Source organism: Salvelinus namaycush, chromosome 20, assembly GCF_016432855.1.
Source record: "Salvelinus namaycush isolate Seneca chromosome 20, SaNama_1.0, whole genome shotgun sequence".
NCBI classification, from domain to species: domain Eukaryota; kingdom Metazoa; phylum Chordata; class Actinopteri; order Salmoniformes; family Salmonidae; genus Salvelinus; species Salvelinus namaycush.
Window position 1 is genome coordinate 288673 of NC_052326.1, and position 121896 is coordinate 410568.

General features: G+C 43.2%; 7 protein-coding genes and 1 pseudogene across 13 annotated transcripts in view; 3 read left to right on the plus strand and 5 right to left on the minus strand.

Annotated features, from left to right (window-relative positions):
- LOC120064936 (WD repeat-containing protein 82) overlaps positions 1-1048 on the minus strand; it is a 3486-nt gene extending 2438 nt beyond the window's left edge. Inside the window, exon 1 of one of the 4 annotated variants that reach the window (XM_039015533.1) lies at positions 1023-1048. In XM_039015533.1, the coding sequence (XP_038871461.1) occupies positions 1023-1033 (11 nt within the window). In that variant the 5' untranslated portion in view covers positions 1034-1048. Of the gene's footprint in view, positions 1-279; positions 315-415; positions 888-1022 lie in introns of those variants that run through there. The other 3 variants (XM_039015529.1, XM_039015530.1, XM_039015531.1) reach the window with 3 other exon arrangements.
- An 11630-nt stretch (positions 1049-12678) lies between these two features.
- LOC120065531 lies at positions 12679-14466 on the plus strand (annotated as a pseudogene).
- Positions 14467-15107: 641 nt separating this feature from the next.
- On the minus strand, positions 15108-25860 carry tcta (T cell leukemia translocation altered). Of its 3 annotated transcripts, none has more exons than XM_039015534.1 (3): positions 25470-25858; positions 21192-21246; positions 15108-15900 (listed from the first exon to the last, which is right to left on the minus strand). In XM_039015534.1, the coding sequence occupies exons 1-3, from the start codon at positions 25678-25680 to the stop codon at positions 15858-15860; spliced, it is 309 nt and encodes a 102-aa protein (XP_038871462.1). In that variant the 5' UTR covers positions 25681-25858; the 3' UTR covers positions 15108-15857. The 3 variants fall into 3 exon arrangements, with proteins under 3 accessions (XP_038871462.1, XP_038871463.1, XP_038871464.1); XM_039015535.1 differs by having other exon boundaries at positions 21158-21246; positions 25470-25855; XM_039015536.1 differs by lacking the exon at positions 15108-15900 and adding an exon at positions 16502-16546 and having other exon boundaries at positions 25470-25860.
- A 1747-nt stretch (positions 25861-27607) lies between these two features.
- mon1bb (MON1 secretory trafficking family member Bb) lies at positions 27608-34377 on the plus strand. 2 transcript variants are annotated; one of them, XM_039015538.1, is made up of 6 exons: positions 27608-27715; positions 28516-28619; positions 29163-29774; positions 29890-30736; positions 32655-32802; positions 33072-34377. In XM_039015538.1, exons 2-6 carry the CDS (start codon positions 28532-28534, stop codon positions 33291-33293), a joined length of 1917 nt encoding a protein of 638 aa, XP_038871466.1. In that variant the 5' UTR covers positions 27608-27715; positions 28516-28531; the 3' UTR covers positions 33294-34377. The 2 variants fall into 2 exon arrangements, with proteins under 2 accessions (XP_038871466.1, XP_038871467.1); XM_039015539.1 differs by having other exon boundaries at positions 29944-30736.
- Positions 34241-58041, minus strand: brpf3a (bromodomain and PHD finger containing, 3a). Its single transcript, XM_039015537.1, has 13 exons — positions 57733-58041; positions 50175-51683; positions 49777-49933; positions 49551-49682; positions 49237-49365; positions 48804-49116; positions 48402-48689; positions 45108-45668; positions 43073-43142; positions 42899-42975; positions 39061-39158; positions 35995-36149; positions 34241-35775 (listed from the first exon to the last, which is right to left on the minus strand). Exons 2-13 carry the CDS (start codon positions 51662-51664, stop codon positions 35580-35582), a joined length of 3666 nt encoding a protein of 1221 aa, XP_038871465.1. The 5' UTR covers positions 51665-51683; positions 57733-58041; the 3' UTR covers positions 34241-35579.
- Positions 58042-60417: 2376 nt separating this feature from the next.
- On the plus strand, positions 60418-65648 carry LOC120065627 (glutamate receptor U1-like). The gene is made up of 9 exons (XM_039016683.1): positions 60418-60487; positions 62165-62199; positions 62345-62524; positions 63021-63244; positions 63361-63458; positions 63587-63804; positions 63973-64192; positions 64363-64607; positions 65206-65648. The coding sequence occupies exons 1-9, from the start codon at positions 60418-60420 to the stop codon at positions 65308-65310; spliced, it is 1395 nt and encodes a 464-aa protein (XP_038872611.1). The 3' UTR covers positions 65311-65648.
- A 646-nt stretch (positions 65649-66294) lies between these two features.
- On the minus strand, positions 66295-79619 carry plch2b (phospholipase C, eta 2b). The gene is made up of 22 exons (XM_039016602.1): positions 79597-79619; positions 79161-79390; positions 78893-79063; positions 77595-77777; positions 77078-77321; positions 76638-76767; positions 74680-74850; positions 74495-74588; positions 74130-74333; positions 71210-71330; positions 70933-71104; positions 70664-70771; positions 69656-69756; positions 69450-69545; positions 69137-69309; positions 68875-68982; positions 68599-68723; positions 68400-68484; positions 68080-68226; positions 67820-67899; positions 66539-67667; positions 66295-66311 (listed from the first exon to the last, which is right to left on the minus strand). Exons 1-22 carry the CDS (start codon positions 79617-79619, stop codon positions 66295-66297), a joined length of 3912 nt encoding a protein of 1303 aa, XP_038872530.1.
- A 3330-nt stretch (positions 79620-82949) lies between these two features.
- Positions 82950-121431, minus strand: skib (v-ski avian sarcoma viral oncogene homolog b). The gene is made up of 7 exons (XM_039016684.1): positions 120211-121431; positions 87191-87304; positions 86811-86914; positions 86208-86467; positions 85592-85875; positions 85221-85451; positions 82950-85085 (listed from the first exon to the last, which is right to left on the minus strand). Exons 1-7 carry the CDS (start codon positions 121108-121110, stop codon positions 84873-84875), a joined length of 2106 nt encoding a protein of 701 aa, XP_038872612.1. The 5' UTR covers positions 121111-121431; the 3' UTR covers positions 82950-84872.
- Positions 121432-121896: the final 465 nt, after the last annotated feature.

Below are 121896 nucleotides of genomic sequence, written 5' to 3' on the forward strand. Positions count from 1 at the left end.
TGTACATCTTAAAATCCCCATAACATAAAGGTATGAAAAAGGGGCAGTGAAAGGGGATTCCTAGTCAGTTGCGCAACTGAATGCATTCAACCGAAATGTGTCTTCCGCATTTAACCCAACCCCTCAATCAGACAATCTTAATAAGCGGGTAACAATTGCCACAAATATCTGGACTAACACGTTTTTTTTGTTTTGTTGTTTACGTCGACTACGGACACAATAATACACCTAACACGCTTGTGTGAAAATTAGATGAAATACAAGTCATAGTTTTGTTACCGATCTACCAAGCCAGACATAAATCCTCTCAAACTCTACTAGCTTCTGAACTCGAGCCCGAGGATTGTGCATTACGCAGTAGGCCTCACTACAACTAGCGGAACAGATGTTAACTACAGCACATAGGTCGGCCTACCGTAATAACATGCAGTGCGGCAAAATCAGTCGATTTAAATTCATTTCATGTATGTCTTACTTTCCCTCCTGGCAGTCGTATAAAACTAGGGAGTCGTCGTCGCTGCTAGAAATGATGGTTTCGCCGTTTGAGCTGAAATCAAAACAATTGATTTTGTCTGAATTTTCCCGGAAAACCTTTGCAACCCTGAAGCTCCGCAGCACATTGTCCGTCAGCTTCATGATGGCCTCTTTGCTTGAGGGGGCGCAGACCCTCGTTTTTTACTGAATGTAATATTTGAGAATCTATTTCAGTGCTTTTTAAAATACAATCGTTACTATTATGTAAATAGAACTTAACGTTTCAAAAATGTTAAAGAAAGCCCGCCTGGGATACTCGTCCGAGTCATGGAAAAGCACCGCCTTCGACACGTCGGCCTCGCGCAAATTCCACAAACACGCGCATCAATAACTCTCGCGATACATACAACAACTATCGCGGTAGTCAGTTCATGTTTCGCGCACAACCAATCGCTAGTCTGGACAAGAAAAGAGCACAGAAAAAGAAAAAAAAAAAGCGAGCAGAGAAATATTTTTAAATACACATATTGACAATAATTGTAACTAACTTATCCGACATACAATAACCCGCGCGGTGCCTGTCAAATCAAGAATAAATGAAGTAACAATGCAGGTGAGTTTGCAGTCATTGCTTTCGGAAAATGATTGCAGACCCTTCTTTTTCGCAACTTTTGAAAGGGAGTTACATGCACTCATAGCTCTGTATAATATTGTACGTTTCCTTGAATTTGTTCTGGACCTGGGCATCCGATTGGTTCCTTCATGAACACCACCCCCTCGAGCATCTCATTGGTTCCTGCATGAACATTGTAGTCAGCTCAGCTTTCCCCATTGAGTTTGTCTCTGTGCCTCGATCTAGGTCGGGCAAAACTTAAAATGGCTGTGTTCGTTTTAGCAATCTCACTGGAATAAAGACCATTCCTGTCGTTATTGAAAGAGATTGTGATAATATCTCAAAACAGGACTACTTAAATGTTAGATCCCTCACTTCCAAGGCAGTCGTAGTTAATTAACTAATCACTGATCATAACCTTGATGTGATTGGCCTGACTGAAACATGGCTCAAGCCTGATTCATTTACTGTGTTAAATGAGGCCTCTCCTCCTGATTACACTAGTGACCATATCTCCCCAGCACCCTGCAAAGGCGGAACATTTACGACAGCAAATGTAAATTTACAACAAAAAATTACTGTGTTTGTGTCTTTTAAAAGCTTCTAGTCATGAAATCTATGCTGCCTACTCAATCACTTTTTATAGCTACGGTTCAAATCAAATTTGATTTGTCACATGCCCCAAATACAACAAGTGTAGACCTTACCGTGAAATGCTTACTTACAAGCCCTTAACCAACAGTGCATTTAAGAAAATATGTACTAAATAAACAGTAAGTTTACAGGCCTCCTGGGCCATATACAGCATTCCTCACTGAGTTCCCTGAATTCCTATCAGACCTTGTAGTCATGGCATATAACTCACATTTTTGGTGACTTCAATAGTCACACTGAAAAGTCCACAGACCCACTCCAAAAGGCTTTTGGAGCTATCATCGTCTCAGTGGGTATTGTTCAATATGTCTCCGGACCTACGCATTGTCACAGTCACACCCTGGATCTAGTTTTGTCCCGTGGAATAAATATTGTGGATCTAAGTGTTTTTCCTCATAATCCTGGACAATCCTGGCCACCATTTTATTACATTTGCAATCGCAACAAACAATCTGCTCAGACCCCAACCAAGGTTTATCAAAATCTGCGCTTATAAATTCTCAAGACAACTCAAAGATTCCTAGATGCCCTTCCAGACTCCCTCCATCTACCCAAGGCCATCGCAGTACAAAAATCAGTTAACCAAATAAACGAGGATCACTTAAACATGAACTCACTCATAAAAACAGCAGCTCTTTGCTGTATTCGTTGACAGTCTCTCTCTAGCAATGGTTTTAAATGTTTTGAAATCTCACAGTATCAACTTTGTTGTAGCTTTCTTTTATGCCTGCTACGTTACTGCAGACACAGTCATCTGAGCCATCCGATTGGCCAACGGTAAGCCTATAGTGCACTTGATTTGCTCTCCGGGCCCACCGGGAAGGCAGAGTATGTACCTTCAGACACATTAAATAGTACAAAATGACAACAGTTTGCCTACCTGACACGCAGGGCAGCTGAATCGGGTGCACCTACCGCAATAGCCCGAGACAAAAAATAAATAAGATAGGAACACAAGGCTTTATCGTATTTTTTTTTTACAGAAATGTTTGGCGATTGACTAGGAATGCCTTGGAGATCGACCAGTCCCAGTTAGTGACCACTGCTCTAGAAAGTTGTGTAAAGTTCAACCTTGTGCTTCTCTCTGTAGGCTGATATTTCTGCGTGTCAGTCCCGAGGGAGCTGCGCGGCAGTCTCTGGGCTACTTCACGGGCGCCGTTTAGAGGGAACATTGCTGGCCACCCCTCAGAGCCTGGTTCCTCTCTAGGTTTCTTTTTGGGTTCCTGCCATTCTAGAGTTTTCCTAGCCACCGTGCTTCGACATCTGCATCAAATCAAATTTTATTGGTCACATACACATATTTAGCAGATGTTATTGCGTGTGTAGCGAAATGCTTGTGTTCCTAGCTCCAACAGCGCTGTAGTATCTAATAGTGGAGCAGTATCTAAAAACGATTCTCGACAATATACACATCTAAGTATGAGAATGGAATTAAGAAATATTAAAATTAGATTGAGCAATGTCAGGGGGACATTGACTACAATACAGTCGAATAGAATACAGTATATACAGTTGAAGTTTGAAGTTACATACACTTAGGTTGGAGTCATTAAAACTCGTTTTTCAACCACTCCACAAATTACTTGTTAACAAACTATAGTTTTGGCAAGTCGGTTAGGACATCTACTTTGTGCATGACACAAGTAATTTTTCCAACAATTGTTTACAAACAGATTATTTCACTTATAATTCAATGCATCACAATTCCAGTGGGTCAGAAGTTTACATACACTAAGTTGACTGTGCCTTTAAACAGCTTGGAAAATTACAGAAATTATATCATGGCTTTAGAAGCTGCTGTTAGGCTAATTGGCATCATTTGAGTCAACTGGAGGTGTACCTGTGGGTGTATTTCAAGGCCTACCTTCAAACTCAGTGCCTCTTTGCTTGACATCATGGGAAAATCAAAAGAAATCAGTCAAGACCTCAGAAAAAATATTGTAGACCTCCACAAGTCTGGTTGATCCTTGGGAGCAATTTCCAAACACCTGAAGGTACCACGTTCATCTGTACAAACAATAGTATGCAAGTATAAACACCATGGGACCACGCAGCCGTTATACCGCTCAGGAAGGAGACACGTTCTGTCTCCGAGAGATGAGCGTACTTTGGTGCGAAAAGTGCAAATCAATCCGAGAACAACAGCAAATGACCTTGTGAGATGCTGGAGGAAACAGGTACAAAAGTATCTATATCCACAGTAAAACGAGTCCTATATCGACATAACCTGAAAGACCGCTCAGCAAGGAAGAAGCCGCTGCTCCAAAACCGCCATAAAAAAGCCAGACTACGGTTTGCAACTGCACATGGGGACAAAGATTGTACTTTTTGGAGAAATGTCCTCTGGTCTGATGAAACAAAAATAGAACTGTTTGGCCATAATGACCATCGTTATGTTTGGAGGAAAAAGGGGAATGCTTGCAAGCCGAAGAACACCATCCCAACCGTGAAGCATGGGGGTGAGAGCATCATGTTGTGGGGGTGCTTTGCTGCAGGAGGGACTGGTGCACTTCACAAAATAGATGGCATCATGAGGTAGGAAAATTATGTGGATATATTGAAGCAACATCTCAAGACATCAGTCAGGAAGTTAAAACTTGGTCTCAAATGGGTTTTCCAAATGGACAATGACCCCAAGCATACTTCCAAAGTTGTGGAAAAATGGCTTAAGGAAACAAAGTCAAGGTATTGGAGTGGCCATCACAAAGCCCTGACCTCAATCCTATAGAAAATGTGTGGGCAGAACTGAAAAAGCGTGTGCGAGCAAGGAGGCCTACAAACCTGACTCAGTTACACCAGCTCTGTCAGGAGGAATGGGCCAAAATTCACCCAACTTATTGTGGGAAGCTTGTGGAACGCTACCCGAAACGTTTGACCCAAGTTAAACAATTTAAAGGCAATGCTACCAAATACTAATTGAGTGTATGTAAACTTCTGACCCACTGGGAATGTGATGAAAGAAATAAAAGCTGAAAAATCATTCTCTACTATTATTTTGACATTTCACATTATTAAAATACTGAACTAAAACAGGGAATATTTACTAGGATTAAATGTCAGGAATTGTGAAAAACTGAGATTAAATGTATTTGGCTAAGGTGTATGTAAACTTCTGACTTCAACTGTACATATGAGATGAGTAAAGCAGTATGTAAACATTTATTAATGTGACTAGTGCTCCATTATTAAAGTTTCCAGTGATTCCAAGTTATGTATAAAGGGCAGCAGCCTCTAAAGAGCAGTGTTACGTGACTGGGTGGAAGCCGGCTAGTGATGGCTATGTAACAGTCTGATGACCTTAAGATCATCTCGGTCCCAGCTTTGATGCATCTGTAGCCTCTCGGTCCCAGCTTTGATGCATCTGTACTGACCTCGCCTTCTGGTTGATAGCGGGGTGAACAAGCCGTGGCTCGGGTGGTTGATGTCCTTGATAATCTTTTTGGCTTTCCTGTGACAGCGGGTGCTGTAGGTGTCCTGGAGGGCAGGTAGTTTGCAGCTTTCCACCTTCTCCACTGCAGTCCCGTCAATGTAAATAGGGGCGTGCTCCCTCTGCTGTTTCCTGAAGTTCACGATCAGCTCCTTTGTTTTGTTGACGTTGAGTGAGAGGTTATTTTTCTGGCACCACTCTCCCAGTGTCCTCACCTCCTCCCTGTAGGCTGTCTCGTCATTGTTGGTAATCAGGCCTACTAATGTTGTTGTCTGCAAACTTGATTGAGTTGGAGGCGTGCGTGGCCAAGCAGTCATGGGTGAACAGGGAGTACAGGAGGGGGCTGAGCACACACCCTTGTGGGGCCCGTGTTGAGGATTAGCAAAGTGGAGATGTTGTTGCCTACCTTCACCATCTGGGGGCGGCCCGTCAGGAAGTCCAGGACCCAGTTGCACAGGGCGGGGTTCAGACTCAGGACCCCTAGCTTAATGATGAGCTTGGAGGGTACTATGGGGTTGAATGCTGAGCTATATTCAATGAACAGCATTCTTACATAGGTATTCCTCTTGTCCAAATGGGATAGGGCAGTGTGCAGTGTGATGGCATCATCTGTGGATCTATTGGGGCGGTAAGCAAATTGAAGTGGGTTTAGGGTGTCAAGGTAAGGTAGAGGTGATCCTTAACTAGCCTCTCATGATGACAGAAGTGAGTGCTATGGGGCGATAGTCATTTTGTACAGTTACCTTTGCTTTCTTGGGTACAGGAACAATGGTGGACATCTTGAAGCAAGTGGGACAGCAGACTGGGATAGGGAGAGATTGTATATGTCCGTAAACACTCCAGCCAGCTGGTCTGTGCATGCTCTGAGGACATGGCTAGGGATGCGGTCTGGGCCGGCAGCCTTGCAAGGGTTAACACGCTTAAATGTCTTACTCACGTTGGCCATGGAGAAGGAGAGCCCACAGTCCTTGGTAGAGGGCCGTGTCGGTGGCACTGTGTTATCCTCAAAGTGGGCGAAGAAGGTGTTTAGCTTGTCCAGAAGCAAGACGCCGGTGTCCACGACATGGCTGGTTTTCACTTTGTAGTCCGTGATTGTCTGTAGACCCTGCCACATACGTCTCGCATGTGAGCTGTTGAATTGCGACTCCACTTTGTCTCTGTACTTTTGCCTGTTTGATTGCCTTACGGAGGGAATACCTACACTGTTTGTATTTGGCCATATTCCCAGTCACCTTGCCATGATTAAATGCGGTGGTTTGCAGTTGAAATTTTGTGCGAATGCTGCCATCTATCCATGGTTTCTGGTTTGGGTACGTTTTAGTCACAGTGGGTACAACCAAGGGTGTCGTTAAGGGGGGGGGGGGGGCATGAATGATTCATGGGGTAGGGCCCCCTAGATGTTTAGAGAATTATTTGTTTATAATTGAAAAAATGTTAGACAAAAAAAATCTGTGATGAAAATTAAACGTATAACCATAATCAGATCAGGATTCTCTACACAACCATCCCGTTTCGGGAGGAGAAGGATGGATGGTAAGTCAGTGCAGACGGCCTGCCGAACTGAGTAGCCTAGCTAGCCAATATAGCTAGCTTGATAGCTTGCTAGCTACAGGTAGCTGCCTACCGTGGACTCACTCGGCTCGGTCAGAGCAGTAATTATTAACATGATGATGATGAGCTACCACTACCAGTTATGGCTAACTAATTAGCTATTATTTAGATATAACTATTCCCCAATATGTGTGATATTTGTTAGCTAGCTAGACTAAAATGTAACACCTAACCTAATGTAGCCTACCTATCCATACTGTAGATGCTACTACTACTACTGCTGTAGACAACGATCCCAACGTGTGTTTACTATATGAAGTTGAAACAGCGGAACCTTGGAGGTGAGGCAGTTTTGTAGCAGCAGCAGCATAACTAGACCATTTTTAAATTGTAAAGTTAGGCACATGATGACTTAGAATACGTATTTAAGTGTGTATTTGATATGTATACTATTAAGTTTTCTTTCAGTAGTAGATTTTTAGTATGGTAACCTTTGTAGGAGCGAACATTAAACCTAAAATTCCCTTTGTTTACTCACTTGCTAGTGCCTAGAGAGCCCCAGGTAGGCAGAATCTCAGTGAAAAGCTGTCAGAGACTCTGATGTAGAGGAGAGCAGGGAGGAGGAAGAAGAGTTAGAGTAGCAGCAGTGCCAGTGAAGGAGTGACAGAGATTGAACAAGTAATAAGGGAAAAGAAGAGTATGGACAGATTCAAAGTGAGGAAGCTGAGTTTTAGATGATCCAGTACTGTGGCCAGAGAAAGTACAAGACCATAAAAGAGAAGCTATTGTTCGCAGACTAGCCAACAGGTGTGGTGAGGAGACAGAACTGTATAAAATCATGCCCCCAGACTCAGAAGGCAAACCATTCCCCAATTTACAGTACAGTAAGTCAGCAAACGGAAGAGAAAAGGTACAGAGACTGGCTTATTTATAGTAAGAGTGTAAAGGCATTATATTGCATTCCATGTGTTCTTTTTTTCTCATGAGCAAAGTAAACCATCACCCAGTTCTCTGAATAGTAAGGATGGCTATAAGTTATCAGTGAAATGGCCGGAGAATGTATGACAAACTACCAGAGCTTGAGGATGGTGTCTCACAAGAACTGTTACTGGAAATTGAAAATTCTGCAGCATACCATGACAACAGCTACAGGTATAGACAGTCAGCTGCAGAAACAAATCCAGTCAGAAATGTATAAAAACAGAGCACTTGGAGAAAGGATTTTGGATATGACACTGTACATAGCATCTAGGAATCTGCCATTCTGGGGGAAAATCACTTAATCTTGATGATGTGCATGATGGACATTACCTACTGTAGGCTTACTTGACCTGTTGTCAAATTATGACCCGCTATTACGTGAGCACTTACAGAAAGTCAGCGACAAAAAGAAAGGAGCATGACTGACTCATTACCTCAGCCCTGAGAGACAAAACGAATGCATAGGAATATGTGGTCAAAGGGTTTTGAAAACAGTACTTTATGAAAGAGAAGATGTAATCTATTACTCGGTTATATGTGATGCAACACGAGACATTTCCCATACTGAGCAAAATGTATTATTGGTGAGATATGTACACAAAGATAAAGTTCAGGGAACAGGTAAATGGGAAATAATTGAACGTTTTCTTGAATTTAAACACTTTGCTAGAAAGACAGGCAGTGAAATTTCTGAAATGATTTTGAGTGCATTGGAAGGGCATGGTATTGACGTGGTCAAGGCTATGATAATGGTGCAAATATGTCAGGGAAAGTGAAGGGAGTTCAAGCACACGTACTGCAAAAGAATCCACTGGCCACATACTCACCTTGTGCCTCCCATACTCTTAATCTTGTGGGTGTACATGCAGCACAGTCGTGCCAAGAAGTATCAACCTTTTTTGGCTGTGTGAATCGTCTTTACAATCTGTTCAGTGCCAGCCCAGAGCGATGGGCCATTCAAGGAAAAGACTGGCTGCTGTCTTAACCTCCTTTCAGACACACGATGGAGTGTGCGTATTGCTGTGGTCCGACCAGTGGCAACTCATTTACCGTCTATCATCAAGGCCCTAGACATGCTTCTTGCTACCTGCAGCCTGACAAACCAAGTCAAATCTGAGGCAAAAGGTCTGAAAAGCTACTTCATGTCTTTCAAGGCAATCTTCCTGCTCACTTTCTGGGTAAACGTTTTGCAGAGTATTGAGAATAGAAGCCTAATTCTTCAGTCAGGAAATATTTCTCTGGATATGGAAGCAGCTTACATTAAGGCACTACAGGAAGAAATACAGGCTCTGCATAATCAATGGGACGCTCTTCTGGCAGAAGCCTCCACGGTGGCAAATGAAATGGGTGGTACTACTCAGTGAACAGAGGAGCCGCCAGAAAAAAAGAAAACGTTTCCCTGATGAGACTGAAGATGGCATAGCAGATGAACAGAAGTCAGACACTGGATTTCGCAACACAGTGTTTTATGTGGCTCTGGATAGTGTAATCAGTCATTTGGACATGCAGTTCCACACGATTGCAGCTATATGCGAGGAGGTTTCACCAATACTTACATTTACGAAAATGACTGAAAACCAAATGTGTATCTTGCCACAAATTGAGAAACAAGTACTCCAAAGATCTCAGATGGATTTGAAAATGAAGTGCGACATCTAAAGACGATATATGGTGCCACTTTTTCAGATGGTCTTTCTCCTGTAGAGCTCCTAAATGCCACCCACAAGATGCAGCTACAGAGGATTTTTGGAGAGGTGTGCATTGCACTGAGAATCTTCTGTACAATGCCTGTAACAGTTGCTGGAGGTGAACGTGCCTTCAGTAAGCTGAAACTTAAAGAACTAAGATCTACAAATGTTCCAAGACAGGTTGAACAGCCTTGCCATCCTTTCAATTGAAAACCAGATAGCAAGAAAATGTTACTTTAAAGACATTATAAATGAGTTTGCTCACAAGAAGGCTCGACGCTGGGCTCTTGGTGCAGTGTAACCTCTGAGTTTTGTTTACAGGGAACAAACAAGGACAAATGACATAACCTGTTCTACCCAAGCCTGCCCGGGGATGGGCAAAATACCGTTTGAGTATTTTCTGCTATGGTTTATCTCCTGCTTAACTTACTCAGGAATGCCCACATAATGTCTCGACACTACAGTTGCAGTTTCACAGATGCTTGTTCTCTGTAGGTACCACATTTATGCCTGCAGTCCACATAGTTCAGGATTTTTATTTTATTTTGTATATGTTATTTAGGAATTATGCATAGGGCAGAAAAGGGTTAGCCTTGTTTATAAGAATGTAATACATTCTTTAATCTGAAACATGGATCATTGGTAATTTCTTCATTAAAACTGACTACAACACCATATTTAAAAAAGTCACGAATTGGGTAGTTATTTATGATAAAGCATCAAAAATCTCATGACGCAGCTTTTGTTAACATTAGGAACCAAACATTTTTGCAATTCTGTTAATATGGGTAAAGGATGAAGGTGGAAACTAGAATCTGCACAATTGTAGTATAGAGCAGCAGAAGCTTATAGTTAGTACATTTAATAACACCATTGTTCAGTACATTATTTTAATCTGAAACATTCTGATTTCTATGTTAGGGGCCCGGTATATTTTTTTTTTCATGGGGTACAACATCTCCTATACACTTCCTGATTAAACTCAGTCACCGTATCCAGGCTGCATCACATCCGGCCATGATTGGGAGTCCCATAGGGCGGCGCACAATTGGCCCAGCGTCGTCCAGGTTTGGCCGGGGTAGGCCGTCATTGTAAATAAGAATTTGTTCTTAAAGGTTAAATGAAAAAACATCTGTGGCTTGTCGGTGTTATTCTCAGAGGCTACCCGGAACATATCCCAGTCAGCGTTATCAAAACAATCTTGAAGCATGGATTCCGATTGGTCAAACCAGCGTTGAATAGACCTTAGCACAGGTATTTCCTGTTTGAGTTTCTGCCTATAGGAGGGGAGAAGCAAAATGGAGTCGTGATCAGATTTGCCGAAGGGAGGGCTGGGGAGGGCCTTGTAGACATTTCGAAAAATTGAGTAGCAGTGGTCCAATGTTTTACCAGCGTGAGAACTACAGTCACTGTGTTGGTAGAACTTCGGTAGCATTTTCCTTATATTTCCTTTGTTAAAATCCCCAGCTACAATAAATGCGGCCTCAGGATATGGGGTTTCTATAATGTCCAGTGTAGTTCTTTGAGGGTCGTCGTGGTATCAGCTTGAGGGGGGATGTATACGGCTGTGACTATAACTGAAAATAATTATCTTGGGAGGTAATACGGTCGGCATTTGATTGTAGTATTCTAGGCCATCGTAATGCTGGTGAGTTACCGTCGCTCTGATATCCAAAAGTTATTTCCGGCTGTATGTAATAACACAAAACATTTCCTGGGCTAATAATGTAAGAAATAACACACAAAAAAACAATAGTTGCTTAGGAGCTAGAAGCAGAGCTGCCATGTCTGTCAGCGCCATCTTATCTGTCGGCGCCATCTTACTTATTCATTGCTTGCTGTTTGAGGTTTTAGGCTGGGTTTCTGTATAAGCATTTTGTGACATGATGTAAAAAAGGCTTTATAAATACATTTGATTTGAATCCCCACCCCTCCTTGTCAGCTAGCGGGAACAACACTGATAGTGTCCTTCCCCCCCTCCTGCCGAACACCTGCCCTCACCTTTGTTAACAGAACTACGGGAAAACAGTGTCCGACGGGAGGGGCAAAAGACACGGTCTACAGGTCGCCCCGCTAGCACAGCCAGTAGGAGTATGAGGACACACCATGTGCTAGCTAACTAGCTGCCTTGCTAGTTAGCGACACCGTCTTCTAGCTAACATGCTAGTTAGCTAGCACACGGTGTCGCCACAGATTTGGTGTCGCTTCCCACCTGCTGTGTACCGGACTAGCTGGCTAAGCTAGCACACAGTGTCCTTCGGTCCCAGCTGCCTTTGCCGTCGTTAACAGATCTGTAGAAAAACAGTGCCCGACATGCGGGGACGAAGGACACTGTCTACCAGCGTACGGCTAGCTAGCTACCATTGTCACCCCGCCCCTTCTTCAGTGGGGTTTATTGGTGGCTGGCATCCAACTTTATTGTGCAACGTTAACGCCACCTACTGTACTGGAGCACCCCCGCCTCCCACAGCTTAAATAAAATGACCAATAGAAGTATAAAGAGAGGTTCCTGCAGATGCAGGAATGCCCCAAATTGCAGGCTGCAATTGCACCCTTCTCGCCCATCTTGATGTTAGAGTTATAAGTGAAAGAGGTTTGAACATTAACCACTCATTCAGGTGGCACAGGTGACCCTGTCCTCATTCCAAAGCCAATATTTTATACCAATTAGCTCAAACTGAGCAGCACTGCTGTTGGGTTGACCCTGTATAGTCCGATTTGTACAAAATCATCTGAAGACAAACACACAGCCTGCTCACTTTTTTTTCTGCCCTATGGTCAAGCTTGAGTCAATCATTACACGGAGGGTACACATTCAACTTGAGTTGAGCTCCTTCCAGATTTTGCGACACTGCCTTAGTGCTGATCCTGACTCTGCAAGTACACAGCTCTCACACAGAGGAAATCCAGAGGTTCCCCATACCCTGTGTAGGCAACCTCACTAGGATTCTTTCATAATGACTTGAGTCTTGTCAACTAAATGCTGAGTGAATATGTGGTTATCTGATGTGTGGGCATCTCAAGGTAAGGGACAGAAGGTCAACTAGTAGGCCCCTTTGTCTCTATCTGGAATCTCTTGGGTGTGTCTTTTTTGGTGTGCACATACAAATCTGAGAAATGACCAGTAAAATCACAACAGCAGAAACATCAAAGGGGGTCCTGTGATCCATAAACTTAGTTTTGGCTTTGTTCTCCCTGATAGGACAGCCTGATGGCTCGTGTTCTGTCCCTGCATCGGCCTTTGCCTTTACTGGCCCTTGTGGGGGTAAGGGGATCCACGGTTTTCAGACATGCGGGCACGGGAGGTGTTTGCTACAGGTGTGCAACCAGACATTGTGGTGCGGCGGGGTCTGGAGTGTACAGGGGACACCTTCCTAGTGAATGGCCACAGCTTCACGCTCAGAAACAACCTTTATCTTGTGGGCTTTGGCAAAAATGTTTTAGGTATGGCTGCAGAGGCAGAGAGGATTGTGGGAGACCACTTGGTGAGAGTGAGGGCCACACGGGATAAAGGAGACACTACAGGAGCATGGGAAAGAGTAAGCAACTCAAACAAGTGTTTGTGGGTGGGATGGGTTGGTTGGTAAATTAATTTCTCCTCAGCCAGACGTGGTTGAAGGATGGAAGTTGTATCACAGTGCTGGAGGGAGCTAAACACAACCTGCCAGATGCTGATACTGATGCCCAGGGAGCAGCCGAATGTATCAAGAGGCTGGCCAGCACACTGAAAGAATGACCTGTTGCTTGTACTAATTTCAGGTAAATTGATACCTAACTACTACCACAATTTAATTGTCGAACAAACTATATAGTTATTACTTAATTTGAATCACCAAAGCTACAGGGTGTCCATAAATATCTTTAAAGCCCAGTGCAGTCAAACTTTTACTGTATTTTATACATATTTCCACACTATGAAGTTGTAGTAATACTGTTAAATTGTGAAAATAGCATAATGCCCATTTAGTGTAAGAGCTGTTTGAAAAGACTGCCTTAAATGTCTACCTGTTTTGACCTTCTATGGTGACATCACCGTGCAATAAATTAGTTAGACCAATGAGAAAAAGTTCAAAACTATGCCAATAACATTTTTTTTTATTTCTCTCCCCACTCAAACCACTCCGTCAGTCCTAGGCTAGATTCTTGCTTGAAAAATTGCTCTATGCTAAAGAAAAATATTTATTACACCAGTTTAATTAAACAATCACAGTAAGACTCAATTGTTACCCAGAAATGATTTGATAGAGATACATTCTGCTGCATTGGACATTTAACACATGTGTAGGAGGGTCTGCACTCTTGCCTGCCCCAGTCCCACTCATCTCTCTTCAAGAAAAACAGAACGTTACACGCAGACTGGCTTGGTGTTGGGGGCTACCATTCAGGAGCTTAACTCTGTACGCCATGCCGTCGTTATTGAAGAGCGGCGGACTTGCACACTGCGCTCACCCTGCTCAAATAAGACTCCAACTCTACTAGCTCATAGAGCTTTCACCCAAAAAATGTAACTTCTTGCACATTAACTTTTATATTGTGGTCATATTTGGTCAAATACAATTTCCCTGTTAACATTTTCTAAACAGGTGGTGGCCCTGGTTCTGTCTGATGTAATCTGAGATCCCCTGGACTTAAAAAGCCCAGCGGCCCCACATTGTAGACTGAGGCGTGGCCTGAGGAGATTTGGTCGGTGCTGGACCACTAGGGGCAAACCGCAGCCTCTCTCCCCTACTCAGTCAAGCAGGTCCTGGGACGCTCAGCTCCCCGGTGGGAGGAGGCTGGAGAGCAGTCAGACAGGGTGGCATATGTTCTCAATGCTGTGATTGGCTCCAACAGCATTGCTCTGGAATGAGCAGGGCGACGTGCGGGGGAGCTCGGATTCCGTCCAGTTGTGCTGTCGCCAGGGGTGTGTGGGGACGTAGTCTGTCTCGATCATTAACAATGATTCCTTCACCTTTTCACACCTGTCTGGTGGGCAGTGACTGCTCCTACCAGGGTTAATGGGTACCAATGTGATGGATGTGCACATCCTGCTGATCCCACCAATCCCCATAGTCGTGTCTGGTTGTTGATGAAGACGAGGGCCTGAAAGCAGCTAAGCACACATTTCAGTATGAATCCATACAGAGTAGACAAATGTATTTAGAGCTCAGCTTTTCAAAGTTGACCTTGCCAATTATACCCCTTTCCAGCAAGCCCTTCAGGAAGTCCACGTTTAATTTAAAAAGTTGCAGTCAGTTATGTCTATAATGAATAATGAATAGCGTAAATTATTTACCTTTTGGTTATTTTTGGAGAGTGTTCTTGTACAGAGCAATTGTGGGTTGTGTGCTGGACATCGTATTAGAGAATGATTTTTTTTTTACTAAATGTGAATTTTTTTAAATGATTTAAAATCTACTAGTCAATTGCACAAGACCATAAATTACATTTTACATTACATTTAAGTCATTTAGCAGACGCTCTTATCCAGAGCGACTTACAAATTGGTGCATTCACCTTATGATATCCAGTGGAACAACCACTTTACAATAGTGCATCTAAATCTTTTAAGGGGGGGGGGTTAGAAGGATTACTTTATCCTATCCTAGGTATTCCTTAAAGATTCCTTAAAGAGGTGGGGTAATTTGTAATAATTACAAATTACAAAATGTACAATTAAATAGCCTTCTCCAGGTACCTTCCTGCACCTGAGACAATAAAAGGCATTAATGGCCTTCACTGTTTTATATTTTTATAGCAATCAGAAGACAGTCAGAGGCCTCATGCATTTGCTCCTTCTCAATATGGAGGTTCCAGCCATAGAAGGGGTGTACAACGAGTATAATAATATGAGTCTGTCAAGAAAAAGAAATCAGAGTTTGAGGGGAGCTGCCATTTGATGTAAGGCTTCTATCTCTGACCACTTTCTCCACAGTAGTCTTGCTCCAGCGCACTCTTCATGGATTACTATGTAGCCTTGCTCCAGTGGAAATAAAAACAGCTCCTTATTTATACAATAACATGTTATGAACATAACAGCAGTCACAACTCACAGCAGTTGTCGAGTCTTTTCAGATTCTGTCTACCGGTAGATTAGAATAACATTTCAGTTCAATCTACAACCAATCAGAGGACATAGACTTGGATAGATATTTTAATGGCTCACCAATCAAAGGCGGTAAAAATTTACATGAGCTACATTTTAAAATATGAGATTTAAAAAGATATGGCATATGAGAGAATATCTTAGCTTATCGCATGGTGTGGCTGTCTGGATGTAAACTGAGCCTGATAACAGTTACCTCTTCATGACAACCATCCGGGGAAAATAATTTTTCAGCGTAGAGTAAGGAAGCGTCTGCAGGCCCACCTCAATGAACTCCAGCCCATTTGAAAAGGCACAACATATCAAGTCTGTGTCCACTCAGCAATACTGTCTGATTAGACAGAGAGCAAGTAGAATGTAGTCCAACTTGTTATGTCCCGACTGTCACTCACGGTGTGTCTTGATGGTGTCTCCTGCAGCACTCTCCCTGACAGATAGAAAACATTATCACAATCACTCACCAATGTAACAGACAAAGAAAGGAGTCACACCTACTGCTTTTTTTGTAATTATAATATATTTTTGAATAGAAAAACACACATACAACAACATATATAAGCTCACAAACATCTACAGTTGAAGTCGGACGATTACATACACTTAGGTTGGAGTCATTAAAACTCGTTTTTCAAACAATCCACAAATGTCTTGTTAACTAACAAACTATAGTTTTGACAAGTCAGTTAGGACATCTACTTTGTGCATGACACAAGTAATTTCCAACAATTGTTTACAAACAGATTATTTCACTTATAATTCACTATCACAATTCTAGTGGGTCGGAAGTTTACATACACTAAGTTGACTGTGACTTTAAACAGCTTGGAAAATTCCAGAAAATTATGTCATGGCTTTAGAAGCTTCTGATAGGCTAATTGACATAATTTGAGTCAATTGGAGGTGTACCTGTGGATGTATTTCAAGGCCTACCTTCAAACTCGGTGCCTCTTTGCTTGACATCATGGGAAAATCAAAAGAAATCAGCCAAGATCTCAGAAAAAAAATTGTAGACCTCCACAAGTCTGGTTCATCCTTGGGAGCAATTTCCAAACGCCTGAAGGTACCACGTTCATCTGTACAAACAATAGTACGCAAGTATAAACACCATGGGACCACGCAGCCGTCAAACCGCTCAGGAAGTAGACACATTCTGTCTCCTAGACATGAACGTACTTTGGTGCGAAAAGTGCAACTCAATCCCAGAACAGCAGCAAAGGACCTTGTGAAGATGCCTGAGGAAAAAGGTACAAAAGTATCTATATCCACAGTAAAACGAGTCCTATATCGACATAACCTGAAAGGCCGCTCAGCAAGGAAGAAGCCACTGCTCCAAAACCGCCATAAAAAAAGCCACTTGCAACTGCACATGGGGACAAAGATTGTACTTTTTGGAGTAATGTCCTCTGGTCTGATGAAACAAAAATAGAACTGTTTGGCCATAATGACCATCGTTATGTTTGGAGGAAAAAGGGGGAGGCTTGCAAGCCGAAGAACACCATCCCAACCATGAAGCACGGGGGTGGCAGCATCATGTTGTGGGGGTGCTTTGCTGCAGGAGGGACTGGTGCACTTCACAATATAGATGGCATGAAGAGGGAGCAAAATTATGTGGATATATTGAAGCAACATCTCAAGACATCAGTCAGGAAGTTAAAGCTTGGTCGCAAATGGGTCTTCCAAATGGACAATGACGCCAAGCATACTTCAAAGTTGTGGCAAAATGGCTTAAGGACAACAAAGTCAAGGTACAAAGCCCTGACCTCAACCCCATAGAAAATTTGTGGGCAGAACTGAAAAGAAAGTGTGTGCAAGCAAGGAGGCCTACAAACCTGACTCACTTACGCCAGCTCTGTCAGGAGGAATGGGCCAAAATTCACTCAACTTATTGCGAGAAGCTTGTGGAAGGCTACCCGAAAAGTTTGACCCAAGTTAAACCATTTAAAGGCAATGCTACCAAATACTAATTGAGTGTATGTAAACTTCTGACCCACTGGGAATGTGATGAAAGAAATACAAGCTGAAATAAATAATTATCTCTACTATTATTCTGACATTTCACATTCTTAAAATAAAGTGGTGATCATAACTGACCTAAGACAGGGAATATTTACTATGATTAAATGTCAGGAATTGTGAAAAACTGAGTTTAAATGTATTTGGCTAAAGTGTATGTAAACTTCCGACTTCAACTGTACATCACCACACCTGCCCAGACCCCTGCCCAGACCCACCTTCTCACACCCCCATCTCCAGAGCCCACATCACTCTCTGCCATCACTCTCTGCCATCACCTAAAACTGCGCAATTTTTTCCCTCTCCGTCCCCCAAGCACTTTCAACATTTAGATAATAAAGAAATTGACCTTTCCATTGTGTTAACAATAGAGGATTGGTTGATTTCCAGTTTAAGTATACGTTTTTTCAAGATCATTGACGAGAAAAGTATCGTCCAACTCATTGGAATGCAACCTCATAAGCCATGTCTTGAAATATGCAGACAGACGGATTAAAAGTACATTTACATTGTAATACTTTGACAGCCAACTTTCTAACTCCGCCCATAACTTTTGGACGTTACAGCATTCCCAGAAGGCATGGATTATTGAGTCATTGTTAGTTTTACACTAAGACTTGACTCTGCCTTTGTGCTGTAGAATTTGCGAATTTTACCCCGTGTAATACATTTTATATATTAGTGTATATACTGTATTAAGCGTACATTCCCATTAACTGTAATTTCATTAGTTATGTTCCAACATTCCCTCCATCTTGTGCCAATATCAGTTTTTTGTCTTGGTTCCAATAGTTTATACATTTTTTAAAGAGATAGTCTGTTGGATAGGCTCTCTCCAAGGTTTTGTTGATCTTACTTGTCATATGAATATCATTTTCTGACTCAAAAAGGATTCCCTCAAGATTGCTCTGATGTTCAAAAGATTTTGAATCGAAATTTCTTCATAGGAAGATTGAATGCATGTATTTGAAAAAAAAACGTCATTGGTCAGTCCAAAATTGCTTTTTAATGCAGTCATGGAAATACATGTATTTCCTATTACCAAGTCATTTACGGTTTCTATGCCTTTAGTTTTTCATGTGGACCAAGTTATCAGTGAATTCTGAAAAGCTATCCAAGGATTGTTCCATAAGGATGCGTTTTTAGGGAGTGATACTGGTTCTTGTAGAATGTTGAAATTTTCTTCCATATTGTTATAGTGTTCTTAACTATGAATTTGTTTATGTTCTTTGCTTTATCCTTTGAAAATAGACACGTGAAAAGATTATTGGAATGAGCATGCGCATCTTCAATATGTACCCATTGTTCCTCTTTAGTGCATTTTTAACTGTATGTCGCAAGTAAAAAAGCCCTGGGTGGTGAGTTGATACAATTCCAAGTCTGGAAGGTTAAAACCACCCTCAGACTTAGGAAGATGTAAAACTTTCCTTTTTGTTCTAGGAGTGTTATTTACCCATATAAAAGTCTTATGACCAAGTATACCTTTTTAAAGAATGTCTTCCGTGGGATAATTGGTATTACTGAGAATAAGTATAAAAACTTCGGGAGCCATGCCATTCTGAAGAGGTTTATTCTACCTGTAAGATTTATGGGAAGATTCTTCCATTTAATTAGATCTGCTTTGATATTGCTGAGTGATGGGATAAAGTTATCTTTATATATTTGTGGTTTGTTGTCACTTATTAAGCATCCTAAGTAATTCATATTTTTTGTGGTCCACTTAAAGGATTACTGTAGATCATGAGTTATTATTTTTCCTATTGCCATGATTTCATTTTTTGCCCATGTAAATGTTATAGCCTGATATTTTAGAGTTCTGAAAATATTTTTTTGCAAGGGGGGGGCACAGAGTTTAATATTGGTCAGGAATATCAGGAGATAATCTGCAAATAAGTGTGTATATATATACATACATACATACATACATTCATGTTTATCAATAATGATAGCTGTTATGTTTCGGTCCTGTCTAATTCTTTCTGCAAGAGGTTCAATTGCCAGTGCAAACAGAAGGGGAGAGAGAGGACATCCCTGTCTTGTGCCCCTTTCTAAAGCAATTTAAATCAGATAATGTATTGTGTATATTTTAGCTTTAAAATATTTAATAATATTTGTATTAAATTCATTATTTCAGCTGGAAAGTTGACAACTTCCAAAGTTTTGAATAGAAAAGGCCATTTGAAACAGTCAAAAGCCTTTTTCTACATCAAATCTATATCTTGTTTTTTTGCACAATGCATTAAACTGAAATGTTCTTGTACACTGAGTGTACAAAACATTAGGAACACCTGCTCTTTCCATGACAGACTGACCAGGTGAATCTAGGGGAACGCTATGATCCCTTATTGATGTCACCTTTGAAATCCCTTTGAAATCAATGTCGACGAATGGGAGGAGACAGGTTAAAGAATGATTTTTAGACAATTGAAACATGGATTGTATTGTGTGCCATTCAGAGGGTGAATGGGCAAGACAAAATATTGAAGTGCCTATGAACAGGGTATGGTAGTAGGTGCCAGGCGCACCGGTGTGTGTCAAGAAGTGCAGCGCTGCTGGGTTTCACGCTCAACAGTATCCCATGTGTATCAAGAATGGTCCACCACCCAAAGGACATCCAGCCAACTTTACACAAATGTGGGCAGCATTGGAGTCAACATGGACCAGCATCCCTGTGGAACACTTTTCACACCTTGTAGCCCATATGCCCAGACGAATGGAGACTGTTCTGAGGGCAATATTATGGAAGTTGTTCCGAACATTTTGTACTTGTGTGTCTATGTTTAATAAACAGTTTGATTGATATGTATCAAGTCTGTTTTTAATGTTTATTTTGTCTGCTGATAATTGATTCAGGGTTGTTGAGTCTAAGGCTGCAGAATCAGTCTAACCCTTAAGAAAAAAGATTGCAGTCAGAGTGCAGTATAACTGCAGTACACTGTAGTATAACTGTAGTTAGAGTACATTAAATGCAGTATGAATCTGCAAAACCTGCTTCCAAAATACCATACTGCACATTTCTGTGGTTTCAAAACTGCAATCTTTTTTTTTTAAAGTGAAATATTGCTTCTGATTTATATAGATTTTCATAGAAGCTTTTAAAATTGTCATTAATTGCGTTGTTTCTAATTAACGCATGTTTATCTTAAAATTATAACTATTGGCGTGTATTCATTTTGAGGGCCGCGAGATGTTTACCAGGTTTGTTTACCATTAAGTAGTATGCTTTATTTGAGTTCAGCCTGTAGTCGTTTGCTCTCTTCAAAAGTAAAATATCATATTCCTGCTTAAGTTCAGAAATGTTATGTTCTTCCTTACCTTGTAAATAAAAAATATGTTTATGGACTTTTTCGAAAATAGTGATTTTATTTTTCTTTAAAAATGTCTAACTTACATTTCACTTTTGCAGAGTATGAGATTATCATTCCCCTAATGTACGCCTTAAAAGCATCCCAAATGATATAGGGGGGCAGCTTTTCTCTATCCTCTGTCTACATTTGTAAAGGTTATTTTTTCATTTAGGTACACACACTGCTTTTAACAGTAGGAAGCAACCAACTAGCATTAACAACTAAATTCATAATGGGAAAAATCAAATGTGTGGAGTCCAGTGGATAGCTAGAGAAAACGACACTGTATTGTGACTGTAGAGAACAAGTCAGTATTATGGGTACCTGGAGGGAGACACATGGATGCTTGGACACCTACCATCCACTGCGGTGAGGTGCAGTGTCAGGTGTGCCTCCATTCTGTCCACCAGTACCTAAAATGATAGAGCACAACAATACATGTTAGCTAGCACTTCATGGCAGCTAGCTTCGACCACAACTGGATTCTAATTTGACGGGACATTGGGTTCATACAGATCAAGCCCAATATCCTGTCAGAATCCAGGTGCGGTTGAAGCTACATGGCAGTATGCCTTTCAGACATAGAACTAGTTACAATTAGAAACAGCATGGTATTTGATTGCTTCCATACAGCCGTTACAAAGTAGGTAGTGGTCAAGTTCGTTTTGCATGGCCCAGTGCCCCGAGTGGGTGGAGATTTCACTTCGGGACCAATGGATTGGTCTAAAATGAGCAAACTGCCCACCCAGGGCACTGGGCCATGCAAAACAAATTTTCCCAGTGTAAAGCATAGCACAGGAACTTTGACCAAACTGTACTTGCTGATACTTCCTCAATTCCCGACTTGGAAGACAATGCATGTCTTCTAAACTTCCATGTTTCTGTTGCAAGTGGTTCGTTTGAATTCGAAAATGGTCAGTTATTCAAAAAATATATATTATTTGCTACATGAAGTAATCCAACAATGTGTACGCCGCGATCTTGTCTATTTCAAATCTTATCATTGATCAAGACAGGTGAGTGTCATCCAATGATGTATATAAACCCTGGATTGCTGATGCTACTGCATGCTTTGGCCATTCCGAGGCTTGGAAGCCACCGGTCAGCCATATTGGCACTCCTGAGCAGTCCTCAATAGAAATCAATGGAATTCTACAGTATTTCAAGAACAAAATGACATGTATATATAAGTACTTTTTTTGTAGTGGGGACAGTAACATTAGTAATCTCAAAATTATTCTAAGGAAAATGTAGATTTTTTTTAGCTCACATAATATAATTTAAAAGTATACATTAGCGTCTGTAATAGAATAAACATATTAAAAACAAATGTTGACATTAATAAATGCATTTTAAAGCTTCCAGAATATATGTTTTACACTGGCAGTGGTGGAAAAAGTAGCCAATTGTGTTAGAAAATGACTCAAGTAAAAGTCACTCAGTAAAATACTTGAGTAAAAGTCTGAAAGCATCTGGTTTTAAATATACTTCAGTATCAAAACACTATAAATCCTTTCAACTTCCTTATATTAACCAAACTGGACGCCACAATTATTTTTTACGGATAGCCAGGGGCACACTTCAACACTCAGGCATCATTTACAAACAAAGCATTTGTGTTTAGTGAGTCCGCCAGATCAGAGGTAGTATGGATGGCCACGTGCTCTCTTGATAAGTGTGTGAATTTCACAATTGTCCTGCCCTGCTAAGCATTCAAAATGTATTGAGTACTTTTTGGTGTCAGGGAAAATGTATGGGAGCGAAAAGTACATATTCTCTTTAGGAAAGTAGTGCTATAAAAGTTAATGTTGTCAAAAATATAAATAGTCAAGTAAAGTACAGATACCATGGCTTGACATTAACTTTTTAGCCACTTGTCATGCGGAAAAGTACAACAGCTTTTTTACTTGACTCAAGTCACTTGTCCCACCCCCCAAAAATGGTCTGTAACAAATAAATTAATAAATTGTGTTGTATAATGCAAGGAACCACTTCACAAAATAACATTCATAATTATCACTGGTATTGACAATGGAAGGCTGCTGGTCTCTGATCCCATGTATTATATATCTACTGCCGTTGTGGCCTTGAGCAAGGCACTAACCCCCCCCCCCCTCAAAAGTAAAATACTGCACTGATGGACATGTTTTATACAGTAGCCTATCAACCCTCCATCTGGAGAGCTACTGGGTGTGCAGGATTTTGAGCCAACCCTGCACAAACACACCAAAGTCAACTTATCAAGGTCCTGTTGAGCAGCTGATTTTTTACAATGTGGTGTGTTCGAGCAGAGCTGGAGCAAAAGCCTGCACACCCAGTAGCTCTCCTGGAGGAGGGTTGGCCACCCTGCAACATTACAATTACAACCAAATACTTTTTTGTAAAATAATTTCCTCATTCAGTGAACCTGGGATCAAATGTCTAAGGTGGGCGAGGTAGCTAAGTAAGATGTTTATCTATTTGTAAGGCTAAAATATTCAGTGTACAGGGTAGATCTTCACAGCATAGGAGTTACTTGTCAATTAGGCTATTCTAAGAATATTTTCGTACTTTGTCAGAATTACATGGCCTGTATTGAATAGAGGAGAATACTAGCCAATTTTGAGCGCTTGATTAACGGTTTTACAACCTGAGTATGCGGCATTGGTTTCATCAACTTCGCACCCTGTTTCAACTGCATGTCGGCAATTTGCGGTTATACAAAAGTGCCGGTGAAAAGTAATTTTAGGACATCGGACATAAGTGACATTAATACATGCTAATTGCTAAATAGTTACCTAGCCAATTTGAACATATTATGTAGTTTGGCTTGTTATCTAGTTAGTCTGTATATAATTTACCTGTTGCGCAATGTTTCTCGCTCCTCTGGCACACACCATGACTTTTCCAGGATTTTCATTGCTGACCAGAAATTTGCTATAACTGGGCAAATAACTCACTATCAAGGAATCTGAACAAAATGCGGCTAAGCTTGCTGTGATCTCAAAAACGCATCTCCCGACTGCATGATTGACAGACCGCTTGTGCCTGTCAATGCAGGCCTACAATAATTATACTCCCATGCACTCTGCAGAGATAGGGAAGATGAGGACAGTGCAAAACACATTGCATCCGGAGGACACTGATCCAATTCTGATCGGAGTACCCTAAATTGTTTGATAGTGCTTTTTGCGTGATTTAAAAAAAATAACTTGTCCATTTGGACAACATAAATCAGTTTATCCTACTTTTTTTTGTACTGCCCTGGGCAAGTGGACAAGCCTTAATATCAAGCTCTGGATACCCCCAAATATACTTAACTAGTACTTCAAAGTATGTTTTACTTTGTTAAATTATATCAGTGGTTCCCAACCAGGGCTACTGGGACCCCTGGATGTACTTGAAGACTCATGAGACCATATGCCTACTGGTAAAATGCACATGAGGGGGTACTTCAGGGGTACTCCGGTTAGACAAAATTCAGTTGGTGGTAGTGTAACCGAAAAAGGTTGGGAACCACTGCATTACACCACTGTGGGGTGGGGGAGTGCCAAGATGGAGTGGCTTCAACCCCTATCAGTCAACTTTTCTTGCCCAGTGACCCCAGCCCAGGCAAACCTGCAACCCAGGAATCCCCATCATGTCAGCTAAAAAATGTATAATCAAGTCTTGTCATCAGTTAAATGATAATGGAAAGTAGAAGTAAACCAAATATATATTCTGGAGGATTTGTTTTTGTGAAAAATAATTTATGAATACTGCTAGCTGCAGTTCATATCCATATTATTAATATTTGATTCAGTGATTGTGACCCCATCCTCTGTAGCCTATTGGGCAACGGAAGCACTTCTTACCACCAGATCGCCTTGCTATTCATGTTGAATGCCAATTTGAACTAAGCAAGCTGCTAAATCTACTGTGTAGGCTATTAGGGGCTGTAGGCTACCTGCATCTGGCTAACCAAACCATGGCAAAATGGAATTACAATCATAAACCCAGATTTTAGTCAGTGGGCCTAGCTAGCCTATGACAGGTCAATATTCCAATAAGCCATTCCTAACGGTTTGTAGTCTTAACATCTGACACAATTGCCAGAAAATAGCCTAACATTCATTTTTTGAAGTGTATTTATTAGTCACATTAGCTCGCAATAATTCTTATTTTAATGGAAAAACTTTTGCTTCTAAGGTCGTTAAAAGTTAAATCAAGATTCCTTCGTAATTCCGTCAAGGTTATGGAAAGTGTTAATTGGCTAAATGTGGACTCCGCTATTGCTGCAGTTTCAGGCCTTGTGGTCGGGTTTAGAGTACGGTAGTCATTTATTCAAGACCCTTTTTTGCTAGACGTGGCAACCCTGAACTCTAGGGACAACCTTTAAAAAAAATCAATATGAAACATTGTCGGCCCAAATGAGCCCGATTACCCAATTGTTGTGGTCTGGCACATGGACTCAAATCAATAATTGGAAGTATCGGTTGGACGAAAATCTTCTGTGCTATATGCTTTACACTACATACTGTGTAACGGCTGTATGGAAGCGTTCACATAATCACCACTGTTTTAAAGTGTAGCTACTTGTGGCTAGCTAGCATAGACCTAAACGTCATGGTGGCAAACATTATATGATGAATGTTAGCTAGTTTCCTGTAGCGCTCACCTTGTCGGTAATACATATCGTTCACAGTGTTTCCGTAAACTCTCCAAGCGAAGTGGATGGCAATGAGACTGACAACAAGCCAGCTAAACAAGATCTTGAATATTGACACTCTCATATCATTAGCCAACCAGTCATCCACAAATTCGGAAAGAAACGACACAAACCCGTCCACAATACGGGATAAAAACTCGAAATCCCACGACTCTTCCATTTTATAAAACGCCACCCAACGTGTATGATTTGTCAAAAAACATGCCTTACCTAAACCAGCTAACGTTATGGCTGACTGTTACAATTCGTCAAAAATATTTGAGTGAACTCACAGATGTAAATATTTGCTTTTAGTGTTAGCTACTTATTTCAGAGATTCTAAACCCAGAGACGCAACATCGCGAGACTTCCGGGAACGCTTAGGAAACAGATGAAGCAGACTAGGTGGGTTGAGAAGACTGGGTGGGTGTTCCAGAGCATCAAAACCATGATGTACCTAGTGATGTGGAGTTTGCGAATGATTCGTTGTTTTTTGAACTAGTCTTTTTACTAACTCGAGTCATAATTCGTTCATTTTAGTCATGCTAGTGCTGGCCACAATGAATCTTACAGCAGGATTAATACACGCTCCTCCGGCTCAGCGGCTCCAGAGACTTGCTCCGACCAGCAACTGTCTGTCATTTTCGCGCACAGAAATAGATCATGAGCATAGAGAATAAAAATACATGTTTAGAACTGATAATTGATCACATGGTGCAAGAATGAATGCAAATAATTGATTATTGAATGTTATCGATGGACATAGCTTTGTAACAGCAAAACAGCCCGAACTTCGAATCGTTTGGCATTCAAGCAATGCATTGCGTCAAGAGTCGTTCACAATCTAGTCCGGTTGCGGCACAACCAGTGTATATATTTTTTTGTTTTTGTTTGCCTAACAATCAATAAATGTACATTGTTTTAAAGTATCAGCCACAAATTACATCTCCAATAAGTCCCCTATGGTGAACGACAGGCTTGTAGAATCGTGACTCTTTTGAGTTTTCAGCTCGCCGGAATAGGGTCCTGCCTGCCGGCTATGGTGAATGAGATGTGAACGAGAGGCTTGTATAATCATGACTCTTTCGAGTTTTCAGTTCATTGTCCACCGGTAAGGGCTCCTGCATGCTGTGGGCATTACTGACTCAAATGAACAAAATGAGTCGAAAGATTAGTTCTTTTGACTGAATGAGTCGAAAAGATCAGTCAGTTAACCTAAGAGCTGACTTTCCCATCACTACATGTATCATGGGTAAATTGTGACTGACTGACTGATCTACAACTAATAATCAGTCTTTATTCATGACGTAGGTGATTTGTAGATCAGTCAGTCGGCAGTCGCCTGCAATGTCGAACAAGTCCAATGAGAGAAGTCTTTCTTAGTTGTTAATTTTTTCCAAATCTAAAAGGCACAACCTAGATTGAGCCAATGTCTTAAGTAGTTGAACACGTTTTTACTCCAAATTCGTGAAAGTGACAAATTGACACGTTTTCATTTTCTTCAAAAACATTAGTCACATGCCCCGAATAAACCTTACCGTGAAATGCTCACGTACGAGCCCTTAACCAACAATCCAGTTTTAAAAAAGAAAGTAAGAAACATTTGCAAAATAAACTAAAAGAAAACGAGTAACACAATAAAATAACAATGATGAGGCTATATACAAGGGGTACCGGTACCGAGTCAATGTGCAGGGAGGGGTACGGGTTAGTCGAGGTAATATGTACATGTAGGTAGGGATAAAGTAACTATGCATAGATAATAAAAAGAGAGTAGCAGCAGCGTGTGTGAACGCATGTGTGTTTGTGGCGTCAATATGCGTGTTGGAGTGTCTGTGTAGTATGTGTGAGTTTGTAGTTTGAGTCCAGTGAGAGTCTGTGCAAGAGAGTCAGTTTTATAACGTTAGTTATAAAAAGCTTTGGTTAAACTGCAGTACTCTAGCAGAACTATAGGAGCAGTCGAAACTGTGCTTCTGGATCGGAACCCTGGCCCATTGCCCTGGCACGCACTCTGACTGGGGAGGGGGAGTTTCTCCTCTCATTGGTTTATTACTTGCTCCATCTAAATTACCATTGGCCAACGAATCCTATCTGCTGTCACTATTGGGATTCCGGATGTGCTGTTGTCAGTGTAAAAATTGTTTTTCGGCAATTTGCCTACCAGTTATATGGCCTAAATTCACGTTATACACGATTTAACAACGGAATATCAAAACGTAAGTGAGCTTTGTTTTTTGTACAATATTTCAAGTTATGTCAGTGTGCGTCAAAACTGGGGTTTTCGGGAGCACTGGAATGTATTTTGCTGGCAAGTGTGTGTAGTGAGGGGTAGCCTGCAATAAAAACATGCAGTTAGAAAAGCTAAATAAATCAAATCTAGCTAACTATCTTATTTGCTAGCTAGGTAGGTAAATTAATCCAATTAGCTAGAATAAGATGCGTTTTCATCTAAACCTTACCGTAGTTGGCTATGATGACGTTAGCATACAAGGCGTTTTCATTTAGACCTAACGTTGGCATTGTAATGATGATGATGATGTGTTCAGGGCCCGGTTTCCCAAAAGCATCTTACGGCTAAATATATATGTATATTAGTTCCAAATTATGAACTTAACATTAAGATGCCCTGGTTTGGATGCAAATTTGCTTCCCCCTGTCTGTGGCTTTAGCTGTTTTAAGAAATGAACGACTCAAGTTGAAGTTTTTAAAGCGTTAAAAGTACATAAAGCTAACGTTGCGAGTAACATACGGCTACTTAGCTATGTTCTTCCTGCATTGGCTTCAATCTTATCAAGATGCCATTGAGTGCTTGCTACCGAAGCTAAAGCCACATATCTGCTGACCCATTTTAACCTGGCTCGTCATCTAGGCGTTAGCTACTTGCATTACCAGTTTGTGGCCAGCTGCGTAGCTCGATCCCAAGTGCTGTGCTGTTGTAGGATGACAGGAACTGTTAACTAAATATCAAATGAATGACTAGTATGCCAATGAATGCTTGATTGTCTGTGATTTACAGTGTCTGTGATGTCAACATGGAGAGAGATGACAGTCAAGAAAAAGGAGAGACAGAGGAGATAACAAGTTGTGATCCACCCTCTGCTGACTGCATCCCGTCAACTGGTAATGAAATGCCTTATGTCATGTGACATCTAATCTAGAATGAAAGTTAGCTCATCATTAACCCTCTAGAGTCTACTAAACTAACATATGGAATTGTTTTTAAGATGGTCATACCAAGGATCATTTAGATATTTCAGTTGGAAATTTAGGACCTCTTTAGGTGAAATATTGAATTTGGCCTTCTGCTATTACCCCATAGAAACGCATTGAATTACAGATTCATACATGGAAAAACAGAAGGAAGTTTGTTTTGAAGTGTCTGTGCTATATCTGACAGACACTTTTCACTGCAGATGCGGAATGCCTATATCGCCGGATGTGGGGGATTGAGACGCAGCCCATACAAAAAAACAAATATCTCTAGCTTCAACATACTATTTTTATGGGGATTGTTGTATTATGCTAATTAGATTTCCCACTGGGCTGCGGAGATTGACTTGAGGTTTAATGGCAATGTAGCTGATCTTGAAATGCTTCCACACAGAAAGTAGGGAGATCTGCAGTGTTTGTGATTATTTTACGGAGTATTGTCTGATTTTTCAGGTTCTTCTTATCACACTCCGGTGCTGCTCTCTGACAATCACACAGTTCCTGAGCCTGCTGGAACAGTGGGAGGAGACAAAAACACCAATGTGACTTTAGAGGAGCCTACATATCCACCTACATCAGATTCTATGGGAGAGAAGGGACTACAAGCAGCTCCTGACCAGGATGTAGAACCGGCTCCTGTTCTGGTAAAAGAGGAAGAGACTAATGCGTGCAGTAAGATAGAATATCAGAACTGTTCAGGTGGTCAACCAGAGACTGTCCCAGGGGAGGTTTCAGCTGAGAATGGGCAGGATGACTCAGGGGAGTTTATGGTCACTATTTTGGCCAGGGGTAAATTGGAGGAGCAAGGTCTGGGAGTGAAGAGGCGTTCCTCTCCACTGTCAGAGACTGGCGCCCCAGAGGCCCCCCCATCCCACCGAGACGAAGACGTGACGGCGGAGAGCTGGAGGCAGCACAGGAAGCATGTGTTTGTCCTGAGTGAAGCAGGGAAGCCCATATACTCCCGCTACGGTAGTGAAGAGGCCCTGTCGTCCACCATGGGAGTCATGATGGCACTGGTGTCCTTTGTCCAGAGTAGTGACAACATGATCCGCTCGGTCTACTCAGGTGAGAATTTCTAGAATTTCCTTACGTTCATGACTGTGACAATAACTGTTACTGAAAGTGTAATGAATTGTTCACTATAGGTGTTTATTCATCATTATTTGCTCCCCCTGTACAGCTTTACATCCTTTTTTTTCTCCATGTCTGTACTCTCTACCCCCGCCTCCCTCAGATGGGCACACAGTGGTGTTCATGCAGAAGGGTCCTCTGGTGCTGGTGTCTGTGTCAAGCAGCCGCCAGTCAGAGAAGCAGCTGCGTGGTGAGCTCCTTTACGTCTACTACCAGATCATCAGCATGCTCACCCAGGCCAGCATCGCTCGCATCTTCCAACACAAGAAGAACTATGACCTGCGGCGACTACTGGCCGGCTCCGAGAAGATCCTAGACGGCCTCCTCAACCTGGTGGACTCGGACCCCAGCTTCCTGCTGGCAGCGGTGCACTGCCTGCCATTGGTCTCCTCTCTCAGGGACTCCCTCAGCCAGATCCTGCAGAAGGCCATCACCCCCAACCTGGTCTTCTCCATCCTCATCGCCAAGAACCAGCTGCTCACCATCGTCCAGGAGAAGACGGTGATCGAGGACGCCAGGCTGGAGCCTGCTGACGTCCACCTCCTACTCAACCTCATTGGGGCCTCCTCTGCCTTCCAGGCTGGAGAGATCTGGACTCCCATCTGCCTGCCTCTCTTTAACCCTGACTGTTACTTCTATGCCTACATCTCCTACCTGGACCCCCCAGAATGCACTGTGTGTCTGCTGCTGCTCTCCACGGATAAGGAGGCCTTTTATGCGGTGGCAGAGTGTAAGAGGAGGATAGAGGTGGCCATGCTGGCTCAGAGCTCCCTGAGCCTCATAGCCAAGGCCCACTCCTACAGCGTGAGCCAGGTGGGCGTCTCAGACCTCAGGCACTTCATGTACAAGCCCTTTGACGTGCCAGACAACCACAAGCAGCTCACCCAGTTCACCAGGTAGGTGCTATCTATTCTGTTGTGCTTTTGTAACCTTTACCCAGTGAATGATTCACATCGGTCTATTTCATGTAACTTCTTTTTTTTAATGTACTTTTTGGACTACATATACTCTGGATACTGGTTCTGCAGTGTGTTTAATGTGCAGACAGATTAGCCTACAAACATAATTACTCAAAAAAGGAATGTGCCTCAGATCATATGCATCCTCCAGTAGGCCTGTTGCATTTTACCATAGTAATATTAAAGAATCATAGAAATTGAAAGTGCATGATATCTATAATGATACCAACAAGATTGTATAATTCTCACTGTAAGAAAAAGCATGCCAAGTGACCTATTTATCTTGATTGGTAGCTTTGGGTTTCTTATTAGATGAGTTGTACCAGTGAACACAACCTTGCAAAATCTTATACAACTGGGGAAATAAATATTCCCCATGCAATGCTGCGTTAGACCGAAATGTTAGCCTGTCTAACTTACATTAGAGCTTGATCAAAGTTGGGGAAGCAAACATGTATATTTTGCTGAACACTGTTTGGCAATTCCATTTTCATGTACAGTTCATTCGGAAAAGTATTCAGACCCCTTGACTTTTTCCACATTATGGATTCAATTGTTTTACACACAATAGCCAATAATGACAAAGCAAAAACATGATTTTAGAAATGTTTGTTAATTTATTAAAAAAAACTGAAATGTAACACTTACGTAAGTATTCAGGCCCTTTACTCAGTACTTTGTTGAAGCACCTTTTGCAGTGATTACAGCCACAAGTCTTCTTGGGTATGACACAACAAGCTTGTCACAGCTGTATTTGGGGAGTTTCTCCCATTCTTCTCTGCAGATCCTCTCAAGCTCTGTCAGGTTGAATGGGGAGCGTTGCTGCACAGCTATTTTTAGGTCTCTCCAGTGATGTTCAATCAGGTTCAAGTCTGGGCTCTGGCTGGGCCACTCAAGGACATTCAGTGACTTGTCCCGAAGACACTCCTATGTTGTCTTGGCTGTGTGCATCGGGTTGTTGTCCTGTTGGAAGGTGAACCTTCACCTCAGTCTGAGGTCCTGAGCGCTCTGGAACAGGTTTTCATCAAGGATCTCTCTGTACTTTGCTCCGTTTATCTTTCCCTCAATCTGGACTAGTCTCCCATTCCCTGCCGCTGAAAAACATCCCCACAGCATGATGCTGCCACCACCATGCTTCACCGTAGAGATGGTGCCAGGTTTCCTCCAGACGTGATGCTTGGCATTCAGGCCAAAGAGTTCAATCTTGGTTTCATCAGACCAGAGAATCTTGTTTATCATGGTCTGAGAGTCTTTAGGTGCCTTTTACTGAGGAATGGCTTCAGTCTGGCCACTCTACCATAAAGGCCAGAATGGTGCAGTGCTGCAGAGATGGTTGTCCTTCTAGAAAATTCTCCCATCTCCACAGCAGAACTCTAGAGCTTTGTCAGAGTGACCATCGGGTTCTTGGTCACCTCCCTGACCAAGGCCCTTCTCCCCTGATTGCTCAGTTCAGCTAGGCGGCCAGCTCTAGGAAGAGCCTTGGTGGTTCCAAACGTCTTCCATGTAAGAATGATGGAGGCCACTGTGTTCTTGGGGACCTTCAATGCTGCAGAAAGTTGTTGGTACCCTTCCCCAGATCTGTGCCTCGACACAATCCTGCCTCGGAGCTCTACGGACAATTCCTTCGACCTCATGGCTTGGTTTTTGCTCTGACATGTACTGTCAACTGTGGGTCCTTATCTAGACAGGTGTGTGCCTTTCCAAATCATGGCCAATCAATTGAATTTAACATAACAAAATGTGGAAAAATCCAAGGGGACTGAATACTTTCCAAATGCACTGCATAATGTCTGATGTCTTGCTGTCTTTTTAAAATATGTTTTACATTTTACATTTGATGTGCTGTTGATTTCAGCCCAGAGATGGAGGCTCCTTACAGCACGGAGGAGGAGAGGATGAGGCTGCTAGACCTGTACCGTTACATGCACGGTCGCATACACAGCTCCTCCCGGGCCCTCAAGCTCATCTACCACGTGGCAGAGAGGGAAACGCTGCTGGCCTGGGTATGTCACTCCCACAAGGCTTTACACGTGGAAGTGTTACTATGGGCAGCTCCAAGAAGCTCTCTGTACTGGAGGCTGATTTAGTCTGGAGTCTTGGTCTCAATGACCTGCATTCCGGTGTAGATATGAAGTGAGCTATTTTGGATTGTTGCTAGCATTCATAGTACTTTTCAGCTCGATGGAACATAACGGTAATTTACAAAGTATTTGAAACTGTTGAAATGGATCTGCTAAGTCAGCTCATTGCATCTTTGTCCTTTCCTCTATAGGTCACAAGTAAATTTGAATTGTACACCTGCTTCAGCCCCTTGGTGACTAAGGCTTGTGCCATTAACGCCATAACCAAGCTTCTACGGTGGATAAAGAAGGAGGAGGACCGTCTCTTTATCCGATACCCACCCAAGTATTCAACCACGCCCAACCCCAGCAAAAGCTCCCGAAGGTCTGACCAGCAGGATTCAACAGATAATGGCTTCATGTCTCTACTATAGAGCTGCTCTATCTCTGTGCTTAGCTCTGGCTCTTGCACTCTGTCAACACGTAGTTTGTACACTGGCTCTACCACATCCTACATCTTTGGGTACTTCATTGAACTTTGACCACTGGACTATTTAAGGAGGACTTGCCTTTTTGACACTTTCAGACTCTTCTGTACCTTTATGAGAAAGCATGTACAGGAACTGCATTAACGCTTTAGATTAGTCGAACAAGTTGATGTTCAGGGAATCTGTAAAGTGAAAGCAAACATTTTTAAATTGGCTAGTGGTGGAACATTGAAGATAATTTTCAATGATATTGAGTTTTTATATTGTTTTATTCTATTGTAACAAAGGTGAGAACTTCTCGAATGCATCATATCAAATACTTGTTACATAACTATTTCAATTCAAGCTTTCATGGTCATTGACACTGTAGCACATGACAAAAATGAATTGGGACTACCTACATTATAGAACTACTCTTGAATTTGTTTTCAACTGCCTTCATAATTATTGCTAGAAACCTTTAGATGTTGACAGGCTGACACAAACTAAATCCTAAGTGTGGTTATTGGTGGGATGAACAGGAAATGAATGTCTGAATTTTGAAATGTCATCATGAAATTTGGAAGGATTACCACTTGTTATGTGGATATTTGATATGACATGACTTCTACATGTTGTTCTCAGTTGATACAATTGCTAAACAATTGTTTGACTTGCATGTTATCATCTTTGCAGTTTAGTTTGTAAATAGTGTTAACTCAGTTAATTATGCTCTGGTAATGTAAATATTCAGTTACATTGCCATTCTATCCTTTATTGCTGGGAACCAAATTCCTCACCCACAGTCTACTCTAGTAATCTTCATATACTTTTAAGTACTTGACGGTTAAATGCTTTGTCCAACACACTCAGAAAATCCCACATTAGAGTTCTAATTTGTGGGATTGTTTATTCAGACACTTCATGCAAATTCTTGTTGGATAACAGGATCAACAATGCGTCATGTCCTGAGTGGTGGCTGTTCAGGCTGTTAGGAACATCTTATCTACAGTATTCATGTTCAGTTGGTTCCTAAATAAATCCCAGGTTGCACAAACCACCTTGTCATTCTTTCATAACTGCATGTTAGATTTTTATGAGACTGAGAACAAACAACCATTTAAAACAATTTATTTCTTGCGAGAAAATATTGTTTCAGACAGATTGTAGATCTTGTGGTACAATTCAAATGACAAGATCCAGAAGTCCTCTGCCACCTCAAACGGTCTAGGAGGCTGGTGCACTTTTATGCCGACACAACAGCACATTATCCGATATCTCAATAAGTATTGTCACTGATACAAATAGCTACAGAGCTTCATACATAAATCTTTTTCCATATTTATTTTTAAATAACACTTTCAAATTGTCACACGATGTAAATTAAAATCTATTTAGATTTTTTGCATTCCTTAAATTACTTTGTGTATTATAAACACAGACATTTACATATATACAAAATGATGTGCATATGCTTCTACACATGCACATAAGAGTTATATCACATTTTTTTTATACCTATGTCTTCACAGCTCATATATTCTATAAACCTTTTCTAACTAACAGATTGTGCTTTTCAAGTCATTGGAGGGTTTGCAAAGAATATTATTGACCTTGTTAAAAAAAGTGGTTGCAGTGACCGCTGACATGACCGGTGAGAAACAGCATCATCTCCATTGTCCTGACTAGACATTCAAAAGTCCTCATGTTCCATCAAATAGCTGCAACAAGCACACCATTTTCATTTCATATAAATAAAAAAAATTAACAAATAAATTGCTTCACAATGTGTAAAAATATGTTTAAGAAGCATGGTATTTCAATGACAAATACAATCTGAATATGCTTTGAATCTGGCAAATCCCTTTTGAGGATAAAATAAATACAATGTATTTACTTGTCTTGATTCACTTGGCCTAAAACAACCATAATATTACTAGACTCATTGCAACGGAGAGGTTGTGTAAAAGTCATTAAAATCTAAATCACAATGAATAACCACATTTTATCATGTCTTTTAGGAACTCCTCTCACATTTCCCCCAAATTCCAAAATGATAATGTTCACCTGAAGAGATGAGAGTCAACCAGACCATCACTCACTTAAGTATATCAAACCACTCAAATTCCATGTCCACCTTCTGGTGAATTAATGAAAATAAGGTCGTTCTTCTCTCACTCAAGCTCTTTGTTATTAGTTTGATCCCTCCTAACCAGACAGATTGCGGTGGATTTGCACACTGATAAAAATCCTTCATATGAAATTGGAGGGGTTGAAACTGAGGTTCCCCTTGGCGTAGTTCATAACGTGGTTCAGGTGTATCATGGCACGGTCGTATGCCGTGTGTACAGACTTGCGGACGCTGGGCTTCTTGCCCTCCATCAGCCGCAGTTTGTCCACTGTGTCATCCATCCCCATTGGCAGCAACTTGTCCCGTGGCAGCCATTGCCTGAAATGCAGCAAGAAGGTTCAACAGAACGACAAATACAATAGGAGGGAAACCTCTTTAGACCAGCTCTATTTTCCTGGATAGTCACCCGTTAAAGTGTCCTAGGGTAAGGAATGTTTTTTTTGGATACAATAGCAGGGAATCAATAGACACACACATCAACTATCCAGCAACTATGTGAATTTTCATTCAGCAGAACACTCATCTTTACTTTCTTACCAGGTCCTTTTGGTGTCGAAGAACAGCACGAGGTAGTGCCTCTCCCCTGTCGCGTTCTGCCTCCGCTCCCCCAGTTTGAGCACGTCCCCAGGAGGCACTGGGATGGGGATGCCGTTGTGAAGAAGCCCTTCCTGAGGCATGTCAGGGTCAACAACCTGGGGAAATCAATTGGCAGTTTATGTATCCTGTTACTCTCTGTGCTACAACAACGACTGGTAAAGTCAAACTCACCTACATCTAAAAGAAGGTAACTTGTCAACCATTACGTGTGCCAAACCAAAAACTCTTGAAAATCAGGCCAAGTCTATTGCAGTGCCTTCAGAAAGTGTTCACTTCCCTTGACTTTTTTCAAATTTTGTTGTGTGACAAAGTAAGATTAAAATGTATTTAATTGTCATGTTGTGACAACGATCTACACAAAATACTATTTTCAGAGTTGAAGAATGTACATTCTTTTTTTAATTAAATGGACAAAACACGAATATATTTTTTATTACATAAGTATTCAACCACCTGAGTCAATACATATTAGAATCACCTTTGGCAGCAATTACAGCTGTGAGTCTTTCTGGGTAAGTCTCTAAGAGCTTTCCACGCCTGGATTGTACAATATCTGCTCATTATGCTTTTTAGAATTCTTCGAGCTCTGTCATGTTGGTTGTTGATCATTGCTAGACAGCTATTTTCAAGTCTTGCCATATATTTTCAAGTCGATTTAAGTAAACTGTAACTAAGCCCCTCAGAAACATTCAATGTTGTCTTGGCAAGTAACTCTAGTTTGGCCTTGCGTATTAGGTTATTGACCTGCTGAAAGGTGGATTTGTCTCACAATGTGTTGGAAGCAGACCAGGTTTACCTCTGGGACTTTTTATTTTAATCTTAAAACAACTCCCTAGTCCTTGCGGATGACAAGCATACCCATAACATGATGCAGCCACCACCATGCTTGAAAATATGGAGAGTGGAACTCGGTGATGTGTTGTATTGGATTTGCCACATTTTTTGCAGTATTACTTTAGTGCCTTATTGCAAACAGGATGCATGTTTTGGAAGATGTTTTATTCAGTACACGCTTCCTTCTTTTCACTCTGTCAATTAGCTTAGTATTGTGGAGTAACTACAATCTTTTTGAGCCATCCTCAGTTCTCCTATCACAGCCATTTAACTCTGTAACTGGTTTAAAATCACCATGGTGAAATCCCTGAGTGGTTTCCTTCCTCTCCGTCAATTGAGTTAGGAAGGACACCTGTATCGTTGTAGTGACTGAGTGTATTGATACACCATCCAAAGTGTCATTAATAATTTCACCATGCTCAAAGGGATATTTACCCATCTACCAATAGGTGCCCTTCTTCACAAGGCATTGACAAAACATCCCTGGTCTTTGTAGTTGAATCTGTGCTTGAAATTCACTGCTCGACTGAGGGAACTTACAGATAATTGTATGCGTGGGGTACAGAGATGGGGTAGTCATTCAAAAATCATGTTACACACCATTATTGCACACAGAGAGAGTTCATGCGGAAAGTATTCAGACACCTTGACTTATTCTAAAATGTATTAAATATTTGACAAAGTGAAAACAGGTTTTTAAAAATTTGTGCAAATTATTAAAAATAAAAAACAGAAATAGCTTATTTACATAAGTAATCAGACCCATTGCTATGAGACAGTGACAGTGAATGTCAGAGCAAAGACCAAGCCATGAGTTCGAAGTAATTATCTGTAGAGCTCAGAGACAGGATTGTGTCGAGGCACAGATCTGGGGAAGGGTAACAAAACATTACAGCAGCATTGAAGGTCCCCAAGAACACAGTGGCCTCCATCATTCTTCAATGGAAGAAATTTGGAACGACCAAGACTCTTTCTAGAGCTGGCCGCCCGGCCAAACTGAGCAATTGCCGGAGATGGGCCTTGGTCAGGGAGGTGACCAAGAACCCGATGATCACTGACAGAGCTCCTCTGTGTAGATGGGAGAACCTTCCCAGAAGGACAGCCATCTCTGCAGCACTCCATCAATCAAGCCTTTATGGTAGAGTGGCCAGACAAAGCCATTCCTCAGTAAAAGACACATGACAGCTCACTTGGAGGTACCTAAAGGACTCTCTGACCATGAGAAACAACATTCTCTGGTCTGATGAAACCAATATTGGCCTGAATGCCAAGTCTGGAGGAAACCTAGCGCCATCCCTACAGTGAAGCATGGTGGTGGCAGCATCATGCTGTGGGGATGTTTTTCAGCGACAGGGACTGGGAGACTAGTCAGGACTGAGGGAAAGATGAGCAGAGCAAAGTACAGAGAGATCCTTGATGAAAACCTGCTCCAGACTGCTCTGGACCTCAGACTAGAGTGAGTAGGACAACAACCCTAAGCACACAGCCAAGAAAAAACAGGAGTAGCTTCAGGACAAGTCTCTGAATGTCCTTGAGTGGCCCAGCCAGAGCCCGGACTTGAACCCGATCGAACATCTCTGGAGAGCCCTGAAAATAGCTGTGCAGCGACACTCCTCATCCAACCTGACAGAGCTTGAAGGGATCTGCAGAGAATGGGAGAAACTCCCCAAATACAGGTGTGCCAAGCTTGTAGCGTCATACCTAAAAAGACTAATAGCATACCAAATCGCTGACAAAGGTGCTTCAACTTAGTACTGAGTAAAGGGTGTGAATACTTAGGCAAATGTGATATTTCAGTTGTATTTTCTTTATAAATTTGCAACCAAATTTTTAAAAATATATATATATATTTTTTTAGGCTTGCCATAAACAAAGGGGTTGAATTTTTATTGACTCAAGACATTTAAGCTTATAATTTTTTATTAATTTGAAGAAAAAAAATATGTAAAAACATAATTCCACTTTAACATTATGGGGTATTGTTTGTAGATCAGTGACACAATCTAAATGTAATTAATTTGAAAATGAGGCCGTAACAACAAAATGTGGAAAAAGTGAAGGGGTGTGAATACTTTCTGAAGGCACTGTAGAATCTACAGTGCCTTCAGAAAGTATTCACACCCCTACAGTGTAGATACATGCAATGAATGAATGACATTCATGTTCTCTCACCATTGCTGGGTATGATGGATATCCACGACACTTAGCCCAGACCAGGTCCAGTGGTGTGAGCTCTGTCTGACTTTCAAAGGGCAAAAGCATACTCATCCCTGAGGACAAAGACAAGGGAAGTTTAACTCCATTTATTTATTTTTTATATATCATGAATTCTATAATTTTATAGAATATTCTAAAATGTACAGTCAGGTCCAAAATGATTGGCACCCTTGATAAAGATGAGCAAAAAAGACTAAAATAAATAATACAATTATTTTATACTAATACAACTGCTCAGAGAGAGTAATACAAAAAATAATTTGAAAAAGATAGGGGTCAAAATTGGCACCACTGTTTTCAATACTCTGCAAAACTCCTCTTGCGATGATAATGGCACTGAACCTTTTTCTAAAAGGTTTTATGAGATTGTGGAACACATTTGGAGGGATCTTAGACTATTCTTCCATACCGAATCTTCCATTTCTTTGTGGAATTTGATGTGTACTAGGGGTTATTGTCTTGCTGGAAGGTCGACCTGCGGCTAGGTTTTAGCCTCCTGGCAGGGGCAACAGGGTTATTGGCTAAAATGTCCTGGTACTTGGTAAAGTTCATGATGCCATTGACCTTAAGGGTCCCAGGACCACCGGAAGCAAAATAGCCCCAGAACATCAAATACCACCAAATTTTACAGTAGGTATGAGGTTATTTTCTGCATAAAATATGTATTTTTTTCACACCAAACCCACCACTGGTGTGCGTGGCCAAAGAGCTCAATTTTCATGTCATCTGACCAAAGCACTGGTTCATTCCAAGTGCCAATGCCGTTTAGCAGACTCCAGGCATTTACATTTGTTGGTTGCTCTCATGTTAGCTAGCTGATATTTCTCCGTCAAATCACAGCTATGCCAAGATAGCAAGAACTAGTGTCTGGAATGTGTTTCTTGAGACACTCGTTCTACAACACCTTGCTACTCGCTAGAATAATCAAATAATGTAGCTAGCTAGTGTAACCAACTCACCGTCAGCAACGACACCAGGCACAGTCTTACGTTTGTTGGTTGACAGCCAGCAAAACTTGTAGCTAGCATTGGCTGTAATACCTTTCCTGGACATCTAATTGTTGAACAACTTCTATGGAAGCCCATTTTCACTAGAGTAGCTATTTCCTGATCAATATGTGCATCAGTGCTCTGCTATCCAACCCGAGCCTGACAGATCCCAACATTATGCACCGGGTTAGGGCTGGTAAGGCCAGTGTTTTTCATCAATAACTAGGGTACGGGCAAGGCATCACTAAATTGATCACTAACATTTTGAAGCAGAGCCATTTGCTCGTGCTCTGACTAAGATCATAACGTGGTGTCAGAAGTGCTTCAACCTCATCAAATAAAAGACAGGAGAGATGGCGAGATGCTCCTTGAGTTTTGTCAGAGTTTAGAATGACGAAAAGTAGCTACAGCTAACTACTCTCTCATCTCTCTTCATTGAGCAGAGCAGCCCAAGCGAAGACGTTGCTATGGCGACTCAGAGCACCATGAGCAGAGCGCGTTGCAACTAGGGAGCGAGCGACAGACAGAGAGGAGCAGGCAATGGATTTACTAAAGGAGGAAGTTCTTTCTGATTTGGGTCGTACATTTGGCAGAAGCAATCGGGCCTGGGTATGGTAGGGCCTAAACGTGGCGGGCCTGGGTATGGTAGGGCCTAAACGTCGCGGGCCTGTGTATGGTAGGGCCTAAACGTCACGGGCCTGGGTATGGTAGGGCCTAAACATCACGGGCCTGGATATGGTAGGGCCTAAACGTCACGGGCCTGGATATGGTAGGGCCTAAACGTCACAGGCCTGGGTATGGTAGGGCTTAAACGTCACGGGCCTGGGCATGGTAGGGCCTAAACGTCACGGGCCTGGGTATGGTAGTGCCTAAACGTCGCGGGCCTGGATATGGTAGGGCCTAAACGTCACGGGCCTGGGTATGGTAGTGCCTAAACGTCGCGGTCCTGGGTATGGTAGGGCCTAAACGTCATGGGCCTGGGTATGGTAGGGCCTAAACGTCACGGGCCTGGGTATGGTAGGGCCTAAACGTCGCGGTCCTGGGTATGGTAGGGCCTAAACGTCGCGGTCCTGGGTATGGTAGGGCCTAAACGTCACGGGCCTGGGTATGGTAGGGCCTAAACGTCGCGGTCCTGGGTATGGTAGGGCCTAAACGTCGCGGTCCTGGGTATGGTAGGGCCTAAACGTCGCGGTCCTGGGTATGGTAGGGCCTAAACGTCGCGGTCCTGGGTATGGTAGTGCCTAAACGTCACGGGCCTGGGTATGGTAGGGCCTAAACGTCGCGGGCATGGGTATGGTAGGGCCTAAACGTCGCGGTCCTGGGTATGGTAGGGCCTAAACGTCACGGTCCTGGGTATGGTAGGGCCTAAACGTCACGGTCCTGGGTATGGTAGGGCCTAAACGTCGCGGGCCTGGGTATGGTAGTGCCTAAACGTCGCGGTCCTGGGTATGGTAGGGCCTAAACGTCACGGGCCTGGGTATGGTAGGGCCTAAACGTCACGGGCCTGGGTATGGTAGGGCCTAAACGTCACGGGCCTGGGTATGGTAGGGCCTAAACGTCGCGGGCATGGGTATGGTAGGGCCTAAACGTCGCGGGCATGGGTATGGTAGGGCCTAAACGTCGCGGGCATGGGTATGGTAGGGCCTAAATGTTGCGGGCATGGGTATGGTAGGGCCTAAATGTTGCGGGCATGGGTATGGTAGGGCCTAAATGTTGCGGGCATGGGTAGGACATGAGCATTGCACATCAAGCTACTGCCAAAGATACACGTGTTGTCTGTGGAATTTGTTTTGCATGGCCTGGTGCGCCGGGTCTGCTCATTTTCGACCATTCCATTGGTGCTCCTAAGATGAGGTCTGCACCCGCCCAGAGCACGGGGCCATGCAAAGCGAACTCGCCCAGTCTTTCCCGGAAAACACGGTGCCCCCTACGTCTTTATAGGCAAAAGGGGCATGAATTGTTGACATAATTGTAATCCAAACCCTCAAGTAAATTATGATGTGATGACCAAAATCATCCTATTTAAACTTTGTAGTCAATTTTGAAACTAGAATAAATGTTTCTGACTCATATAGATGCAACATAGGCCATTTTCAAAAGGAGAAGTTGGTTTTCATGGGAAGTTGACCTGTATTATTGTTTTTTTTAGCAAAAAATGTTTTTGCCTGAAGGCCAACCAAAATTTGTCTCTTTTCATTTGTAAGTTCTTTGCCTTTTCCCATGGTGATGGTTGACAAAGGGATTTTACATGGGTGTTACCTAATTTTTATACCCCAGTGAAACAAGAAGCAATACGGTTCCTTAAACTGAGATTAAATTTAAAAAGTAGAATGTTAATGCAGATTTTATTTATAACTCTCTTAAGAGGTGGCAATCATGTTGACCCCTATCTTTGAGAGAGAACATTTACATTTACATTTAAGTCATTTAGCAGACGCTCTTATCCAGAGCGACTTACAAGTACATACACATTCATACTTTTTTGTACTGGCCCCCCGTGGGAAACGAACCCACAACCCTGGCGTTGCAAGCGCCATGCTCTACCAACTGAGCTACACGGGACCAGAGAAAAAAAGTATTACCTTTTCTCTGAGCAATTGTATTAGTATAAAATAATATAATTTCCCCCAAAAAATGTAGCATACAATATAGCTTGGTATTTGTATTCTTTATTTTATACAGTCTTTTTTGCTCATCTTTATCAAGGGTGCCAATCATTTTCCACCCGACTGTATACATCCATATTTGCGAAAACATAGCTATTATGTCTGACCCTAAGGTATGTGGTGCCTGGACACACTCACCTGAGCCTCCATTCTGCCTCTCTGGGACTTTAGCCAGAGCTGGTTTACCACGACTGCGTTTGGGTAGCAGGGGGTCACTACATCCATAGACAGAACAAAAGGGAAGATGCATAATATTTCTAAATATATATAACACCTTGAATATCAGAGCATCAGGTGTTCAGAGATTCTCACCTGTGTTTTTGGTCATTGGATGGTGGGTCTGAGGAGTCCTCTTTGTGCTTTCCTAGCCCATTTGTCAAGCCTAGTAGAATACAAATTCTGTTAATTGATATCATCATCATTATCTACCCTCTCTTCCCGTATTCAACCCTCACAAATAAAGGGTGAAGACATGTTTTCCTTTATAACAAGTAATAACTTGTTAATACAATCACATACAGCTTTTCTTTTTATTTCACCTTTATTTAACCAGGTAGGCCAGTTGAGAACAAGTTCTCATTTACAACTGCAACCTGGCCAAGATAAAGCAAAGCAGTGTGACAAAACAACAACACAGAGTTATACATAAACAAACGTACAGTCAATAACACAATAGAAAAATCTATGTAATGTGTGTGCAAATGTAGAAGAGTAGGGAGGTAAGGCAATAAATTGGCCATAGAGGCAAAAATAATTACAATTTAGCATTAACACTGGTGCGATAGATGTGCAGATGATGATGTGCAAGTAGAGATACTGGGGTGCAAAAGAGCAAGAGGATAAGTAACAATATGGGGATGAGGTAGTTGGGTGTGCTATTTACAGATTGGCTGTGTACAGGTGCAGTGATCGGTAAGCTGCTCTGACAGCTCATGCTTAAAGTTAGAGAGGGAGATATAAGACTCCAGCTTCAGTGATTTTTGCAGTTCGTTCCAGTCATTGGCAGCAGAGAACTGGAAGGAAAGGCGACCAAAGGAAGTATTGGCTTTGGGGATGACCAGTGAAATATACCTGCTGGAGCGTGTGCTACGGGTGGGTGTTGCTATGGTGACCAGTGAGCTGAGATAAGGTGGTGCTTTACCTAGCAAAGACTTATAGAAGACCTGGAGCCAGTGGGTCTGGCGACGAATATGAAGTCAGGGCCAGCCAACGAGAGCATACAGGTCGCAGTGGTGGGTAGTATATGGGGCTTCGGTGACAAAACGGATGGCACTGTGATAGACTACATCCAGTTTGCCGAGTAGAGTGTTGGAGGCTATTTTGTAAATGGCATCGCCAAAGTCAAGGAACGGTAGGATAGTCAGTTTTACGAGGGTATGTTTGGCAGCATGAGTGAAGGAGGCTTTGTTGCGAAATAGGAAGCCGATTCTAGATTTAATTTTGGATTGGAGATGCTTAATGTGAGTCTGGAAGGAGAGTTTACAGTCTAACTAGACACCTAGGTATTTGTAGTTGTCCACATATTCTAAGTCAGAACCGTCCAGAGTAGTGATGCTAGTCGGGCGGGAGGGTGCGGGCAGCAATCGGTTGAAGAGCATGCACTTAGTTTTACTAGCATTTAAAACCAGTTGAGGCCACGGAAGGAGTGTTGTATGGCATTGAAGCTCGTTTGGAGGTTTGTTAGCACAGTGTCCAAAGATGGGCCAGATGTATACAGAATGGCGTCGTCTGCGTAGAGGTGGATCAGAGAATCACCAGCAGCAAGAGCAACATCATTGATATATACAGAGAAAAGAGTTGGCCCGAGAATTGAACCCTGTGGCACCCCCATAGAGACTGCCAGAGGTCCGGACAACAGGCCCTCCAATTTGACACACTGAACTCTATCTGAGAAGTAGTTGGTAAACCAGGCGAGGCAGTCATTTGAGAAGCCAAGGCTATTGAGTCTGCCGATAAGAATGCGGTGATTGACAGAGTCGAAAGCCTTGGCCAGGTCGATGAAGACGGCTGCACAGTACTGTCTTTTATCGATGGCGGTTATGATATCGTTTAGGACCTTGAGCGTGGCTGAGGTGCACCCATGACCAGCTCGGAAACCAGATTGCATAGTGGAGAAGGTACGGTGGGATTCGAAATGGTCGATCTGTTTGTTAACTTGGCTTTCGAAGACTTTAGAAAGGCAGGGCAGGATGGATATAGGTCTATAACAGTTTGGGTCTAGAGTGTCTTCCCTTTTGATTAGGGGGATGACCGCGGCAACTTTCCAATCTTTGGGGATCTCAGACGATACGAAATAGAGCTGGAATGAAATGACAGAGCAAATGTAAATTAAATGTTTTATATCTACCGTCCTCTTTGACGAGATGGAGGGGCTTGTCTGCCTCGCTGTCAGAGTTGGACCCTCTGGACCTCAGGTGGTGGGATGACGGTGAGGAGGGTGTGGGAGGAGGGGCAGGGTTGGAGAGGGCGGTCACACTGGGAGGTTTTGGAATGGTGGGGGTACGGTCCAAGCCATTGGTTTTACCCTCAGTGGTCCGTCTGTTCTGTAACTGAGCCGCCTTGTTCTTTGCGAGTCTTGCTCCATTTTTAGCTTTCTTGAACAGAACGGATGTACGACGGCCAACTCCAACCAAAGGACAGGCGTTAATGGGAGGACTGGGAGTCTCCAAAGGAGAGACCTCTTGAGAAGCCTCCTCCTGTTTGCACAGTGTCAGTGTCTCCCCAACTTCAGCATCATCATCGCTCCGCCCGTTGCCCCCACTACGGGAGGATCTCTGGCGCTTGTAGGAGCGCCCTGGTGACCTTTGCCCTGTGGTCACTAGGCCCAGTAAGGGTGGTTCAGGTGGGGCATCTCCTGGCAGTGGGGACGACACTGGGCATGAAGGCTCTAGTGTTGGTGGAGAGTCATCTACAAGAAGGAAACATGCATTTATCACTTTGTTAAAGCTCAGACACACCGGTAGGATTGTCAATGTTTGCCTACCGACATTACTTAGCACCTCTGAACAGTGTCAGCAGTCAACCTCTTTTGTGTTCACACTCCAAAGACAATGGAAGTCGTCAGCCACTCAGCCTTGTTAAAATACTCCAAACCAGAAGGTGGCAGTTGCGTTGTTTGGCAATGCATATCCATGTTTATTGCTTATGGTCTAGATTCCAAGCTATCTGCACTAATGTTGCTATTTTGTAGAAAGCCCTTGTTGTTACTAGCCAGATGGCCACAGCTAGATAACTACCTAGCAAGATGACGAAGAAACAATTGAATTCACTCTCCATAATCCCATGCTGCCAGTGCCAGCCCATAGACAAATGTTGAGTTAGCTAGCTAACGTTAGAATATATATATTTTTGGCTCCCCCACGTAGGAGTTTGTACTCTCTGATTGGCTCTAAGTCAGGTGGTTGGCCACTTACGAGCATTGCCATTCTACAAGTAGAATCGGTAGGTTCGTCGCTACCCGATCGGCACACAGCAGGTACCGCTTTTGTTCTAGCAAGAGAAGGACCGGCCTCCCACTGTGGTAAGTACCTGTCGGCAGTCTATCGGCAGTGAGATTCTCTGTGTGTTTCATGCTTTAGGGCAGAGGTTCCCAAACTTTTCACTCAGACATCTTCTTGCAATTCTATACATTTTGCCACGTCTAATGTTTATTCATGTGATATTTGAGTGACTCAAACATTACAACAAAATCTCTTTATTTAGCCATTTTACATATAAAACCTTATTTGTTCATCAAAAATGTTGAAAACTCACCACAGGTTAATAAGAAGGGTGTGCTTGAAAGGATGCACATAACTCTGCAATGTTGGGTTGTATTGGAGAGTCAGTCTTAAATCATTTTCCACACACAGTCTGTGCCTGTATTTAGTTGTCATGCAAGTGAGGGCCGAGAATCCACTCTCACTTAGGTACGTGGTTGCAAAAGGCATCAGTGTCTTAACAGCGCGATTTGCCAAGGCAAGAAACTCTGAGCGCAGCCCTATCCAGAAATCTGGCAGTGGCTTCAGATTAAATTCAATTTTCACAGAACCGTTTGTTGCAATTTGGATGAGGCTCTCTTGTCCAGATATCGGTAAGTGGACTGGAGGCAGGGCATGAAAGGGATAACGAATCCAGTTGTTTGTGTCGTCTATTTCGGGAAAGTACCTGCGTAATTGCGCACCCAGCTCACTCAGGGGCTTCGCTCTATCACATTTGACCGTAAGCTTGAGTTGTCCGTAAGCTTGAGTTCATTTGCACACAAAAAATCATACAATGATGGAAAGACCTGTGTGTTGTCCTTGTTAATGCAGACAGAAAAGAGATCCAACTTCTTAATCAGTAAAGAAAACTTTAAGCTCATCTCTAAATTTTAAAAAATGTGTCAATACTTTGCCCCTTGATAACCACGTTGTAAAAGCGTTACATGGTCGCTGCCCATATCATTGCATAATGCAGAAAATACACGAGAGTTCAGGGGCCTTGCTTTAACAAAGTTAACCATTTTCACTGTAGTGTCCAAAACGTCTTTCAAGCTGTCAGGTATTCCCTTGGCAGCAAGAGCCTCTCGGTGGATGCTGCAGTGTACTCAAGTGGCGTCGGGAGCAACTGCTTGCACACGCGTTTCCAATCCACTATATCTCCCTGTCATGGCTTTTGCGCCATCATTACAGATACCAACACATCTTGACCACCAAAGTCCATTTGATGTCACAAAGCTGTCCAGTACATTAAATATATCCTCTTCTGTTGTCCTGGTTTCCAATGGTTTGCAGAAAAGGATGTATTCCTTAATTGACCCCCCATAAACGTAACGGACATATACCAGGAGCTGTGCCAGGCCCGCCACGTCTGTTGATTCATCCAGCTGTAACGCATAGAATTCACTGGCTTGTATGCGAAGCAGTAATTGTTTCAAAACATCTCCTGCCATGTCACTGATACGTTGTGAAACAGTGTTGTTTGATGAAGGCATTGTCTATATAGTTTTTTTGCCCTTTCCCCCCAGCATTGTCCCAGCCATATCGACGGCAGCAGGAAGAATTAAGTCCTCCACAATAGTACGGAGCTTGACTCTTCTAGCCCCTTATTATTAATGGTATCTGCTGCTTTTATACATGTCTTACTACTCAAAAGTCGTCTTTATTCTCGCTCAGAAAACTCCTGTGGCTTATTTTTCAAATTGTCATGTTTTGTTTCTAAATGTCTGCGCAAGAGTAAAGGTTTCCCGCGAGAGAGTAACGGTTAATGTGATTGCATGTTAATTATTTGACTAGGCTATCTGTATTTGACATTGTGTTGTTATTTCACTGAACACTAGATGGTTTAATAACATTTTTGGCAATGAAACGATGCTACTCAGGTGAGAGAAAAAAATGTATAGCACTGTTGGAAAATATAAATGTACTGTTGAAAATGTGAAAAATAAAATTGCAAAAAATATATAATTTTTTCGAAATTATAAAAATAAAAATGTGAATCACATTTTTATTTGGCGTACCCCCGACGACATTGCGCGTACCTCACCCAGTTTGGGAATACCTGCTTTAGGGTAATCAAATCAGAATTGCACAACAACAAATCAATAATTTGACTAACACATCAATTCTAGAAAGATTAGTAGGGTTGGAAAGCAACAATAAAAGTAAATCCCTTCTCTTACCTGTCCCCGGGGTAGAGGCTGATGTTAAAGGACCGTTCTCCACATTGCCCTTCTCTCCCTTTTCTTCTTCTCCCTCTTCCTCAACTTCTTCTTCTTTCCCATTGAGAGACTGTGAGCGCTGCTGCTTGTGCCCGATCATGTTGATCTCTCTGCGCAACAGCCGGATGCGTTTGGTTCTCCCTCCACTGGAGCGCATGGACGTCACCACGTCCAGCTTCTCCAGCAGGGCCTTCAGCTGCTCCTCTGTGGACAGGTGGAGCCTGTTGTCTGGGTCCAGGAGAGAGTCCACTGTCGAGAGAACACAAAAAGAGGAGAAAGAGAAGAGGGACATGAGTTATGATTGTGAAGCTTTATTCTCTGAACGCCATTCCACGGCCAACCCAACCTGTGAGCTGTGCTCACCGTCCTCCCAGGTGCATTGGTAGAAGCCGTGCATGTTGGGAAAGTCTGGGAGGTGCATGCCCGTGCTGGGGTCCAACCCGATGCTCTGGGCCTGTCTGTGGGCGTGGCGGAGGACGGCCCCTCCCACCTCCCGCAGATGCAGGGCGGCTCGGTGGAACGCGGTCTCCTTGGAGTTGTACCTCAGGCAGTTGGACACCATGAGGTTGAAGTCGCCCTCCAGGTCTGCAATGGAGCAGTAAGAATGGGACTCCAGTTTGGCACGCATGCTGGACAAGTCCATGGGCTTGGAGATGAACTCCAGATAGTCCGGGACCTTCAATTAAAAACATACAAGCGAACAAACTTTTCAAGAAAGAAGCAGGTGAGAAAAGCATTGCTAGAGGCTGAATTGTAAAGCAATGCAAAAAAGACCAACTGATCTAACTCTACTAACCTCTGCTAGATTCACAGGCTGAGAGAAGATCTGTGCCGTGTCCTTCTCCTGAAGCTGGTCCAGGGTGGAGCGCAGCAGTATTAACGCAGGGGTCAACTTCAGCTCCAGAGCGGCCTGTTGAAGTTTCATCTGGAGGGAGAATGAAAGAGGGGGAGAGAAAGAGGTCATATGAAAGGGCGCAGAGTAATTTAAGGAAAGCAATTAGACAGATACAGTGATTGTAAAAATGCATTATTTTCATACGTTATATGCAAATGGTAACTCATGATTATACAGTATGTAAAATCATGGCCTCCCCCGACTGACAAAAGTACCTGCTCTCTCTTTAGTCGCTCTCTCTTGCGAATGAGTTCCACCAGGAGCCGGGCTCTCTCCAGGTCCTGCCGCAACTTCTGCCAGTACCGTAGCTCCTCCCTTGCCGCACTAAGCTTCTCATCAGGCTCCCTCTGAACACATGCAAACACACATTTTACATTTCACTATCAACACGAGATCTATAATTGACATTAAGCCCCCCTTCCCCCCCTCTATTTTCCTGACCTGCTCAGCAGTCTTGTGAGCATGCAGATGCGAGTGCAGGCGCCGGATGAGAGGCATGCCGTTTCGGGATTGACGTTTCAGCAGCCAGTAGTTGTGAAGCCTCTGCATGAACTGGTTCTTCCTCTGGACAGCAACCCCAGTGCAAATCTTGTTCAGCCTGTTCATACATTGCAATAACTGTTATTCATATTTTGGCATCTTCCCACTGTATAGATAGTGTATTAATAGTTAGTACAAGGCAGTTGTACTGTTCAATTAAACATACATTATTATTAGGCTATAAAAATGTGCTCTCTAAACTGAAGATTACTCAAAGCAAATATACCAGTAGTAAGAAGACAAAGAGAAAAATTCTACTGGGAGTGTTGTGTTGGTAGAAGGGGTGTGGGAGGGCTGACCTGTGAGAGGGGATCTGAGGAACCAGCAGTACAGGCACAGCGGAGCGACGGGTCGTCTGACCTTTCTTCTTCTTCTGGCCCTTGGGAGTCTTTTTACTGGGTAGTGCCAGGGGGCTCTGAGTGTATGACCTTTGACCTCTGTTCCCCCTTCCTCCCACCAGCCTCCCCTCCACATCACCAGACCCATCTCGCCTTAACCCGACCGGAGAGTGATTCTCACAGAAGGCAGTTTTTTTTACAGAGAAGGTGGTTCCGTTGACCCCGGTCTCTCGGACCGGGTCGATCTTCATGAAGAGGCCAGCCTTCTGGGCACAGGTGACATGGAAGGCCCGGTAACAGTTGGCCTTGTGGCACTGGATGGACGCGCCCCAGCCTTTCTGCTTGCACAGGTGGCAGGTGAGCTTCCAGCGGGCTGGGGGGATGTTTTTCACCCCCTCCACGGGTTCCAGGAACACCGTGTTGGCAAAGCACACCTCTGGGATCCATATGGCACAGACTACGTGGGCCCAGCGTCCATCACTAGTCTGTTTGAAGGCACCTCCCCGGTTGGGGCAGAGCACACAGTCCACGGGGCGTGAGGGGGACTGCAGACAGCAGCGGCACAACCACTGGCCCTCAGGGATGTAGGGCACGCCGTAGCACTCCTGGTGGACGGCCAGGTTGCAGATGTCACAGAACAGGATGACGTTGCTGTTGAGACACTCGTCGTCCAGGCAGACGCAGCAGAAGGCGTCCTCGTCTATGGCACTCTGGGACAGGGCCTGGCTCCGTGACTCCAGGATGGACTCCCTCTCCAGACGATCGATCAGCAGCTCAAAGGTATCCGGGGAGACGGAGGCGTGGCCATCAGACACCCTCTTTTGATTGACCATCTCCAGCCAGGCCAGGTCCTCCTCGTCCATGTCGTACTCTGCCTCACAGTCCTGCTCCTCTCCTGACTTCTCTATGAACCGGTAGTAGGCCGCAGGGAGGGGAGGTGCGGCTGAAGGACACAGGGAGTCCAGCACGCGGAAGGTGGGCTCAGGGAGAGGGCTTTGGGGGGAAGGGTGCTGGGAAGGATCGGTTTGGCTTTGCGTGTGTTGCTGACCACCAGAACGTCGGCTCAGGTGAGATGAGGTTTTGCTCTCCCTCCTGCGGCCCTTTGGGTTGGGAGGTTTGCGCCCTGGTCTGGCTCTGCTCTGGGTTTGTTCGCTGTTCTCTTTGTTACTGTTGCACTCAACAATGTCCTGAGCCATCATCTCGTCCTCTGTGATGACTGGCAGAGGGTCTGTGATGTTGATCCTGTGAAGCCTTCCATCCAGGTCCACCTCCACCATCTTCTGGGCCTGAGCATATGTCAAAGTCTCTCTAGATGGAGATAGTTGCAGTCTATAGGGGGAAGGCGGCCGCGGCCGAACGCTGGAGACCCTGCCCCTTCCCCTTCCCCGGCCCCGGCCCATCTCAAGCCCAACTTCTCCAGCACTGCATCCCCGCCTCCGCAGCCTCCTCATGGGGGTTTGCACTAGTTTCCTAGAATGGAGAGGGTGAGGATGGAGTTAAGCAAAAGAAAGAGAAAACTAATCTGTTGTTCAATTCTGAATTGCACAATAAATCAATAGAGGAACTAATTAGAAGGTATCCTTCATTTGAAATGTCATGAATGATGATTACATAGCACAATAGGATAGAGAGACTATAACTTAGATGTATGTGAGATAAGGAAGACAACCCACCAGAGGATTTTTGAAACAGTCAAACACCAACTTATCAACATACAGAAGCTAATGCACTCACCAGTGCCAGCCTGCTGCAAGTTTGTGCAAGAGAGATTCACAGGAACATGCACATGACATTTTCTGGTCAAAATAGGGCAATTCAACGGTAATTGTACTGAGACTCAGATTTTTCATTTTTTATTTTATTTATTTTTATTGAACCTTTATTTAACTAGGCAAGTCAGTTAAGAACAAATTTTTATTTACAATGACAGCCTACCAAAAGGCAAAAGGCCTCCTGTGGGGGACGGGGGCTGGGATTAAAAATAAATAATGAAATAAAAAATATAGGACAAAACACATATCACGACAAGACACACAACACTACATAAAGAGAGACCTAAGACAACAACATAGCAAGGTAGCAACACATGAAAACATAGCATGGTAGCAACACAGCATGACAACAACATGGTAGCAACACAACATGACAGCAGCACAACATGGTAAACATTTAATATGAATGCCAAACAAAAAAACATTAATTTCAAAGTATAACAAACCATACAACTCTGCAACTTTTACACTGACATTTTTACAAAAACATTTAATGGAAGAACTGTGCAGATGCAAAGTTTGGTAACAGAATTTCTGTAAAATCTCCCTTGCTTTTTACGTGACAACATTGTCAAAAAACTCTTAAATATCTGCTCTGAGTTAAGATTCAATGATGTCTGCTATGACATGACACCCTGAGTTTGAAAACATATCTTTGGTAATTAAACTACAGTAAGTGAAGTGGATTTACACCCGGTAACAGAATTGCAGAAACGGAATTTCATCATGGGTCCCTGATCTGTACTATACAGAAATGCATAATTATGTATAGTTCATGGTGATGTATCCTAAATAGGTAAACAAACGTAGAAATATTTAATATCCTCCTTTGCATATTTGGGTATTAATCTACACATTGGCTATTATTTTAATGAGCTCCGCCACCAATCAAGACCAAATTTGGTTGGTCCGGACCAAATCTGAACCAATCACAGACCTCGATGTTTCACAAGTTTGGAGATCAAAGTACAGAACAGTGGAGTATAGTCAAGTAGAGTACAGTTCAGTACCATACAGTAGAGTACAGTAAAGTATAGTTCAATAAAATACATTATAGTGTAACCTACCCATGCTTGTGTGCTCTACTGAGTACAGTACAGACCTCTACTCCACTCTATAGGACTGTACTCTACTTTTCTTTACTGTACTGTGTTCTACTGTACTGTAATGTAATGTACTACTTTCTTAACTGTACTGTGCTCTACTATACTGTACTGTCCAAACTTGTGAAAACTAGACGTCTATGATTGGTTCAGATTTGTTCCGGACCAAATCTGAACCAATCATGGACGTCTATGTTTGGGCCAAATCAAGGCCGGTCCAGACGTCTGTGGATGTTGAAATCAAGTTCAGGGTGGATTGACCAAATTTCAACTACTTTTCAACGTCCGTGGACGTCGGTGCTCAGTGGTTACAGGGCTGGTTAGTGGTAAAGTGGTGGTAAAGGGCTGGTTACAGTAAATAGAAAGAGGGGCTCATGGGGTAAGTACCAGTAAGAAAAATGTATGTGAGTGAGTGGTTGTCCAGACTTTTCACACTCTTGCTTTGACCACCAGGCGACAGAAAGAGAAAGAAAACAGTTCTGCTGAACATAACAGTATGCCAGTGGAAGGGAGGACAGTAGCAGGTCACCCAAATGTGGTTTGACTATTATGATATTCCCATTGTAGCCAAATCAATTGCAGAAATTCCGTTAACAATTTTTGGGGAAATTCTGTTACTGTTTTAATAACAGAATTGAGTTTAAATCACTTACTAATTCATAAACTAAATTTGTATTAGTAAAAACACTAATTGAATACTACTAAACTACTAAACACTACTAAACACACTAAACACTACTTTTACTTGTTCCTTCTGATAATTTTCTTTATCTTCCCTCATGAGGGAGAGAAATGTTTAATTATCTTAAAGATATGTGGGTTTTTGGTAACGGATATTCAAGACACAAGGCAATGTTTCTTAAACTTACAGAAGGCAAAAAAACGTATCCTAATCTAAATATAACTGTTGGTATTAGTTGGCAAGGGTCTTTTTATTTAACCTTTATTTAACTAGGCAAGTCAGTTAAGAACAAATTCTTATTTTACAATGACAGCCTACCCCTCCCCTAACCTGGACAACGCTGGGCCAATTGTGCGCCGCCCTATGGGACTCACTATCACGGCCAGTTGTGATACAGCCCGGGATCGAACCAGGGTCTGTAGTAACACCTCTAGAACTAAGTGCAGTGCCTTAGACTGCTGTGCCACTCTTTACTTCAAAATTGTGTTTCATTTCTAATACCTTTTAAGACTTTTTCTGGTAGATGTTTTCTAAGAAATCAAAGGCTTTAATTATTCCATTATAATTTTGGGGATTGAAAATGGTTGAACAATGTATAGTGTCTTCATACCCCTTGACTTATTCCACATTTGTTGCGTTACAGCCTGAATTCAAAATGGATTAAAAAAAAAAAAAAAATCTCACACATCTACACATAACCCATAATGACAAAATGTAAACGTTTCTAGAAATGTTTGCTAATGTATTGAAAATGAAATATACTGAACAAAAATATATATGCAACAATTTCAACGATTTTACTGAGTTACAGGTCATATAAGGAAATCAGTCAAGTGAAATGAATTCATTAGGCCCTAATATATAGATTTCACATGTCTGGGCAGGGGTGTTGCCATGGAAGGGTCCGGGAGGGCATAGGCCCACCCACGGAGGAGCCAGGCCCACCCACTGGGGAGCCAGGCCCAGCGAATCAGAATTAGTTTTTCCCCACAAAAGGGGATGTCGAGGTCCTGGGGTGACGTGGTTACACATGGTCTGCAGTTGTGAGGCCGGTTGGACGTACTGCCAAATTCTCTAAAACGACATTGGAGGTGGATAATGGAAGAGAAATGGACATTCAATGCTCTGGCAACAGAGAGTTCCTGAGTGGTGCAGTGGTTTAAGGCACTGCATCTCAGTGCTAGAGGCATCACTACAGACCGTGGTTCGATTCCAAGCTGTATCACAACCAGCTGTGATTGGGAGTCCCATAGGGAGGCGCACAATTGACCCAATGTTGTTAGGGTTTGGCTGGAGTAGGCTGTCAGTAAAAAAAATATTTGTTCTTAACTGACTTGCCTACTTAAATAAGTAAAAACAGCTTTGGCAAACATTCCTGCAGCCTGCATGCCAATTGCACTCGCTCTCAAAACTTGTGGAATTGTGTTATGTGACAAACTGCACATTTTAGAGTGGCCTTTTATTGTCACCAGCACAAGGTGCACCAGTGTAATGATCATACTGTTTAATCAGCTTCTTGATATATCACACCCATCAGGTGGATGGATTATCTTGGCAAAGGAGAAATGCTCACTAACAGGGATATAAACAAATGTGTGCACAAAATTGGAGAGAAATAAGCTTTTTGTGCTTACGGAACATTACTGGGATCTTTTATTTCAGCTCATGAAACATGGGACCAACACTTTACATGTTGCATTTATATTTTTGTTCAGTGTACAAGAATATCTAATATACATAAGTACTCACACCCCTGAGTCAATACTTTGTAGACGCACCTTTGACAGCGATTACAGCTAAGTCTTTCTGGGTTCAAGAGCTTTCCACACCTGAATTGTGAAACATTTGCCCATTATTCTTTTCAAACTTCATCAAGCTCTGTCAAATTGTTTATTGATCATTGCTAGACAACCATTTTCAGGTCTTGCCATAGATAAGTCAAACCTGTAACTTGGCCACTCAGGAACATTCACTGTCTTCTTGGTAAGCAACTCCAGTGTAGATTTGGCCTTGTGTTTTAGGTTACTGTCCTGCTGAAAGGTGAATTCATCTCCCAGTGTCTGGTGGATAGCAGACTGAACCAGGTTTTTTCTCTAGGATTTTGCCTGTGCTTAGTTCCATTCTGTTTCTTATTTTTCTCCTGAAAAACTCCACAGTCCTTAAATATGCTTGAAAATATGGAGTGGTACTCAGTAATGTGATGTATTGGATTTGCCTCAAACTTGACAATTTGTATTCAGGACAAAAAATGAATTACTTTGCCACATTTTTTTGCAGTATTACTTTAGTGCCTTGCTGCAAACAGGATGCATGTTTTGGAATATTTGTATTCTGTACAGACTTCCTTCTTTTAATTATGTCAGTTAGGTTAGTACTGTGAAGTAACGACAATTTTGTTGATCCATCTCGGTTTTAAAGTCACCCATTGGCCTTATGGTGAAATCCCTGACTGGCATACTTCCGCTCCGGCAGCGGAGTTAGGAAGGACGCCTGTATCTTTGTAGTGACTGGGTATTTTGATACACCATCCAAAGTGTAATTAATAACTTTACCATGCTCAAACATATATTCGATGTCTGCTTTTTTCATTTGCCAATCTACCAATAGGTGCCCTTTTTTGCTAGGCATTGGAAAACTTCCCTGGTCTTTGTGGTTGAATCAGTGTTTGAAATTCACTGCTCAACTGAGGGACCTTACAGATAATTGAATGTGTGGGGTACAGAGGTAGTCATTAAAAAAACACTATTAGTGCACAGAGTGACCATGAAACTTATGTGACTCGTTAAGCACATTTTTACTCCTTTACTTATTTAGGCTTACCATAACAAAGGGGTCAAATACTTATTGACTCAAGACATTTCAGCTTTTCATTTTTATTAATTTGTAAAAATTTCGAAAAAACATAATTCCACATTGACATTATGGGGTATTGTGTGTGGGCCAGTGACAAAACATCTACATTTAATCAATTTTAAAATTCAGACTAACACAAAGTGTGGAAAAAGTCAAGGGGTGTGAATACTCTCTGAAGATAATGTATATATGCCTTAAAGTCTAAGAGATAGACTCTTAGCTTTCATTTGACACCCAATTTGACATGCTCTTATGAACTTCACATGTTCATGCTCGTGGGACCTTTCACATGGAAATGACCAATAGCCACACAGCAGAAGAGACATTAGGCCTACTGATTTGCAATCAAACAAATTATCACATTGATTCATCTCATATCAGAAAAACACTAAAAGCAATTTGGTAGCTATTATAGTCACTGAGGTATGATTACGGGGCGGCAGGTAACCTAGGGGTTAGAGCGTTGGGCCAGTAACCGAAAGGCTGCTAGATCGAATCCCCGAGCTGACAAGGTAAAAGTCTGTCGTTCTGCCCCTGAACAAGGCTGTTAACCCAATGTTCATTGTAAATAAGAATTTGTTCTTAATTAACTGACTTGCCTGGTTAAATAAAAAAAAATGACAGCAGTTTATATGCTGCAACTCTAACATAACACCCTAGTTTACATCCAATCACAGCTCGAGAAAATTCCACACATCTATATGTAACCAATCAACTGCTCGTATCTTCTATTTTTCTGCTCACATAGTTGGGTTGCAGGGCGCTAAATACCAAACCGACCCGACTGTCAGCCATTTTATCCATACAACATTTGCAGTCACTATTATTGTGAACTGATAAGCAACAACATAACCGTGGCACTATTGCTGGGTTAACACTGTGCACAACTACAAGTATCATGTCGGCTAGAATGCCGCAATGTGTGTCCTCGTATGTGTACGCAGGCTACAGACCCTTCAAACACAACTCTAACGCTAGCTAACGTTTTAAATAGCTAACGTTACTATTTGATAGCTAGCTTGCACAGGGCACATTTAGCTCGACATGACGAGCGCCATATTTTATGAAGCAAAAACAAACAAGTCAGCCAAAATGTCGGAAGTGTTTACCTTGTTTAACGTGATCCTATGATATGCGCGAGCCAGAGAAAGATAACGTTAGCTAACTAATGTTGAAATACGACCGACATGCTAGTAACAAGCTATGCCATTGCTACCCGGTAATTTCAGGGGCGACAGCGTCATCTTCAGCACTTCAGTCCTCCATGGTGACTTCGGACAAATGCTCAAACTCGACCTGCTTACATATCTGTGATTTAGACGTCTTCAACTTGAAATACCTACACTAAATGGTACATAAAATAATGTAAGATGTGTCAGAATGATGTAGCTAGCTAGCTACCTTGGGATGTAGCTAGATATTCAGTCAAGATGGCTTGAAAAAAACGCCCCTTTGGAGGAAAAAAAACTAGCACAAGCCTAATTTTACCGCGTACACTACGCGCGTTCGATTATGATTGGCCAAGACAGAAAACCCATTGCATCGAGTTGTAACGGGACAACACATTATCGCAAAGCGTTGAGAAAAACTACCCGACCTCTCTTTTGCGCGCCTTGTCTTCATTAACGACGGACAACAGTATTTAACACCTGTTACATCCAGTTCAGTCCACACACGGTGCTGCTTAGAAGTTGTATTCCTTTTAATATATACGGTTAAATAAGTGAACAAGGTGCACAATGTAGGCTATGCCTATTTATATGTTATTTCTGCATAGTTTCTGAACTTGTCACACTGTATTTCATATACAAAAAAATAGACATAGATTTCGTGAAGGGGATAATATCTGCAGGCAAGAGTTTGAAACGTAGGAATAATAGCGGCATGCAACTGAACCAGCCAGCTCCCTTCACAGTTTATACTATAAACATTCCCACCCTCTTTCGTTTGTTAATTTAACAACAAAAAACATGTGCCACTTTCTTTTCTTTGTTCTCCATACTATAGAAGCCCATTCCCGCCACAAAATAAAATATATCTGACTACTAGTTAAAGGGAAAGGGAAGGGGGATACCTAGTCAGTTTCAGAATGTATTCAACTGAAACGTGTCTTCCGCATTTAACCCAACCCCTCTGAATCAGAGAGATCCGGGGGGTTGCCCTAATCGACATCCACGTCTTAGTTATGAGATAGTAAGGTATAATTATGAGCAGTGTTGTAAAGTACTTAAGTAAAAAATACTTTAAAGCACTACTTAAGTAGTTCTTTGGGGTATCTGTACTTTACTTTACTATTTATATTTTTGACAACTTTTACTTTAACTTAAAATCAAATCAACATGGTTAGCAGATGTTATTGCAAGTGTAGCGAAATACTTGTGCTTCCAGTTCTGACAGTGCAGCAATATCTAACAAGTAATATCTAACAATTCCACTACAAATACCTAATACACACAAATCTAAGTAAAGGAATGGAATAAGAATATATAAATATAAATATATGGATGAGCAATGTCAGAGCGACATAGGCTCAGATGCAATAGTTAGGATAGAATACAGAATATACATATGAGGTAAGTAATGCAAGATATGTAAACATGATTAAAGTGGCATTAAAGTGACTAGTGTTCCATTTATTAAAGTGGCCAATGATTTCAAGTCTATGTAGTCAGCAGCCTCTCTGTGCTAGTGATGGCTGTTTAGCAGTCTGATGGCCTTGAGATAGAAGCTGTTTTTCAGTCTCTCGGTCCCAGCTTTGATGCACCTGTACTGACCTCGCCTTCTGGATGGTAGCGCGGTGAACAGGCAGTGGCTGTAAGTCATAATAATGAGATACTAAGTCATAATTGTGAGATAGTAAGTCTGGATCCTGGACATTTAACAGTCCTGCTACCATCCAGAAGGCGAGGTCAGTACAGTTGCATCAAAGCTGGGACCGAGAGACTGAAAAACAGCTTCTATCTCAAGGCCATCAGACTGTTATGTCAATGTAATATTTCAGTTTTTTATTTTTAATAAATTTGCTAAAAATTCAAAACCTGTTTTTACTTTGTCATTATAGGGTATTATAAATCTACACGATTTATGAGGGGGAAAAACGATTTAATCCATTTTATAATAATGCTGTAATTTAACAAAATGTGGAAAAAGCCAAAGGGGTCTGAATATTTTTTGAAGGCATTATATCTCAGAATTTTGACTTAATATCTCATAATTATGACTTACTATCTCATAACTCGTAGTCAGATTTTCTTTTTTTTGTGTGTCAGGAACGAGCTTCCATACTATATTCACCAGCTGGTCTATAGCCTATATATAGCCTTGTTCTGTAAGAAGGTGTACATCTGAGGTGAACATCAAACCAGCAAGCAATTGGGAAGATAACATTAGTTATAGCAAAACAGGCGTTTGAATCTTCCAAACATATTGTTAAGTGACACAGTCACAGGGGACAAACTCATTCTCCACCCACAAAAAAGTCCATTGGCTGTTTTAGCAGCTCTGTTGTGCTGGGATGAATATTTCTCATCATCATTTGTTCTAGTTCATCAGGATCAGTCTTTAGCTGGAAGCCTCAACACAGCCGACTCACTTTACAGCTAACAATCTTATCAGGTATGGAGATCTCTTTCATTTGTGTATTGTCATAGATGTAATATATCCATGCTTCATAACTACTGTATTTTTAGTCCACTGTTCAATTTGAGTACGACATTAGCTCTTTTGTTCTCTGAATTGAATAGTTTGTGAAATCACGTTGGTACCACTACATCATTAGGATCAGAGGGGAAACCATGAGGGTGCTGTTGGGTGTCATCGTGTGCACCATGGTGCTTCTACTGTCCCCAAGGAGCTGTGCTGCGGGTAATACACTGTTTAATGTACATCTTACTGTGCTCATAAATCCAGTTCATTCTTTGTCTGTTTGTCGGTCACTAAAGCAAGCAAAACTGTGTAAAACAGGAATCTTGACATGCATGAGATTCACCATAACCTGGTCCAAACGCTGTTATCGTCAAGCCAAACAATCTGGTCTCAAAGCAATCTTCAATTCTAAACTTTCTTTCATTAATGACCACTAATGAGCTTGAGAATAAAATAGAGGATTTGTTTGGTATGACAATGAGTGACAAGGAGTTGGCATCAGGGGCAGACATAGCAATTTGGGGGCCCATTTAAAATTCTGTTGAGGGGCCTTCTAACACCCCTATACATTTACTGCCAGATTATTATTATTATCCAACAATTAAAATGTTTATAGATAGGTCTTATAAATCTGTTGAATTAGTGACTAACTGACATTTGTGTAAATCAGTCAGTGGGCGGGGACCCTTGGGTAGCTGGCGTCCATTTAATTTGAAATCTATGAAACATAGCTAAGTCCACCTCTGATTGGCATGATAACAGAAACAGACTGCCACTCAAACTAAATTCCCGAGAGAACATGAGAAAATGTAAAATGACAAAATGTAGACGTTTTTCTTTAGCCGTTTGACCAGTCGATGCGCTTGTGTTGGCAGTGTATATGCTTATTTTGGTGCCAGACTCCTCATGTTCTCTCAGCTTGACGAGTTATGAATGAGGAGACTGTCAGCTGGGCATGGCATCAAAGTGAGGGGCCGCATCCTGTCTGGCATACACGTACCACTCTGACAGAAAAAGAAGCGAGCCAGCTGACATGCTCACAAAAATGGTAATAAATCAATTCAATGCAACAAACAAGGAGCCTTGTGTTTAAATGTGGCCAAAAAGTGACAGGGCCCTTGAAGAGCTTGTATGGGTGTCATCTTTTGAATAGGCGGAGCTGATGTGTGTCAGGATCTCCCTATGGTTTTGTGGGAGCCCTGAGGCCTTAGCCTGTATCAAGGCTTTTGATACTCTGACTGCCCTCCTACCCCATAGTGCCATGTCTTTGTGATGGCTTGAAATAACTCACAAGCTGGAATATGGCTGTAAATAGATCTTAACGGTTTTGAACACTTTCAAGTGGGAAAGGAGAGTGGCCAGCTCTCTGGGATGCCGGAAACCAGTTGTGATGACTAAGAAGGCATCAATGCACCCCCATGTTTACCTCTCACTATCTGCAAAGGGGTCACCGACTCAGGGTATAAGGGCTAAAGATGGCCACAGCACAAAGAGCTCTTTGAATCCGCCGGCTACATTTGGAAGGCACTCCAATTGCAAGAAAAATATTTGTGAATTAGGGATGTCGAGCCAGTGGGACCGGAAAGACGCTTTGGCAATGCTTCAATGCCGATGGAGAAGGTCTGCCAGTGCCCTCTCCCCTCTCTGTTCAGTGTGTAAGCATGCACGCTGTTGTCCTCCTGTGTATATGCCTTTATTCAATTGATGTGTGGATGTACTTAGAAAGCACTCACAATGCTGCCGCTGTTGGTGATGCTGTGAATCATAAGTGATTCACCTAAGAATGTCATTGGCAAGGTTCAAATGCAACTTCAAGTAGTTTATCTTCCTCTTTGAGTTGGATGCGGGTGAATCAAGGTAACCTCTATATCTCACTAATATCTATTTCTCCTTTAGCAATGCAACCAGACTTGACAATCACTACAATAAAGGTAATTAAAGGATGCATGTTTCTGTCACTCTATACTGTATTGACTGCAAGCATTTTCTACTCCATTTCAACCCATTTGCTGCTGTATAAACAAGATTGATGATGATTCAGAAGTCCGAATCGTTCTTCTGTGCCTCACCCTTCAGCAAGATCCATACACCATGTCCAAAGGCTCTCAGATGGAAGGTTACTGCATGGACCTGCTGTCTGAACTGGCCAAGAAACTGGACTTCAAGTACAACGTGCACCTGGTGAAAGATGGGTCCTATGGCAGGCAGGATGAGAGTGGGGCCTGGAATGGGATGATCGGAGAGGTGGTGAGAAAGGTGAGTAAAGCTAACTTTTTCATAGATGAGTGATTACAGTGCGGAACATCTGCTCACATTTCTGCTTAAGATTGATACTGTCCATTTTAATGTGACCATAACCATGTGGGAAATTACTCGTGCAGGTGAAACATTTTATAGTGTGAACATTTTAAAATGTGATGATCTAGTTTCGTTGGTGGAGTTTAAACACTTGATCGATGTATATGTCATAGAAGAGTGTAATTGTTTTTAGGCCAGCTGTTTTCAGTCAAGACCTTTGTGTTTTTTATGTAAAATGTTTTTGTTGTACTGTATGTGTATTTATGGTTTTGTTTAATGTTGTGTTAGTGTATGTAAGTTGTTTTGTCTGAAACGTTGTTCCCTCTGCTGCTATTGGACCAGGTCTCTCTTGGAAAAGAGATGTTATCTCAATGAGAAAAAACCTGTATAAATAAAGGTTAAAAAAAAGAAAAAAGCTAATGTAAAATATAAATCTATGTTCTTATCCCTGTAGGAGGCAGACCTGGCGATTGCTCCTCTGACCCTCACTGCTGCCCGGGAGAAGGTTGTGGGGATGACCAAACCCTTCATGCAGACAGGCATCAGCATTCTCCTGAGGAAAGACATCTCAGAAGAGGCTGGCATCTTTGACTTCCTGACCCCCTTCTCAGTAGAGACCTGGGTGGGGATCCTCGCTGCGTACCTGGGGACTGCTATTTCCATCTGTGTAGTAGCCAGGTGAATTATGGTGTGATGAAGTTTCATCAGAAAATACATTTATCATGTACTGAGCCTGGCTGGAACCTTTTACAAGTATAATTTAAAAACTGTTAAACAAACATTTTCCAACACAGACTCAGCCCATGTGAGTGGAGTCAACCCCAGACTGAGGAAAACAACTTCACTTTCAGCCACAGTTTGTGGTACACTGCTGGAGCCCTCACTCTACAGGGTAACTAACAGGGATTTAACCAGGCATTTCAACCAATAGCGTACCCGCACCAAAACAACAACACACGAGGTGTGTATGATCTGTGTGGTTTGGTGTTCTGATTTAGTATTGCTTCTTCTTATTCTCAGGTGCCGGTCCACACCCCAAAGCTTTATCAGGACGCATAATATGCTGCACCTGGTGGTTGTTTGGTCTGGTCCTCTTGGCCTGCTATTTCTCCAACCTCAGCACATCTCAGGGCTCAGACTCCAATCAACTGATGGTGAAAGGGTTTGAGGACTTGGCCAACCAGCAAGGGATTGAGTATGGGACCCTGTCTGGCTCCTCCACACTTGCCTTCTTCAAGGTGAGGCCAGTGCACCCTGCCACACCTCTTATTCCCTTCTTTTCCCCTTCGCTCTTTGCCCTCAAATGATTAGGCTCACGCGTCAGTGTCTCCGTTCTGTCAGTTCTCTCAGCGGCATGCTGACTTTCTCTTCCTCTCTGTCCGTGGTTTTTCTTTTCCTTTGTGTAGAACTCTAACAACCCAACCTACCGCAGGATCTATGAGCACATGGAGAGAGCCAAGAGTTTTGTGTCATCAATGGATGAGGGTGTTCGCCGGGCAAAGGAGGGCAACTTTGCCTTCATTGGAGAGTCTGTGTCACTGGACTTGGTGGCGGCTCGTCACTGTGAGCTGGTCCGTGTCCATGAGGTCATCGGCATGAGAGGGTACAGCATCGCAGGCACCCTGGGTGAGCCACATGTCCAGGGAGTGAGATATCATACGGCAACACACATTGACTGAAACCTCTGAACATTATTTAGATGTGATAATGTTCTTACACTCACCGTACTCATGCGACACAAATACTTTCTCTAACAAGCCCGCTGATGTGCAAATGGTACTGTCTGTGTCATCCAGGCTCTCCCATGCTGAAGAACCTCAGTGTGGCCATCCTGGAGCTGAGTGAGGCAGGAGAGTTGGCTTACCTGCGCAGTAAGTGGTGGGCCAGCAGCTGCATGGCAGACCCAGCGAAGGCCTCCCCCTTGCAGCCCCACAGCTTGAAGGGCATGTTCCTGGTGCTGGCTCTGGGCCTGGGGCTGGGGGTGCTGCTGGCTGTCCTGGAGCTCACCATCAAGTCCCGGAGCAATGCTGGGGAGCAGAGGGTGAGCAACACATATGCACACACTTACACGGTCTAACTGGTTTAATGAAGAGTGGTGGTGTAACGATTGTTCTCCTCCTCGTCTGAGGAGGAGCAGGGATCAGACCAAAACGCAGCTTTTGTGGAGTACATAATGAATTTATTCAAACAAGACGAACACGAAGCACACTTGATAAATGACAAAATAACAAAAACGACGTAGACCGACCTGGACATGAGAACTTACATAACACGAAGAATGCACGAACAGGAACAGACTAAACCAACGAAACAGTCCCGTGTGGTACATACACAAGACAATCACCCACAAACCAACGGTGTGAACAGCCTACCTTAATATGGTTCTCAATCAGAGGAAACGTCAAACACCTGCCCCTGATTGAGAACCATATAAGGCTAATTAACAATGAACCTAAACAAGAAACAAATAACATAGACTGCCCACCCAGCTCACGTCCTGACCAACTAAACACAGCTAAACAAAGGAAAATAAGGTCAGGAACGTGACAGGTGGATTGTGGGAATATTCCATATGAATAGATAAGCAGATTTGCCTGGTCAAGATTGCTCTACATATCGCTCCAATTTTCTCCCCACAGAAATCATATTGCACAGTGTTGTCTGATGAACTGAGTCAGCGCTTGAGGACCACCACCACCAACAAGAAGAGAAGCCAGGAAACCGCAGACAAAGACAAAGCATGAGTAGAAATGATAGTAGATACTCTATTATATATGGCCTAACAAAGCAAATGTCACTATGCAGGTCTTGACATGAGTTTTGTTCTAGATACTTTTTTTTAACCACAAAGAAACACTGTGTATCAGACATGCTTACAGACTGTTTCCAGGCTGTTATGTGACATGTGTTAATTAACAGAGTAATAAATAACATACTGGAGAGGTGGAGTAAATTAACAATACTACAGTATTATGTTGAAGATATTTTATTGAGAAAAACAACATGTATATTTACTGTTACAAATAATTTCATGTGTACTGATTTAGAAAGATTTAAGAGCGGTGCAAAAATAGAAATGAAACATGAAGGTCCAAGTCAAGTCATCTGTAAATTATGAAAAATCATCACTTTCAAAGAGTTTACATTTCAGTACTTTTGATCAGCACAAATACTGAGAGCAATATATTACTGTTATTAATGAAATGATGCAGTACATTCGTTTTAAAGTAGATTATACATTTACATATTATAGATACCAAGTATACTGAACTGTTTTTGTACAATTGGCAGCACACATTTCGCACATTCGTTTCAAACCTATAAAACCGTCAGTCCACTTACATAACATGTTTTGTCATTATAGAACTCAACACATAAAAAAAACATTATGTCATAGAACGATGTTGATGTAAAAGTTACGGCACATCTTTCAATAAAACCAGTCTAGTAATGAATGCATGTTCCATTCTGTTCCCTTCAGAACGATTCACTTTGGTATTCAGTTCTATTTACAATAGATGCATCGTGATGCAAAAATCACAATATCCACATAAAAAGTAAGTGATTAGCTTATACAAAATAAACTTGTTCGGTCTCAAAATGTGATGACATTTGTACATGCATCTAGATACATACAAGGTAACGCTATATGTTTACAAGTGTATTTCCTACTCCTATGCTTATTCCAATTGGCTGCTCACTGCTGTGGTCCTTGTAGTGTCTGGTTACTATAGCGTAGAGTAATCTGCAAATAAAACACAGCGAACAAAATTGTCATTACTATAATTCCAGGGTCATCAATCAACATCGATTTTGTAATGTCGATGATCTGAGCATACAAGTACACATACTTTGTGACCAAAAAACAATACATCTTTAACACTGGCATGCTCTCTAGCTGGGATATAATAACAGAATAAGATATCGTATAATAAGAGTCACTTTTACCGTAAAAAAAGAGTGGCGATTTACAGCGAATCTCCTTCATCTTTTGGTCAAAGAGGGCATTCATCTCTCTCTGCAGGGTGCCCACTTCCCTCTGCCCACTGACTGGCACACGCGAGGGCAGGAGCTCCAGACTTAGACTGTCTATACTGCCACCACTGCTGGAGTCACTGTCAGACAGGTAGAGGCCGTTGGGTATAGGCTGGTGGCCATAGCGGCAATGGTTCTGGGGGGGAGGGGAAGGAGTCTGAGGCTGCCAGTGCACAGCAGCCCTGCGGTTAACTACCGGGGTGATGGGGGAGGTATGCTGCTTTCGTGGAACACTGCGAGAGCGGGCCTTTGTCCGTGACGTGTTGGAGGGGCGTTGGCTGGCTGGGGTCTCCAGGGTCCGTCTAACTCTGACAGGGGAGGATGGTGGGTGTCGGTTCCGGAGAATGACCTCAGGATGAGACTGGGGCTGGGGTTGGGACTGGGGCTGCGGATGGAGCTGGGGTTGGGGCTGGTTCAGATGTTCTGATACAATTTGGAGTGCAGGCTTACTGTTAAGCTTTCTCAGTGGTTCTCCTGCTATGTCCTCAATCACAGGTGGGTCTGGCCACTCAGGCTCAAATGACCGACCCGAGTTGTTCTGGCCCGGCCAGTGTGCATGGAAAGACTGAACCTGGTCTTCCAGATCTGGCCAGGCTGCCTGAAACGACTGCATTTGTCTCTCTGGTTCTGGACTCTGTGGCTGAGACGACTGAAACATGCCCTCCAGGTCAGGGCTTGTTGCTGTGATGCACGGGATGGACGCCCCAGAGTTGGAGAAGGTGGAGGACACGCGGACAAGGATGCCCTTCCTTTTCCCCTCCTTCTTTTTCTCCTCCTTTGGAGAAGCACCCTGGATTTCCTCCTCCAGAATTTGCACCGTGTGAGCTCGCTTCAGTGGTTCGCTCTGAGTCCCTCTATGGAGGTAGTCTATGCCTGCAGGCGTCACTAACATGCTGCCGTTCCCGCTGTTCTCCTGGGAGTAGGAGTCCAGGTCCTTGCGGTACCGCTGACGGACGTCCTCTGATGAGTAAGTGGAGAGGTGCATAGAGACCGTCTTTGGCTCCTTGGCTGACCCTTTCTTCGTAGCTTTTTTCAAAAAACCCTTTACAGCATTACTTGGCTTAACCTACGTGACAGAAAACAAGACAAGCTTTCATCAAGTGTTGAATTCAAGAGAAAGTGAGTTGTGAATTGACTCACTGTTAAGAAAATCTAAGCCTTAGTCTTCAACTACAGCAATATAGGTAAAGCAAAACTCAACCCAGTGCTTAGGCCTACCTTTCCTGTGATGTCATTTACAGCAACATGAACAAAGATGGAGGCCTCCTCCATGCCCTCAAGATAGACATGGCGATAACCTTAACATGTTTTTAAAAGATGATAGGGTAAAATTAACCATTTATCACATTAATCCCAAAATCACATGCATTTTATTTTCATAGAGCAATCCATGATAATGGTACACTTGTTATGTTGACGATCCAAATGTCTTCTGTCTGATGAAGTAGAGACCTGGTTAATCCCTCCAGCTACCTTACCTGGCATCATGCTGACGAATGCTATGGTCCTCTGTCCAATGAAGTTTTGTCCTATCGGATCATGGTCCCACACCTGGAAACGCACCAGTGCAATCTGGGTCATGTGGAGGGTGAAGACCAAGCTCTCCTCCCACATGGGATTGAAGCCTACAATGGCACAGAGAAGGAAGGAGACTATTATCTTCCATTGCATTTCCACAACCTTTTAGTGCTTTTCATTCAGCAGAAGTTTAACAGAATATCAAAATGCGTAGTCGAATGAGCACCTTGTTAAAAGAAAACGGAAACTAAATAGCTGTTGAGTTAAGATCAATGCTCACCATTATCATCCACCACCCGCGTCTGCTGCTTACAGCAATCAATAGGCAGACCGATGATCTCCACCTCTACAAAAGGATCAATAATCTACGACAACAACAAAGAAGACACATTCACATACAACGCACGAGTGACAAGACAAATAGCCTTGTAGTCTCCTCACATAAAATAGGTCAATTGAGGTTGTCTGACATGTCTCACCTCCCCTCTATCCCCCAGCATTGAGTCTTTGGGTTTTGGAAGCTGCTGCCCACTGATAATCTTCAGTACCAATTGAGTCTTACTCTGTCCCGGCAGAGGGTCCTCCAGCGTAGGGTTAAAGAAACCTGGGCAACACAGAGGGCAACGTTCAGCCAGCAAACTGTTATTCTGAGAAACAACTACTGTGCATTTATAGTGTTTAATTGTATAATCCGTTTGCTCATGTCTGTATTTTGGCTTCAACTACAGTTACCCATGTTTTCTAATAGTACCCACCTTTATTCATGCACCTGGGCTTCAGTAAGTATCCACAGTTGCCATTGGTTGAGAACTTGGCTCTGTTCAGTTCAAGCATGCGGCCCTCTGTTTGGTAATTCAGTGCAACTGAAAAGATAAGACAAGATAAGAAATACATTTTAGAGTACGACCACTGTTCTGAACCAGACTGAAGTCTAGATATTTGCCTCTAGACTGTCTTGTTTTTCTCTGTAAGCAAAGCAAAGCACACTTAAGGTATTGCATGAGCAGGGTATTTTACCCATATGGCATCCTGCGTTCCAAAAGGGCTGTGGGTTGAAGTTGCTAGAGTCCACACGGTAGTTGGAGGGGTAAACACGTAGTAGCTGCCTCTGGTTTAATCGCACCAACTGAGCTGGCTTCAGAGCCATGATCTGGTTCACAATGCTTTCATTGAGGGAAGACACTTGCCAACTGGTCATATAAGCTGCCGACCAGAAAACACATAGGTTCAGACACACTGACAACCAAGAGATAGAATGACTCCCATGCTGAAAGATCTTGTGCTATTGTTAAATAAAACAGAAATGATTTTGTATGAATATGGACACTACTCCCCACCTTGTGTTTCAATGTCATGGACCCGGACAGACTTGGTGTACTTGACGAGGTCAGACAGCGCTCGGGATAACCTCATCGTCTTCCCTTTCCTGAGGGTGAATAGGGGAGGGCCAGAGATAAGTGGATGCATGGGTCAATGTTTAAAAGTTCAAGTAAATGGTTTGATAACAGTATAACAGTCATGTTTGATTGACTTTACTTGTTGTGGTACACAATGTGTGTTTTGTCTCTCATGATGGGGTTCTCTTGGTCTGCATGGTCTAAATTAAGCATTAGCTTCTTTTTCTTCTTCTTTTTCCTCTAAGCACAAGAAATGAACAGTCAGCGTTTAGTCCAGATGGGGGCATTTCTACTGTAACAAGAGCATGTTAGAGCAGTAGAAAATGTCTCTCAAAGCAATACACTGCGCTGTCAGGAAAGTCACACAGAAAAGCTGATGCAGGCCTATGGTGACAACGGCTATTTTCACACGCTAGTGTTGGTAAAGGGGGGTGGTGAAGGGAGTTCGTGATTTGCATTTGTGCTGGTGAGGTAAGAGTCATTTGCATGGTGGAGGGAATGGTGAAGAGGAAGAGTGAAGTTCATTTGCATAAACATGATTGGAAAGCGCGGTGAAGCGAAGACCGGGTAAGGAGGTAGGCAGGGAGGGAGTTGTACCAGAGAATAGGCTGACCTTGCGTCTGAAGCTGCCCATGATAGACCTGCGTTTCTTGGGTTTGGATTCATCTGCAGTGCCAGCAGCGTTCCCCTTGAATAGTCAAACATATTCAAGACTCTAGACTCCCTGCTGACACAATCAATCAGCCACCTAGCTATCTCACTGTCTGATGGAATTCCTAATGGCTTTGGTATCATCTTATGACAGAGCACCTGATAACATCACGAGGTATGCTTTTCATTGTTCTCTGAAGTCAGCAACAACAAAAAAAGTACAGCAATCAGATATTTGTATCTAGGTCAACTGAAACACATGATGAAATTCACATAACATCCACTGTAAAACAGACGTTAATTGATATAGTTTTCAGACAAAGAATAAGGGCACTAGGCTTACAGTGATGAGACGTTCATTGATGCCTCACGTTTGGTGTATTATGCCACCTACAGGGGCTTTTAGGAACACTACAAATGTCCTGGGGTAGTTTTACTCAAAACATTGATATTTTTCCCTCCGTATATTTTAGCTAAACGGTAGTAATGTCCTTACATCTGTGTTTATCTGGGTGTCATCTTCGTCCTCCTCTTCCTCACTGTCTTCATCCGACACATCCCCCTCCTCTGCATCATCATCAATGTTCGCTGGAAGCTTCTTTCCCTGAGGAATAACAACCAGTCTGTTTACTACATTACTTTTTTTTCACAGAAAGTGTTGTGCAATGTTGTTTTAAAGTTTCATGATTTGGAAATCGGCGCTATGGAAATGACTGACTGCTACTATTGGTTGCGCAGTGCACTGGTAAAGAAATATGGCTTTACCTTGACTAAAACTTTCCCTTTCAGGAGCTCTGGGGAGGGCAACTTTCTGAATTCATTCATGTTGACCGTAGAAAGGTCCACCTTATCCTGGAGCACCTCCAACAGATACTCAGCCATCTTCTTCTGCTGGGGCACTGTGCAATGGTTCTCTATGGATAGGATCACTGGGTACCTGAGGATGTATGACACAACATATTGAAATGTGTGTTGCCCATGAATGGTTTTATATTGCTATCTATACCTGGGCAGGACATGATGACAAAATAAAGGTACTCACTGATTCTTTGTGAAGGCATATTTGTTAATGGTTTCAATGATGTCTTTGAAGAGGATCTTGGATGTCAGGGTGTAGCCATGATGGACGATAGGCTCCCCGTCTGGTCCATCCCAGCAGTCCACTGACAGACACAGAGAAAGAGTGAGTGAGTGATGAGGATGGTAAATACTGTAATACAACGGTTGGGTCTAATCCTGGATGCTGATTGGTTAAAACCGCATTCCAGCCAGTGTCTATTTTAGCAATAAGGCCCGAAGCGGTGTGCTTATATGGGTTGGGAGGTAGCCTAGTGGTTAGAGCGTCGGGCCAGTAACCGAAAGGTTGCAAGATCGAATCCCCGAGCTAACAAGGAAAACATCTGTTGTTCTGCCCCTGAACAAGGCAGTTATCCCACTGTTCCTAGGCTGCCATTGTAAATAAGATTTTGTTCTTAACTGACTTGCCTAGTTAAATAAAGGTTCAATTTTAAAATATGGCCAATATACATACCATGGCTGTATGTAGGCACTCCGCGTGCCTAAGAACAGCCCTTAGCTGTGGTATATTGGCCATATACCACAAACCCCTGAGGTGCCTTATTGCTATTATAAACTGGTTAACAATGTAATTAGATCAGTAAAAATAAATGTTTCGTCATACCCATGGTTTATGGTGGGTCTAATCCTGGATGCTAACTGGTTAAAACAACATTCCAGCCGGTGTCTATTCCACAAGTTACCGCTAGCTAAAGCTATGACGTTAAATGCCTATCTACTGTCCCATCTCACTGCGCAATCCACTCTCTCATCAGCCCAGCCAGGCAATTTATAAACTTGATTTCCACTATAAAAAGCATTTAGACATTATATCCCATTTCTTTTAGACTATCATTTGATTTAAATTTCAACAGCGGAGATTTGTATAAACCTTGCTGTCTGTCTCTCCGACATTTGCAACATTGTTTCAAGATATTGAAATTCGATCTCCAGCTGTCCTATGGTAATGAACCTGTCGGGAGTCGGGACGAGACACACAGGCAGGCAGCATTTCTCAGCCAGTCGAAATCATAAATCAGCAGGCATCATTTTTACAAAGAAATGTCAATAGAAAACAGGTAAAACGAGATGAAATGCAGCTAGTTTGCTGTCATTCCATTTTCAGTTTGAAGTGATTGTGTTAGCTGTGTAGTTGGCTGTCTCTTTTGAACAGTGGCCTGGCGACAGAGAAATGTTCAATGCCAGGCGAAATCGCACATCATTAGTTCATTGCTGTGGATGTATCCCCCCAACAATCATTAGAAAACAGCTTATACAAACGCAAATGCAGCTACTTTGCTACTATTATGGCAACGCTGTTTGACGTGACTGTGTTAGCCAAAGTTGGCTAGCTGGCAAGCAAGGGATAAGAATGATGCCAGAAAGAACGAACGACCAGGCGGCTTGGGAAGCAACCATAGATTTGTGTCGGGACTATATCTTGTGGAATGATGAAATAGTATGAATAAATTCATAAAAATAACGTTTTTAATGAAACATATGTCAATCACTATTTGAATATGTTGGTGACCCGTTGTACAAAAGTAATAATGCCCTCATCTCGGACCTAACAACAACCGTGCCAATATATCCTCCAAACACCGGCTTTCTTTGATGGGGTTTTATCGGCTGTTGGCATCCAACGTTATGGTGCATTACCGCCACCTACTGTACTGGAGTATGGGCCAGCGATAGGGATAATCTAAATCCTACCTCCCAGCCATGTTGCTCTTAAAAAACATAACAACATATTTGAGACTATATCTAATGACGTTCTACTCAATATACTCTTTAAAATAATTCCCTGTATCCTCTTCTCCCTCATGCTAGATCTCAGTCTCCCTCTTTCCCTTTAATACTCCTCACACTGTAGCAATACATGCTCCACTGTCTCTGTTTCCTGTCAATAATCATACTTTCCTGTTGGATGCTTTCCTATCATATTTAAGGTCTTCTTCAACTGGTTGTGTCCCACCCTTAATCTACTGGCTGTGTCCCACCCTTAATCTACTGGCTGTGTCCCACCCTTAATCTACTGGCTGTGTCCCACCCTTAATCTACTGGCTGTGTCCCACCCTTAATCTACTGACTGTGTCCCACCCTTATTCAACTGGCTGTGTCCCACCCTTAATCTACTGGCTGTGTCCCACCCTTAATCTACAGGCTGTGTCCCACCCTTAATCTACTGGCTGTGTCTCACCCTTAATCTACTGGCTGTGTCTCACCCTTAATCTTGTAAAAATAGCCTCCTCTCTTCTGTCCCTTCCTGCCGCTCCCCCCTCCCCGACTTTCATCTGTACTTTAAATAAATACCTGCCCTTAGTATCTCTATTCCACTGCTCCTGCTATCTCTGCACCATCACTGTCCATATCAGGCTTTTTACCTCTGCCTTTCTCATTAAAACTACAACATCAACATTCCCACTACTAAGTGCTTGTTAAGCCAGTATATCAGCTGCCTCGTTCCCCTCTACCCCCACATGGACAGGGACTCAAGTAAATCTTATCTCTGTATACCCATCTGTCTAATCCTGCCATGGGTTTGTAGCATCTTATCAAGCAGGTCTTGTCTGCTACGTGAGCTAAAGGACTGCAGACTCATCAACACTGCACATGAATCAGAGCAACAACTACAGAATGGCCATCAGCTCTGCCGTATATACAGCCAGATGATCAGTAATACGTTTCCTGACTGCCACCCCACATTCCTGCACTACAAATGCTGACCCAGTACGTCCTGTCCTTGGATCTTTTGAATCATCTGTGTAAATGGCTATAAAGTCTCTTAAACAAATCAGCAAACACCGGCTTCTCTGGCATATCACTTATCACTTAAGTTGGAGTACAGCACTGCAATGTTTTGAGTAGGGAGGCAGTTGAACAGCCATTATAGTGTCTAAGCTTACCTTCCACACAGCGACAGCCAGCCTGGAGCACATAGGCGTACATGTCTACCCTGGACTCAGACAGAAGCTGGTCCCCTGTCAGGTAGGTGTTGTGGGACGAGGCTATGAAGTAGTTACACAGGGGCTGAGTCATGTCCTGGTGCACATGATGGTGGTCTGGTTTAAAGATGTCTCCTGCTGGACTTCGCATGTAATTGGTGAAACCTGAGGTAAGAAACAGGATATGTGACTTTTCTTTGATTGACATACTGTTACTGTACTTGGAGATACACCATGTCTGTTCATGTGTATTTGGCTATTTCTGTGGGCTGTGATACAGGCGCTTGTGTCATGAAAACTACTTCAAAATCATGTAAAATCCTTACCATCGATGCCCAGAACCATATTCTGTAGGTTTTGAGAACATGGCTCAAACTGGCTGACTATCTCCAGACAATATTCTCTGGTTACACCCGCCATCTACCAAACAGAAACATTGTGATGAAAAATCAGCAAATATGCGGAATATTTTTTTTTTAAACGTTATATTCTGCTTTTAATTCAGTTTTACCTTCTGTTCATTTTCCATGAAACGGACCAGGTCATTCAGGTCCATGAACTCTTTGTTATTACTGTAGGAGAGCATGATGAGATAGAGGCCTCTGCGTGTAGACATCATCTTATAGAAGGTACAGAATTCTTCAAAAGCTAACGAACCCTGGTTGTCATCTGTGTCTGCTTTCTGAGGATGGAAAGAAAATATGTAGGGTTCTAGTTAAGGTTAGGGTGAGGGTTAACCACTTAGAAAAGAGAGTTCCTCAAGGGTTATTTGAGAAGGGTGATGGTTCTATGTGAAACCATAATGACTCAAAGAACCATTTGAACCCTTCAATGGTTCTTTGCAGTTCAGAAAATACTGCCCATCTCTTTATGATTCTTAAGCATTATCATACTGAAACATGATGGGATGGCGGCAGATGAATGGCATGACAATGGGACTCAGGATCTCGTCACGATATCTCTATGCCATCAAATTGCCATTCATTGTCCGTAGCTTATGCCTGCCCATACCATAACCCCACCGGAATCATGGGGCACTCTGTTCACAACATTGACATCAGCAAACCGCTTGCCCACACGATACCATACACCGAGGGTGGGCATTTTCAGTCATCAGGGGCCTGATTGGTGTCACAGTTTTGCCCCAGCTAACACACCTGACTCCAATAATCACCTAATCATGATCTTCAGTTTAGAATGCAATTTGATTAATCAGCTGTGATTGGAGAAAAAGTGTGACAAAAATTATGCCCCCAAGGACTGGAGTTGCCCACCACTACCATCTGCCCAGTACAGTTGAAACCGGGATTCATCTGTAAAGAGCATACTTCTCCAGTGTGCCTGAGATGGTTTCAGACAGTTGGTGGTCACACATGGTCTGCGGTTGTGAGGCCGGTTGGACGTACCGCCAATTTCTCTAAAACGATATTGGACTCTGCTTGTGGTAGAGAAAGTATCATTCAATTATCTGGCAACAGCTCTGGTGGACATTCCTGCAGTCAGCATGCCAATTGCACACTCCCAGCACAAGGAACACCTGTGTAATGATCATGCTGATTAATCAGCTTCTTGATATGCCACACCTGTCAGGTGGATGGATTATCTTGGCAAAGGAGAAATGCTCATTAACAGGGATGTAAACACATTTTCTACACAAAATTTGAGAGAAATAAGCTTTTTGTGTGTATTTCAGAGACCAACCAACACTTTACATCTTGCGTTTATATTTTTGTTCCGTATAATTACTTGCCCCCTTTAGAAATGTCATTGTATTTCCAAGCCACTGATAGATTTAGATAAAGACACAGAACAAATCCTTCTTGCACAGCCACAAAACAAAACTGTCTGACATGAGGGGTTAAACAAGATGGAAGACGGGTAATGCATTGTGCCTTAGTATGAATTACTGGAGCAGTGTGACAGTAGGCTAATACAACCATAGCCATCTGTTCTGTTCAACGGTGACCATATGGCCTGGTCTTCCTGTAGCGAGCTTCTCACGTACAGCGACCAACCTGCACTCTCTCAAGGTACGGCTAGGAAATCCTGAGACAAGACAACACATCCTAAGCTAGGATTGGAGATCAGGCCATGATCTTTGACCCCTAAACCCCTCTGGAAGAGTCTTGTCAGAGTGAAACCCTATTGCTGGCTTCTAAAGTAGCCTAGGGTTAAGTCCTCTCACCTTTCAGACAGAACTATGGGATAGCTACAGTATATACAACACTGTACATTGTGTGCCAAACCATGTAAGGACACCTGTAATGCAAGCTCTTGCAAACTAGTTTATAATTGATCCTGGGTTTCCACATGATACATATAATGACCTTCTGTAAAACTACTTTTAAAAGATTACAATTACTTGTTATTGTATTCTAGGATGTAATGAGAAACATTGAGATACAAGAACATCAAAATGTTCTTGGTGAGTTCATCCCCAGATTTATGAACATCTGAATATGATCTTACCTTAAACATCTCTCTGACTTTCTGCCTGGGCAGGTTCACATTGAGTTTGTGGAGTAACTGAAGAACCTCTCCCAGGCTCAAATTGCCGTCCCCGTTTTTGTCTGCCTCTGAGAAGGTCTGCTGTAACCATGTGAAATAAGAGTTAAGGAGGAGACATGGAGACCAGTGACCAATGACATTTATTTTAGTGTGTATCAAAATACATCCTATGTGACAAGACATCCCTGGAATTACATGTGTTGCTACATGTGATTTTACACAAACGTTGGAAGGTATCATGTCCTAATTGAATCAAATGCCCACAGGCTGATGATATTCAGGTCCTATTATGTCAAATGGATGTATTCTATGGTGTTGTAGGATGGTCTATGTTCTACTTTCATAATTGGGTCATAAGGCCCTATGAGTGATATGCTCCATAGTGACAGAGTAAAGGATATTGGTCCCTTTTGCGTTGTCTCTTTGCCAGACTGTCCTCGTCACTGATGCCAGCCATGAGGTATTTCAGGCCAGTAATCCAGGTACGGGCCTCATCTCCGTTAGTGGTGACCAGGTCAAGAGACTCCACGTGGTCGCCATGGTAAATACTGAAGCAGCAGTTGGGGTCGAAGCAGCTGTCTGCGTAGCGCTGGAAGATCTCAGACTTCTTGCCCTCACACACCTCGTGGATGGAGTCAATGGTTACTGGGATAGAATCAACATGAAAATGAATAAGAATGTACTCTAGCAGTCAATCAGCTGCAATAACCTGTTCATTTTTTCAGAAATCTCATAGCTATTTCAGATGAGTTACAAGGTGGTAAAACACACATGTGGTATGCGCGTTTGTACATTATGTTCAAATAGCTAATGGAATAGGGCTGGTAAACTGTTGAATGTAGACCAAGTTAAAATACTAGAGTATTCCTCACAGTACCCGTATGAAACCCCATCTGAAACATTCCCTGTCTGACTCACTTTTAGCTTTATCGTGCTTCCTGGAGGGCCTCCAGCGGATGCAGGACTTGTGTTCATCCAGGTAGAAGAACCTGACCAGGCCCTTCTTCTTCCCTTTCAGTTTGGTCATCTGGGTGCCAGTCTGCATGGTGCACATACACCTCTCCACTGCAGACAGGCCGCAGGGAGGAAGGCACACACACACTGGGTCAACATCAGATGACCTCTGTGCTCATATGGTACAGGGCGCCCTGTCCATATCGCGTACTTGTGTGCCCTAAAATTATAGCATTTGGGCCCATATCGAGTAAGTAAATAGGGTTAGGGTAAATAGGGAACGGCTCAAAGGAGTAGGAGCCTATATCCTGTTTCTGTAGCGTGAGGCAGCTTGATGTACAAGTACACCCCCTGCACAGAACGCTAGTCTATTTGGGCCCATATAGTAATTGATTACTGGAGCAACAAAGAGAAGATGCTAATGCATTGTAAGACGTGTCATAAGCATGTGTATCCCCATATGTCCTACAATACTGAATTATCTTTCAATCAACAGGTGAATTTACAAATGTTATTTCACAGCACTGGGGAAGCCACGCATATTATCCCTTTCAGATTAATTGAGGAGAATAGCAGGGTTGAAGCAGAGATTTACCAACTAGCAGTTGATTATTAGATTAGCTGACAACGTCAGGGCCAGGATTTAAGGGGTTGTTTATGTTATCAACGTGCACCTTGCACATCAAATACTTGTATTTTCGTACAACTGAGATAGATACTTCATCCTTGCAATATATGTAGTGTAGAATATTCTGCTCTATACTGACTCATTGATAGTGCATACTGTAGGCCTACCTACAGTTGACTTTGTCTTTCTAATTGAGCTGGCTCCCATTCTCTTACGACCTCCTGTCCCATGACATGTTCGTATGGCATTCATGTTTGTACGGTATTTTTGAGCATGACGGTAAGAGCAGTTAACCTTCCTCTGTAATCTGGAGTAGAGAGAGAGACACGTGATGCCCACTAGTCTGCATCACTCAGTCTAATCTCTAGGGATTGTCTGGAGTCCATATACCCATCATCTACTCACTATTACCTGCGTACATGTCACCTGCATTGTCACTCTATTATGGTGGGAAACCCAAGGTTTAGGAAGCAATAGCAGGTGTTATAGAATATGCTACCTTATTTCATACATTTTGTTCAAACTCAGTGGCTAATGACTTACAGCTCTGTATCCTCCCCAAATAATATGTAATTAAGTCATTCGAGGGAAGACAAAATATATGTCAAATATCATATCTCCATCAGTCGCTTACCATATTGACCCAGTCTCCATTTGGGTTGTGCTACGACGCTTCCACCAATCCAAAAGAACTCCTCTGCCAGTCTGGAGATGGAGGTTTTCTGCCACAGCTTTGGGGACGTCATGATGGATGGGGTGGGGGACCTGCTGGAGGACCTGCTGAAGGGGGAGGAGGTCCTTCTCTCTGCGCTCAGAGAGGACAGACAGGGGGAGAACAGTCCGGGAGACAAGGAAGCAAAGGATGGAGAGCCACTCTTCACTGTAGACGAGGTAGCCATCACTGGGGTAGAGGTGAGGCTCAGTCTTGGAAATATCGCTGCCATCGGTGGGGTGGTGGTGAGACTCAGTCTTGGAGATCTTGGAGATGGAGCTGTCATCGGTGGGGTGGTGGTGAGACTCAGTCTTGGAGATCTTGGAGATGGAGCTGTCATTGGTGGGGTGGTGGTGAGACTCAGTCTTGGAGATCTTGGAGATGGAGCTGTCATCGGTGGGGTGTTGATGGGGTTTAGTCCTGGAGATAAATTGACGTTTAGTCCTGGAGATAGCGGTGCCATGGCTGAGTTGACGTTCATTCCTGTACCGCTCATTTAGCTACACACCTGCCTCCCGCTCATGTCCTCTACCCAGTGTCTGTGCCCCTCACACAGCCTTCGTCTCTCCAGTTGGACTGTGGTTCAAACCAAAACTAATATCCTGAAGACAACTCTAACTCCCTACCATAATCCAGGAAGTATATCCATTTTCAGAATTGTATTTTATCACCCAGAGTTAAAAAACCTTGTCATGTATCACCACCTCAGTTTGTATGTGTGTCTCCAGAAGAACTAGCCATAGGACAGGGAGTGAAGGCCCCTGGTTACTCCATTCATTCCCATTCTTCACCAAACATTCCACAGCACAGGTCCCAGTGACGCAGCCACCGTACACACAAGTGTGTTTCGCACTGTGGCAGCAGGAGAAGTGTGCAACACGCGTCAACCACTAAATCTTCCTCAAGCTGTAATCCTGGGCTAAAGGAGGCCACAGCCTTCGCCGACGGATTTTCACGCAAAATGTAAGCTCTTAAAGAAAGGGAAAGAGGTGGGGATGGGAAGGGATGTTCACTCAGTAGCACAAAAGGGAAGTCCAATCAAGTAGCTGAATGCAGAGTATCCAAACACTCTCAGATAGTAATGGGATGTTAGTTTTTGTGGCGTGACTGAGTGTAGGCTGCAGTCAAACAAATGAGATTAAGTCTCCCCTTCTCAGCAGCCTGCGGGCACTTCCCTCGCGAGACAATTGCCCTCTTTGCAATCAGCATGTAATAACACTAACATGAAAATTGTGAATTAGCTCTGCTGTGTATTTTTGGTGTCTGTTCTATGAAAAACACACTGGCCTATCAGAGATACCAAAGTATTTAATTGAATTAAAGTATTGACTCTGCAGGAGGAGGTCTTATGTTCTGCACACTGATTGGCTTATGTTTGTTTTTGTATGTGTGTTTTTGTCTGAGCATCAAAGATGTTACAAATTGTGCTTTGAATTATCCCTGTTTCTTAGATATGAATACATAATATTGGACTATAAATTGTGCCATCCTGTATTATACTGTAATGACCTGACTAGTGCGGGTCGCTACAATACTTATGCTAAAATGTTAATGCCGTTTACTTTATGTTTGTATTTTTATATTTTCTTATTTCTTATTGTTGTTTCATTGTTGATAAGGAACCTGCAAGGAAGCATTTCGTTGGACGATGTATACCATGTGTATCCCATACAGTGCCTTCAGAAAATATTCACAACCCTTGACTTTTTCCACATTGTGTTGTGTTACAGCCTGAATTTAAAATTGATTACATTTAGATTTGTTTCCACTGGCCTACACACAATACCCCATAGTGTCAATGTGGAATTATGTTTTTAGAAATGTTTACAAATTAAGACAAAATGTAAAGCTGAAATGTCTTGAGTCAATATGTATTCAACCCCTTTGTTATGGCAAGCCTAAATAAGTTCAGGAGTAGAAATAACTTTAAACACAAGGCCAAATCTACACTGGAGTTGCTTACCAAGAAGACAGTGAATGTTACTGAGTGGCCAAGTTACAGTTTTGACTTAAATCTGCTTGAAAATCTTTGACAAGACTTTAAAATCTTTGTCTAGCAATGTCTAGCAATGAAATCTTTGTCTAGCAACAACTAATTGGACAGAGCTTGAAGAATTTTGAAATGAATCATGGGCAAGTATTGTACAATCCAGGTGTGCAAAGTTCTTAGAGACTTACCCAGAAAGACTCACAGCTGTAATCGCTGCCAAAGGTGATTTTAATATGTATTGCCTCAGGGGTGTGAATACTTATGTAAATTAGATATTTCTGTATTTAGTTTTCAATACCTTTACAAAATTGTCAAACAACATGTTTTCACAATCACAGTCAAAAGTTTGGACACACCTACTCATTCAAGGATTTTTCTTTATTTTGATTATTTTCTACATTCTAGAATAATAGTGAAGACATCGAAACTATGAAATAACACATATGCAATTATGTAGTAATCAAAAAAAGGTTAAACAAATAAAAATATATTTTATATTTGAGATCCTTTGCCTTGATGACAGGTTTGCACACTCTTGGCATTCTCTCAACCAGCTTCACCTGGAATGGTTTTCCAACAGTATTGAAGGAGTTCCCACATATGCTGAGCACTTTTTGGCTGCATTTCCTTCACTCTGCGGTCCAACTCATCCCAAACCATCTCAATTGGGTTGAGGTCGGGTGATTGTGGAGGCCAGGTCACCTGATGCAGCACTCCATCACTCTTCTTCTTGGTTAAATAGCCCTTACACAGCCTGGAGGTGTGTTTGGTCATTATCCTGTTGAAAAAGAACTGATAGTCCCACTAAGCGCAAACCAGGTGGGATGGCATATCGCTGCAGAATGCTGTGGTAGCCATGCTGGTTAATTGTGTCTTGAATTCTAAATAAATCACTGACAGTGTCACCAGCAAGGCACCCCCACACCACCACACCTTCTCCTCCATGCTTCAACATGCAGAGTTCATCCGTTCACCTACTCTGAGTCTCACAAAGACACAGCGGTTGGAACCAAAAATCTCAAATTTGTACTCATCAGACCAAAGGACAGATTTCCACCAGTCTAATGTCCATTGGTCCTGTTTCTTGGCCCAAGCAAGTCTCTTCTTATTATTGGTGTCCTTTAGTAGTGGTTTCTTTGCAGCAATTCGACCATGAAGGCCTGATTCACGCAGTCTCCTCTAAACAGTTGATGTTGAGATGTGTCTGTTACTTGAACTCTGTGAAGCATTTATTTGGGCAGCAATTTCTTAGGTGAAGTTAACTCCAATTAACTTATCCTCTGCAGCAGAGGTAACTCTGGGTCTTCCTTTCCTGTGCCGGTCCTCATGAGAGCCAGTTTGCTTATTTGAGCTGTTCTTGCCATAATGTGGACTTGGCTTTTTTACCAAATAGGACTATCTTCTGATACCACCGCTACCTTGTCACAACACAACTGATTGGCTCAAACGCATTAAGAAGGAAAGAAATTCCACAAATTAACTTATGACAAGGCACACCTGTTAATTGAAATGCATTCCAGGTGACTACATCATGAAGCTGGTTGAGAGAATGCCAACAGTGTGCAAAGCTGTCATCAAGGCAAAGGGTGGCTATTTTGAAGAATCTCAAATATAAAATATATTTTGATTTGTTTAACACTTTTTTGGTTACTACATCATTGCATATGTCTTCACTATGTAAACTTCCGACTTCAACTGTATTTCATAGTTTTGATGTCTTCACTACTATTCTAGAATGTAGAAAATAGTAAAACATTTAAAAAAAACTTGAATGAGCAGGTGTGTCCAAACTTTTGACTGGTACTGTATATAGTTTTAATTCATTTGAATTCAGGCTGAAAAACAACCGTGTGGAATAAGTCAAAGGATATGAATACTTGCTGAAGGCACAGTACATACAACTAATACAACTTGAAACGTGATAACAGTGTTACACTTTGTGTAACTCATTGACTGTAATAAAATATAAAACACACTCATGAATATGGTTGATTTGATTTTAATGGCTATTATACAGTTTTTCCAAAGAAAAAAGAAACATTGAAACAAGCGGCAAAAACAAACCCCACTTCCAAACCAAAACTACAATAAAGAGCATAAACACAATGTATATTGCTAGTACATTGTACCCAACAGGTATTCAGTGGGAGAGAAAAAACGGAACTGATACATAAGACATAAAAGTATTTTCTTCTACAATACATAAGAGGGCACCTAGGAATGAAACCCAAAGAAGGGGTAATATTTATCCTAATAGGAGCTTTAGCATTGTCTGATAAGTCGGATAAAGCGGTTGATGGTGAGAAATTGTCTTCAGGTAAAATTTTTGGTCTGGGTTTTGGGAGACACCTTACAATACATCAAATAAGATAACCATAATCCATTCTATTAAATGCCCATTGATTTCAGATGATATCGAAGGGAAACAATAATGAAACTATAATATTAACATTTCAAATATAGAGTTTCTATTGGTTTCAAGTAAGAGACAAAATAATATTCATATGCAAGTTAAGTGTGAAGCAAGCAAACGTATTGACAAATATCTTATTTACAATATCATCCTTGAACATTGTATTTACATAAGAGTTCATTGAATGAAAGTGTTCTATGTTCATGTTCATTTGTGAGTTGAAAAACATGAGGGAGTTAAATGCACAATGCACATTTTATTTTTTAAAAGTGCAATTCCTTTTCGTAAAGTACAAAAATATATATCCATATTTTGTATATATATGTAGAAATGTTGTTCATTGAAACTGCACATGTTGCTTTTTCAAAGAGCCCGAAAACCAGTGACTAAAAATGTATGCTTATAGTTGACAAGCAGCAAATTATTTCGGAATATAAATTATTTTACTGTACTCGATACAAAATCGGAAATACCTCAATTCACCAAAGAGAAAGCTATATCAAAGGTGTTTTATGTGGGTAACATTAGATTTACCGGGCAGAACTCCATTCTAGCATGGGCAAGCACATTTAAACATTTGTCACATAGTTTGGTTTCATACACAATATACTGTATCTCAAAAAACTCTTTTCAAAAAGACTAATTAAGTGTAAGGAATACGAATTGTAAAAAGTAGCACTTTCATAAAAGATTTAAGATGGGAACAAAAGGTGGGTGGAACTGATTCCAGGCCACACAATCCCCAATACTTCAGGCTTTAAATACAAGAACACAAATACACACGGTAGAGAAGCTGGCGCATACATGTATATGTTGGTATGTGAATGTGTAAATATGTACGTATGTGAGCGTTGCCTGAAGGATAGCAGTGCTGCTGACGCAACATGTCCTGTACATCCTCAAAAGAAAAGAGAAAACATTTGAATTAAGCAAACTGACTGATTGAAAAAAAAGTCAATAGTGGTATACTGGTGTCCGTTGTTTCCAGTGGCTTTGTAATACCTTAAAGTGTACCGAGATTCCGTGGCACTAGCAAGAGTTACACCTGCTACTGTCATTTCATGAAAACAAGCACTTCTCTTTCCCCTACATATTCAAGTAACACTATGTAGCTATATTCGTACATTTTAAATAGCTTATACCAAAATACAATCCTTGAACAGCTTCAGGGATCTGACTGAGGGCTCTAAAGTCACTTGTGAGGTGTCTTCCATAGACTTTCTTTCTTAGCTTCTGTAGGCTGTACAACAATGTGTATTCATGCTTCTATCCAGTTCCATTTTATAAAGGTCATATATTATTATAATAACGTCCATTTCTATCATATCAGTAACCGGAAGATGTATTTTAAATTCTATGAAAACCTCGTCTTTGTCTCCCACAAACATCTTTCAATTTGGTGAATTTCGTTTCCTTAACAAGAGGCGCAGTGCATTCTGGGTCCGCCCTCTTGCATTAAGTCTCTAGTTCCAACCACACACTGTCTAGCGCACGCATCTTTAGGATCCATTGGGATGTTGTGTCTGTCTGTGTGTCTCTGCGTTAGTGTGTTGGGGGGTCATGGGGGTGTCCTGTGGGCCTCCCAGCTGAGCCTGCAGGTCCTTCACCACCCTCTCCAGGCTCTGCCGCGCCTCCCTCTCCTGCTGTAGCTCCTCTCTCAGCTGCTCTCGGTCCGCCTCCGCCTGCTGCAGCTGAACCTGCAGCTCCTCAATCTGGAAAGGAAGGTACACATCAGTCAGGATGCACATGCTGTGATTCAACTATTCTTGATTAGGTATGTGTGTGTGTGATTCTTTCTGTATGATAACCTATGTGTGCAGGCTATATCAGAAGGATCTTGGTCCTACCTGTGTGGAGTACTTGGCTCGCAGGCGTTCAGCCTCACAGCCTTTGTCGCAGACTCGTGTCTGTCTCTCTCTCTCCAGCACTTTTTTCAGATGGCCACGAGACTCGTCCGCCTCCCTCATCTTCCTGTCCCACTCCATGCTCAGGCGTTCTATCTCTTTCCTCAGGTTGCGCTTGGCCTCGATGGCCTCTCGAAGACGCCCTTTCTTGGACACCCTCACAAAATCCAACTCCTGTGGGTGAAAAAAAAAAAGTTTATATTCTGTTGTGTCCTGAAGATTGTGTCACAAAAAAACACATTGTACACATGAAGAAACGGTAAAAAATGTTGTGCCAAAAGGCGGCCATTTTGGATCGTGAGTGGGAGGTTTACCTGCTGAAGGCTGCGTTTGGCCTGCAGCGCTGCCCCCAGTTTCTCCTCCTGCTTCACTCTCATCTTAACAATCTCCTGCAGGAACTTCTCCCTGGCCTCCTTGGAGTCAAGACCTCCATACAGGGTCTGTCTCAGTGTGTCCAGCTCTGGACATGAAGGTGCCCCTGGTAACACCAGCCGGACTGGGCCCTCCAGGGGCCTCATGGTGGTCTGGGGGGTCAGGGTCCAGGTCATACTGGAGCAGGCAGATGGAGGGGATGCCAAGGAGGGGACCGATGGTGGGTCTGAAAGACAGAAAAATAAAACAGTATGTTTATAAGGTGAAGCCTAAAAAAGTATTGGAACAGCAGTGACATCTGCTGCTGAGTAAAATCTTCTGACTTGAGACTGCCCTGTGTGCTCTGTGCTGCACAGACCAGCCACTAGATGGCACCCTCTCACAAGGATCAGGCAAACTAACCATAGCCTACTTCCAGTATGGTAAAGACTCTCATTTCCACAGAAAGTCTTACTACCGTATTAGCTCGGGTTAGGTTGCCTGTCCTTGAGTATTGGAGTGTGTCCTAGTGCCCTATTTCTCTTACAGAATGTCTGAACAACAGTGTGTCATACTCACAGTCATCATAGTCATCCACCTCAATCTCCCCGTCAGTCTCCATTTCCTCCACACCGTTGGCTGTGTTGGTGTTGATGTGAACAAGTCTGGGCACAGGCTGTGAGTCTCCACACTGTGATGCTGGTCCGGAGCTGATGTGCTGGTCTCCCCTGCATGGAGCCTGGCTGTGGCCCACTGGGGCCTGCTCCCCACCTTGGTAGGCCAACGGAGCTGGGGCCACATTGGGCACCACAGACGTGTCCACATTTTTGTGGTTTGATCTGTTATGATAAGAAAATCCAAGTTAGTTCAACAATATACAGTAAGACATCCTAGCAATGGGTTAAAAATGTGGTTATCATTGTTATATGATAATTCCATAGGAATGTGGTTATCATTGTTATATGATAATTCCATAGGAATGTGGTTATCATTGTTATATGATAATTCCATAGGAATGTGGTTATCATTGTTATATGATAATTCCTTAGGAATGTGGTTATCATTGTTATATGATAATTCCTTAGGAATGTTACCTCAATGTGTTAAAGGCTGACAATCCATTACCGTGGTGTGGTGAAAAGGATGAGAGAAACCATGACAGCATGACTGTCTCTGACTCACCTCTCGTTGTGACTGGTAGACTTCTGCCTCTCAGCAGATGTACTTCTGGGGGACCAGGGGCGGAAGGCTGACGGCCTCTGTTTCAGCTGGACCGGTTTCAGATCCTGGAAACAGATAGGATTCTTACATTATAATACAGTTATGAAACAGGGAATTCAAAAAACATCCTTGGAAAGGTACAGTGAAATCATATCGCATAATGTAGACTGGTTTGTAAAGAGACTATTGACAATGTAATTAACTGACTGAATTACAGGGCTCATATGTATAAGGCAAGGCAACGAGGACTCTCTGTATAGGAGAGTCCTCGTTGGACTCTGACCCTTAACCTTACAGCAAATCACATGTATCCCAATCAAGAGAGAACATGAGCTACAAACCTTGTTCCCTGACTTTGATAGAGATTGTAGCCAATCGAGTTGCTTCTCTTTGTCAGCAGATGGAGAGTTTATTTTCTCCAGTTTGAACTTCTTGGCTGGAACTGGGCTGTGCGGCTAAAGAGAGAAGAGAAAGAGATACGGAAGAGACTATTAATGATCACCATCTTCATCTACCGGAGTAGTCTGTAACACACTTGTACAAGTCGTAGATAGATAGTTTAAATATCTTTACACAACGTCCCCTTCAGAGGTGTTCCATACTGTAATTGGCATCATTCACCTTGAGGTGTATTTCAGAGAAACATCCATGTGTCCAAATAGTCTCATCCATAAAAAAATCAGCTAGCGGCCCTAATCCAGTGTGTGAGGGGAACGGTAGACGTTTCTATCAGGGTGAGGTCTGGCTGTGAGCTGGGGGCTTGAGTACGGGTGCAGGTGCAGTGGAGGTACTCTCTGTTCTGTGTGGGAGAGAGGGCTGAGAATAGTGTTTCTGTAATCTGACGGACAACTGGAGTGAAACGTTCTGCCGGTGTCGCTGTACCTCGGCACGGACCGTAGTCACGCAACGTTTCGCCCAACTCGCTCCGCTGAGCAAGATTACGTTGAATTCTTTCGGCGTTTGAGTCATTTAGCAGACGCTCTTATCCAGAGCGAGTGAATACGTTTTCAGATGAAGACACGACTAGCTAACCTAACATCTCGCTCTCCTTTTCCTCACTGAGCTTCACATAGCAGCAGGTTTGGCCATGTAACAGTGATCCAGGAAGTGACGGTGTGTGCAGCTCTTCTGGCTTCAGTGGTGAGACAGAGCAATCTAGCCACTGCCCTCAGGTCTGCACTTGTCAGGATGCGCATAAGTTTACCTAGGCAGTGGGAGAGGCCTGCCCGGACCTGTCAGTTATCTTACTCATCTCACTACTATGACATTCTCCCTCAAAGAGTCCTCTTTTCAATGGATGATTCAATTGAAATCATGACTGAATATACTGTGGATGTATCATTTACATTTGAGTAATTTCGCAGATACTCTTATTCAGAGCGACTTAGAGGAGCATTTAGGGTTAAGTGCCTTGCTCAAGGGCATATCGGCAGATATTCAAACCGGCGCCCTTTCAGTTACTGGCCCAACAGTCTTAACCGCTAGGCTACCTGCCGCCCCATAAAAGTAACACAAAAGTATATACTAGACAGGTGTGAATGGAAAATATACTCCACTAAATCCTTCTGAAAGGTGTATCACTTGACATTGTAATAATGTTAAGGAGAGAAAGATAAATTGCCTTTGGTACTGACTGACACCCTTGGTGTAAATGAATCCTGTCTTACGGTTCTGATTAGCTTAGAAGCAGTGTGTGGTTCTGGCAATGTATCACAAGGGGGAGGTGTCAGTCAGTCAGGTCTCACACTGCACTGCCAGCCTCGGTCTGCCGTACGATGGCGCTCAGACTAAAACATGCCACGCAACCTTGTCATTTCTGCTGCGCCTCTGGCCCACAAAGCTACAATCATACGAGGCCCTAGTGCAGAGGGCATGACTGTGGTTGTCTGGACACTCCTCTCATGTCTCCCTCCCTGACTCAAACATCTGTCTCCTCTCTAAGTGTCTAACCACACACACACAAACAGACACACACGCAGTTAGGCAGCAGCCTGTGAGGTTAGTGCTCGGGACATTTAACCCCGACCTCCAGCTGACTCTACGATGACTCGAACACTCACCTGCCTCACTCAAGGCCAGAGTTTTTCTAAAAAGCGGAGAGTGGTCGAAACCCGGAGTCTGTAATTACTGCCATGCTGTTGTTTTCCCAACAAAGTCTGTCTGTCTGGTACTATTCCTACCCTGAGGTTTGCAGCTCCAGGAAAACGTGGAGCCCTAGACATAACAGAGTTAGAAAACAGACCCTCCCAGACACCACAAGGGACCTGCTGGCTAAATCTGACACTGATCTCACAGGAGAGGAGCCACACGGGTTTTACTCAGCACCACATCACAGCCATAACAAGGCCACACAGACACAGCATCAGAGACATAACAGCCTCCTCCTGGATGCACACCACATCCCATGACTGCAATCCTCACTGCAATCCTCACTGCAATCCTAGCCCAAACTACCCGACATGGCCCCTCTAAGGATGGAGTGAGTGAGTGAAGGGAGAGAGAGAGGAGGGAAAGAGGGAGGTAGAGAAAAAGGGAGGGGGAGACTTCCTCGCAGGAGTTTGCTTTGGCCAGGGCCCCTGTGGGAACGGAGTGGTGAGTGCGAGGGAGGGGGCGGGCTGTGGGGGGGAGCGGGACCACAGAGGAAGCACTGAGCTGGAGGAATGTATACTTGAAGGCCAAGTACAGCCTCCTCTTAAAGAGTCCATTCAAGCAATGTCCTTTTCAACTCGCTATTGTAGGACATTTCTTTGAGGAGCCATAAAGGGGGGACGATTTCAAAGTAAACCTGTAGGCTAAACAGGAGCTAACAGTGCAGACATGCTTTGTCTGGAAACGACGGTCCTATAATAGTGTGGTAATACAGTGATAAGCAAATATCCACATGGCAAATCGTCCTAACACCACTATAACTGTCAACAGACACATAAACACCATCTATTCCAAGTGGACTATCTAACAGTTAGAATGGTCTTTCGCCAATAGATGCCAATTGGAGCGTGATAGAAGATGGGAATGTTGTTTTACTTCATTTGACATGATAAGCAATGACTGACTGAGTTTATTGATCCATCTACAGGCCCAATCAACAAATTAGTATTATAGTCAAATGCAAACTGCTGGGTGAGAACTGCAAAATGCTAAATATACAGTGCATTCGGAAAGCATTCAGACCCCTTGACTTTTTCCAAATTTTGTTACGTTACAGCCTTCTTCTAAAATGGATGAAATTGTTAAATAACTGAAATATCACATTTACAGAAGTATTCAGACCCTTTACTCAGTACTTTGTTGAAGCATCTTTTAAACGATTACAGCCTCAAGTCTTCTTGGGTATGACGCTACAAGCTTGGCACACCAGTATTTGGGGAGTTTCTCCCATTTTTCTCTGCAGATCCTCTCAAGCTCTGTCAGGTTGGATGGGCGCGTCGCTGCACAGCTATTTTCAGGTCACTCCAGAGATGTTCGATCGGATTCAGGTCCAGGCTCTGGCTGGGCCACTCAAGGACATTCAATAACTTGTCATGAAGCCACTCCTGCGTTGTCTTGGCTGTGTGCTTAGGGTCATTGTCCTGTTGGAAGGAGAACCTTCGCCCCAGTCTGAGGTCCTGAGCGCTCTGGAGCAGGTTTTCATCAAGGATCTCTCTGTACTTTGCTCCGTTCATCTTTTCCTCGATCCTGACTAGTCTTGCAGTCCCTTCCGCTGAAAAACATCCCCACAGCATGATGCTGCGATCACCATGCTTCACCGTAGGGATGGTGCCAGGTGTCCTCCAGACGTGATGCTTGGCACTCAGGCTAAAAAGTTCAATCTTGGTTTCATCAGACCAGAGAATCTTGTTTCTCATGGTCGGAGAGTCCTTTCGGTGCCTTTTGACAAACTCCAAGCTGGCTGTCATGTGCCTTTTACTGAGGATTTGCTTCCGTCTGGCCACTCTACCATAAAGGCCTGATTGGTGGAGTGCTGCAGAGATGGTTGTCCTTCTGGAAGGTTCTCCCATCTCCACAGAGGAACTCTGGAGCTTTGTCAGAGTGACCATTGGGTGCTGCAGAAATGTTTTGGTACCCTTCCCCTGATCTGTGCCTCGCACAATCCTGTCTCGGAGCTCTACGAACAATTCCTTCAACCTCATGGCTTGGTTTTTGCTCTGACACGTACTGTCAACTGTGGGACGTTATATAGACAGGTGTGTGCCTTTCCAAATCATGTCCAATCAATAGAATTTACCACAGGTGGACTCCAATCAAGTTGTAGAAATATTTCAACGATGATTAATGGAAACAGGATGCACCTGAGCTCAAAAGGCTCTGAATAGTTATGTAAATAAGGTATTATTTTGCAAAAAAATTATAAAAACCTGTTTTCGCTTTGTCATTATGGGGTATTGTGTGTAGATTGATGAGGGGAAAAAATGATTTAATACATTTTAGAATAAGGCTGTAATGTAACACAATTTAGAAAAAGTCAAGGGGTCTGAATACTTTCTGAATGCACTGTGTATCTAGGTTAAATTTAAAGTACAACGTGGGTACGATCAATTTAATTGAATCAGTCCCAGCTGCTCGTTGTTTGAATGTTTCATGTCTGTCACGCTATTGGCTGTGAAAGCAGTGCTAAAACGTCTAATCCTTTAGCATTTGCTGAAGCACAAACTAAAATCTCAAATGGAATGATCTAAAAACAAAACACAGGAGTGCACTCAGAAACGGACAAAAATAGTTTCCCCAGCTGAACTTCACCGGGCTTCCGTCACACAATACCACAGCATGCTGCATGATTGCATGGCATTAAATACACAGCAACAAGACACAACAGTTTCACATTTCAGACTCCTTTCCCCTACTAAACCCCTCACTGTAATCCCTAGATCTGAGTGTGCTTAGAAGGGCTCTGCCTCGCTCAAGGGCACACCAACTGGCAGAGCTCACCCAGGAAACAGCCTTAGTGGGACGTATGAGAGTGGGCAGAAGCCGAGATCTCTATTATAATATCCACATGCTCATGTGTCCACCCTGGAGTCGTTGTCCCAAAGGCGGGAAGGCAGGCGACAAGCTCACGTCCAAAATAAGCCCATAGAAACGCATTGGGTTTATTTTGGACAGATTTTGGCGAGAGTGGAACCTCTCGCATCCCCCCTTCCTCTCTGGCAGAGAGGTCTGAGGCAGGGCTGGGGTGGGCTGGGATGTCAGGCGGAAAGTCTATAGGCCTCTATTCAGTGCTCACGGTATCTGTGTGTAGGAAGGACAGTCCCATGATTCAGATTAAGCCTGGTGGTCACCTCCTAAATGACAGCTGGGCTGGGATTAGCTGATTGGTGTCAGGCTTACATGTGCATGCACAACGCCTAAATACAATGCACTATGCTACCAAACCTCTGAGTGTCCTTTACCATTCTCCAATGTCTAGGCTACTTTCCTTCCTGATTCACACTGTCTGAGCTAAAGTGTGTCAGGGTGACACGGCTATGGAAGCGTGACAATAATAGGGGATCCTGGGAGAAGGTAACCTGAGCTGCAACAGCATGGTAACACTGCGACATACGACATGGCCACGCCGTCAACGTGCCATAGAGACACAGAGAAAGGGATAGGGGCTGTCGTGAGAAGAGAACAGCCCGGCAGCAAAGCGACCTTGATTTGTTTGTCCTAATTGTCTATGGGATTTGAGACTCAGATAGGTCTGAGCTGCAGACTGGACAGACCGAGACCTGGTCTGTCCATTACACATCTGACATACTGTATCCAACAGCAGCAAGTGTGACACGTATAGCCAAGTTGGAGGATGAAAGGTTCTATCATATCCCCCAGCCTTTCCACACTCCCTAAGTGAGCTGCAGTTGACCCATCAACGCAGCCGAGTGTCTAGGTCTATAAACAGAGGAACCAGTCAGACTTCAGTATTTTATTAGGATCCCCATTAGCTGCTGCATTCGCAGCAGCTACTCTTCCTGGGGTTCACACAACACATGACAAAATACAGAGCATTAATAGACAAGAACAGCTCAAGGACTGAACTACACAAATGTAAAAACAATAGATGGGGAAAAAAGGTCACACTGACACCACTGAGAGAAGTAGAGAGAACAATTACTCTTACATCCAAATACATTCATATATCACATTTACAAGTAGATCAGGAATGAGCCAGACAACAGTGGACTCCTCTAATATCCCAGGCAGGCAACAGACAGTGTAACTAGGGGGAAGCAAATCCAATTCAGCTCAAATATAGCAACCAAAACAACATCACATGTCTGTACCCGCTTTCTCATTATGGCTAAAACAGCTGTCCTCCTAGATAAAACAGAGGGATTTCACTAAAGGAAGCGGGCTGGTTCATAATTCCAAGTGCTGTAGGCCTTATCCAAACATGGCTAAAAATGACATGACAAAGATATCCTCACAGATGACATGTTATTAGTATGAGCATGTTTGGTATGGTTCTGAGTCCCAGATATCTTTGGACATGAAACGTGTTCTGTGAGTGGTGTATATTTAGACAGACATAGTGTCAAATTCCCAGAATGCCTGTTCGGAGCAGTCCATATGGACTGTGTCTGTTGCATTGGAAAATTAAACAGTACACTATTGGTTTGATGTGCTAGAACATACAGTACCGTGCTTGTGTGCAACTGAGAGCACACACACACACACGCGCGCGCGCGTTTATGCTTCTATTCACAGCTGCTGCAGTGCTAACCAGGAAGCCAAAGGGGATGCTGGTTGGTTAATGAGAGGAAGAAAGATGACCAACCCTTTATAACATTCATTTATAATACGCCATTAAGGCTCCTATAGGGCAAAAATGCACACAGTCAATGCAGACCTACTGAAAACGATGCATTGATGTTAGGATTGTGTTAGGATTCAACCCATACTATGCACGAACAACGATTTCTTAAAGCGCTACTGGCACATTTACACCTACTTTGCAGACGATTATAATATCAGTCCAATATACCATATTGTATTTTATGCATATGATTAGCAGTCCAGATTAGTGAGCTCTTCTACCTATGACAATAATGCACATTCAGTCAGAGTAATATCTTTTCCATTGGTGATAATAATTCCACCCAGTTCTAGTGAGAAACTAGGCTAAATGATGCACTTAAAGAACCCATCACCCCTCCCATCCCCTAACGTGTCCTGCCTGAGAACCTGCATTTCCACAGATTAGTCAATCTGGCCATTCAACATGAAAGACTGTAGCAGCAATAAACACACAGCCACCATCATGAGACAGTAAATCCAGTGTTGGACTGCCTAAATTTGAATCCCACAGATTAGTACTAATATCAACACGATTAAAATATCACTGGATAACCAATCAAAAACGCATCTTTTTTTACCAATGGGTAAAATAAATACTCCTCTAAGAAAACCAATGTCCCAAACCTCATGTCTCTATCATAATCCGTTCAAAAGTTATTGGTATTTTTACCCTTGTAGGATGTCCAAAACTAGGGTGAATAATTACATCTGGTCAAAAATCGGGAAAATAGCATTGCGTCAGCTAGGCTGGATACTATGCGAAGATTAAGATTTAAGGCTAATTGACCGTTGAACTCGTCATCTTTCTTCTCGAATCCGGAGGACATAAAACATGGCATGTAGTATTTTCATATTTTAGTATACGCTTTTCATATTAATGCGAAATCTTTTCTTTTTCGACGATTTCTCACAAAAACAAGCGTATCTCTGTGATAATAATAATATGTTCATTTGACTTTTTGCGACCCGCGGAAACAACTTTGCAGACGACCACCACAACATGTCAAATCCTCGAAAATCGCTGCGAGAAAGCGGTCGCCACTCTCTCACCAGAACTCGCCGCTTATTACCGGATGTATTAGCTTACGAAATCAAACTTCTTGGATACAATGTTTAATGATATGTTAGAGAAAGACCCCACCGAACGATTCAGAACACAAATAATCATATGTGCCTTGGTAAACTGTATTTTAATACATAAGGAAGAGGCATTTCACCACCGAAGCGTGTTTTCACCCACTCTAGGCAGAGTGGGTGGACACCCTACTGACTAACCTCTCCGCAACCCAAATAGTTACTGCTCCGAATACACAGACCATTATATCACATACCAGGTACCAGGCAATTCCATTAGGGAGTTAGAACTCCACCAAGCAGAGAGGCTACACTGGTTACACACTACAGTACAGTGTTTCAAGTGGAGGGCTGGATGATTGATGATAGGGAGACTGCTACTTAGTGGGGATTGGCCCTCTGTTGTCTGAGTGATTGACAGGCCAAATGGACAGGCACAGAGTTAAGTGTGATAGTGGCACCCCTGTCTGACATCATCTGGCTGTTGGACTGAGGTGATGGGTTCTGCACTCACTCAAAATGAACTAAAACTCACTCTGACGACAACGGGAAAGGGACGGAGACGTTACATTGCGAGTGTCGAGTACGCCTCTTATATTGAATTTGTCTTGCCGAATTCATCACTCTTGTGTCAAGTCCCCGCTGTGAATGTTATGTGCGGACAAAGAGTCAACATGGGAAGCAACCTGCTTCCCAGAATCCATTGTGTCTGAAAAAGTCTGAAGGATTGCTTGTGCCCTACCCTCAGTCTCTATTTATCCTGCCATAATCTGGCTGTCTCCCCACCCAGTCGCCCATCGATCAGTCTAGTCTAGAGAGTAGACTCCAGAGCACTCTGCACAGATAGCTCCTGCAATTGGCCAACTGGCGGCTGGTGCAATCTATTAGATGTCCAAAATGTGCTATGCCATTTTATAGTAAATCATCGTTGTTACTGTCATCTAGCAAGTAGCTGTAATTCATCAAATGCCTGGATTAGAATTGGCCAACAAATGAAATCAACAAAATACAAATAGTAAACAGTGGTGAAACATGCGTTAGAGAAGGTAGAGAGAACAGTACTGGGACAGCTGACTTGAGGTTTGGCCTGAGCTGGTAAGCTGAGCCCCATGACCACATGGTCCCTGGCAGGCCAATGGGGAGCTGGGCAGGTGGCAGGTTTATTTGGGAGGATGAAAAAGGGGATGAATGCCAGAGAGAGGTTAAGAGGTATGAGGGGACGGGACAGGACGGGGGGATGGGGTAGAGGAGGTCATAAAAAACATGTAAGAGGGTGGGGTGAAGTTAGCGTCACTGCTCAGTGTCCCATATGATGTCATTTCACTGACACAGTGTCTGCACTGGGTACTGGGCTTGAGGTAATTGGCTGAACCAAGGTGATAAATCTTATTGAAATGTATAGAAGCCATTCAGGCTGTTCTGTTCCAGTGTCGGCTCCCCAACGTGTCCAAATACATGATATGCACTCTAGTGATGGTGGAAAAAATAGATAGTTACATATCGGTTTATTATTTATGACGATATGTATCGTATCGACAATATCGCAATATTATTTTTTGCGCTAGTTGGCTGTACCTTTACCAAAACTCCAGTATTTTTCCTCATAGCTTGTTCTCCATCTTCTTTTTAAATAGGGAGCCAATTTGTTTAAAGCACTTTTATTTCCATGACTGACAAAACTCCTTTTCTCATGACTCTTGTCTCTCTGCAGCAGCCATATAGTGAGCATTATGTTAGCATTATGTTAAAATAACAGTATTACATCGCAATACATATAGAATCGTGATAATCACAATACATATCGTATCAGCCCAGAAGTATCGTGATAATACACTTTTGTGAGGTGCCTGGCAATTCCCTGCCCTAATGCACTCCAATGAGTTCTTAGTCTCTAATGTTGTGACTTTAGAAGATGGGGCTGTATTTGTGTGATTGGCGACAGAGATGTGAGGGGGGACTTGGAAAACAGGATCGGAATTGCTTAATTATTTTGTGCTTTGAGTATAACCTCTTAATCATTGTTTCCAGAAAACAAACAAAAGTGTGGAAGGGGTGCTAATGGCCCCATGCAGAATGACAGGAAACATTCTAAATGTGAAGGTCTCCACTTAGAGAACTAAGGAGCCCCAGCATGTGGCTGTGAGGCTGAGTGCCAGGCTGTGAGGCTGAGTGCCAGGAAAAAAATACTACTCCAAAATCACTGGGTTTATGTGTGTGTGTGTGTGTGTGTGTGTGTGTGTGTGTGTGTGTGTGTGTGTGTGTGTGTGTGTGTGTGTGTGTGTGTGTGTGTGTGTGTGTGTGTGTGTGTGTATGCGTGTGTGTATGCGTGCACGTGCGTGCGAGCGCGTGCGTGTGTGTGTGTGTGTGTGCTACCAAGTAATTGCTGACCAATTTTCCAAAATACATGAAGGTTTCTAGTCTGTGTATGTCCTCCTCATTTATGCTCGACTTGCAGGATGACTTAAACGTAATAGGACAAACGCAGTGCTTCTTTGTGTGTATAGTAACATTCGACAGAGATCAAATAGCATTTCACTTGTTTCCACTTGCTCAAGGAATTGTCTCGGAGGGAAATAGGGGACAAAAACACCCACAACATCCGTTCCTCAGATGGCACATTCCATACTTAAACATTTGGCTTACCTCCCTCCTCCCCCCATTAACAGGAAGGCAAGATCTGCTTACAAGAAATGTGGGTGAGAGGGCCCGGTCTCGGAGCCTCCATAAAATAAATACGAGTGTTCTAAAATGGAAGGCTAGGGGAAGTGGGGGGAACGGACGGACCACAGCATCGCTCAATTCATAGTAATGCTTCGTCTGCTTCATGACCCTGAAAATACTTGGACATTTCTTTTTCCTGGATCATTTTATTACACTCTTCTGAATCTGGGGCCAGTGTTTTTCTCCATAGCAACCACAAAACAGTGGAGCCCAGCTAAACTCTGAGTTAACAAACAGAACTCGACAAAATCCCCATTTTCAACGCCAGGGTTTTCCCCAAGCAGAGCAGCAAACACTCCCAGACCCTGAATGAAGACAGCTTTAAAACGGGGACTGTATGATTGCAGAAACCATGAATAGAAACACATGTTGAGTAAACACATGCACATGGATACACTGGTACGTACTGTATATGAGATGGGGGAGGGGGGTAAATGACGTCATATTGTTCCTGTGAGCCTCAGGTGCGTGATGTGATGTGGTGCAGTCTGCATTCAGTCTGTATTCCTGCCAACAGCACTGAACAGTAGGTCGGGGAGGGTCGGGGGCGGGAGGCAGCAGCTGGTCACTACAGCTGACCCTAGGGAACCTGGTCACTCAGACAGGCTAGCTGGAGCTTAGAGCTGCCCGGTCGGGCCTGGCCAGCAGGAGAACAGACAGGCCAGTACAGTCACAGCGTTATATAAATGTCTTCTGTCTCTCAGCTCAGCCCTGAGCCGTAGGGACACAGGCGCTTTGTGGCCTAATGCTGCCTGCAACCCAGCATGGGGATTACAGGCAACCAGCTAGGCAGGCACAGGCCTGAGGAGAGGCCACGGTGTAAGTATGTCATCCCTCCACGGCCTCCCCGGGTCCTGGCCCCAAACTCTCTCGCAGCAAATCCACTCTGACCTCGTGGCTGAGCTCTGACCAGTGACCATAGACGGCTGCCAAGCGCCTGCAAACTCTATCACCACACAGCTACTACAGCTCTCACTGGTGTTAAGTACAAGGCAGAGGGAGAGAGACTGCTTGGTTTATTCTGTCGGTGATTTCTAAAAACACCCCGTTTACAATTTATTGAATTGAAAAATATCGATATATTTTTGACTGCAAATTGAAATCTACCTTTTTGAATCTCTTAAGCCCTATTCGTTAAGCGCCCTGAATAGGAGGCGTTTTTGAAAACCGCTGTAAAAGACCGGAGAGTTTCTGTGCTGTCAGTACAGTGTTCCTCTTACTACCTAGCCATGAATCATACTCATCATTTAGCAAGCCAGCCAGCAGAGGATTTAGCTGAATGCTGATTGATGAGCAGTCAGCCTCCGTGTTCTTCTTGTCTTGACTGGTTAAGGCTGTTCCCAATGACAACAGGACAGGTCTACTACACTGTAACCCAAGACTGTAGTATGCTGGGCTGGGATTTTCAGCTGCTGCCCGGGCTGTAGGAGCAGCTGTGAGGCAGTTCATCTATTGTGTGGAGTTTTGGGACACTCACTTTTTTAGACTTTACAACACATAGTATCAAACTAAATTAATGCTTTATTTGCATGTTGGCCAAGGCCATTGCCATAATAAGCTTTTTCTTTCTTTCTTTCTTTCTTTCTTTCTTTCTTTTTTTCTGTCTGTCTGTCTGTCTGTCTGTCTGTCTGTCTGTCTGTCTGTCTGTCTGTCTGTCTGTCTGTCTGTCTGTCTGTCTGTCTGTCTGTCTGTCTGTCTCTCTCTCTCTCTCTCTCTAGTAGCGAGCGAGCAAAGAGGAGTATGCCACAGGGAGGGGAGGCCCAGCACAGGAACTCAATAATAACTTTCAGCAGTCTAGCCAAGAGGCTGGAGGCCCAGACTGCGGCTGTTCCCTCTTGCTCCTCTCCCTCCCTCCGCTGGACCCCACGCTCCTCCCTTCCACCCCCCTCCTCCTGGCCTGTGTCTGCTCCACAGGACTGATGCATTCTGCAGACAGGCCAGCGCTCTTAAAGAGACACAGGACACATTTTTCTCCCCTGATTCACTGCAGTGGATACACCCACTAACTCAGAGCAGAGCCCATTACTTCCAGCCTCTTTTCTTTTCTCTCAATCTTTTGCTTGGAACTCAAGAGATCTCAACAAGACACAGAAAGTGAGGGAGAAACAGACTGAAATATGTTAAGAGGCTCTAAGTGGATCTCAGGCAGAATTATTTCACTGCAGCAGCTTGTGAGAGACCCTTTGATGCTTTTCTTTAAAAGAAGGAGAAGGGCTTGTCGAGTGCAATCAACGGTCTTGGCCATGAAAGTGTATTTGATGCCATTATTATGATAATCATTAGGGACAATCCAATAAACTTCATCAGACGGACCTCAAAGAGCAACTGCTGCCACCCTGGGGTTGGCTATAAGAGGTAGCTCGGCCCTCTCGTGAATCAACACAGATTACATTACTGCTGCCTGGCTATACAGGAAGAGCAGAATGTATCTCGTATTAAATGCAGTTACAGTCCACCATACAAAGTTTCACTCTGTATTAGAGGTCTTCTCGGGTCAAAATGTTGGACCCGAAGACAATCAGACCCGGACCCGAATGGACCCGATCATTTAAAAAAGGGGGGACCCGGACCTGAGAACAATCAGACCCGAACCCGAATTGACACAATGACAACCAGACCTAGACCAGACCCGATTGTACCCGAGTGACAAAAAATTATGTTTATCAGTTATCAGCTCTTCTGGTTAACAAATAGGTATTTATATGTTGGCTAGGCCTTCTATACATTATTAGCGTAAAATGAATATGCTCTAGGCTATGCAGAGCTGTGGTTGGGTCCATTCGGGTCTATCAGCTGATGACAATCAAGCAGGACCCAACCCGGACCCAAGGGAAAAGTTGGACCCTGCTCGTGTCCCGGGTCTTGTCTCGGATAGACCCGTGAAGACCTCTACTATGCATCCAAAGTGGTGTGGTGAAGATCTGGTTACCACAGGAAATGCATCACTGCAGTACGGACAGAAGACACACCCAACTCATCAAACATACCCTATGCCTGCCTCAAATAGGTATGGTAGAACTTCGGTTTGAATGAGTTAAAAATGAACCGCATCAGTTTTATTAGCTAACTGTGTAAACCAGGGCACTACATGTGTTGTATAAGCAGTGTGACTCTGTGGAGTGCTGTATGTAGAGATGTAAACGATCAAACATTTCATGTGGTCGAGTGAAACAGAAACCTACAAGGGTGTGCCTGCCAAACACACTTTCATTATTTTGCTGTCAGCACTTTTCTTCTCTGGATAAACTGTGTGGGAAGTCATGGGTCTGAAAACTCAACCCATGACAGACAAGGAAAGAGGTCAACCTGCCTACTAACTAATTCAAATAACATCAATGTTGACTTGAATTTTTTCAATTTTCCTGTGAGGAGGACTGACTGGAGGACATATGTGAATTTATTTTGAAACATAAATCTGGAAATACAGGAAACCTCATCGCCATCCCATTTTTTTTTTTACTAGAATAGCAGAAAGAACCAGCATCCCGACATGAACTGAATAGGTTGTGCTTCGATATAAGCCACATGTCTTGGAGGGGCTAAGGGATTGACATATCTGAGCTGCAGCGTTACAAAAGATGAAGTCTCTATGGGAGGTATCAGTACCAGAGTCAGCACAGAACCCCAGCATTCTGAAACGATAACCCCAATCTGGGAAACCAATAAGCAAAGCATCCAGCTACGGACGGGCCAAAGAGTTGCACTTCAGTCTCTTAAAGAGACATCCAGGAGCACATAACTGAGAATCTCAAGATGGTCCTCGTCTCAGAAAAATATCGATGGGAGAATCTCACCGACCCGTTTTCACGTTCAACCAAGCTGTGATTTCATCTCAGGCTGATGTTTCAAGAAAACAGCTGGACATCTATTAGATTGTCTCTATGAGAAAGATGACTGGACCCGGGAGCCCATAGTCTGCTGAAAGAAAGCCGTTCATTACTCAATGGAATACAGAGAGCCTTGCGAAGGTGACACATGCCCAGACAACACTAAGCCATTGAATCACCAGTGTTTACACATCCACATCATTCTGCACCATCTGTGATACTCAGCGCTGGTGCTCTGCCTGATTTAACAAGCTAATAGCAACAGCACAATGACAAGCAACGCGCAGCGCTAAAACATTAAGCACTACAGGCACTAATGAAACAAAGTCTCTCAGGTAGAACAACATTTGGCGAAAACATTGACAGCAGCAACAAAAGACTCTCCTCTCATTTCCATTTACACTCCAGCTGACTGCAGACTCAGTTGCCACCTCCCTTCACCTTCCGACAAGGAATTGAAGAACGGAATAGAAAAAAAAGGCGATGAACTTCTGACCTGTCATACAGACTATGGAGCAAGCTCTGAAGCTTTGGGGGCAACTAGAGTCCACCATCCACTCTGTCTCTCTTCCCCTCCATGTCTCACCCTGCCGTCCTATAAAACCCTCCTGCTCCCCATTTTATGGCTGCCAGATGGTAGGGAAGCTTTCTGCCTCTGGACTTGCCTCTCCAGTCTAGTAAAACCAGTTGACCTCGGCAACATAAAAACAGGCATTTATGAAAAGGGCTTGGAACAAAACACACAAACATCCTGCCACTGAAACATTCAACACCATTTAGTCTCCCAGAAAGAGGCGCAGAGGTGGAAATCTGCCTCTCACACATGAACACTGACGGTATATGTTTCCCACCAGATGTAGAGGCTACACCCAGGTACGGCTTTATATGCGAGAGGTTTTCTTTGCGTGCCTTGGGTGTGAATACAAGTCCTTGGCAGCCTCTAACGTTCTCCCTGAGAAACTGAGAAACAAAACAAACGCAGGGGTCTATATTCAGGTTGGTATCCCACAGCCCGGCTCATGGTTCACTACATTCTGTTCCAGTGCTGAGATCACCTCTCTAACAAACAAACATTCCCATCCACAATATCCACCGGGGCTAGAGGGATTTAAATGAGCAATCTGGATGAAATGTAGCACATTTCAGCTCTCTTAACACAGTTTCATAAGCAGGTCATTTGATAAAGTCAAGTTTTGGTCAAAAGTTGAATTAAAAATGACAAACAAATATAGAGGAAGTCGACTAAACCGTTCCAATGTTTCTGCAACTACCTCCCCCTAACAAACAAGCTTTGGAATATGTTCTACCCTCTAGTGGTTTTTCAGTCAGTGACTCTTATCACCGAGTCACATTTTAAAAAGCAGGACACAACTTCATTCCCATCCCAGGTTAGAGGCTGTGTTGAATGAAGAGCAGTCTGAGAGGGTTAAAAGAGCGCGGATAACTCTATATAAAATGCCAGGTTCAATCAATGGCTTCCTTTTACTGCAAATCAACTGAAGTGATTATCTGCTCTTCCAATAACAACTGCTTTCCCCCTCCTCACCTCAGATGCCCCTCCTTCTCTCTCCTTTATTTGTTCTACCAGTTGGAAACTAGCACTTATATACTGCAATTCAACCTGACCTCCAGGCAACCCCTGGTCCTGCCCCTGCCATGGCTGCCTAAGCCATTAGAGTTGGATGTGACTTCAAGCTATTAGCGTGATAAAAGTTTACTGTCTCTCCAGCCACTCCACAAGGCTGCTGTTAAAACGCCTGCTGGATTCTCAACTAGTCTATGGAACATCTCTCTCACACTATTAGCCCAAAGACATCCAGGTAGATAGTTTGTTGGGGTGGCATTTGGTCAAGACACACATACTTTAAATGAGTATAATTGGGCTAATTTCAAAAGAAAAATTGATGCTGATTGCACTTAAACGTTGTTGTTTTCTACCGCATTGGTTCACAAACGCTCAAGTACCTTCCAAGAAGAAGAAAAAACTTAAAAGCGGTAAAAACACATAAACATAACACAAGTGGTTGTGGCTCTAGTCTAGCGTGATTTGACTGTATCTTGGCGTTGCTGTGTATGTATAAAGGGGGACTGAGGTGGGGGTATGTGCTGTGGTGCTGTGTTTCTCGTGTACTGTCTGAGTTGTGGGCAGCCAGGCTATATAACTGCAGCCTCAGCACTTCTCGCCATATTCTCCAGTTTCAAGCCAAGTGAGAGAACAAAGGCAGTGAGCTACACTGCTGCAGAGGGAATGAGGAGAGACAGACAGACAGACAGACAGACAGACAGACAGACAGACAGACAGACAGACAGACAGACAGACAGACAGACAGACAGACAGACAGACAGACAGACAGACAGACAGACAGACAGACAGACAGACAGACAGACAGACAGACAGACAGACAGACAGACAGACAGACAGACAGTGGCATATAGAAGAGAAGAGGGTGCCCTCAATAATGAGCCCTGCCTGGTACAGTCAGTCTATGACAGAGTCCTCCTAGCTGTCGGACAACAGAAATAGAACTCATGCATCGGTTTTCCAGTAAGACTTCAGTTCTGCCCTGGGTGCTGGAGCTCACTGCTTACTTGATACTTTTGCAGAGCAGCACTTTTTTTTACACGATAAAAGGAAACTGCAGCATGCCTGGAATCTTCACCGTCACATTTTTTGATACTGCAAATGACCTTGAACATAATTATATTGGTACTAATGCATTCACTCGACGAGACTTATCTTTTTAGAAAACTTGAGAAAACGTACATTCAAAGTCTCTAATTGCGCCGTTTGGGACTTGCCTTAGTTAGAAAGGCTGTTCTGGGCAGCTGTTGGTAGATTTAATGCGTGCCTGTGTCCGTGTTGGTCCATGCCAGCCCTGCCCCATCAAGGCCCAACCCAGTACATCATGTGTTTCCACTTTACCGATTGGGTGGAAATGACCTCAGCGCAGTAAAAGATGACAGGGGCGCTAGCACTGCTCACCAGATGTGAGGAGAAAGAGAGGAGGAAGGAGAGAGAAAACCATTCGCCTGAAGAATTTACTGCAAACCCCTGAGGAGCCCTGTGATTGAGGGTTCAAGTCCAGTTCCAGAGGTTCCTGGTCTATCTCAGCAGCACTCAGCCACAGGGAAGACAGCCTGCTGGCCTGCTGAGGCACATACACACACTCACTCACACAGATAAACACACACACACACACTCACTCACATACACACACTTACTCACAGACACACAAACAAAGACACACACACATACACACACAACCAAAAACCCCACCGTCACTCCATCCACACTCCACTGCACCTGCCAGACACACAAAAGCCACTTCCTCCCACTGTGTCCGGCCAAGGTCCTTTATCCCATTTAGTGCAGCCTGAACCACAACAAAGGAAGAGAAATTAGGGAACTGGGCTGACGATAGGGTGACTAATCCCTTTGGAGAGACTCATTCGATCAACAGCCTGTACAGTTGAGCAGCTGAAAGGCCTGAATTAAATATGGACATGCAGAGATGGGCCCCAACAAGGCCCTGTCATAGACATGGAATAATTCATACATTCCATTGTGGACACAGACCGACTTACTCTATCGTTGTCTCTGTCAAGGGTCATTTCACTACTGTAAATGTATAGTATTGTATTAACAATTTCCCCAACCTTTATTCGTGAAATCAGAACGTTCCATAACATAAAGGTAACCTATCTCTTAATCCCTATTCCCTCCTTATTCACTTTGTCCCTCTCAGGAGACCTTCCTTCATCTTCCCCATTGCCAAATGGCACATTACATCCAGAAAGGTCATGTCACTGCACCTTCAATAGCAGTTGGATACGTTTGTCTCTCCTCCTCACTATGCAGCAGATTAAGCTTTTGGTGCCAAAAGGAGAGGTGATTACCCAGTTTATATGATGATCATCTGAAAAGCAGCTTGGAGATTTTTAAGATGATGTGTAAGCTAACCTCTCCCCTGATACCGTCCCATTCCCTGCATTAAGAAACGGGGCTTATAAGAGACTCCACACTGGGCTTATAATAGATTCCTCGTTATGGGATAAAGGGCAAGCCTGCATCCAAGCTCTGTTTCAGGCTGAGCCAGTCTGTGTCTCTCTGCCGTGCCTGGCCAGGCCCGGTGACCTGCTTGAAATGAAGCCAGCCAGACACCCGTCAACGCCAGCTAAGGGCCCCACCCTGGTAGGGTCACCGCCTCATCTCAGGCCCCTGCAGAGGGAGGAAGCTCTCTCTCTCACTCCCTCTCTCTCTGAGCCTATAGCATCCCCCATCTGTGCGCCTGTCTCTCTAAACACGAGCGCCGCCATGCCAGCGAGGGAACGAGGAAGTGTGTGGGGGGATTAAAGGAGAGAGACAGGGCCCTGTTCCGGTGAGTAATCGGAAATGGCATGTCTGCAACGACACACCATGGCTTTTGAATAAGGGCACTTCCTGTGAGAAACAGTAGGAACAAAAGAGAGAGAAAGGTCCGACTGGGCAGATGCTTTAAGGGTAAAGGACACAGTAACAGGGGTGACCATGACGGACCCAGAGGGCCTGCAATACTGAATAAACGAGTCTAACTCAGACTAGTACAGACCAGTAGAATACAGACAGCTGTGCTGAATTCATTTGATATGGGGAGCCTGCCTGTCAACAGCACTGCACTGCCCCGGCACTGTAACTGACCAGAGACAATAGCCGCTCTGCGAATCCCAAAGCTGTGGCCCAGACAAAAGTAGCACAGGGGAGATACTAGATTGCCTAGCCATGTCGTGAGGTGGTTAATAGGACTGGTTCTCTATGAATTTGCAGGCGGGGCAGATGTGCAAAGACACCACACTATAAGATATGAAATGCACTGCCTTCAAGGCAGAGCCGATACACAAGATGGTAGCCTATCCTGATAGGATATAACAGAGTAGAAAGAGAGTGAAAATGAGTATCCCACTCCTTCATTCAGCTAGCGGGGAGATGGAGGCTGGGTACTGGGTCACCCTGACATCATCGTCACCCTTTCTCTTCATTTACAGAGGGAAAGGCGGGACGACAGCAAAATGGATGGTGGTGGGCTCTCATCCCTCCTAAGTGAAACACTCACTACTCGCCGGCCTGTGTAGTCCAGACTGAGAGAATTGGGAAAAGCTTTGTGGGCTAGGGTAGAGAAGGTGCTTTCTATGTTCTATACGGTAGAAGAGGAGCTGTACGGAGAAGGAGGAGTTCTGTGCTGTACGGAGAAGGAGAAGGTGGGAGGAGGTCCACTGTATGTGTTGTAGGAGGAGGATGTGTGTATTCTATATGGAATAGGAAGATGTATCTGTGGTGCAAGAGGGTAGCCTACAGTCTCTCTGCTCTGCTGTGAGTAAGTCTATGTGGGGAGGTCTGCCTGCCTGCTTGTCTGACTGTGTGTGCTGTGCTCTGCAGCTCAGCTCTGGCACACTCTTGTCAGCCCACCAGCCAGAGAGAGAGTATGAAGTTCTTATTTAGCACAGGAAGAGCAGCTCTGCTTAGCAACCACATCGGCCCTCCAATCACAGGCCTACTGTATGGAGGAGACTCCAGCCTGTGTGTGTGTGTGTGTGTGTGTGTGTGTGTGTGTGTGTGTGTGTGTGTGTGTGTGTGTGTGTGTGTGTGTGTGTGTGTGTGTGTGTGTGTGTGTGTGTGTGTGTGTGTGTGTGTGTGTGTGTGTGTGTGTGTGTGTGTGTGTGTGTCCTCACTGACTGTGTGTGTGTGTGTGTGTGTGTTCTGTGAGAACTCTGAATGCTGCACTCAGTTATAAAACAACATTTTAGGCAAGCCAGGCTTTCTAACTTAGTGATTTCTGCTATAACGTTGGCTGCTAACAGATGCTTTCCTGTCCGTCACGGTCTGTTTGAATTCTGTACTGAACCCCACAGTGAGTTCAACGTTAATCTGTGCCAATTAATCCTAAAATAAATTATGTATATCCTGGAGTGCAGTGGTAAATCCTTAAAACATTCACTACTTTTCCTTTCAGAATCCAATTACCGTAGCGTAGCCTACAATTGACACCAGCTACAACTGGAATGAATGCATGATTCGTGAGCTACTATCCATCAAACCAGAGGCATGTACAAGATTTGGAACAAATGCTGTCAGAAGTCTGTTTGAGCATTGAGCAGTCTGTTTGGTTTAGCTGCGCGAGCTAATCCTCCTGATAGCTTTGGAGGTGGTTGGTGGGTGGAATGTAGGCGAGAGCAGAACACCGATTTGTCATATGGCACCGGCAGGCCCTGGCTTTGCTCCGTTCTGACTGGAGCTACACTAGCACAGCACCAATGTAGTCTGACAGATCCAAAACACAGACTAGCACTGCAGCCCAGTTCAAATACAGGCAAACCAAGATGGATATAATAAGTGAAAAATAGATTCTACTGTCTGTGGCTTCAAAAAAATGTAGAATCTTGAATCACTTTGAATCATCCTAATACGACTAAGCCTGTGTGTGTCGCCGGCAGCAAGCCAGTCCGTAAGACATTTTCTTATATTTTTAATTCCTGTTCTCTAATAAGCAAATAAGCAAAATTCCAGATAGAGTCAGCAGCAGTAACTCTTACAGAACATGTGAGTGGATCAGGGTCAGACAGAGGGAAGTGGAACAGTACAGTTTCCCCAAACCCCATCCAGGCATCTGTTCTCAGCATGACTACATAATCTACTCCTCCTCTACACCTCCGCCATACCTTCTCCTCCTCCCTAATCTCCTTCTTCTCTGACTGAATAGCACACCGCCTTAAGAGAACTTACACTCCATCAAAAAACCCTGTCTCATCTATTTTTCATAGTCTGTGAAAAATGGGAATAATGCTGTGAGCTCTGCTTGTTGCTATAGTTTCAGGTTAGTGTGTATGCTTTTGCAGCAGACTGACCAGTCAGTGGCGTCTGGCTGCCCAACATGGAACAGGGTGCCATTGGCACAGACGGACACAGCAAAGCGCTAAGTCATAGGTTCTCTTTCAATTATTTGTTTCGATATCTCACATGTGGGGTTCGCCTACTCTCGGAAGTACCTATTAAAAGCGTCTGTTGGAGAGACAGGTAGGGTGGCGAATGAGGTGAGCCCCTCACCTACCTTAAAAGGAGCACTCTCCCGCCCTCTGGTTATTCGCGCTTCTCTTCTCCTCAGATCTTCTGGATACCTGTTTTCCTGCTTAACTGCTCACAAGGGAACCGAGAAGGATATCGCAGGTCTTGTCAAGAGGTTGAGTACTAACCGGAAGGCTTTTGTTTTGTGTAGAAATTCCTTTCTACTTATCAGTCTCCGTTGGTAGCTAGCGTCATGGCTAGCTATTGAGACTCAGTTAGCCCACTTTGCAAGGCTAACTTGGCTAGCTCGCTGAGAGGCAAGCTAACCTCATTAGCACGGTAGCATTGATAGCTCCCGTCTCTCATCTAGCTTAACCTACATTCGCCTGTTGTGTTAACTAGACCGACCATCCCAGCCTTCACGACGCCGACGGTCACGGGAACACTCTATCTGAAGGCTAACTTTGCCCCCACGCGGTTTCCTTCAGCTAGCACTGAGCTAGCTAACGCCCCACTTGCCTCGCGGCTATAGTGTTATATGGTGCTCATTATGGCTAGCTGTTAGCCGCAAGGCTTTTAACTAGCTAGCTTAGTACACCATTTACACAAGCTACGATTTGCTAGCCACCAGCCACAAGGTACTACCTAGCTTGCGCCGTTGCTCGGTCCCCCTAGCAAGCCTTGCTCCTGACAATGGCCACTGCTATCCCATCCCAAGACGAGCTTAGCCCAGCGCTCAAACCGTCTCGTTCTTGTGCTTGCGGTTCCATGATTGCGGGGAAAGATTTCCACCCTCTATGCATCAATTTCTTGTGTAAGGAACATGCCCAAGAGATGTTCAAGGACCCTGAGTCCTGTGAGCACTGCAGACTATTGATGGGGGCAGGTTTGAGGAGAGAAGGCTTAATGCTTTTATCTCAATAGCCCCTCTTGCCTTCGAGCCAACAGCAACAGCTGAGGCTCAGCTCTCTGCAACCAAGCCCAGTTGGGGCGAGGTCATGGAAAGCCTCAACTCCCTCGCCTCATTGTCTGACGACGTAGTATCAGGGGAAGGTGAGATAGTCCGCATCTCCTGCGCTGATGACCCCGTTCTCCCGCCCTCTCAGGCCAGCAGACCTAACAGCCCTGAGAGCAGTGGATGTGCCCCTCCTCCAGTGGAGTTTGGACTCCTTCATGTCTGCAAGCGGGCCGTGGCCAGACTCGGCAATGAGAGCCCCTATTCCTGTTAAGGGACCTATACAATGGGAAGAGACTCCCGTCCCATACCTGATAAGGGAACTGCTCCCCGCAGTACCAGCTTGCCCCAGGGAAGCTAAGAGCTCATGGGAAAAACCCTGCACTAGCAAGAGTCTTGCAAGGTGTACCCCGAGCCTGGACAATATGGAGGAATCTGCGTTTGGCAACCCTTCCACGGTGGAGCCGTCACTGGCTTACCACCTCAGCCCCTTACACCGTATTACTAACGAAACCAGCACCTCTCTCCATGTGAAGGCGGAGCACTTTACCTCAGTCCAAGCAAATAGAGCTCTCAATGTGACCTCTTTATTGTTGGCGTATCATGTTCAGTTACTGGAGGAAGTGTGGAAGTAACTGGAATCGAACACCCTAGACCCAGATGCTTGGGAGGAGATCTGTATGATGACAGACCTGAACCTCCATGCCTTTCGTTGTGCCATTCGAGGCTGTGGTAGTACTATGAGCCTTGCAGTGGTGAGAGAAGGGGCACTTTGGCTGAGCTTATCCAGCTTAGACAAATAAAAAGTGGACCTCCTTGATGCCCCAGTGATCCAAGGAGTTGTTCGGGCCCACTTTTGTGACAGAAATGTGACATGCGCAAAAAAGAAGGTGAAGCCTTCAACTTCTGCCTGCCCCACAGATCTGGGCCCCATGGCAGCATGTTGGTTCCTGCATCTCGCCCCAGTCTTACAGCTGAGAAGGGGCAACAAGCTGGCCTTGGGGTACAGAGGTCCCCAGCAATGTAGCAGTCTGCCAAAACTCAGGCTCCTGAACCAAAGTAAACTTGTAGAGAAGGAGTCTTATGCTGCAGCGGCAGCAAGGATCCTCCCCGCTAACCCTCCTAAAGGAGGTAAGAAGGGTCAGCCAGCCTAGGGTGCAGTCCTGGCAGCTGAAGATGATAGTGTGCAGGGCCTACGGCTCTCTGCCCTACCCCTCTGTCTTCGGATTTAACAGTTTCTACAGTTTCGCAGAAGTGGGAAGGCAGGCCTGCGTTAAGACAAAATCCTATTCTCTGTGCAGCAGCTCACTTTTGTGACCATTCTCACATGAGAAAATGGAGGAGACTCACTTTTTGTTCCCACCCGAGTTTGTTCCCCCCGAGTGCCTCCCTCGCTCAGGCTTTCCCCCCGGTGTCTTCTCAGGTTTTCAGCCAGGGGTAGAAGTCAGCATGTCAGCCGCCCATCCGGTCTCACTGACACACGGAGCAGGACGGCAATCTGTCTTTCGCCATCCACTGTTCCCCTTTTTTCCCGTGCCTATGGCCTTTTGCCTCTGATTGCTATGACGCGAGCTATCACAGTCAAGCCAGTTCCGGTATGTGCCGCTCCGGTTTTCCCACCAGAGGGTGCTGCTACTCTGTACGTCAAGGTAGGGAACCCTAAATATTCCGCTCTCCTGTTCTAAGGGAAGACAGGTTTCCAGAGCTCACTGAGAAACCCTCATAGCCCTTTATAGGATTCTGAGGGGCGTTTTTTTCTCTCTACACTCTTTGAGAAAAAAAAGGTGCTTCCACAGATGGTTCTACATGGAACCCAAAAGAGTTCTACCTGGAACACCTTTTTTTGTAAATGGCAAAGACCACTTGGCTCTGTTAAGGAGAACTCTCTCCATTAGAGATCAGTCAGAGCCCCAGACAGCTATCTGGTACTCCCGAGTCCACAAAGCTTTGGCTTTTCCTCGTCCCGTTTTTTTTTTATAGATGGGGCTAGAAGGGCCCCACAAGCTTGAGGAAGAGAAGCACGCTTGAGAATACCCTCAGGGTGCGAGAGTGCTCCTTTTAAAGGGAGGTGAGAGTCCCACTCTACCTGTCTGTCCCCAACCTTTTACCCACGCACCACCCAAATAAACAAGACATTAACAAAGAGGAATAGCTGCACTTCACAGCCTCTGAATGGCAGGGCTCTGGAACAAAGGAGGGGGCAGGTCTTTAGCACCCATCACAGAACTCCAGCTGACGCCCTTTTAACATGGGGTCAGCCCCTGGAGAATGGAGGGCAAGACCCCTGTGAGCTCCTCACACCTTCTTTCTGACACACTGACCCCCACTCGCCTTCAATCACAGAAGAGATGGCATGATGCACTTCTCTGGGGAGCTGGTGGTCAGTGGGCCATGTTTTCAAAAGGATTTAGAAAAGAGGCAAATGAACAGAGCTCCAAACAATGAATTGTACCAACACTCTGGAATGGATGTTTTATCCGCTGCATTATCTGTCTGTTTAGGGACTAGGTCTATGGTTTAGGTTGCACTGGAGGCAGGGGTTGGAGATACTGAGTCTTGGTCGGACTTGGCTATTCCGTTTCGGGGAGGTGCTGGTCAGTGAGGAGTTGTGTTGGGTCAGTGGTGGTCAGACGGGGCTGACCAGGGGCCGGGGGGATGCACCATGTGTGCCCTCAGGGCTTCCCAGAGGTCAGCAAACAGATGGGAATGGAAATGAGCAGTCAGTGAGCTCATTTTAAACTTCCAGTCCAGCTGATCCAGGCATAATACATGCCAATTTACACGCACATACTGCACACACCGGTCCCCTGTTCAAATGTTTAAGATGAGAGTGCATTGGTGCGCGGGAGCCCAAGCCGATCCAAATTAAGCATGCATCGTTTTTTTTTTAAAGCATTCAACCTTTACAAATCGCCGGTTCACTAAAGTTTTTTACTCATATTTTATTTTCTGCTTTATTCCTCTTTTCTGTTGTGACTGAATTGATGCGCCCTCTCCTTCAGCCTATCGAACTTTTATGCATGTAACAGCGTATGACGTTGATCTCAAAGTCAGATAACTGTGTGCACAGTGCGGCAGACGCAACTGCTCGTGCCAACGATAGATAGGCCTACCCTTTCCCTGTTCTAATATTGGTCGGCTATATCTGCGCGGCACCTTCAGTATTCAGATGTTTGTAAAATGGCTGTCGCAATCTTAAATCATAGGCTTTATTAACTGAGGAACAACCACTTTATTTTGCTGGGTCATTGTTATCAAATGCGCTGTAGAAAATTGAGTTTTAACGGCAGAGCTTTGTAGGCTACCAGAATGGACACAACTCACATCTTGATGATCTATCTGCTGAATGGGGCTTTTGGATTCCCAGGTTCACCGTACGAAATATTTTGGGTAGTTCTGATTTAAACAGTCAATGCATCTGGCCATTTTCACATGAACAGGGTAAAGGTGTAATTGTATAACAAGGACAGCAATCATTTTTGCAAGCCTCACGGGTTGGAACAGGAGAAGAGAGCAACTCTCCTCCATAAAGTACAAAATGGTCAAAACCATTCGCTTTTGAGACGGGTGAAATCCAAAACGGTGTTAAATTAATCGTCTTTGTATGTCATAGCTAATTTCTAATAACAAATATTGACGTATTACTAGCTCAAAACATTTTAATCTGCTATATGACAAGTTAATCGGTGGGTGATGAGGATTTCAGATAAAAAGTCACGGCGCAAAAACATAAATTGAACCCCCTAATCTGATAGTGGTAAATGGTAAATCTTCTCCCTATGGCTCAACCCACACACCACATCACTCACTCACACACACGCACACATACTGTACACAGGCCCACTCGGCTCAGAGATGTCAGCTCAGACAGATCCAGCTCGTGGGCTCCATCAGTATCAGATATTCATTTAGAATGGGGTCATACAACAATTGTTAGCGCATCGATTCGAATCGTTTCAAACTAAAAGTATCGTTCCTGTATCGTATTGGAGTCCATGTATCTAGATGCGTATCGAATCCCGCTTGTAAGGAAAAATGCACATCCCTAGTGAACAAAGACACGCTCATACACAAATCACGAAACAGACACACTGTCTCGCTAGCCCTGAGTTGCACACACCCGTACAAAAGCACACAGATACAACACACACCATTCCTCACCACCCAGAGACTACTCAGTTGATTGTTTTGGTCCCAGGTTTGAGGCGAATTTGATGGAGTGAGCAGAACAATGGGATGAGAAATGTCATAAATTGGCCTCGCATGAAGAGGTTTAATTTGATTAAGTAAGGACTACATGGTCCTCCAGAGTTCGCTTCCTCTCTCCACTCAGTCACGAGATTAATGTTGTTGCCTCTTAAACATATACTGAGAAATATTGGAAAATGATAGGGGGAAAAAACATTTTTTTGTAATTCCTCACAAAACCCTATTTTATGTACTTTTCTTACCAAATAGAAGAACAGGCTGAAGGAATTCTATTTTGTATACTGATAATATTTGGTGTATCATATAGGTTTATATTGTATGCTGGTGTACTAACTCTCATTGTTTGGTGTATCATATAGGTTTATATTATTCTGGTGTACTAACTCTCATTGTTTGGTGTATCATATAGGTTTATATTATTCTGGTGTACTAACTCTCATTGTTTGGTGTATCATATAGGTTTATATTGTATGCTGGTGTACTAACTCTCATTGTTTGGTGTATCATATAGGTTTATATTGTATGCTGGTGTACTAACTCTCATTGTTTGGTGTATCATATAGGTTTATATTGTATGCTGGTGTACTAACTCTCATTGTTTGGTGTATCATATAGGTTTATATTGTATGCTGGTGTACTAACTCTCATTGTTTGGTGTATCATATAGGTTTATATTATTCTGGTGTACTAACTCTCATTGTTTGGTGTATCATATAGGTTTATATTGTATGCTGGTGTACTAACTCTCATTGTTTGGTGTATCATATAGGTTTATATTATTCTGGTGTACTAACTCTCATTGTTTGGTGTATCATATAGGTTTATATTATTCTGGTGTACTAACTCTCATTGTTTGGTGTATCATATAGGTTTATATTGTATGCTGGTGTACTAACTCTCATTGTTTGGTGTATCATATAGGTTTATATTGTATGCTGGTGTACTAACTCTCATTGTTTGGTGTATCATATAGGTTTATATTGTATGCTGGTGTACTAACTCTCATTGTTTGGTGTATCATATAGGTTTATATTGTATGCTGGTGTACTAACTCTCATTGTTTGGTGTATCATATAGGTTTATATTATTCTGGTGTACTAACTCTCATTGTTTGGTGTATCATATAGGTTTATATTATTCTGGTGTACTAACTCTCATTGTTTGGTGTATCATATAGGTTTATATTATTCTGGTGTACTAACTCTCATTGTTTGGTGTATCATATAGGTTTATATTATTCTGGTGTACTAACTCTCATTGTTTGGTGTATCATATAGGTTTATATTGTATGCTGGTGTACTAACTCTCATTGTTTGGTGTATCATATAGGTTTATATTATTCTGGTGTACTAACTCTCATTGTTTGGTGTATCATATAGGTTTATATTATTCTGGTGTACTAACTCTCATTGTTTGGTGTATCATATAGGTTTATATTGTATGCTGGTGTACTAACTCTCATTGTTTGGTGTATCATATAGGTTTATATTATTCTGGTGTACTAACTCTCATTGTTTGGTGTATCATATAGGTTTATATTATTCTGGTGTACTAACTCTCATTGTTTGGTGTATCATATAGGTTTATATTATTCTGGTGTACTAACTCTCATTGTTTGGTGTATCATATAGGTTTATATTGTATGCTGGTGTACTAACTCTCATTGTTTGGTGTATCATATAGGTTTATATTATTCTGGTGTACTAACTCTCATTGTTTGGTGTATCATATAGGTTTATATTATTCTGGTGTACTAACTCTCATTGTTTGGTGTATCATATAGGTTTATATTGTATGCTGGTGTACTAACTCTCATTGTTTGGTGTATCATATAGGTTTATATTGTATGCTGGTGTACTAACTCTCATTGTTTGGTGTATCATATAGGTTTATATTGTATGCTGGTGTACTAACTCTCATTGTTTGGTGTATCATATAGGTTTATATTGTATGCTGGTGTACTAACTCTCATTGTTTGGTGTATCATATAGGTTTATATTATTCTGGTGTACTAACTCTCATTGTTTGGTGTATCATATAGGTTTATATTATTCTGGTGTACTAACTCTCATTGTTTGGTGTATCATATAGGTTTATATTATTCTGGTGTACTAACTCTCATTGTTTGGTGTATCATATAGGTTTATATTATTCTGGTGTACTAACTCTCATTGTTTGGTGTATCATATAGGTTTATATTATTCTGGTGTACTAACTCTCATTGTTTGGTGTATCATATAGGTTTATATTATTCTGGTGTACTAACTCTCATTGTTTGGTGTATCATATAGGTTTATATTATTCTGGTGTACTAACTCTCATTGTTTGGTGTATCATATAGGTTTATATTGTATGCTGGTGTACTAACTCTCATTGTTTGGTGTATCATATAGGTTTATATTATTCTGGTGTACTAACTCTCATTGTTTGGTGTATCATATAGGTTTATATTATTCTGGTGTACTAACTCTCATTGTTTGGTGTATCATATAGGTTTATATTATTCTGGTGTACTAACTCTCATTGTTTGGTGTATCATATAGGTTTATATTGTATGCTGGTGTACTAACTCTCATGACTTATTTCCTGTATGATGGAGACTGGTGGACTGTGTTTTTGTTTTGTTTGCATGGTTGGTAGTGTAGTTGGGAATAACGTTTGTTATTTGTATTTAAACATTTGCTGTGTCTCTCGGTCCTTTATCAGACAGCCATCTGGCCAGTGGACTGGACACAAGGGCATCTGATTGAATGCTGTGAATACAGTGGGGGTGGGTGGGGTCACTCTCTGTGGATAGAGGTCAGGTGTCACGGCCCTTTGACAACACATGTCAAGGCCCTGCCCCACTGGGCCCGCATCTCCTCAATCAGAGCCTACAGCCTCTTCTCTTCCAATCTGCCCCCATATGTACGCTAGGCAACGGCTTAATGACCAAATGCAGGATTTGATTCAAAACAGACACAACGGTCCTCTGGTGTTATCCCCCTCTGATCCCTGTCTGCTTTGTACTCGAACAGTGATATTCAACTAAATATAATGCCGTCTTTAGCTATGTGGAAACCCTGTTCAATTTCCCACAGTACTTGAATTAAATCATTTGATTAATTATTATCTATTATATCACTAGACTTTCTTTTTAGTCAAAGAGAATACTCAAAAATAGCAAAAAAGGTGTTTCTCAACTAAGGCTAAGTTTACAACACTACATGTACAGTAGTGTAACTGAAGGCCCAGACAGACAGACAGACAGTGGATCTTGGACTGATTGATAAAACACCCCAACATCAGTGTTGGTCTGAGGCAGGGCAATAATATTGAGTTCTTGTTTCATGGGTAAGCGAGCCAAGGCCGGCTGCTGGTGGCTGTCCGGCCTCTCAGCAGCTTCCCCTGTCAGAGTGATGTATGGGAGCACTGGTGTGCAGCTCCCTAAGGACCAGGCCTGACTGTCTGCTAACTGGGACACTACTGACAGTGAATCATGGCAGGCAGGCAAACACACACACACAGAGACCACTCCCCCTGATGCTGCCTGCCTCAGCTCAGTCTGTATATATTTCATCAGACACTCCAAGGCTGTCAGCAGAGACCTCACCGTTTTGGAAAATATGAAACACACTGAACATATATCATGACATGATGGCTACAGTTGGGAGGGCAGCTATAAGCCACAGGTGGTGGAGATTTTTCCTCAGACATTTTTTCTTTACGTCCGCGACTCTGTAGTCTAGTTTCCTTTGTCCATTTCTTAAATCGAAATGACACAGATTATGTTCACTTATTATTGAATGGGGATTTGCTGTGAGATTCGGTGCCATTTTACAAAGCAACTTATAAATTAAGAATTTATGTAGAATAAAAAATAGAGGACAATGTATGCATGGAATCTGCAATGCAATGTAGTTTGCTAGGAACTAATTCACAATGTTTTTGATCGGAGCCATAACAGAAGGGACGAGTACAGTGGATCTCTGTTTTCTCAACAACAAAAGGTCCTTACATCTCTCTGTAGCTAATCATTAAATAATACATTGCAAACTGTCTCTGAGATACCTCGTCTGAACATCCACCATCACAACGGAACTGCATCAATATTCAACCAAGCCTCTCTTGGTCGAGAAAGACCTCCATTCATTTATAACTGCACAATAAAAATGCCACAATTTCGTGAGTAGCACTGATAGTGAAATTGAAAGTCACTGGGAGGGAGGTTTACGAGAAATGCCCTGTCTCCTGTTCAGAGTGGAGTTATTACACCATGGTGATACATAGTGTCCAGTCATTAGCAGAGTCCCACTCAACAGCTGCTGTGAGCTGAGGGAAACAGCCACCATGTCGCCCCGTCCTTTGTCCGCTCCAAACGTCTGTGACCCTCGCGTGGAGCCAGAACAGGCAAGTGGTCAACCTGAAAACCTTCCACCACCACATCCGTCAATGTGCACACACACACCAGGCGGCTGGTGGCACAGAATGAATGGAAAGGTATCAAACACATGGTTTTCACGTTTGATATCATTCCATTCCCTCTATACCAGTCATTATGAAGAGGCCGTCCTGCTATATCTCCACCCACCAGTCTCCTCTGAGACACTATCCTGTTCAACACAGCCCTTTCTCACAGACATCTTGATAACCCAAAGCTCATTAAACTCTAATAACCTAACCCCAAAAATTAATTCCCCAGCCCCCCTCCCCTCTTGGACTAATAAAATATATAATTGAGGCTCCATTTGTCATATGCAGATGCCCTTGAGTTACCCTGGGGGGATCTGGTCCGGTTAACTCCCCTGAGGGGAGTGGATTGGAGGGCCACTCAAGGGTGTGATAGTTTGAGATTCTGTTGATTTTAATGTTCTATTTTAAAACAAACCTTTTAAATGTGAATTTAAACCAATATACGTGCATGTGGAAAAGATCAGCCAGGGGAAAAAAGGAAATAAATAATGTGTGTGTATATACCGTACCAGTCAAAAGTTTGGACACACCTACTCATTCGAGGGTTTTTCTTTATTTTTACTATTTTCTACATTGTAGAATAATAGTGAAGACATCGAAACTATGAAATAACACATGTGGAATCATGTCGTAACCAAAAAGGTGTTCAACAAATCAAAATATATTTTATATTTGAGATTCTTCAAAGTAGCCACCCTCTGCCTTGATGACAGTTTTGCACACTCTTGGCATTCTCTCAACCAGCTTCACGAGGTAATCACCTGTAATGCATTTCAATGAACAGGTGTGCATTGTTAAAAGTTAATTTGTGGAATTTCTTTCCTTCTTAATGTGTTTGAGCCAATCAGTACAAAGTAGGGGTGGTATACAGAAGACAGCCCTATTTGGTCAAAATTTCATATTATGGCATGAACAGCTCAAATAAACAAAGAGAAACGACAGTCCATCATTACTTTAAGACATGAAGGTCAGTCAATATGGAAAATGTAAAGAACTTCAAGTGCAGTCACAAAAACCATCAAGCGCTATGATGAAACCGCCACAGGAAAGGAAGACCCAGAGTTACATCTACTGCAGAGGATAAGTTCATTAGTTACCAGCCTCAGAAATTGCAGCCCAAATAAATGCTTCACAGAGGTCAAGTAACAGACACATCTCAACATCAACTGTTCAGAGGAAACTGCATGAATCAGGCCTTCATGGTCGAATGGCTGCAAAGAAATCACTACTAAAGGACACCAAGAAGAAGAAGACTTGATTGGGCCAAGAAACATGAGCAATGGACATTAGACCGGTGGAAATCTGTCCTTTGGTCTGATGAGTCCAAATTAAGATTTTTGGGTCCAACCGCCGTGTCTTTGTGAGACGCAGAGTAGGTGAACGGATTACCTCTGCATGTGTGGTTCCCACCATGAAGCATGGAGAAGGAGGTGTGATGGTGTGGGGGTGCTTTGCTGGTGACACAGTCTGTGATTTACTTAGAATTTAAGGCACACTTAATCAGCATGTCTACCACAGCATTCTGCAGCGATACGCCATCCCATCTGGTCTGCGCTTAGTGGGACTATCAGTTGTCTTTCAACAGGACAATGACCCAACACACCTCCAGGCTGTGTACGGGCTATTTGACCAAGGAAAGTGATGGAGTGCTGCATCAGATGACCTGTCCTCCACAATCACCTGACCTCAACCCAATTGATATGGTTTGGGATGAGTTGGACCGCAGAGTGAAGGAAAAGCAGCCAACAAGTGCTCAGCATATGTGGGAACTCCTTCAAGACTGTTGGAAAAGCCTTCCAGGTGAAGCTGGTTGAGAGAATGCCAAGAGTGTGAAAAGCTGTCATCAAGGCAAAGGGTGGCTACTTTGAAGAATCTCAAATATAAAATATATTTTGATTCCATATGTGTTATTTCATAGTTTTGATGTCTTCACTATTAGTCTACATTGTAGAAAATAGTAAAAATAAATAAAAACCCTTGAATGAGTAGATGTGACCAAGCTTTTGGTACTGATTATGTATATATTGTGTGTGTGTGTGTGTGTGTGTGTGTGTGTGTGTGTGTGTGTGTGTGTGTGTGTGTGTGTGTGTGAGAGAGAGAGAGAGAGAGAGAGAGAGAGAGAGAGAGAGAGAGAGAGAGAGAGAGAGAGAGAACAGGGGGTGTCCAATAGAATAGGACCATTATTTAAATCATGGAATCACTGCCAATAATGAATGAATAATAAATGAATAAATAATATTACAATCAAATAAAATTTCAGTCATCAAACACGTTTAGGCACTTTATACACACTTTAATAAACTTGATCAGACTTACCCTGCATGATTTGTTTGAGAGCTTGTTTACGAAGTCAAATTTGCCTTTGATTTCTTTGAGGTGCTGCTCCAGGAGAGCCTTCTCTTCTTTCCCCGTATAGTCCGGGTCCAGGAGAACATAGGCCCGCCAGTTAGCTGAGTCGAACCCCCAGTGAACTGTCCGGTTCTCTAGTCTTTTATGACTATGGACCACAAACTTGTGAGTGGGGTACATTAGCCTGCAGTCCATGCATTGGATACAGGCGGCACTGGGACTAGTATACAGTTCTGGGACAAATAACCCCTTACACCTACCAAAACATTCGTGGTATATTTTAAAACTTTTTTCCGTCCTCTCCAACTCCATGGAGCCAGACAGCTCCTTGTTGCAGTGAGGAAGGTAGGAACCACTGTAAACGAGGGCATTGCAGAGGCGCTCAGCATCCGTCTGGGTGATCAGTCCGCATGATGGGGCAGAGAAGGGTAGGATACCCACTACTTTGAGGATCTCCAGCTGGTCCGCGGTGCACCGGGAGCAGTAGATGTGCAGGTCGTCGCACACCGAGTTGATCTGCTGGAGCGAGAAATCCCGCAGGACACTGTTGAGAATCTGCGGCAGACACAGACGTTTTTCGCCGCCTACCACGAAACACGAAATTGGCTCACGCTCCAGGACAGTTTCGGACCTTTCGGTGGTGTGGTCGGATGGAATGAATAACGGCCCCGACATAACCGGTGGTGTCTGGACAGGCATGGCCAGCATCAGTTCAGCTGTTTTTCCATCTTTGTTGAACAGAATTTCCTGGTGCCACCGAGCAGAGAACGCCGCCGGTCCACCAAGAGAGCTCATGGAACTCAAATGAAACTGCTTCAGAGTTTGCTGAAGTCCGGGATGAGGCTGAAAGCTTGACGGGGCCTCCATGTTTTCACCACTATATAGAGAAAATAGTTCAAATGTAGGCGATCTATTTTAATCAGTTGTCTTCAAAATCCAGCAAAAGACTCAGTAAATCCACCGCGGCGCATTTCCATGTCAATAGAGAAGGTTACCACCGGGGCGTTATCCATTTAAAAAGGAGTATAAGACACTATTGAGTTCTAATACCCTGAAACAAATTTTCCAGTTCACATATACGTAAGGGAAATCCTTCGGACCACTCACAAAAAGAGCGTCAAAATGAAACACATTTTCTCTTCTCCACTGCAGTCTAGTCCGCACGATGTGATCCTCAAATATGCCCAGTCTGCGCAGTCTGGCGCTCTCGCTCTCTAGCTCTAAGCGAATGTGTGAAGTGAGTTAGCTGTACCATCTCTCTCCCTCTCTCTCTCTCTCTCTCTCTCTCTCTCTGTTTGTTTGTGTCTGGTTCAGTCATTGAATCCCGGCCAGGAATGTGACTGACTCGCCGAGCTGGCTGTTCCCTCAAAGTGTTGTTCCTCCCCCTGCTACCATGGCAGCTGCAGCAGCAGCCACAAAAACCTAGTAGCCTAGAGCAGACAGTTTAGAAAATCTATGATCCCTCTGAAAGCCTCTGAAATGGACTGGAGAGGAAGGGTGGAGTCTGACCTCAATGGGAAAAATACATTAATCTAATTTGTGACTATCAAAACTAGGTCTACGGAGGCTTTATAAGGCTGTGCTGATGAGACCAGGCTCCAACAATGCATGTAACACCTTTATTGATTCCAAATGACACTGGATTAATTCATA

Coding starts and splice junctions, on each gene's coding strand:
- tcta (XM_039015534.1), bottom strand. CDS start 25,680: ATGGAAGAGTCGTGGGATTTCGAGTTTTTATCCCGTATTGTGGACGGG. Junction 21,247..25,469: donor CGATATGTATTACCGACAAG/GTGAGCGCTACA, acceptor CTATCATTTTAG/GTACTGGTGGACAGAATGGA. Junction 15,901..21,191: donor GCACCTCACCGCAGTGGATG/GTAGGTGTCCAA, acceptor TCTATCTGTCAG/GGAGAGTGCTGCAGGAGACA.
- mon1bb (XM_039015538.1), top strand. CDS start 28,532: ATGGAGAGAGATGACAGTCAAGAAAAAGGAGAGACAGAGGAGATAACA. Junction 28,620..29,162: donor TGACTGCATCCCGTCAACTG/GTAATGAAATGC, acceptor CTGATTTTTCAG/GTTCTTCTTATCACACTCCG. Junction 32,803..33,071: donor GGGAAACGCTGCTGGCCTGG/GTATGTCACTCC, acceptor TTTCCTCTATAG/GTCACAAGTAAATTTGAATT.
- brpf3a (XM_039015537.1), bottom strand. CDS start 51,664: ATGAGGAGGCTGCGGAGGCGGGGATGCAGTGCTGGAGAAGTTGGGCTT. Junction 49,366..49,550: donor AGCGACTAAAGAGAGAGCAG/GTACTTTTGTCA, acceptor TTCTCCCTCCAG/ATGAAACTTCAACAGGCCGC. Junction 49,117..49,236: donor AGCCTGTGAATCTAGCAGAG/GTTAGTAGAGTT, acceptor TTTTAATTGAAG/GTCCCGGACTATCTGGAGTT.
- LOC120065627 (XM_039016683.1), top strand. CDS start 60,418: ATGAGGGTGCTGTTGGGTGTCATCGTGTGCACCATGGTGCTTCTACTG. Junction 62,200..62,344: donor TGACAATCACTACAATAAAG/GTAATTAAAGGA, acceptor CTCACCCTTCAG/CAAGATCCATACACCATGTC. Junction 63,459..63,586: donor TGGAGCCCTCACTCTACAGG/GTAACTAACAGG, acceptor TCTTATTCTCAG/GTGCCGGTCCACACCCCAAA.
- plch2b (XM_039016602.1), bottom strand. CDS start 79,619: ATGGATATACTTCCTGGATTATG. Junction 79,064..79,160: donor TGAGCCTCACCTCTACCCCA/GTGATGGCTACC, acceptor CTCTGAGCGCAG/AGAGAAGGACCTCCTCCCCC. Junction 69,546..69,655: donor CACATTGTGTACCACAACAA/GTAAAGTCAATC, acceptor ATTCACCCTCAG/GAAAGGGAAGACGATGAGGT.
- skib (XM_039016684.1), bottom strand. CDS start 121,110: ATGGAGGCCCCGTCAAGCTTTCAGCCTCATCCCGGACTTCAGCAAACT. Junction 87,305..120,210: donor TCTCAAACAAATCATGCAGG/GTAAGTCTGATC, acceptor TTCTCTCTTTAG/CCGCACAGCCCAGTTCCAGC. Junction 85,086..85,220: donor GAGCCAAGTACTCCACACAG/GTAGGACCAAGA, acceptor CTTCCTTTCCAG/ATTGAGGAGCTGCAGGTTCA.